We start from the raw sequence: 143,357 nt of genomic DNA on the forward strand, positions 1-143,357 counted from the left end.
TGGTAGGTGGGATAAGAGGCAACTAACTCTGGCCACTAACAAGCAAATGGAGCCCACCTTACAGCACAGCCGTAGAACACTCACTTGGGAGGTGAGACCCTAGTTCAATTCCTCCAGTTCTGCCTGATGGGGAGAAAAGTTGAACAGGTGTCTCCCAGCTCTCAAGAGAGTGCTCTAACCACAAAGCTCAGATAGTTTGTTATGGGGGCTCCCTCTTATTGATTTTCTTCCACTGTGGATACCTCAGCAACTGAGACTTGTGTGGTCAGAACCAGAAGACAAGCAGGGCTAGAACAAGGCAAACACAATTGTAACTACTAGCATAAACATCAAATACCCAGCAAATTGCTGCTGCTGGGCTTAAGAACATGCCTGCTGGTTCCCCTCAGGCAGGTTGGTCAATCAGGTGGTTCTGTTGTAGCTCACCTGGGCTCATTAGTTTGCCAGGAGACTCAGCTGGCTAGCCCCACGCTCAGCTGCACGTCTTTATTCCTGACAGGATGAATAATAAAAAAGCAATTTAATCAGGGACACTGGCTTCTCGGTCTCCCACCCACCAGGTGGGTGCTCTAACCACTGTTCTCACTTTCTCTTGCTCAGCCCAATGACTATTTAAGTATTTACGCACAGTGAAACAGTCAGTGGGTTAGAAAGAAAGAGCAAGAGAATGATCCTATAGTCTGGGGGTGAGGGTACCTACATCGCAGATCCGGTGCCCCTACTCCAATTACTCTTTCAGTATTTATCCACAGTAGAACAGCTTCAACAAAAGAGATTGAAGGAGACCTCCACATCAGAACATCCCATAATTCAGTAGTTAGCACATCCTCCTGAAAGTTCAAATCCTTTCTCCCCATCAGGCAGGGGGACAGACAATAGGGGAATTGAACTTGGGTTTGCTATATCCCAGGTGAGTGCTCAATTCATTGGACTAACAATTACAAGCTAGCTGATGGCACCACCACTACTTCCTCATCCAGCTGGTTTGTGTGGGCCAAGGCAGTACCTAATTCTTTCCTGCAAGGAGGGGCATGCACCCCAATAGTTAATGGGGGCCCAGAACTTCTCTGGCCCTGGGGCTGCAGAGGCAGGGAAGATTGAACTCTTGCCCAGGGCCAGGGCTGGGAGGGAAGATTGAGCTTGGGGTGGGGCCAGGGCAGGGGGGAGGGAGGGAAAATTGAGCTCCTCCAGGGGCCAGGGGGGGAAGGAGGGGCAGCAAGCTTCTGAGGCTCCCCCCCCCCCTCCCCCAGAGGGGTTAAATTTAAATTCCTGCACACACCCCTGCCTGTAAGAAACTACTTAGGCACTTAAGCCACCTGACTACAGGAGATGGGTTCCCATTTATGAATTGCTAAATAGAAATAGGCATGTCTCTGCAGCCAGGATTTAGGCACCTATCTCCAAGAGAGGTGTGGGGCTTAGACCACATCAGTATGTCCCTTTGGCTTGTTTAGGCAGCTCCCTGCCTACCGTGCTGGTTTTTATAGATTGCATTCTAAGGTGCCTACACCGCCCCAATTCATTGCATAGGAACCTAGGTGGCTAAATCAGGCTTTGTGGCTTGCAGTATTGTTCCTGTAATTTTCTAGGCACCTAAAAGTCAGGTGCTGAGCCTGTGATCCAGCACCAAGGTATTCTCAGAGGAAAGCCTAAACCTCTGGAGCTCACTTCCTCTGGAGGCCTGCCAAAGCTCAGATATATCAAGCTTCAGAAATCTGTGTGAAATTTATTTATTTAGACAAGCCTTTACTTAGCTGATGGGATTACCACTGGCACATGGAATGAGGAATTTAATGTAATACATAGGTTAGGCAGGCCATTCATCAAGTTTGACACTGGACAGTCCTCTTTTTTGGGTGGTTTGTCCTCCACCAAGTATTGAAATAAAACTGGACATGGATATGTCTGGTATTGGATGGGGGATGCCATTTTGAAGAGTGTGCTACTCTGCGGGCATTACCTCGCACACACCATGTGTGTGAGGTCACATTGGCATGGTGGGTCATGCTGACAGGGCAAGCCCAGGCCACTCCCTGAAGTACTGGAATGTCTGGTGTTCTAGGAATGCATGAGTAGCCACCCTAATGTAGGTGCAGCCCCTCAGCTGCATTCAGCATAGCTGCATTGATGGAGCTATGTATAACAGTTTATACCAACTGAGGATCTGCCCCATAACATTTACATGTAATAAAGCATCCATGTGCCAAAGCGATTGGCACCACTTATCATCTTAAATGAATTATATGATGAGAATGGCTGCATGATTTTGAAAACCAGCTACCTGGCTATTGTGGTGCAGAAAATAATTTTCCAGGCTATGCAATGCTGCAAATTTCATATATCAGCAGATTAGGGTGACCAGATGTCCTGATTTTATTGGGACAGTCCCAATATTTGGGGCTTTTTTTTTTTACATAAACTCCCCACCCCCGTCCTGATTTTTCACAGTTGCTATCTGGTTACCCTAGTGCAGACATGGTAAAAAAAAAAAAAAATTTTAACAGCAGGATGGACATTTTCCTTACAGATTATACTTCAATCCTTTATCTTGTTAAGAAAAGATTTGTTTGTTTCGTTTTCTAAATTAATCCAGTTAGCCTAGTGGATTAATATGTTGAGGGTTTGCTCTATTTCAGAAAGCACACAAGTAACAACAGTCAAACATAATTAAATGTAACATAATTGTACATAACTCTAGTAACAAGTGTGCTGTTTTCCCTAAGTATCTCATTTGTTGTTTTTATGACCTATGCTCTCTAATTAAATGTCTGGAATTCCTTATTATAGTATCTTAATTCATGACAAAATAAATAAGTGCCTGTCAATATTCTTTTCACTGAATGCATCTGATGCAGTGAGCTGTAGCTCATGAAAGCTTATGCTCAAATAAATTTGTTAGTCTCTAAGGTGCCACAAGTACTCCTTTTCTTTTTGCGAATACAGACTGACACGGCTGCTACTCTGAAACCTGTCAATATTCTTTGTGTAACCCTTCTGCCCATCAGAGTTGGCAGCAACAAGGGCCGGGTTCAATATCTAGGGGATCCATTCCAATAACACAATGCAAACCGGCTCGAGCCCCCACCCAGTGACCTGGGACAAATATATACCACCCCCGCTGGGTGCCTCCAAGAGGCAATACTTCCCCTCTCGCAAGCACATAGTCTGAGTGTAGCAAAAAGCCTTTTAATAACAGAGAGAAACAATGTGTCATTATGTTGGGGAAACACCACCAACAGGATTCATAACACAACCCATGAGCAAAAAAACCACCCCATGCCCCTTTCCCTCGGGTTCTTGAGTCCCAGCACCCAAACGTCTCTTGAGTCCAGCAATCCACAAATCACCCAAAGTCCAAAAAGTCCAGCCCCAGAGTTCAAAAGTTCATCTGCAGAGTGTTACTCCCCAGTCTGGCTAAAATGTGCCTGTGTGTGGGGGAAAGGGGTAAGGGGCACCTTACGTGTCCTGAAGCTGACTGCCCCACAGGGCTCTGCTCTGCTACGCTGTCTCACGAACGGCTCTGCTCCACCACGACCGGCTCCGCTCTGCACCGCTCGCAGTCTCACGAACAGCTCTGCTCAGCTCACCGTCTCACGAACACACCACTGTCTCACGAACGGCTCCACTCCACCACGACCGGCTCTGCTCTGCACCGCTCGCTGTCTCAAGAACAGCTCTGCTCAGCTCACTGTCTCATGAATGGCTCCACTCTGCACAGCTCGCCGTCTCACGAACAGCTCTGCTCAGCTCGCCGTCTCACGAACACACCGCTGTCTCACAGACGGCTCCACTCCACCACGACCGGCTCCACTCCGCACAGCTCACAGTCTCACAAACACACCGCTGCACTCTAGATCTTCTGGCTCCCCACTACTTGACACAGTGCTCAGTGATTTCAGCTCTTAATGATTTCAGCTCATAGTAGTGGGGGCCTTAGTGCTGGTGCACCTTAAGGCCAAAGTGAATGCAGCACAGTACCTGTAGCAAGACTCTTAATAGACCCAAAATTAGCTCTGACATTCCACAGTGGAGAGAGACAGAGGTGCAATTGGTGCTTCAGGCCCTCACAAAGGGGCCCACACCACCAGGTACTAATACCTGTCTCAAGTCTCTCTCCATTCACACAGTTTTGGAACCCATGACCCTTGCCTAGCGAGTGCTACTTAGTTGATGGTGAGTCCCTCCATCATAGCAAAAGGCCAAGTACAGTTCCAAGCACAGTTCCCATAATCAGGGTAATAACAATTTATTCTTCCTGCCCCAATAACAGAGACACTGGGGATCCCACAGCAGCCGAAGTGACCATTTGGGCAGCTATGGCCTCAGTCTAGGCGGGGTGGGTGTGCCTATGCAAATGAGATCAGCCCCTAAAGTTTTTTTTTCCACAACTTGCCACACCTCACCACCAGATGTCAGGGTGGAGCTCACCCTGACACTGCTTACATCTGTAAATCACATTTATTCTTGTACAGTTATAAAGATACTCTTCATGCTAAATGGAGATCTCAGCCCAGAACTGATGTTTTTCACCACTGGAGAAGAATCACTTTTCTGGTTCAATTATAAATGCAGGAAAAAGATTGTCTCTTTAATTATATTGACATCTCACTTGACAAACTTCACTTTCTAATCACAGTTGTGTGCTTGCAATTTCAAACATAGTCTTGAGTGCTTTGAAACTATACAGATCTGTCAATCTCCTTTCCTCCCTCCCCCACACAAAGAGAGAAGGGGCATGAGGTAATATCTTTTATTGGACCAATTTCTTTTGGTAAGAGAGACAAGTTTTCCAGCTTCCACAGAGCTCTTCTTCAGGTCCGGGAAGTGTACTCAGAGTGTCACAGCTAAATACAAGGTGGAACAGATTGTTTAGCAGAAGTAATGAAACACATATTTCAAAGGATCACTTCCTGTTGAAAGGTCCCTTGAAATATGTGTTAGCTGTGACACCCTGAATACATTTCCCAGACCTGAAGTGGAGCTCTGTGGAGCCTCCAAAGCTTGTCTCTCTCACCAGCAGAAGTTCGACAAAAGACATTACCTCACCCACCTTGTCTCTCTAATATTCTGGGACCAACACAGTTACACCAACACTGCAAACCACATGAGCTGTAGCTCACGAAAGTTTATGCTCAAATAAATTTGTTAGTCTCTAAGGTGCCACAAGTACTCCTTTTCTTTTTGCGGACACTGACTAACACGGGCTACTACTCTGAAACCTGTCACATGCATATTGATATTTACACATTTGTCTTTATTAAGGGCATAGGGAGGATTCAGATCCTTAAGCTTACTCATTAATATAGTTTCCCCACATTTCAGACATAAAAAAAGAGAAAGCTTGCAAAAAATACTACTAGGTTCTATAAAAATAGATCAAAACACAGCACTAGCATTGCTGTTGCCTGTTACATGTTTATTTTGGGGGAATCTAGCGAGTTGGTTCTCTGATTTAATGAACTGTTAGTAGAAAATCAATAATTCACTACAAGAAAGCACCACTAATGCAAAGAGTTAAGAAAAATAAGAGCAAATGTACAGTGAACTGTCAAACACAGCCTCCACAGTGAGAGGGGCTTCTGAAGCAGTCTTTGTGGAACTACACTTCCCAGAGCTCCCTGTGGGGAAAGGCATGCTGAAAAATGTGGAGCCGATTCATAGACACGCTGCATTTCCTTTAACATTCTGTGGGTCTGCGTGTGGCTTTTACGAAGCACTTCCGGCTCTCCGAGGTAGCATTCCTCCTGCACTGACTACAGTAAGTTCCAGAAATGGGTGGACTTTCATTGACTGACACCCACCTACTCAGGGTGCACGCAGCATAGACAGGATTGACAGGGTGGCAGCTCTGAATGTGCATGAGAGCTCCTGAATTCATTATTGCTAAATACAAACCATGCTTCTTGGGGCGCCAAGGAATGAAGGAGTTAAAGGCTTCTCATCTCCCGATTTTGCATGTTATTATTATAAGAAGGAGTTTTTGCCTTCTGCAGTCAGATTCTGAACCCTCTCCCGGCTGCCCGTTCTAGAGCAAAGTACAGAGTTTTCTGTTAACTCCTACACTGATCTGCCCTTAAACTTTATGCTGTGTTTGGGGTTTTCACAGACTAGATCAAAGGTGGGCAAACTATGGCAGTGTCCCGCCTGGCCCTTGAGCTCCCGGCTGCAGAGGCTAGCCCCGGGCTCCTCCTCTGCTGTCCCCCCTGCTCCGCAGCCTCCGCTCGCGGTGCCGCCAGAGCTCTGGGCGGCGGGGCTGCCAGAGCCGCCGGCGTGTCCCGGTGCTCTGGGCTGCGCAGCAGTGTGGCTGGCTCCGCCCGGGCGGCGCAGCTGCCAGTCCTGGTGCTCTGAGCGGCATGGTAAAGGGGGGGTTGGATAAGGCGCAGGGGGTCCGGGGGGCAGTCAGGGGACAAGGAGCAGGGGGCAGTTGGATGGGGCGGAGGGTCCGGGGGAGGTGGTCAGGGGACGGGGAGCAGGGGGGGTTGGATAGGGGTGGGAGTCCCGGGAGGCCTGTCAAGGGGTGGGGGTGTGGATAGGGGTTGGGGCAGTCAGGGGACAGGGAGCGGGGGGGAGTTGGATAGGGGGTGGGGTCCCGGAGGGGCGGTTAGGGGACAAGAAGCGGGGGGGAGGGGTTGGATGGGTCGGGGGCTGTGAGGGGGGCAGTCAGGGGGCAGGAAGTGGAAGGGGACAGATAGGCAGTGGGGGCCAGGCTGTTTGGGGAGGCACAGCCTTCCCTACCCCTCCCGCCATATTGTTTCGGAACCCCGATGTGGCCCTCAGGCCAAAAAGTTTGCCCACCCCTTGACTATCAAAATGTTCCATTTCATAGAATCCTGCAAGTAATGATACCATGTACAGAGCTCACAGTGCTTCCAAATTAATTTTGTTAAAGTAAGGGGAATTATTTTCCATTTAAAAAAACTTTGTTAGTACTGAAAAAAAGTTCTTATATGAGGGCTGGAAGGAAGGTCCTTAAAAAGGATGGCCAAAATTCAACCTTGCTGTGACTCCACTGAAGTCAATGAAGGTATCCCAGGGATGAAAATTGCCTGGTACTTTGATGAACATACATCTGGTGGTAGAATCAGGAGGAGACAGTGCTGCTCCATAGCATCCAAATCAGGAAAAGGAATAAAACAGAAATGCCTTGCTGGTTGCCAGGATCTATCCAAATTTTTTCCCAACTCTCAGACTACAATCAGTTCATCCAGTATTACACCAGGGGGAAAAAAAAGAATCCCAACTGATCTGGGAGTAGTAGGGATGGAGAAACAAAGATCAAAGACTGGTTCCTGCTGGAGCCACATAATTTTTAACCTGACACCTCAGATCCCATTCAAATCTGATCATTGAGACAATTAAGCTCTTTCAGTAATTTCATGTCATAATCATGTATGCAGTTTTGCAATATTTTTATAAGTTCCCATTTCTGTGGATAAAGTGTCAGGAACAGAGTACTTTCCATAATGGCTAGTGTAGAATTGCATGGAGTATCCACAGAATCTTCTTTTCCTTTGATTAAATTTCTCCATCTGTAAAATGAGGCTGGAGTACTGGAACAGTTTTTATAGTGGGGGTGCTGAGAGCCATTGAACCAAACTATAAACTCCTTATATAGTGGAAACCACTTCCAGCCAGGGGGATGGCAGCGCCCCTAGTTCCAGCACCTATGAATGAGGCTAGTAGTACTTAACTTCCTTTGTAAAATGCTTTGAGATCTATGGTTAGGAAGTGCTGTATAAAAGCCAAATAATAATTAATTAAGAATTACTGTTCATCAATTCTTCAGAAAAGATACTATAGATAACATTGCCTTCTGGGTAGTTGTCTTCCTGACATTTTGGAGTTGAGGACAAAGTAGATTATGTATTTGCCTCAGCTAAAAGCGTTGCAGGTTTCTTTGGTACAAAATCATCAACTACCTAGAGAGACTGATGCAGCTGCAACTGCTGTCTTCTTTCTAACTTGGAGAGTTCTCTTCTGCACCTGATGTTTTGTCTTTAATTCTTCACTATCATTATTGCATTTCCAGTAGATTTTCTGGTTGTATTCGGATGTTCAGTTTGATGAGCTGGAATAGCTTTCTTTAGAAAACAGACAACATAGTAATTAACTTTATTATCCTTAATCACAGAGACACACAGGTTAGGACAGCACAGTTTAATCTTTGTTTACAGCAATTTCTACAAGACCTTCTTGACGGACACAAACAATAAATATATATATAAATATATAAAAACTGAGCTATGTTGGAACTTTCTTTGAAAAGTGTATAAAACTGAGTTCGGATAATGAGGTTCCTGGGAAGTGGACGAAGCCCAAGGCCAAATTGAACAATATTTTAGCAAGTGTGCCCTCAGCATCCTATGGACTCTGTAGAAGAGAGATATATTTCTTTTTACATTGGGACATTGTCCCTTTTTAAACAGAACCCATTCATGGAAATTCATTACACTGCGTGCTGTGCTTTTGTTTTGGTCAGAGGCAGCTTCTCTCAGGTTCTGATGAGAGCTATGATTTATCAAGGTGTATACAGAAGAACTTCCTCTCTGTGGTGCAGGTTACACTCTACCTATGTTAGAAAAATGCGGTAAGTTCTTATCTTATTTGTGTTACAGAGCAGGAAGACCAGAAGTTGGTGCTCATGTATCCAATGTTCCATATGTGTTCTTGTTAAAATTCTGCATCTGGGGCTAATCCTATAGTCCAGTGATTACACAGTGCACTTCACAGCCCTGTCTACACAACAGGTGTCGAAAGGCCCAGCTCCCTTCCAATAGTGCTGAAAACTGCTGAAGTCAGGTAAACTGAAGTCAGTCCCTATTGTTGGAAAGCATGCTAGCAGTGAGGTTTCTCAGATATTCCTTGAACTTGATCAACAGCTCAACAACAGTTTTCAGTACCACTTCAAACAGTTTGAGCGAAGCAATTTCTGTTACCCGTTATCAACTATGATTCATTTCCTTAGTGTAGGTGCAGTCCAACATGGAGTGCCTTTTTTCAAGATTTGAGCTTCATCTTTACCTCCTGAATCAGCAGGACAGGGAGAGTCTCATATTGCTTAATGATCCAGTCATCCAAATTAGGAGATGTGTTTACTGACTTAAGAGTAGCCATACCCAGCCTTCCTTGTTTGTAAAGACAGTCAAACATCACTTAGAGCCTTCAAAAGTGGGGAAATACAATACAAATGACGAATAGGATCCTCAGGGCTCCGAGCACCTTTGTGAGGTAGAGAGACTTCTATTTCTTCACAGAAATTATTGTGTGTATAAAATAGAGGACATATGTTTGGGGCTGGGTTATAGTGTGTTTGAAAATAGTGTCCAACATTCAAGGCTTCTTGTGAGGTGTTGGTGAGTGCATGATTGTTTTGCCTTCACCTATACAGTCACTACCCACCAACAACTAGCATCTTGTTCTGCAAAGCTTTGGAAATATCTGGAATATGAAAGATACTATACCATGTATTCTGTTCCATTTCTCTGTTCATAATGAGTGTGTCATTCCTGATCTAGGCTTGGTCTTGCAATGATCTTCCTGATTCTTTCACAACTGCAGATACTTGTTTGAGCTAAAGGAAGATGATGGCATTTGTAGGAAAGCCCAGAACTCAGGAACATTCTACCTCTTTCACAATCTCTCTCCATTCCTTAAGAAAGTTGGGAGCAAGTACTTGGCACCACAGATAAGTGTAGCAGGTAAGCTGATGGTCAATAGTAAACATCTTCATAGATTTACCAGCCAAAATGATGTACACCCAAGTTTCTTCCACTAACCAGATTTTAGTTGATACCATGTATGTTGTAAAGATCTCAGAGCTTTGTCCTTTTATCTCATACTGATCATGATGAAGAATCAGGAAATCTATTAAGCCATATGGGAGTGTGTTCTCCACTTTATGTTCAGGGTATTATTTATTAACATCAAATAACTGTGTTTAGGATTACCATCTAAAGCCCTGGCACATGGACATGAACTAATTCTTTGTAAGTATAAATGGTATCTACACAGGTCTAATCCATTTACTAATATTTATTTAGAGACAATATTTTTAATCTGGTTTAAATATGTGGGGCCATTTCCTTTGAAGCCATTTCCTTTGTAAGTGAGATATAAAGTTGACAAGGAAGGTGGAGGGTATTTGGTATAACCTGGGAAGGTTTCTCTGGGGGAAATACAATACATTCTGAGACACAAATAATTGTAGGGGAGAGGCACATTGTAGGTCCCCGAGCACTAGACTGTATGCTCTTCTTGCTCTGCACAATCATGGTCCAAAAGCTGGTGAATAAACTGGATTCTCAATTTCCACCTGACTCCTTTCATTCTAGAACCACCACATACCTTCCCCACATGTGAGCTTTGTCTTGAGGCTTTTCCCTTGGATGGGAAGGTGTAATGGGTTACTACTCTCTGCACTTCAGGGGATTGTTGTCAACAGCACCGTGAGTCAGCTGTTTCAAGGTGTTTGCCCAGTCTCACACCTTTTCCACAAGACATAGGAAATCCCTTCTGTGATGTGGCCTAGTTTCATTGGCCTGGGCTGTAGGAGCCTTAAATATTAAGCTGTTGTTTTTTAGTGTAAGTTTATCACAGCTTTCTCCTCCCTTTTCCTCTCTTGTTTAGAAATGAAAAGCATGCTGGGGAAGTTCAAACAGAATGAACAGATGATAGAGGACTCAGTGCTGATTGGCTGTTCAGATGAATGCATGGCATACTTTGCCCTGGATCTAGGTTAGAATTACACCTCCATCTATGTCTCAGCCATTGGCTGCTATATTTGTTCACTTAAATCTGCAAGTAAAGGAAGCCCAGGCACACTGATGGAGATGCTGTTTAGGCAGCACGCTTAGCCCTTGATGGGTGAGAAGTTGCTTCTGAAGGAAGTCCTCACTCATCCTTGATGAAGTACTGTGACTTCACGGGAGCCACTTTACGGAATTTTTATATAATGGTATTACTTCTTTCTTTGTTTTTAGTAAAGTTGGTATGTTTGTAGTTCCCAACTTTTGGGGACTGTATTATGGTTGATGTAATGTCATTTCCATACTAACATGATTCTGTCATCAGCAGCTCTATGGAAATGTTCAGAGATTTTATACTCTTAATAGGAACAAAGAGGGGTGTGGGGTAGGGGTGATAACTGAAATTTCTGATTCCCACAGATTTATTCAATTTCAGGATCCTTGGAGAAATCTGTCATTGAATCTGAATTGAAGGGGTCATTTACTGAGTTACGGAAGGCTTTCTTTCAACTAGATGGGAAAGATGCACCCTTCTTGTCCTCGGTATGATATAGGATATTTCACGTATAGAAATTGTGATTGTTTGCACCAGATCCCCCACTTGCAATCATTAGTTTATTATTTTATATATATTGTGGCAGTACCTAGGAGCCCCACCAGTTTGTGAGACATTGTGCCAGACACTGTACAAACACATATTAAATGGCAGCCTCTGTCTGAAAGACAAGACGTAACAGGTGGATGAAACAGAGAAGTGAGTGGCTGGGGAAAGAGGACAGAATAACAGTAATAATATGCTGATTTAACATGGACTAGCTCTCTGCCCACTTTGTAAATGTAACAAACCAGTCAGTAACAATAGTCACAGTAATCACAACTTGTCACCTGCCTCACCACTATCAGAGGGCAGTTTTCTGTATGCATCCCAGCAGAAGTTAATGCTAAGAAGGGGTTTGAAGGAGGAAAAAGTGGTTTTCTCATTGTGTTGTTCTCCTTTTAAAACTGCTCCTCTTTGAGCCATTACTCTGCAGATACCCTAATTTATTTTTGGAAGCCCCGTCAAAAAGCAGGTGTGCTAAAATCAGGTCCATTAGCCCATAAATAGAAATAGCTCATCATTCCCCTTTCTGAAAGAGTTGTGGTACATGTGCTATACAGCAAGAAACAGATCTGGTCTCGGCATTACTTCGAGGCATGGTTCAATTCCAGTTATTGTTACTATTCAATCCCAAAACACAGCAACTTCTTTTTCTTCTCCTCTCCTAGACATGCTGAAAGGGATGGTAATTTAAATTCAAAATGAGGAGCTTGAAACATTGTGTGGCTACAGCCACTTTTCAAAGCAGCTCCTTAATTTCATGTGCACTTTCAGAGCTGCCTGACCTGATGAACTGTGATTTGATCCACAAGGATGCATGACTGGAAAAGGATGGCAAAGTATCGCTCAGGGAGAATGGCATGATTGCACTGAATGAGCCCTATGTTCTGATGTTAACTGACGGTATTTATGTTTTGGTGTTTATAGGCTCAGGCCCTTCTTCGTTGGCATGACACCCATCAGTACTGTAGCAAAACTGGGCAGCCTACCCAGAAGAACCTAGCTGGCAGCAAGCGTGTTTGCCATACCAGCGGAATAATTTATTACCCACAGGTCAGCATCTGAATGGTGGGACAACTGACACATGATCACAGCAGTGACTAGCCAAAGTTGTTGGACTTAATAAGAGGGAATTTGTGAAACTCAAGAGCAAGAGCTTGCTATTTAGTTGTGTACTTTTTCTTTATTATTTGTCCAATGTCCCCTGAAATCTTCTAGAAAAAGCAATAGCAATAGTCTGTGTTCTCACGTTACTCGAGTTTTCATGTAACAATCAGCTTGTCTGAACTCTGATTCCTAGTTGCTTTGCTGTTTGGTATGTTGTCTAGATGTCCCCAGTGGTTATCACTTTGGTGTCTGATGGGAGCCGGTGCCTTCTTGCCCGACAGGCGTCATTCCCAAAGGGGATGTACAGTGCTCTGGCAGGCTTCTGTGATGTGGGTAAGGAAGCTTCTGACCGACTGTTTTGCACTCAAATGCATAACGCTGTGTTTGATAACAGGGTTGTGTGCTGCATGGTGGGAGACTTGAGTCTGGGAACCAGCCACAGACCTGTAGCTCCCCCCGTTCAGTGGAGCTCATGCCCAGAGGTGATGTTCTGGAAAAAGGGGAGGGATGTTACTAGAGCAGCTTTGCTCATCCAGCTGAAGTGTGAAATTGCTTGTGTTTATCTGAAAAAGAAAAGGCACTGTCTGTGCTCATATCCACGTATGAGATCTTTGAGGTAAATCCAAGAACTCTCCTTCTAACATCTTTTTTCTGGGCTAGTGGAGAGTGGGTATGTTGGGGAACTTACAAGAAAAAGTGTGGTGCTTTTAGTGAGTGAGAGAGAAAGTGGCTTTAAAAATGAAAGAAGGTCAGAGTAGCTTATTCTTTCTGTCTACAGTATATACTTATATGGCCCCCACCACCTTACTATTTGAATGTCTTTGGTGCCTAGGAGAGGTATCCAAAAAGCAAATTTGAAGGGGACTAAAGATAGTTGATGGATTTGTTATTGTGGCCTGATGCTAAAGTGCTCTCAGAATGACTCATTTTACGGAGACTTATACTACTGGGGAAGTCAAACATAAAATTCCTAAGAATTCCTAAAATCCCACCCATTTTTATGTGGCACAAGGGATACTTTCCTATCCTGGGGAAAACCTGCCAGCATTATCTTACCTGATGGGGAGGCTGTCCCTGACTAACTTGAGTGTTTCCAGGTGAGACTCTGGAGGAGACAGTCCGACGGGAGGTGGCAGAAGAGGTGGGATTGGAGGTGGAGTCTCTGTGGTATTCTGCTTCTCAGCACTGGCCCTTTCCCAACAGCTCCCTAATGATAGCTTGTCATGCCATGGTGCAGCCACAACAGACCAAGGTGAGCAGCCCCCAAGATTTTATTACCTTTCTTGCTTGGTGAATTCTCCTTTCCCAGTCCACGTAACTGCTGCATTGTCAAATCCTTTTAAATGCAACTTTCAATGAGTTCTCCTGAACTGAGTGTGGGATCCTTTTAAAAGCTTGAAAATACTCCTTTTCTGTTTCAAAAACATGGTGTATTTTGTGCTGCAATGTGTATGAACCAACATCCAGATCCAAACACCGCTGTACTCTAGATCCACCCTCTGCAGATGAGGCCAAGCTCTGATTTGATTTCCTATTGCTAAAGTTCCTTGTTCATCCACCAGCACCACTAATACAAGCAAGGTAATGGAATAGTGTGTACTGGCTAATTGTTACATCAAAGGAAACCAAAGCCCACAAAATATTAGCGGGCAATAGATTCTGTTAGTGGCAATTTTTTAATTTATTGGCAACAAGTGGTCAATGCATTGTCTCATAATAGATATTTAAAGCATAAAAGCTGTCATTGTTTTGGAACCCTGCTTCGTGGCTGAGTAGTTCAGTCTCCATTTCCACTGAGGCCTTAACCCCTTTGTGGAGACTGCCACCCCAGGAACAGGTATGATGTGAAGACCTAGTGCTAGCCAAATACTACTAATTCATTTCACATAAGCCACTGAACAGCCTCACAGAATACATTGGAACCCAGAGTTCATTAGCCTTTGTTGCCAGAAAGTCCTGTAGATACAGGAATTATGAAGTCCTAGGTTGCTGCTTTTAAAGCCATTTACAGTCCTTTGTACATTTTGAATCCTTTCCAGATCAGCGTGAACAAACTGGAGTTGGAAGCAGCCGGCTGGTTCAGCCTGGAGGAGATAATGGAAGCATTCGGACGGGAGCCTAAGCCTTTGAAACAGGAGGATGGCAGCTTTTCACTTTGTCTGCCACCCAAGTGGGCCATAGCCCACCAACTGATTCAGGAGTGGATTAAGCTGCAGGCTTCCACGCCTGCTTAGGCACAGTCTATCAAGCCTTTATTTTAGCAGGAAAAACAAGTGAGGACAAGTTCTCACAGTGGTGACCCAGCCAGAATAGCTCATAAACCATCTTATATTCAGGTACACCTGGGGCACAGACGCATATTTGGATAAGCCCCAGCAACTCTGATACACAAAGAGTCATCAGTTAGACACAATACCATAAGTTCCAGTAAATCTAAAGAAAACCCAAAAGCCCAAACCAGCGTGTCATCAAACCAGCTACAAGCCTGCATGATAGACATCAGAACGGTCAAGCCCTACCACGTTTTTCCTCGAGCCCTCTTGGAATAAAGGATTCCACTCATTTTCCTCTGTTTTACCCCCTTAGACATCTCTGATGTCACGCAATAGAGCCTCACTCTTTTTGACAGAGGACTAGGTAGGACTCCATTTAGGGCCTGTCAGTGTTGGTCCTAGTGCTGCTCTTGCATTTTTTGACGAAGTGTGGGAATAGTGGGAGTGCAAATTTCATTAAGTTCCCTCCTTCCATTGCTCCCCTGCCCCATCAAGTCTCCCACTATGCTCATCTTCATACAAAAATACCCTTGATTTCCTTTGCTGCTACATTTGTTCATATTGGACTTAGCAGCAAAAAGTATTACAAGGCCCTCCCTCAGTGCCGAGCACATTGCCTCTACAGCGTTCCATCCCCAGGGAGCAAGATTTGGTGATAAACAGCAGAGGAACAAAACCTGCATAAAGCTTTAACTTGCTTGATATTCTGGAAGAGCCCCCATGACTCAAAGGGTAATAGAAATCATTGAGAGCCTTAGGAACTACATTTCCGTCTCAGTTCATGGGGTATCACTCTTAACTCCATGCATTGCTTAACTACGGAGCATTTCTGTGGAGCAGAGAGTCCAGTCACAAGGTTCACGGGTTTGGCTAGATACGTGCTCCCCTTGTACTGGTGGAATAGCAGGTTATCACCCTCTGGGAGACCCACTGAAGCATAGCCTTGGGCAGGCAGAGACTAATAGCCTAATAATGGAGTTACCTGGATTTGTGATCTGCTGGTAATTAAACTGGAAGAATTCAGGGTGGCTTCACCTTCTGCTTACTTGGTTGAGTTCTTGGGGAAATGCACAGATGCCCACAGTTCCAAGGCTATTAGTATGGACATTTGGAGGGAGAAGTGCATTTTTAATTCTCACCAATTGATCCTGCTCCTGGCCAAACACTGCTAGCTACACATTTTCTATAGTCATGCATTGTTGTGTTGTAACAGTCTGGCATCCAACTTTCTTTAAAATGTAATTTACTATAGCTGTGCTGGTTTGTTCTCCATTCTTCCCCTGCATGTGTGGTGTCTGGGTTCCCTCTTTCTGGCTCTTACTCTCATCATCCTTTCTTTCCCTTGCTGGAATACAGGGGAATTAGGAATGAGGTAGAGAATGGGTGTAGATCAGTCTTGTCTTCTTATTTCCATTTTCTATTGTTTTCTAGCCTGCCTCTGGAACCTGTTTTTCTCATGTGCACAGAACTCTACTTCGGTGCATCAACTTCTTGATGCCTCCTCCAGCACCTCTCTCTCTCCCCCGCGCCCTCCCCCACCCCCCAATCCACTCACACCATGACTACTGATTACGGAGAGGCAGAGGAACGTGTGAGTAGCTCAGGGCAGCACAAGGCAACGACAAGAAGAAAAGGAGTGGCTCAGACAGATGAGATGAGAAACTCGTAATTGCAGTGTAGTCCACATGTCAAAACTCAAAAGGAAAAACATGTTTTGGTATGTCAAAGAAATGTGGAAGTATTTTGCAACTTCTGCAGCCTGTGGGGATTTATTTTTAGGACAAAACAGGGTGTGTACCTCTTTGCAATCTTTCTCCAAGTTTTATAAATATACAATATATATTTACCATGTATGTTTGTCATTAAGCCCTAGAATGGTCTGCTAGAGACACATACCTATCTTAAGAGGCCTCGCACCCAGTGTACTCTAAGTACTGAGAATGGATCTGTGTTGTGCTCTGTTCAGCTTTCACAATACTTCCAAATGAATTTTAATTAGAAGAGCATAAACACGCAAAGTCCATTTTTCAAAGTCACTAAAGAATGTTTACATTTACACAAATGCCACAGCAATCTTTAGCTTCCCAAAGCTTTACACCTTGCTGCCTCTCAGCCTTTTCAACTTTTGTCTCTTCTCCTCTGCTGCCAAGGACTATTTAGTGGGACTTCATTTGGATGCTGGGTGACCACCAAACACAGCAAGCTAAAAATCAGCACTACTTCCTCCATCCTTCTGACAAAGGTGAGGGGGGAAGCTGCTGTCCTGCCCCATCTCCATAGTGTTTGATGCTAAAGTTGCTCTGTGCTCCCAAGAGTTCAGGATGCTCCTCTCTAGCCAGCTGGCCTTTCAGCTCCAGTTGGGATTCCTGTAGTACAGGCCTCCTGCTCTGAAATCTTGATTTCAGCCACATATTTATCACGCTGAAGGCATTTGACTACCTGGATTTTTTTGCTCTCTGCCAGCCCAAAGCCCAAAGGAAAAAAAAAAAAGCTTTCTTGATTTTCAAAAAGGGAGACTTGGGCAAGCCCCACTCCAGCCACAGAGGATTCACGCTTGATCTAAAAGTACTGATGATGCAGTGTGACTTGGGAGAAACTGCATGCACAGACAAGTAGATAAAGCCTTAAGAAAGAGAGGCTCATTTTCCCTTCCATTGCGGCAAGAGATCCCACATTTGCTCCCAGTGAGTTAGGTGGTAATTTAATTTCCTAATAGCTGAATCAATTATTATCCAAGATTATACACCTTAATAGGAATTAGAATACTGTGGGCTGGTTATGATCCTGCTAGAGTGTGTGCTGCATCAAGAGGAATGAAGATAAATAATGTATCTTCCTGCCTAAAATAGCAAGCTTGCAGCTAATTAATCCATTCATGCTAGGCTCTGTCCCAGGCTTCAGGCCACAAGTAGAAAAAAGTTAAATTGTCAGAAGTTCTACATAAACACTTCCGCAACAGAAGCAGATACTCACCTGAACCAGGGAATTTTATCACATCCAAATGCAGGTCTAGTAAAACAAGATTAGGTTTTGCTGGAAACTTTGACAGCAAAAGTTAAGAAACACTGTTCCTACTCCCTTGGTTACCATACTGGGATACCATCAGACTTCACTCACTATAAAAACCCTATTATAATTAAAAGCAAAAATGTTTTAGTACATTCTTCAGAACAGTCAAAAAGGCAAGACGGCAATGTTTATTATAGCATGTAACTATTTTTATATGCTGAATTCTAATGTGGGTATTTGTACAACACCCTGAGATAAGCTGATAAATATAAATGGTTGGAATAAATAAAAAATAATAGGGATTTAACTAAGACAGATATAATCAAGACAAAAATCAGCAGTAGGAGAGTAGAAGAAATTGCTGCTGTTTTGCTGTTTTACGCATTAATAATTTAGGATATTTTTCACCTTGTACCTATACAGATGGTCAAATTCTGGCACTTGCAGTATCTTATCAGAGATCCATAAAACTTTACAAATGTGAGCAAACTATTCATTTTACAAATGGGGAAACAGACACAGGCCAAGGTGTCTCAGCAAGGTTGTGGCAGAGCCTCAGCTAGTGACTTCCCTGGAAGTACGACAATTTAAACCGTTTAAAGATTTCCCTTCCTAACTTTCAACTCACCTGGTCTGGAAACTGGACAGTGTTTCCTCCCTTATAACAGATCTAATAAGCCTCCTACTGGTGGTGACTGGAATACTGGTGTGACATTCAACATCAGCAGTACAAGAAACTAGTTGCTAATCTCTTCTTTAGCGTCAAGAAAATGGCAGAATTTTTGTACAAAAATTTTTAAATAAAAATCTAGTTGCAATTTCAAGCGACTAAACCTATGTTCCGATTTTCAGATGTATTTAAGAACAGTACTTAGAAAATCAGTTTTGCCTTCACTTGCCTGCTAGGACCAGTATTCAGGCTTCTGCTTCGTTGAGAGTTTGACCGTACTAATCTCCAAAGCAAAATATGGAGCTTTTCCTACACTTAAGGTGCCTGATATTAACAGGTAAGAAAACTGCACAGAAATCTGAATCAGTCTTGGCAAGTAAGTGAAGGAGGAACCTTTTATATATTTATTTGAAATATTAATTAGAGGAATAAGACAGTCTTCATATGGATAACTTAAATGGTTTGCTACCTAGCTTTAACTGATATAATTTTAAGTTTTTCAATTCAGTATAGAAATGAAATGTTGAGTATCTTCCAATTAAACTTTTATTAAAGCAAGACAGACTTGTTTAGATTGGGCCCACATACAGATACTGTTGGCACAAAATCATTTTTCAGGCCCTTGAGGTAGTGGGTAGTTCAAACAAAAGCCAAGTTTGGTCATGAGCTTTCTTTCAAATACAGTGGTGTTGAGAAATGCTTTTTATTCTGAGGATTTGCAATACTGCCCTGAGAAAAATAAGTGCAACTTCAAAGGAAAAAAAAGTTACAGCAACCAAGTTATACTTTTCTAGATCTTTATTTAAATAAATTAGAAAAATGCTTATAGAAAAATATATTAAAATACCCAGGCTGGTAAATCTACAATTCTCCATTATTTGAAGAAATCTATATAGTTTTCACTACTACTCATCAAAACTGCTTACACTGAAGCTTTTGCATTTTAGAAACTGTGGGTGGGTGGGTGCTTGTTGGGTAGACGGATGTTTGTGGATATCAACAGCAAAAAGACGACGACAGAAGAGGGTACTACTGCTGGTGTGTGATCTCTTTTATATCCTTCTTGACACAGCAGCATTTCAAGAGGGTCTGCATCTCATCCATATTTTAGCCACTAAAATAAAACATTTATTAATGGCTAAAAGGGCCAAAAAAAAATTGTGAGTGGCAAAGAAAAAGCAAGCAAGACTTGGAGTCTTCCCAGAGTGACAGTATCACCTAGATTATGATCTTTATATTGGATATACAGCTTTATAATAGACATAGGAGATTTTCATTCAAATCAGAACCACCTTCACAATTTTTCTAAAATATATTAGCACAAGAGAAAACTCTGCTTTATTCCCAAGGTAACTTTTTGCATTTAAGAGATCAGACAGACTTTATCAGTTAAGTATTTTGCACACACATCTAAAGCCATGTAAAATGTATTGAAGTGTTTAGTACTGAAACCATTCATAGTGTCTGCTATGCCACTGCTACTCTGCAGGATGAGAGTAGAAGCACAAACTGTCCTCTGAACTAGGATAACAGATTAATCCGTTGCTGTGCTGCTAATACATCTACGGTCTGAATTTTCAGGTAAATGCACCCCCATACTCTGTAGGATGTTAGAGGCAGGTCCTGCAAGTCCAGCTTGAGCACTATATGATTCCAGCAGGTTAGTCACTAGGTTCAGGTCTACATCTACAGGTGTCAAATCAGCATCTCCTGCATCAGAATCATCTTCTAAGGCACAGTCAGCATCTCGAGACAGAGGTTCTTTAGCAGAACTAGCCTGTAGCACATACAGAGAGTAAATTTTGAAAACAAGTATTTGATTACATGTAGGTTCTTTATGACAATCGCTGGTGGTATATGAAAAGCAACCATAGTGGGAGAAGCTCCTGACTAAGACAGCAGGGAAGGCACAGACTGATCTATGAAACTACCAGAATTACTCTTCACAATCAAGGCAGTGGAGGAAAAAACCCCACCACAAGTGAGTTAAGCAGATACTTTAGAAGCCAAGTTAAAGTCCAGTATGTACCACCCAATCATGGAGGATAGGAGTTCATGAACCAAACAATCACACTATCAGAATCATCATGCAGAAGAAGTCACAAGAGAAGGATATGGAAAATTACTGGCCCTGCCTGGGGTTTCACCTGGGAGTCATCTAGGACTTTAATAGCTCCAAGAGATCATGAGACAGCTGCTTGTAGTACTAGTAAAATGCAGAAATGAAGCCAGGATTTGAAGCTACTGTGGAAGTCAAAAGTTTAGTTTTTTATATATGGAATCAGTCTTGTGGTATAGCTACAGCACACATTGTTTGCACATAGGATCTTTCTTTGGAAAGAGCACATGCTGAGAGATCAGGAACATCAGCCATGTATGCTTAGTTTATTATTCTACTCCCTACCTCCTCTTTCATGGAAGGAGATAAATTACAAAACCCCAAAACATACATACCACTTTCCTTGGGGTGACGAAGCTTTTACCAACATTGGTGTGTGTCAGTTCACAGTCCATCTCATCCATGTATGATCTGAGACTTCCCATCATTTTGTTTGGCAATGCCTTTTCCTCTTGACCATGGGCTTCAGAATCCACGTCTTCATCGCTGTCCAAGAACTCAAACTGCTCCTCCTCATCCAGATCATCTGAGTCCAGCTCTTCTGAGTCTGCGCCTATAAACAAATCAAGTCAATGCAATGTATATGGATGGCCAGGAAACAGAGTAGAATGTTAATAAAGAAACTAGATCTCACCTAAAATTTTGTCTAAAGCATTTGTAAAAGAGTCAACATCAAAGGTGACACAGGCCTCAGCAGGTGACCTGAAATTTAAGAACAATTACTCCATAAATCCATTCTCTTGTACATCTGGTGTGGTATACTTGGGCAAGAACGTTTGGCATCAACCTTGGCAGGCAGAATTAGGAGTGAAAAGTTTGGGGTGTTGGCCTGGTGATCTACTGGCAGTACAATACACTGCTTCTCTGCACGTGTCAGACATCTGCATACATGATCAAAATCAAGTTCTTACACTTTAAAGTGGGTAAAAATAAGGGGAGTGGGAACTGATAAGGCTCTGAATTTGTTCATAGGTAGGATTATGCTTCTAGTCTCAGTATTAATGTAGCTATTAAAAAAATTCACAATAGTCCACTCAAAATAGCCAACTCTCAAGCTCTTAAAAGTAAGGACTTGCTAGACCAGGGGTGGGCAAACTTTTTGGCCTGAGGGCCACCCTGGGTTTCCAAAATTGTATGGAGGGCTGGTTAGGGAAGGCATGGCCCGGCCACCGCCCCCTATCCGACGCCCCCGTTCCCTGTCCCCTGACTGCCCCCTGCCCCACCCACCCCTCCCTCTCCCCTGACCGCCTCCAGACCCCCTGCCCCTGACTGCCCCCTGTCGCCCCATCCAATCCCCCCTCTCCTTCCTGACTGCCCCCCTGGGACCCATGCCCCCATTCAACCCCCGTTCCCCGCCCTCTGACCGCCCCAACCCCTATCCACACCCCCACCCCCTGATCACCTCCCCGATCCCTGCCTCCTTACCGCGCTGCCTGGAGCACCGGTGGCTGGTGGCACTACAGCCATGCTGCCCAGAGCGCCATGACAGTCAGCCATGCCGCCTGGCTGGAGCCAGCCACACCACCGCACAGCACAGAGCACTAGGTCTGGCTGCAGCTCTGCAGCTGCGCTGCCCAGCGAGAGCTCACAGCCCCGCTGCCCAGCTCACTGCACCGCTGCGGGGGAGGGAGAACAGCAGGGGAGGGGCTGGGGGGCTAGCCTTCTGGGCCAGGAGCTCAGGGGCCAGGCTGGAGGGTCAGATGTAGCCTGCGGGCCATAGTTTGCCCACCTCTGCACTAGACATTCTCAACACCCATAATGTTGAAACAGAACCACCACTGTGCATCCGATGAAGTGAGCTGTAGCTCATGAAAGCTTATGCTCAAATAAATTGGTTAGTCTCTAAGGTGCCACAAGTACTCCTTTTCTTTTTGCGAATACAGACTAACATGGCTGTTACTCGAGAACCACCACTGCAACTTATACTTACTTGTAAGAGGTGGCTGTTAATGTTTACAGTGAATATCTTGCTCAGTGTAACAAGAAACTTAGCAGATGTGTTACTGTCAAATAAGCAAGTGAGAAAATACTGAAACACCTACAGTGAGGATTTTTTTCACTCTTTGGGCTGTGTTTTGGAATGGGCAGCACTTCCTCATTTTTGTTAGATATAAGAAAGCAGGTGTTACACACTGCTGTTCTGCACTGCTTACTTGGAATGTTTGCCTTTATGAATTCTAAGGTATTATGCTAATGCATTGTCTTCATCTTAAGAGGTCTGGCGCTCCCAACGTAGCCATAAGTTATAAATTTGTCTATGTGCAGCCTGATTAGGGACATTTTTAGTAATCCTCTGTAGTCAGAAAAGTTCACAATACACAAGAAAACAACCATCCTCAGATGTATACAATCCAAAGAGCCCCAATGTTGTTCAGACATTATGGTGATGGGCATGAGGAACCTAAATTAGGAAAAATGGATTCAAACAAAAAAACGAAGTAAGAGTTTTGGAAAATAAGACAGCTTTCAGATACTTTTACTGGTACCAGCTCAACATGTTATAAAAGTGTATATAAACTAAGAATGTAATTCTGCTTCAGGATTCTAGTGACTTTAACAAATCACTCAAGCTTAACTATGCTGGTTTGAAAAGCTGAATCCTTACCAGAATTGCAGCATTACTAATAGGGTTGCAACATAAAAAGCAATGCACTACATACACCATTATTTAAACAAATACCATGGAGTTTCTGCTCCTTCATGTGTTGAGACTTTAGATATAAAAGCCTTCATGCTTTCAGTAACCTCTGCCAAATCATACTTCTGATCTTCCTCATTTGAGGGAGGAATGGACTCATTTCTACCTGACGCCTCACTCAGGATCTGATCCAGATCATCCGGAGAGATCTCCAACCAACCATCATCTGAAATAACAGAAAGGGAACATATCTGTCAACCTACAAGATCAAATTGGGAATACTGTAACTTTAAAATGGAGGAAATATTGATCAGCAAGATAAATGTTAACACAATGCCTACTTATTGTAAATCATGAATACTTTATATGGAAATACTGAAATGTTTGATAATGAGAAAAACTATGAAGGGGTTGAAAAGGTTACTTGACAAACACTTCTGACACCATTTTATCACACTGGACCAACAGACCAGCTCATATTTGGTGGCTTACGCAAAACAAACTGGTTGTCCTAACTAGTAGAGAGTTCTCCACTACGCAAGATCACAAAAAAGCTTGTGGCAGTCTCAGTACAAAGGCTGAAATTGAATATACATGGAGACTGAACTTCTGTAGCCATTTGTTATATAAAGAGAAGTGCCTAATTTCCTATGACACCACCTTCACTCACCATCCTCAGGAGGAAGACTAGCAGCTTCTTTTTCAAGTTCATCCAAATTAAAGGACAACGTCTGTAGCAAGGTCAAGATTTCTTCACCTGGACTCATAGCAACAGCACTAAAAGAAAAAATCCCCCACATCTGTAAAATCCCATGAAATCTAATTGAACATACATAAACAATATCAGTTTAGAGTAACTCTTACCTTTTAGGCTTGATAACAGACTGCTGGAAGTAATTCTCTGCCATATGCAGCTGGTCCAGGTACTTAGCAGATCCTTCGAGTTCTCCCTATTTAAAACAGGTCATCAACACTAGTGTATCAAATCCTCCCTCAACTTCCCTTTCATAGCAGTGCCCAGAGAACTACCACTAATAGTGAAATGGGGGTGAGTATCACAATGCAGTTTCCTTGCTTAGTTATTGGTAGGGCCCTACCAAATTCATGGCCATGAAAAATGCGTTATGGATCGTGAAATCTGGTCTCCCCTCATGAAATCTTATCTTTTGTGTGCTTTTACCCTATATTGTACAGATTTCACAGGGGAGATCAGCGTTTCTCAAACTGTGGGGTCCTGACCAAAAGGGAGTTTCGGGGGTGGGGGGTGTCACAAGGTTATTTTAGGGGGGTGGCAGTATTGCTACCCTTACTTCTGCGCTGCCTTCAGAGCTGGGGGCTGGAGAGTGGCGGCTGTAAGCGGGCACCCAGCTCTGAAGGCAGTTCGCCTGCACTGCTGCTGGCGAAGTAAGGGTGGCAATGCCATACCATGCCCCCCTTACTGCTGTGCTGCTGCCTTCAGAACTGGGTGGCCAGAGAGTGGCGGCTGCTGACTGAGGGCCCGGCTCTGTAGGCAGCAGTGCAGAAGGACAGCAATACCATAGCATGCCATTCTTTCTTCTGCACTGCTCCTAGTGGCTGCTCTGCCTTCAGAGCTGGGCTCCCTAGCCAGCAGCCGCTGCTCTCCAGCTGCTCAGCTCTGAAGGCAGCGCTGCCACCAGCAGCAGAGCAGAAATCAGGGTAGCAGTATCACAACCCCCCTACAATAACCTTGTGACCTCCCCCCACAAACTCCTTTATGGGTCAGGACCCCTACAATTACAACACCGTGAAATTTCAGATGTAAATAGCTGAAATCATGAAATTAATTATTTTTAAAATTCTATGATGGTGAAATTGACCAAAATGGGCTGTGAATTTGGTAGGGCCCTAGTTATTGGTTTGCATACATTGGCTCTTTAGGAAAAATCCAACTAAGTGCAGCCTAGAGTAAACAAGAGCAATTAAGCAGTGACCATAACAATGGTGGTTTGTAGTGTTACTGTAGCAGTGTTGGTCCTAGAATACAAGGCAGGGGAGGCAAATCTATTATTGGACCTGCTTCTATTGGTGAGAGAGACAAGTTTTTGAGATTACACAGATATTACCTCATGCACCTAGTCTCTCTAGTACAATGATGTAAATTATACTACTTTCCTCTCACAAAAAGTAGAGGGCAGAAAATGGGCATACATTTTGCTAATAGTAGGGCATGAATTAAAACGAAAAGAAAACATGCCAAAAAAGTGTTATGTAGCAATATAGTTGATCTTACACACAAAGAAATCAGGAAATGCAAAGTTATGGTTCCCACAGCACCAACCACACTGAATATATTAATATATAACAAAAAAGAGGCAGGGTTACAGATGCTGTGAGAACCATAGATGAATTTCCTGATGTTTGTGCATTTACAGTCATAAGTGTGGCGTCGCAGGAGTGTACTTTTTTGCATTTAATAATATTTTGCAAACATACCAAAAAGGTTAGGACTTGTCAACTTAAACTATAAGCCAAGGAATGACAGGTCAGAATTAAGAGACCTTGGTGATTGTTTTTTTTAAATCATCACCTGCAGGAGACCAGAGGGATCAATGGGCATGATGTTAAATTCCAAGTGTGGATTTAAGTATATTTGATTTGTGAAACAAAATCATTACAAAACGATATTCCCCAATACATTTACTATTTCATATTATTGTTTTCAATATATACAAATAAAAGCACTTGCATGCAACAGCACTTGTCATTTTGGCTTCCTTCCTTCAAGTCTATCCTCTCATTCATGATAGGTAGGAGCTCATCCCCAAATCCTACAATATCTTTTCATTTGTAAAGACATTTTATTCTAAACTATTTGGTGGGTGGGGAAAGGGAAATAGAAGGTACTGTATACAGAATTTAGGAGTGGTTCCTCCCATGACATGAGCTTATCTTTCATGATGAGAGGAATTATGTCCCTCAGCCTCTATCTAAAATCTGCTGTAAATTCTGACTGAAATTTGAAAGCTGGTTTTGTTTTTCCTGAGTTATACAAAGAGAGAGAGAGAGACAGTTCCTTACCTTGAAATAATTATTTTTCTTCAGGCTGTTGAGGAAACCAGCCCAAAAGGGAGTGTTTAATGCTTGCCTCTTGGAATCAGGAGAAACTGTATTGCACTTGGAGCATAATATTTCAAAGCCATGAGCCTATATAAGAGATGCAGGAAACATAGGCTCTTAACTATGACACGTTAGTTGAAGTTTGCTTTAAATGACTGCACAAAGAACTCGGTAGTGGTAAGCTCCAGATTCTGTCATGAGAGAAATGATTTGATGCCTGCTCCCTGGGACATAACTGCCTGGGAGTACTGCAGAGGCAGAGTTGTCAAATTCCAGAATAGCAAGGGGGTGGGCCCATGATCAGGGATCCTAGAAATCCATTTGCTGCAGGTAAAAAAATGGATTCATTTTTTTTTAAAAAAAAACAGAATCTTTAGTTCTTTACATTTTGTGGGGAAACAAATATATGCAGTGGAACCCCAATTATCCGATCTAATTGGGACTGGGGCCAGATCGGATAATCAAAAATTCAGATAATCAGGAGAATAGGTAGGGCTTGGACTGTCAGCCGTTTGTGGCAGGTCTTGGGCTGTCACCCTAAAAATTGTAAATATATCAATAAAACATTGTGTTCAATTGATCTTTATATATATTGTGGCTAGAGAAACTAAAGTTCAGCAATTCATTTCAATCACAGAAAAAGAAGGCTTTTTATGGTTTTTTTTTTTTTTTAAATTTTGAGGTTTTTATCATGGAAAAGTAGGATCCCTGCCCATGACACTCAGTAGCAACCCTAATAAGTGATTAAGATGTGTTGACAGGCTTCAAGAGGAGGCCCATCTATTTCTCCTGAGCTGCAAGGACAAAGGAGATCTTTCATCTTCACGAAGGTCTCATTTCCATTTTCCTAGAATAAAACTTAGTTTTTCAACAAAGACAACATGGTGGTAAGAATATCTGGATCCTTCTGGTACAACTTCCAGTGGAGGAGATGCACGAGTAACCAGTTATGAGTTTGTTTTTCTAGGACAGATAAGACTCTTGCAAGAAGAGTGGAAAATTCTTTCTTTAATGACTTGGGAGAAGCAAAACTGGGAACTAGATTCAGATGGGGGGAGGGAGAGAGTAAAGTTTGAGAAAAAGGAATGGATTTGCTTAAAGGGAAAGTACTTGGAAGAAATACCCATGCCCAATCTGTAAAAACAATCCTTTACAGCGGTCTGATACAGCATCCTTTTGGGGACGTAAGCTGCTGTTCGGCTTCAAGTTCTCTCTGTTAGCAAGCCAGGGGAAAATAAAGAGGCACGCTTAATGATTCAACCACCCCCAAAAATATGAACTAGAGGGGAAAACAAAAAACAAGCATAAGTGTAGGAGACATGTAAAAAGACATTACCAGTTTCATGCCTAGCTCATGTGCTTTGTATTGATGGTGTACAGGAGAAGGCAATGTATATCCACTGCGTCTGTCTGGAACAAACTTCTGCTGCATTAATTGTGCATATAAACATTTAGTGAATGTGACCTGTAAATATCAAAAGAAATAAACATATTGTAGCATGATTTTCTAGAAGACATACCAACTTAAATAAAAAGCCATACTTTTGTCTGAATCTTATTTTACACCTGCAATTGTTAAAAGTAACACTTACAATGTTACTTAAAGACTGGTGATTTGATTGGTGATCCCCCCCCGCCCACATTTTTTATGTCACAAGTCTAGTATCCTCCTTCTGTGAGCTGGATGACTTCAGCAAGGCCTTATTGTATACATAAAGTCAGCAGGTGGCTCCTGAGAGGCCTTACTCTGGTGAGGAACGGGGTTGGGAGCAATGGCAAGAAGAAAAAGAGTGGCAGAGTACCACCCACCCTGCACAATAAAATTTGAAAAAGGAGTTTCCCCTAGTTATTGGGGCAGAAAGAGAAAGAAAGCATAGATAAAAGGAATTTAGACTTTTTCTAATTTTAGGGTTGCCTTGGGGAAGGGTGGCACAAAACTTTTTATAGTCTATAATCATCTAGTCCCCGTTACTGTTGGAGTATATAGTGGTAAGACATAAGATTCCTAAAGCAAACAGAAATTCATGACTGTCCTCAAGAAAAATGAATTTGCAAACATACTGTTTTAAAATTGAAAGCCATATATTTCCTAACATGACTACGGAACAAACAGTATATCCATCAATCAAGCAGTCAGTAGAATGGCAATAAGTTACAGGCAGAAAGATCACTTACTGAAGTCATTACACGTTTGTTGGGCAAGAAAATTTTGAAAGGGCAACATGCTTGTAAGTCAATGGGATCTCGCAGATAAAAGGCCTGGACTGCTGCAGCAACCAGTGCAGGGCGATGCTTCAACACTACCACAATGCCTGCTGGAAGGTAACAGTGGGCTTGGTGAAGGGAGGCCTGGACTTTCTCAGGATACCTGTGGCAGGCAACAATACAAAAAATACTACAGACATGACCAGCCGTTTAATATAGGCCTGTTTCCCCTGTCATTTAATATCAGAATGTACATTATGCCAGATTATTAAAATACTCTGAAATCAAATTAGAATACTAGTCAACAATGTTTCTGCAATGTTTCTACAAGACTTGCATAGCCAAGCTCTTTTGCCAAGATCAATGAAATTCCATTCCCCACCCCATTTTGTGGAAATGCATGATTGTGAACTAGCCAAACAGGCTAGCTGTATAGCTTCTTGGTAATAAACAGAGGAGTCAAATTACAGTCATTTTGCTCAGCCCCAGGTTGTCAACTTCTGCAAAGGAATTTCTACCACCAATCCAGTGACCCTTACTGGCCAATCCTGAATGCAAGTTGATGGTCTGAAGGTCATTCTACTTCTGTCTCTCAGCCAAGAGCCCAGGAAGAGATCCAGACATACACTTTTATAGAAAGGCTCAAATTGCGTCAGCCTTCCTGGAAGTCAGGAATGAAGAAATAATGTTGTCCTTTTGTAAAAGCCTGGAATTTAGCCCTTAACCACTGAGGTGTCAGTGCTGAGATCAGAATATAGTGTATGGGACTAGCGTTGTTAGGGTCCCCACCATAAGAATGCCACAGAAATTAGCACAGATTTGTCAGGATAGGAGTAACCTCATTGTAGTTAACAGGAAAATGGTTTAGATACCATGGATACTTAGATACGGGAGGTAAGTTCCCGAGAAGCTCAGTATCAGAACATTCTGGTAAAGATTATCAGAAAAAATAATCCACGTACCCACTGATGCGTTTATATACAGCTGCTCTAATAGATTTTGTGGCCAGGAACTCCTCTGGGTGTGCATACAATAGCATTAACACCTGCAGGATTGTTGGATTGGTGACAGGTAGCCAAGGCTCCTCTCCAGGATTCTTTGGCTGTGGAATGATGCACAATTCTCCTTGGTGGAAAAAAACCTGACAAAATGTAACATGTTCATTAGGCAAAATTTTGCTAGTGTTCCATACAGGTCTTAAATTAATGAATGACTGGTGAATTTATACATACACCTCTACCCTGATATAACGCTGTCCTCGGGAGCCAAAAAATCTTACTGCGTTATATCAAACTTGCTTTGATTCATCGGAGAGTGCAGCCCCGCCCCTCCGGCGCACTGCTTTACCAAGTTATATCCGAATTCGTGTTATATCGGGTTGCATTATATCGGGGTAGAGGTGTAGTTACAAAAACATTCTCCATGTGAAGGGATGGTTAGAGAGGATCAAAATGGCACATCAGAAGGAACATCCACATTCACACATAGATTAATGAATTTATCTATTAGATGTACTTTTTTGCAATTATCCAAACTACAGAGAACACATTAGAAATTAGGAGTATGAGAAGAGAATTGATGCAAGAAGCAGAAGTTGAGGAAAGGAGGTAATTATTCAGAGAGCCTCACTGGGTGCAGCAAAGACTCGGGACTTAATCATTGATTCAGAACAATTCTGACGGCAACAGGTCCAGTCAAATGAATTTTTAATTTATTTCAGTTTCTTTAAACAGGACAGATAACATGCTTGGTCTTCTATCTGAGGTCTCCTCACTCAGAGAAAGGAGGCAGGGAGGCTTAGGATCAAATCTCAGTACTGACACTGCCTGACTGTGTAATCGCTCTGTCTCAGTTTCCCCATCTGTAGAACAGAGAACACTTCTCTCTCCTTGCTGAACATTTGTAAAGCACTTTTGATCTCCTTGTAAAGGAGCTAAAATAGCGCTATATATCCAAAGAAGGTTGCGTGGGGTTGTGTGTGTGTGTGTGTGGTGGTTTGGGTTTTTTCCCCAAATAAAGAGCATTTGGGAGAAGAAACAGCCCGGCCAATAAGTATCATTCTGTCCTGCCATTTAAACTAATTGCTGCCAAGATACTCACTTATATTTACTGATTATATAGTATCAGTAGTGTCACACACAGCCTACATCAACATTTACACTGGTTTATGTAATATTGGTATTATGTATACAGAATTTCAAGTAACTTTAAAGGCAAAACAGAAATTTTAAGCATGATCTGTGTGAGAGAACCATTTTGTGAGGAAAAAGCATGCTGGGTAATCACACCTTCTTAACTATTAGAGAATATTTCTAACTAACAAATTTAGATGACATGTATAGGTTATGAATCTGGCTTTCTTCTTATTTGCATCTTCTGATACCCAGACATGCTGATAAACCAAGGGTAGATCAATTACTTCAGAACTATCAGAATTCACAAACTTTCCTACAGGAGTTTCCTAGAGAACAACATTCAAACGAATGGGATGTTAGAACACATAGTATGTCCAACTGCACTGGATGTGTTCAACTGGTAAGCCTGTAGTAAGTTTTTGTGGTAAGCATAGCTATTAAAAAACAAAACAGAAGAAAGCTAGACTGTGGTCAAAGAGATCAAGCAGCTGATCACAAGACTCTGGTTCAGTCCAGAGACTGCCTTTACAACAATGTGACAAGTGTAGATTTGCAATGGAGATAGGAGAATAAGACAGGTCAACTAATTTCATTTGTAGCTTAAGCTGGGATTTGATTTTAAGTCTGCAGGGGTAAAAGGCTACTGCAATTAACTCAATGCATCACTGAATTACCTGCCTGCTTGCATGACAATTTCACCTACCCGATTGGTACTATTTTCAGGTTTTAACCACTTTGGGAGGAAGTCAGCTGCCTCTATCAGCAGGAACTCACCATCATTGTCATCAACCCTAATCAAATAGAAATCAGTGTCATATTAAACATGGCCTTGTATAGCACAATGATAAATAATTACTAGTTATTGCTTCAGTGAAAGGGGGCTTCTTCACTTTTTTTTTTTTTAAAAAACATTCATTGTAAAAGATTTTTTCCCCTCTTAATCCTCTACAACAAGATAGAAACATGGTTAAAGGTTTCAGCTGCCTGGTCCTTTTAGGAAAGGCATTTTCCCTTTTACTTGGTAGCAACCTTAAATAGGGTTTCCAGGATTATTTTTTGCATGTTCCTATTTGGAAGTCAACTAACGTTTCCTCCACTTGAACGAGTTCTTTTATTGATAATAAATTAACAGGTCTGCAGAATTTTTAGTCACATTTGTATTATGAACAAGAATAGGACTCATTTCTTTGAGCCATGTATTAGGAAAAGATTGGAAACATTATATATGCTCAAGTACAGTTTATATAGAAACACAATTAAGAACAAGACTGGGGGAATATTATTTCTACACACAGATTTTGCAATGTCAAGCACTAACCATATTTTATTCTGGTCACCCTAAAAGGCACTTTTATTTCATCTATCCTAGAGGAGAGTAAAATTTAAAATCGAGAAGATATTGTTATATAGTAATCCTAAAATTCAAACTACAGAGATTCGTATTCTCCCTCAGGCTCTGGTACACCAAAGCACTTAAGAACATGCTTAACTAAATTCAAAGGGACTATGCATGTGCTTAAAATTAAGCACATGATTACGCACTTTGCTAAATTGAGCCCTCAAGGAACAGTCTACAGAAAGACCAGTAAGAGAGAGAAATTACTTGTGTTCTTTTCTGAACATACTAACAGTGGGCAACTCAACTGTTAATCTCTTTTCCCCTACTTTCTCCTATATGACAAGAAACCATTAGTACAAAGCCACTACTATGATTTCTATTTTCAATAAATACTTTACAAACTCAGAAGTCTGACACAAACACTGTGGCCAGGTCTACACTATAGACCTATATCTGTATAAGTATGTTGCTCCAGGGTATAAAAAATCCACACCCGAATGACATAGTTATATTGACCTAACTCCCCATGTAGACAGTGTTATGTTGATGAGAGAGTTTCTCCCATTGACATAGCCACTACCTCTCGAGAAGGTGGATTAACTACGCCAACAGGAAAAGCTCTCCCATCAGCATAGGAGCGTCTTAACTTGCAGGGTTTTAAGTGTAGACCTGGGATCTAGCCTACATGTACTGAAGTAAACGGTAAGACTCCAGTTAACACTTTCAAGCTGTTTTAGAAGGAAAATTATTTGTCTTTCATTTCCCCCCATCTTGACAACAGAAGTGTGTTTTTGAAAAAGCAATTTAATATTATCCTACTGAGGTTTAGAGTACAACAATAGCTGTCATTGAAGGAGCTTAAAAGTCTTTAATTTACAGTTTCACAAAACGCTGAAAATGTGTTAGAGGTACCTTGCTGCTAATTCTGGAAACTTCTTTGTTATTTGCTGTATGAGGTACACAATAAACCATTCATCTTCAATATTATCCCCAAATTTAGTCACGCCACCAATATGTGCAGGGATATCTCCTGGGAGGAAGGATTAAAAAAAAATTCAAGACAGAAGTTAAGCAGTATCATCTCTATTAATGGTCTCTAAAACATGGTCAATCTATTCACTACGTATCAGAGGGGTAGCCGCATTAGTCTGTATCCACAAAAACAACAAGGAGTCTGGTGGCACGTTAAAGACTAATACCCAAATAAACCTGTTAGTCTTTAAGGTGCCACTGGACTCCTCGTTGTTTCAATCTATTCACTATGTCAGCAGTTCTCAAACTTTTGCAACCCGAGGACCCTCATTTTGAAATAAAATTTTTCGGGGATTCCCAAGCTCCCCCCACCCCCCTGAAGAGCAACCAGAGCATCTCTTTGGCAGCGGTTCCTAGGCAGGGCAGCCAAGGGGTCTCCACCTGCTGTCCTTGCCCACAAGCACCATCCCCACAGCTCCCATTGGCCAGAGTTCCCACCCAATGGGAGCTCCGGAGTTGGCGCTTGGGGCAAGGGCAGCACGCAGAAACACACCCCCCCCCGCCTGGGGTCACAGGGACGTATTGGCCACTTCTGGGAGCAGCGCGGAACCAGGGCAGGCAGGGAGCCTGCCTTTAGCCCTGCAAGACTTTTAGCACCTAAAATCTCCTGGGTTGGCTTCAGTAGGCTCTGGGAGATAGAGGGAGGGGGGGGAGTTGATTAGCAGGGCCCACGGACACCCTGGAGTACCCTCAGGGATCCCAGTTTGAGAAATGCTGCACTATGTAATAAAACTGGAGGTGGGGAGAAATGGGAGAAAACATGACTCAGCAGTTGAAATGGTGAATGTTTTCTGCTAGTAGTTCTGTTAACAGCAATATCAAAAAGAAAGAAAGCAAGATAAGCAGTAGGCAACCTTAGTGAGAACTGGAGTACCAACCCAACAAAATATGGAGAATGATTTGCAACTTTTCACTTGAGGAAAGGGGTTAAACAACAATACTATTAAAAAAAACCTGAGTTTTCAGTGAACAAATTCATAAGTTTCAGATTTTCCTCCTCTTGGCCCCAAAGATTTACAGACATTCCTCAGTAATATCATCAGCATGTTTTATTTTCATAGTAGTAGCCAGTCACTAAGCAGGTGGAAATCCCACCCTATACCAGATTAAAACAAATGCAGTAGTTTTACCTTTAGCAGGTTTATATTTGAGATTAAAAGGTTGATTTTGCCAGATATAAGAAACTAATATTGGTGCAAACTGGACCAATATCCTCTCAATGTACTGCTGAAGAACTTCTCTGCGTTGGTCTGGGTCACCTGGTTCACAAGTTATCAGAAAGAGCTGGTACTGCACTGCATCTTCTGCAGCTGCCACTCTCAGCTCCCCTTCCATTCTGAACTTTTATAAAGTGTCCTCCAAAAAAAAAAAAAAAAATAGGTTCAACCATTCAAAACCAGTAAATATTAAGTAACCCACCCTCCAAAATGATATAGTCAGCCATGTTATCTATTCAAAACATTCCTGACGCTCTCCTACATTGCCCCAGCCAGTCATACCGGATAAGAAAACCCTTTATTTACTTTATGGAGCAAACCAGTTCTACAACAGAGGGAAACCTTAAAGGTTGTCTCAAAAGAAGTATGAGCTAGAGAGCTCAGCCCTATGTCAGGCAATCTGTAGCCAGAGTCATGGCAACGGGTGCCACAGACACACATCAGGGTCATCCCCGAAAGAAACACTTGGCCTGTCACCCACCTCCACCCCCACGCTGCCACCATCAGAGCCACAGAGCGGAGCGGGTCCCGCTGCCCTCCACCGAGCAGGGCTAATGCCTCGCGGCCTCTTCTCCGCAAACTGCACCGGCCGCTTCCTACTCCTCCGCGGCTACTGCGCCCAGCCCGGGACACCCTGACCCAGCCAACGGCTTCCCGGGGAGCTGCGGGGGCAGAGCGCCTGGCGAGGGCCCCGGCGCGCGAGTGCGAGCGTTAGACCGCCCGGCCTCGCGCCCCCAGGGAAGTGCGGGCGGCCTAGGCCAGCCCGCCACACGGGGCCGGAGAACGTGGGAAGCCCGATCGCGGAGGGCCCCGGGGCAGTGAGGACTCTGCCCGCGGCACCACGGCCCGTTAGAGTCGCCTCAGCTCACCCCTCACAGGCCGGCGCGCTCCCTGCTGCGCCAGTCATCACCACGCGCCAGCAGCAGCCCCGTTTCCGCTGGGGGGCGGGGCGTCGCCATGGCGGCCGGAGGCAGAGCCGGGCGGCCGGAGAAGCCGCGATGAGGGATGAGGATGATCTCGCGATACACGCGGAAGCCGGTGCCCCCCGACACACTGGAGATGTGAGTGCCCCCTTCGCTGCAGCCCGGCTAGGGCCAGCCCCGGGCCGCACGCGGGAGATTTGGCGGTAACAGGCCCAACGGCCGAGCCCTCACTGCTCCCCACCCTGACAGCTGCACCCCCCACACAGGGCCTGCCCCCTGGCGTGCCAGCAACAACCCTCACATAGGGCCCGAGCCCCCCCCCCCCCGCAGCCTGATAGCAGCTCCCCCTATACCCGCGTCCCCCCGCCCCCGATCACAGCACCCCTCCCTCCCCCACAGGGCCTAGCCCTTCCCACCCGGCCTGACTGTAGCACGGGCCCCAAGATCTCCTCCCCCCTCATGCGAGTTTGGGTTTTAAGTAAAACATCAAATATTGCGAGAACTGTAATCCAGTTGCCAGAGTTGGCTACATTGAATATGTTTCACATTCACATTCAAGGAGCTATGACCCATCCACTCCAAGTCTTTATTCAAACCTAAGTTAATTGTATCCAGTTTGCAAATTAATTCCAATTCAGCAGTCTCTCGTTGGAGTCTGTTTTTGAAGTTTTTTTGTTGAAGAATTGCCACTTTTAGGTCTGTAATCGAGTGACCAAAGAGATTGAAGTGTTCTCCGCCTGGTTTTTGAATGTTATAATTCTTGACCTCTGATTTGTGTCCATTTATTCTTTTACGTAGAGACTGTCCAGTTTGACCAATGTACATGGCAGAGGGGCATTGCTGGTACATGATGGCATATATCACTTTGGTAGATGTGCAGGTGAACAAGCCTCTGATAGTGTGGCTGATGTGATTAGGCCCTATGATGGTGTCCCCTGAATAGATATGTGGACACAGTTATGTGGACTTGGAGTGGATGGGTCATTACACTAAGTAAAACTATTTCCCCATATTTATTCCACCCCCCACCCTCCACTGTTCCTCAGACGTTCTTGTCAACTGCTGGAAGTGGCCCACCTTGATTATAACTACAGAAGGTTCCTCCCCTCCCCCCCCCCCCCCCCCCCCGCTGGTAATAGCTCACCTTAAGTGATTACTCTTGTTACAGTGTGTATGGTAACACCCATTGTTTCATGTTCTCTATGTATATAAATCTCCCCACTGTATTTTCCACTGAATGCATCCGATGAAGTGAGCTGTAGCTCACGAAAGCTTATGCTCAAATAAATTGGTTAGTCTCTAAGGTGCCACAAGTACTCCTTTTCTTTTTAAGGTGCCACAAGTACTCCTTTTCTTTTTGCAAATACAGACTAACACGGGTGCTACTCTGAAAGAAATCTACAACATAACTCAGGACCCCATTTGCCCTTGAGATTGTGTTGCAGCCCCATCTTAATCTAAGTCTCTTTGAAGTATAGAAAGTGATAGCCAAAATAAAGTGTGAAGGAACCTGTCTGATCTCTGTGTTTTTTGAAAAGGTTTGTTAAAATCTAAATAATATTGTGGAAGCAGTAGTGGTGGACTGGATACAGTATCCAAACAAAATAAAAACAACTATTATTGTAAATAAAATACTTATTGTTTATGATCAGTGTTGTCATGTATTTATGTTATTCTGAAAACATTAATTTGATGAATTATGGCCAAATAAGCTTAGTTTAAAGGGAGACAGTGGATCCTAAACTAAGATCTTTTATCTCAAACTTCATTCTGGAGTTAATTTTTATGTTTAAATTCTAAGGCTTTGATGACAATAGCGATTTGTAACGGAATACTGGTAGATATTTAATATAGTGGCACTAATCCTCTAGGGATATAAACACAGTTCAGGTGTGCATATTACTGTTTCCTTGAAAATCATCAAAAACCTCTAATGCCCTGGAACTCTGCAGAAGTTTTCAGTTGTGGTGTTTATTCTCAGAACTAATGTCAAATTGAGCTTATTTATTTTATGTTTCTTTTAGCCATGGACTTGCAAAAAATGCTTTAGAGCATCATCCCCTGCCAGAGCCACGAGATGACATTTACCCTGCTACACCGGCCACTGAAAGCTATGAAGAATTCTTGAGGTATCTGGAGTAATAAAATATTTTTGTCAGGAGACCACAGAGAAACAACTTTTGTGTTGTGTCCGCATTATAAAGCTATCACAGTGACACAGTCTATTAAATTAGGTGGTATATATGTTGATTCACAGTGGCATGAATCCACAGTATAACTACGTTACTAATGCTTGATTCCCAGAGATAATACCATATAGACCTCAGAGGTCTGCACTCGCACAAGTTGCCAGTGAAATTAATGGGACGCTGCATGGGCAAAGAGATCCCCAACATAGAACAGCTTCTTGGACTGGGGTCATAATGAGGCTGGAGACAATTGAATCCCAGCACCTGTCCCCTTCCCAGCAGCTTGACCCAGGCTTCTCACTAGGGTAGTGACTCTATGCGAGAGGTGGGCAAACTACGGTCTGTGGGCCACATCTGGCCCATGGGACCGTCCTGCCCGGCTCCTGAGCTCCTGGCCGGGGAGGCTAGCCCCTGGCCCCTTCCCCGCTATCCCCCCTCCCCTGTAGTTACGCCACTGCGCAGGCAGCGCGGCTTGCGCCCGCCCACCTCCCAGGCTTTCCAGTAAGCCTGTCCTGCCGCTCTGAGTGGCATGGTAAAGAGGTCTCAGGGGGCATTCAGGGGACAGGGGGTGGTTGGATGGGGCAGAGGTTCGGGGAGGGGAGCAGTCAGGAGACAGGGAGCAGGGGGTGTTGGATAGGAGGTGGGGCCCTGGGGGGGCAGTTAGGGACAGGGGTCTTGGGAGGGGGCGGTCAGGGGACAAGGAGACGGGGGGTGGATGGGTCGGGAGTTCTGAGGAGGGCAGTCAGGGGGCGGGAAGTGGGAGGGGGCGCATAAGGGGTGGGGGCCAGGCTTCTTTGCGGAGGCACAGCCTTCCCTACCTGGCCCTCCATACCATTTTGCAACCCCGATGTGGCCCTCGGGCCAAAAAATTTGCCAGAAATTTGCTCTATGCCTTGCTGGTTGCCCTCCCTTTCATTTTGGCAAGACAATATGATATACTTTTTCAATCCCTAGTATACATATATGGGAACACATGTAGTGTTTGGGAATAATTTTCAGACTAGTTAAATTCTTTTGATCTGTCACAGCTTGTGAATGTTGTGGGTCATCTCATTTTTATGCTAGAAGCAGGAGAGAGGGAGAGTGATTTTCTGAGGTGTGGAGAAGATGAACTGGTAATTCTCTATGTAGTTAAAGGGAGACGGTAGTAAAATAACTCTTGGAAAATGAACATGTGAAGAGCCTAATCCTGCAGCCCTCTACTGGAATCTAAACTGTTATATACATGCCTTTCTATACAGGAAAAATAGTTTACTCATCCATGTATTTGTGAATGTATCTCATGAGAATTTTTTCTCCCGCACCCCACAAAATGTGCATTTTAGGGAGTCTGAAATCTTGAAGGAATCAAATTACCCAGACATTACTGCAGCTGACAATGGGAGCTCATGGTCTGCTAGTCAGAGTTACACAGGAACCTCCACTGAAGACAGCTCAGTCTTCTCTTGGGGCTACGATGTGAGTAGAACAAAGTCCTCCAGCATAAAATTATCAGAGACAGTTGAAAGGTTGTGCTGACACATTTAAAGTAGCATTTTGAGTAAATTTATTTGCAAAATCCAGGTTATAATGAGAGCTGTAAATAATGCAGTGGTATTTGTTATGGGAAAAGAAATGGAGGGTCTTTCTCTCTTAACCCCTCCCAACCCTCTTTTCTTTATTGTCTAATCAGGACATCTTCTGCTAATACCTGAATATCGTATAGTCTGCATTTTTAGCCTAAACCTTTCGGATCACAGGTGATTTGATGAGCAAAGTTAATGTATACAGCATATATGCCATAATTGTTGAACCTCACATGCCAGTGTGTCGTTTTCATGTGGTTGGATTTACCAAACTGTATTTTGGAAAACCTCTGTGCTTCTCAAAGCATATTAAATCCACTGATATTTTTTCTCTTTCATATTCTGACATAGGCTCTGATTAACAGGTGCTATTGTTCTCTCCACAGTGGAGACAGAAAAATTTTTGAATTTTAAATGACTTGAGAAACATCTTCAGTTGTTTTCTGTCTGGAGAAGCATCCTCAGTTGTTTACTGGCTACACAGAGGATTTGGCACTTATCAACTCTTGATTACTGTTCAGTGTCATAAATTTGTGGCAACATCTGATACCAGTTAGCATTGTTTTTCCATTCTCTGTCACCATCTATGTCATGATTAATTTTCCATTTCACTGAAATTGGAAGAGTCTTATTTTTTCATGTTTCTAGGTAATTAACCTGAATTGCCATGTCTCAACTGACATAATTTTCTTTCTTATTATTGATTTAAAACAAATATTCTAAAACCTTCTGATGTCTTTTCTGTTAAACCATCCAATAGGGACAGTGCTAATCTAATTTTTGTGTGTACTTGGGATCAGCACTTACATCAATCCGTGTTCTCTCCAGTGGAAAGATGACTTAAGGTTAACATGCATGTGTGAGAGAGGTCCTTCTGTTTAAATCAATCCTGCTAAAGTTTAAGTAAACTAATGTTTTTTTCAATGTAGGTGGCTTAAAAAAATTCTCACCCCAAATCCTCCCCTTTAACATTTTTTTGGATAATTTTCCTTCCTAGGAATTTGATAAAGCTGCCACACGACAAGTTCAGCAGATGTTCAGACACATTGATGAGCTTTTATATGAACAGAAAGAAAGTGTGCATGTTGAGGGTCTGCAAGTAGAGTGCCAACAATGGACATCTAGCTTTCCTCATCTCAGGTATTTTATTGATGGATTAATGCTGTTACTGTCACAGAATTATTAAAGAACCAAATTGCTAGTGGTGAAAATGGCTGTATTTTTAAACATTGTTAGAATTGATGTGAGTGTGTGTGATTATACAATATGCGGAGATAAAATTGTCTGTCGGCTCCCACCCCTCCCCCACTGCTGCAAGGCTCATGTTTAGTTCCTTCAGGTGCTTGGAAGACTGATGATATTTTCCACTACATTGGGCCCTAAAATAGCAATTTTTTTCTTAGAAAAAGTTGCAAGGCATTTTTTCTTAGAAGTGATGGATGTTTATTTTTGATAATTAAAAAACACCAAAAATTCATCCTTGCTCTACAAATGAATAGCTTGCCAGTTATGGTGGCTGTTTGGAGACTTAAATCTTATTCTTACATTTGACAGGTTTGCCAATGCTTAAGGCATTAGTGTTAGAAGAGGAGAAAGCAATAGAATTCTCTTAACACATATGCATGATGCCATGGAATATGTGTAGAGAAAATACCTCAAACCACATTAAAATATAATCTGCAAAGCAGAAAATTTCTCTCATTTGACAAGTATATTTTCAAAGCTATATGTGTGAGATACAAGCAACCTCACTATTTCTATGGTGTTCATATGGCTTCCCAATAAACGTTGTTTACTTTCTTGTATAATAAATCATTCAGCCATTTTACGTATCACATTGTCTAATTTTTTTAAATTTTCTTTTTAATATTATAGGATTTTGGGGAAGCAGGTAGTAATCCCCACAGATGAAGGTTTTGGGTGGTATTCAAGTTCACCTTCTAGCAGCTTAGGTTCACTGGATGTCAGCCCAGTACAAGAAAGAGATTCTAGTGAGTAAGTATCAGTAGATTTCCCAGATTGTATCAGTGTATGAAGGTGATTTTTCTGCTCAAGGATTGCAACAATCAATTTCTTTTCTTAATTTATGAGTTGTATATAAAGTCAAACTTGAGCATTCTTTGTTTGGTACGTTTTTGGACAAAGCATGGATTAGTAGCTAAAAGAAATGTTACTACTTTCAGGACGGTTAGACCTTCCAGATGAGTCTATTTTTGAGGTGCGGTAGACTACAAATTGACCTAATAAGTTGATAGTTAGCTTTTTGAGGATTTGTATATATAGTAGTTGCCAGTGACATTAATTACCTATTAATGTTGGTACAATGCTTTAAAGATATAAAGCACTTTTTTCTTTACAATTGTTATATAAACTTATTATCTGAGACTGTAGATTCTTGTATAAGTATTAAAAATATACAGCATTAAAATACACAATATGTAGGCTTACTGTCCTCTCCAGTACCTAACCCATTAATGTACCCATTTGGTCTTACAACCAAACCATCTATGTCTCTCAGTCAACCATACAGGAAAAGCTAAATTCTGCTATTATAAATAGAATAACAAATTTGTTTTATTTTCTGCTTTTTGAAAAATATTTTGTTTGTTAAGGTTTAGTATTTTGGGCAAGAAGATACCTCTGTGGGTTACTCCCATTCATAAAGATGCTGACTTTTCAAAACCTCCTACTGTTTGCTCTGTGGAGAGTGAAGAAGGTGAAGATGGAGTAATTGTCTCTGAAGGAATAATGGAGGAATATTTAGCATTTGACTGCAGAGATGTGTAGGTATTGAATATTAATCTATAACAATACCTCTAGTACTGGTGGCCTGGAATTTCTGTTTCTAAATGATAATATATTACATTTGTTCTTGACATTGGGATGACAGTTAATATGACAAAACAATACTTTAACTGAATCTTCTCTCACGTCATCCAACGAGAGAAATTTAAAATGTTTAAGGCTGGAGAGGAGCTTTTAAACCCATGTAGGTCTATCCACCTCCTTGAATTAGTAATTTTGCTATGCTATATTTTTCTCCTCAAAGTATTTGTCTTAATTCCTTTTTATAACTGTTCAAACTAGTTGCTTCTGTTTCTGGCCTGGGGTGGTTTATAACATAATAGCCGAGGGTCTGTTACATGACTCTGAATGTAAAGTTTGTTGTTAGTTGTTAAGTATCAACAATGTGCTTGGTGCTGTGTCCGCATTTCAGTGTCCAGATTGCTAGTACTTAGGTAGTATTACACCTTTCCACCTCCATAAGAGCAATTTAAGTTGTTCTGGATTCACGATTTATGAGAAAATAGTTTACATTTGTTTCCATCAAAAGAAGGAAATTAAGAGTGTCAGTTGGAAACACCACTTAATTTTGTACAACTTGCCTAATGGAAACAAAAGTAAGTAAGAAATCTGTATGACCTGTTGGTTTGTTAGTTGGTCACAAGTTAACTAGTTTGAAAAAACAAAGTCACACTCATCAGATCATGAGTTTCTGATTGGTGTATAGCAGTGGTTTTCAAACTTTTTAGGCTGGGTACTCCTTTCCAAATAATGTAGTCTACTGCATATCCCCATCTGAGATAGGTAGAGGCGACACGTAGGGGAGGCTAACGCGCCCTTCCCCCACCCCCTGCCAGATTTCTGCCTTCCATTTAGCAACAGCTTCTAGAGCTTTTCAAACTATGGAGCGCGCCCTCTTGGGGGGCGCAGGGGAACATTCAGGGGGACGGACAGTGACGCCAGGTGGCTCAGGCCAGCCCCGTGCCACAGGACTCGGGGAGGGAGCACCATCTCCGCCCGTTGACTCACCTCAGTGGGCCACCCATCCTGTCTGTGTTGAAGGGTGCAACCAAAAACCGTAACTCAAAGGGGGCCCCCTAAACATTCCTATGTGCCCGCCTAGGGGGGCGTACCCCACAATTTGAAAACATCTGTACAAAGAAATGCATCCTCCGCCATTACATGATTTTTCTCATGTACCCATAGGGGTACAGCTACTCCAGTTTGAAAACCACTGTATGGCAAGTGCTGACCAAGCCAGTAGGAGATGAGTATTGCAGTGAACAAACAGCAGAGAATTCTGTAAGGTATTAAGAAGTCAGTATAGAAAGCTCCTTTAATGCTGGCCCTTCCTTATCTTCAAAATGTATAGCTTTTTATGTTAAATATTAAATAGAAGATATTGATGCTGTAAAAAATAGATGCTGAAATATTTTTTATTCTGTGTCAGCATGTGAAATCTTTTGGCTGACCCATCATGTTCTTGAATGCAGCAGATATTTCCTGGGCTTCAGAACTCAGTACACGTCCTGTCTTGTGGAAGATCCTGCAGCTGGGGTCTCTTGCTGCCCCTGAGCTTTCTTTTTCTATCTTTTAAATAAAAGAGCTTTATTTCTTTTTAATTCTCTGAAATTAAGTTGGTTCTGTATTCTAAGTATTTGGTGGCTGTTAGGTCAACAGACAGGAAATGCTACTAAACAACTGCAGTTAGTTGCCAAAATTAGAGACTTCGTAGTGATGTGCCTTGCAAGACTGCTGCCTAGTGGGGAGATGAATAAAGATAATAGTCCCGCTGGAAGCCAAAGTACTCAAATTGTAAATATCAATATATATTTTTATATAGCACTTTTTATTCTTGAATCTCAAAGCGCTTTACAAAGGAGGATAAAAATCATTATACTAATTTTACAGATCAGAAAATCAAGGCACAGAGAGGTAAAGTGATTTACTGAATATCACACAGATCAGTGGCAGACTCTGAAATATATTCTCATGTCAGTGCTGTATCCACAGAAGTGTGCTGCCTCCAATACTAGAGTCAGTGGGTTATCTGCTCTTATTTGTTGAGTGCACTGCCACCCCTCAACAGACAGTAATCTGTGAGAAATACGCCATTTCTGTTGAAGTCATTTCTTGTAATCATGCAGCCAGCTGTCCTGACCCATTTTAACTTAAAAGGAAATAGAACCAAAGTCTAACAGAGGTGCACGTATGTAAAAGACATATAACCAGCCATTTAAAACATTAAATGATTACAACAAGAATGCAAAGGATAGAGAAAGCAGTTTGTTTAAGTCAAGATAGAAATCTTGTTCACCCTCTCTTTACAGGGAAGAAGAGTTGCATGAAAGGAAAATGGGACTCTCATCTGACAGACAGAAATTAGGTTTCCCTCCTATATCTCCATGTTACTGCATGAAGGATGCTGTGCTCACGTATGTGTTTGATGATGTGTGGAGTGAAGTCCTGGGCTCTGTGGAGGAGTTAATCTGCCGGCACTGGGAAGGATCAGTCTCCGGTAAGGGTCAGTGTTGAAACAAAATTTGAAATGGATGTAATACTGTGATGCTCTCTTTAAAAAGGGTTCAGAGTAGCAGCCGTGTTAGTCTGTATTTGCAAAAAGAAAAGGAGTACTTGTGGCACCTTAGAGACTAACAAATTTATTTGAGCATAAGCTTACAGCTCACAAAAGCTTATGCTCAAATAAATTTGTTAGTCTCTAAGGTGCCATAAGTACTCCTTTTCTCTTTAAAAAGAATACTCTTTGGAGTGCTTAAAATTAGTAAGCCTTAGCCTCGTAGGATATAATGTATTTCTGGAGGCAATATTTGTACATTAAATCATACTTTAAAGAGTGGTTGTCAATACTTTTTATTACTTAGTATACTTTTTATACCTTCCATAGTTTCCAATATTATTTTAGAATCCTATAAATAACACTTGTCGCTCTGTTCCATTTGGGAAACACTATTTGTCTTCCCACTACCCAAAAATAATCAGTTCACTAGTGTCTTTGATAACCACACAGGTTTGAGGTACACTTATTTCATCTTTTGGTTAGCTGCTGTCCTGCATGATCAGAGCAGAGATATTGCAGTAATGTATTGGTAGTGTTTTGTTTTTGTTTCTTTAAAGAGCAGTGAATGGGGTAAATTGAAAATTAAAAAATATTTTAGATAGTATTCCCCACCACATTATATTTTCAAGGGATTTTAAAATTTGTAGTTGATATTACTCTTTAAACAACGTATAATCTGCCTGCCTGTGAGAAAAATCATGGAATGAAATAAAAGAGAGACATATTTTGGTGATGACCCTTTAAAGACAACACAGTACCTTGATTTTTCAACTTGATGAGACATGAATTTAACAATATTAAGCAGAGTTAAACACCTGAGTGAAATCTATCAAAAAAGAGCCTAAAATCTTTGGATTCAAAGTATTGCCCATAAAAGTGGCAATGCTGATAATTTGTAATGATGTGGATTCTCCACTCTTCTTGTTTTGCATAGATGATGAGAAAAATGTCATAACTGCAGAAACAGTGAGAATGGATCCTGGAAGCCCTTTTCTACAGTTTGAACCTCTGCCATTGGTGTTACCACGAGTGCCACAAGCTAAAATGCCCTCCATCACCTCAAATTTGGTAAGCTCTACTGGCCAAGTGGTTAAGGTTGAGTTCGAGTAACACTGCCTGGCCAGAGAGGCTAAAGTTTTCTAGAGGGAGATTTGTGTGTTGACCTCTTCTTAAAATTAGACACATGATCACTAACTGCCCTTTCTAAAACTTTAGTTTTGTTATGCCTCACAGTCACAATTGTTTTTTATCCCTGTTTTGCTGCTTTAAATTTTGTTGTTGTTTTTGTAGTATCATTTGTAATGTACCAAGGTACGGTGAGTTTTGGATGGTAATGGTGTAAACTCTTTCCATACTTAACATTGCTTGAGTTATATTGTGAGGTTCTGATTACTGTGCACAAGAGATGTCCTAGTCACTGTCAGCCCAGCCATTTCCAAGGTCATTAGAAACTAGAGATTAGAGTCTAGTCTCTGTGAAGTGGTAAGTGACTCTACATTTAAAACATGATTTAAAAAAAAAAATTTTTTTTAGATACTGATTCTGGCCCTGCATGTTCTACTTTAGGATTAGATGTCCCTAAAGTGGCAAGCACCAAAAATGTTATCTATATTCCATCAGTTTTTAATTCCATTCTTTCCTTTTTATTTCTTTCTTCCCACTTTTCCTGTATAATCCTCTACCTCTTCCTCATGTTTGCCTTATTGTATGTGTAGTGCCCACAACCCAGATGTAGCCGCAAAACCAAAAAGAGGAGAAAATCACCTCAAGTATGTATGCTGGAGAGATTAAAGCTCTATTGTTCTTACTATTGGTGTCATTGTGGTGGGTGGAATTTGCCATTTTTCCAGATCAGCCTGAGTTACAAGGAGAGGATTTTCCAGTTTTGTTCTTGACATAAAAGAAGTGCCCAACACATTGTAAAGTGAGATCATAAAGATTCTCCGACAGTAGTTACTTATATCACACTCATTTGTGCACCATGTCACAAGATTGTTTCCTGCAAATGAAAGCCTCAGTTGTGAAGCTGTAAGTACAATATATAGTATAGTACAGTAGTATATATTTTTATTTTAAAATATCTGCTAAGTGCCATCATTTGCAAGACCAAGCTTCAACTGTTATTTATAGGATACTTAGCTAAAATATGAGAATGATGTATATGAATATACTCTGCTTTGGTTGGAAGCATTCAGCTTCTGTTGTTTTCCAGTGATTATTTGGTAAGGGCAAGAACATAGGTGAGTGTATGTATCATCATCATGTCAAAAGTAAATCTATTTTTTTCTGATTTACAGATAAATGTCTCTCAAGGATCAAGTGGTGGCCCTCAACAAAATCTGAATGGTTTGATGGTGATACATGGGATGCACTTACAACAAAGGAATCTGCCTCTAATAGACAAAATATTGTAAGAGTAGTAGCTTTTTGTCTTCGTAGTACTGTAGTAAAGTTGAGCTCTTTATTGCTGGGAAAGAAGAATGTATTGAGATTAAACCCAGTGTCAAGGAAATTAATCTCCCATAGTGTAAGCAGCGGTTCTCAATTATTTTCTCACCTATTTATCTGTTCTCAGTGATGCAATATATTTACTACACTTGCACATGACTAATTTTAAGCTTCTGTGTAAACCCACTGGGACTACTCACATGATTAAAGTTAGGCACATGCTTAAATACCTTGCTGAATCAGGATCTATGATTTCATCAGGGTAGCCAATATACCATAGTCTGGATCTGTAACAAGCCTGCTGTTTCATATATTGAGTCTCTATTAAAGAAAGGCCCCTCTTGCCAAATGGCAAATTGTGTGGTGGTTTTGTGACATGCAACAGATGGAACAAGCAAACTCAACACCTTTTTGTTTCTGATTTAAATATGATTTCAACTTGGTCTACAGAGATGAAAGATTAATGTACTAACCCATTAAGACATCTAATCCCAAACTTTTAAAATTTCTTTTTTTAATATGGCTAGTTTATCACTTAGTGAGCTGTGGTCTGAATCACAACTGGTACTAGCTGGCATAGCTTTTGTCATCCTGAAGAGGACAATGACAGGTTGAATGGAATTGGAAACTAAAGTGCCCTCTTATCCCTAGAGATAGACCTGTTTGGTCTGGTCTGAGGCACAAAGCCAAGGATGTTAGGGTTTAGCTTACATTGCTACTCTCTATGTTGTTGCTGCATTTGTTCTGTGAATAATAGTAATTCTTCCATTTCTATTCTCTTCAGTCTGGAACATTTCATGATGATTAAAAATAAAGCCTAACTCCTTTCTTTCTGTTCCTTGCCCTATTCCTTGGTAGCACAGCCCTCCGTGACATCTTATATAATGGTATCAAAAGTGTACCAACTTTATCAGTATATAATGTTGCTATTGTAATTTTCAGACAAGGACTGTGCTAACAGTATGAAATCTGTCATAATGACCATGTTTATGTATGTTTCATTTGGTTCCTTGATTCTGTTGTTAGGGATCTGGATGACAAACCACTATTGAGGCCAGGCTCCAGTTCCATCCTCTCAACAAGAATTCGACCAAATCGCACTCTAGAGCTCAGTACGTCTTCTCTGTCATATTCTGCTCATTCTGCTAGAAGACGCAACCCACCACCACGCACCCTGCATCCCATCAACACTAACCACTCTCGTTCTGGGACACCAAGATCCATGGATGAAGTCATCAGGGGAACACGACTGTATGTTTAAAAACCAGTTTTTCACTCTACAAATTATTATAACCAATGGTTTATAGAACCGAGTACATGTAAAGTGAAAAAGCTGTCAAATGGAGACAGTATCTATGATTTTTTTATTAAAAAAAATATAATTGCAAGTTAAATCACTGTCTCCTGAGAAAGCTGAAACTGCTACATTTCCTAAAACTGATGTAACATTTTAGCTGCAACCTAGGTTTCTGAAAATTGCCTAAGCATGTGATGCTGTGCATTGCTGTATAAGAGAGACTACATCCCTATAAGCTTTCAAGCAACTGGAGAGCAAACTTAATTTTATTAATTGCTGCCTTGGAGAGAGGAGGAGAGTTGCATGTAAAGATGTACAATATGATAGCTACAGAGGATGCTAATCTTAGTGAGTCTGTTCCAAAGCCCACTGAAGTCAGTGGAAAGACTCCCATTGACCTCAATGGGCTTTGGATCAAATCTAGAATGAAATTATTTTCATTTTCCTCTAGTCTTTTGCCTGCATCCAAAACAGACTTTTACACTTTGAAAGCAGCTGAGTCACCCTGGAGTGCGAGTACCAAGAGCTGGCTCTTCTGGATTTAGAAATGACATGCCAAAATGCATCATTCTGGGAAGCCACAAGTACCAAAAGTCTCTAATTGATTTCTGATGCTTCTGGTACCTGTGACAATCCAGAATGATATATTGTGCAGCATTGCTAGTAAACCCAGAAGAGTCACTGGATTTCACAGACCCTAAAAATGTTTTGTTTAGAAAGGTGAATTAAAGTTTCTTTCTCTGTTGAATGTCCTTTGCAGGCAGGCTAGTGGCAGAATTCTGCATGTTTCTGGAACTGACTTGACTTTTCCATCTATATTTAAGAATTGACTCGTGTTCTTTTAATCTCATCCAATCTAGCCTGTCTTCTCTACATTTTTTTTTAGATGTTGTCATTATTACCAACTCAGCTGTAAATTACTTAATAGATGATTCTCCTTTTTCCTTCCAATGTCTTGTAATGTCTCTCTTCGCTATTCTCAGACCCAGAGATTCATTTCACAGTTCTTGAATTACCCCCTTTATTCTTGGCATATATACTAAATGCATACAGTGGGTTCCAGGGAGAGGTATTAAAAAATTTGGTTATGTTTTCAAGCTCTTGTAACACATAATTCCAGAATGTCCTCCCAATCTGGCAATCTCAGAATGTATGCATATAATACCCAATACCAATAATACCCAATACTGAATATCTTCAATACTTATCTCATAAATGGACTCTATTCGCATATAAATTGCAGTATTTTCAGAGCAGAATACCTATTTTACAACTTTCTACTTCTGTTTGCACATTTGTAGTTATTCCTTAAACTCTCAGATTATTAATACAAATATTATGTAGATTTAAACATCACAATTAAATAAATTTTAAAGCAGAATAGTTAAAAATCATTTCCCTTTTTGCTTACTTGTCAAGACTTAAATTTTGTGTCTCCTCTGCAATAGTTGCTAATTAATCATCACTCAGACCTCAGAGAAGCCAAGGAGTGCTGCTCCCTGTCTTGTTTTAGATGTCATTGATTCCATCAACTTTGTAATATAAATACTGAATTTGCCTTTTGTTGGGTAGAAAGCTTCTGAGTTCACCTTCTTAAAAAAAGGATTTGCTCTTAACAAGCCTTTTACAACTTACCTTTTTGTTCCTGTAATGAAGTAATGAAGTAGAATTTGTGAGATCACAGTTAGTGATTTCATAGACAAGCAGGATGAGAAACAGAGCTGTGCGGGACAATCTCTTGCTAAAACACACATTTCAGCAAAAACAACGAGGAGTCCTTGTGGCACCTTAGAGACAAAAATTTATTTGGGCATAAGCTTTCGTGGGCTAGAACCCACTTCATCAGATGCACGTAGCAGGTATATAGACACAGTACATGAAAAGATGGGAGTTACCTTACTGTCTCAATGTCATAGCTAGGTCTGAAACGTATCTGGGAGGGATCTAGCAATAAGTAATTATGTGCTGCTGGAGCTGGGCTCCTGTTACCTTTCCCATGACCTTGCTTAGGGTTGTGAAGATCTGAGATGTAGTGTAACTGCTGAGACCATTGGTATTTTGACCATTGACTGGACCATAGCATACCTCAGGGTCTCTGGAAGGTTTCCCTTCCCAAGGGGTACATTGACAAAATGCATGAAGAGCAATCCCAAGCCTACTAACAAGGGAATACAAGAAATTACTGGCTAAAACAATTTTGTAACTTTTAAAAAATAATTTCAAGTTTATGCCAGTGCAGTGCTCGCCCTTGAAGCCCAGTTCTCCTATACTCTCCACACAACAACCCAGCGTCTTAAATTAAAATTCTGCATGTGTTGTCCTGAGTTTTATTGTTTCATTTGCTTTAGCTCACATCAGTCTCATAATCTCTGGTATTAATGTATATTTTTGGTTGTTGGTGGTGGCGGAATCCAGTCCTACTGCACATGACCAGCTGTTCTCACCCTCCTTAATGCCCTTGAGCCGAAATAATCTTCTGCCACCTATTAGTACTGCTGACGTTGTGGAACACTTGAACACCGTGGGATCCCAAAGGCAAACGGTAACCTCCCAATTTGTATGTCATATGAAAACACATTTAATTATATTCTTTGGAAACGAGAGACATGTTAAAGTTGAATTTATCTCACAACAGATTGCATTGGCAAATTCAAGAATTCTTTATTGTATTTTTATTTTTGGTTTATATTTTTGTTGTTATCCAAATTATCCTGATGTTCTTAGAAGTTCTTCCTCATAGTTATGATAATAAAATACTGTAATACAAAAATAAGATCATGAGTTTTGACCAACAAACTGGAACAAAGTTGAGTGCTTTTCAGACCCAGTGAAAGTAGGAACCATTTTCTGTTTCCTGTGAAGATGCTCATAGATGATTAGACTCTGATTCCAAGATTTTATCTTTAAAGTAGTCACAATCAAAAACAGTCTGATTGTTAATTTTCCTGTACTTTGATGTAGGATCCCCGAGGGAATTCCAGTCGAGCTCAGAGTGCAATGGAAGATGAGATTAACCATCAGCAGCCACAGGAGAGGCTTTTCTTACCTGATCATTTCTCCAGGCCTAATACAACACATTCATTTTGGGTAAAAAGTGGCAAATGTATCCAAATAGTATGTAGATCCAGAGAGATTGTTTGGTAGATTTTGCTTTAGCTGTTAGCATTTATAAATACTTAATGGAGAACTGGATGGCTCAAGTGATTGGTACAGAACCTTTAAGTCCTAAATCCCCATTTCAAATCTGCCCAGGTTGGTAGATGTAAAGTTGTTTGGCACCTGTGAAATGACAATGTGGACTCAGTCCAGTTCCTAGAGGTTAAGTGTCCATGCCTCCAAATTTCCCACAACCAGCTCTCTTTATTGTCAGTATTTTCAGCTATTCGAACTACACTCTTCTCCTTAGAGATGATCCTTCCAGAACAAGTTTGAGGTATATTGTGGAGAAGCTTGTACTGCTCTTGAACGAAATTTGACTTTAATCTTCAGAGTTTTTCAAGCCAGTATCTTTCATAAGAATTACACTCATGAAGAAATGGGGAAGAAAAAAATGCTTTGCTTTGTAAACTTAAAGGACTTGTTGGGCTATCTACTCAACCTCCTGCATAACTGAAGGATAGTTTTCTTAAGTTTCCTGAACAACCCCATATTATTTGTAAAATCCCTACAGTTCAATTTCATTATCAGATGCTGCTGTATAGCTCTTTATTTTAAAATTTACTGGGGAACAGTCTGGCTGGCTTCTTGTCCCAGCTTTAACTAGCACAGCTCATGATTTTCATGTATAGTTTTGGCATTGCTGAATTACTAATTAGGAACACTTGGGCTTCCTATCTTGAAACTTAAATAGTTTCAGAAACTGAAATAATGATAATGAATGGCTAAAGAGTCCTGTGGGGCACCTTATAGACTAACAGACGTATTGGAGCATAAGCTTTCGTGAATACCCACTTCATCAGATGCATGAATGGCTAGTGATGCTTCCAAGTAATATATAGTAGATTGGGGGAAGGAGTGTGGACAGGAGTGTGGTGTCTTCTGTCCAATTTAACACAAGGGAGAACAACCTCAAGATATTAATCTTTGTATATTAGGCTCATATAGTATACTCATGAGGTCTGGAGTTACTGGGCTACATTAAAAGTGTTCTGTTTTAATAAAATTCTTGGTATTGGGACTTTGCCATTTTTAAAAATCCTGTTACTGCAAGTATTCAAAACTAGTTCACCTTATCTTTCAGCCGGATCCACAGTATCGCCGTTCTTGCACAGTTATTGATTATGCGAATCAAACCCGGACCAGTAGAGGATCAGCAGGCACAGGTACATGCAATATTTTGACTGAAATAATAATAATCGCTGTGATGTGGGGTATTTGCTGCTTTCATATCACGTCACTTAAGTTATATCTGCAACATGAACAGAAAACCTCTATTAATAAATTTATTTTATATTTGATTTATTCTTCTGATCTACTATTATACAAAGTTTCACAGATATGGGGCTTGTGTGGTTTTTCCTCCTGCCATATGTAACAGTTTAAATAATTCAAAGGACTTTTTACACTGTGGACCTTGATCCTTCTCCTATTAAAATACATGGAAATTGACTGAAGTGAAAGAAAGATCAAGTACTATATGTGTGAAATTCAAGGTTATGTTTTTCTATAGGTTCTGGTTCACTATGTGTGTTCCTTGCCTATATTAAAAGCTGCGCTGGTTTAACTGAAAGTCAATGTAGTTGAATCAAGGTGGCAAAATCCCTATAGGGATACTTTCACATCAGTTTAAACCCCATACATCAATTTAGCTTCATTTGACTTGTAACCCAATTAAGCTGAATACACACACACACTCTCTCTCTCAAAATCCACTTTTAGTTAAACCAGTGCAGCTTCTAAATGTAGACGAGGTTTTGCATGGGGAGGGGAGGGGATGAATTTAGTGGCAGATAATATGCATTCCCTAGCCTGAACTGCCCTACTGTTCTGGAAATGCTAATGATACAATCTTTAACTTTTAAAACAAAGCCATTCTTATATGCTTCAGATACAACCCCCACTACCATTTTGTGACTTAGCAGCAGGGTACACGAAGCGGTGTGTGTGCAACTGCACTTTTGCCATAGAAATCATCGAGGGAGGGAGGCCTCTTGTCTCCATCAACTCTTGCTTCAGAGATCTCAGGATTACTGTAGGGAGGATGTCAGTCATCGTACTATGCAATTACACAGCACTAAAAATCAGTTAACCAAATCTATACAGGTTTCAGAGTAACAGCCGTGTTAGTCTGTATTTGCAAAAAGAAAAGGAGTACTTGTGGCACCTTAGAGACTAACCAATTTATTTGAGCATAAGCTTTCGAGAGCTACAGCTCATGATGCATCCGATGAAGTGAGCTGTAGCTCACGAAAGCTTATGCTCGAATAAATTGGTTAGTCTCTAAGGTGCCACAAGTACTCCTTTTCTTTTTGCAAATCTATAAAGTATATATTGTTTTCAGGTATGGCTGGGTTGTTTACATTGGAAAATGGTCTGATTGTAAATCCTTAAGTGGGATAAGCTTTTCACCTCCAACGCAAAACCCATCCTCTGTATCTATTTTAATACTGGAATGTTTATTACTCTACAGATTCTATTAACATAAGAGTGAGGGGAATCACATTAGGGATATCTAGTTCTTCCTGTATTAGTTCTTTTCACCATCATGCTCTGGGTCATTCTTTTGATGAGGAGAGAGATCGTCCTCCATTGGGTAAGAAATGAGGCAGGAGACTTGAGAACTGTTAAATGTTCTTGGTGCGTTTGTATCTGATAGTTGTTGGTCTGTCAGATTCCTAGTAGATAGGTGTTAGGATGGTATTTATTATCTGAGCTGGTATCAGACATGCCAAACCCATGGAAAAAATGCAGAAATTGGGCTTGTTTTTGGCTTAATTGGCTTGTTGGCTAGTTTTTGGCTTGTTGCTTCTTTTTTTTTGGTTGGCTCCTGGTAAGCAGGGGCAAGTGGGGAGAGTGTCAGGGGTGCACAGCGGGCCCACCCCAGTCCCAGAGTGCACGCTGGGAAGATTAGTCACGTAGAGTGTTGGGGTTCTTAGGGATTGGTTTGTTTTGGCCTTGTTTTGAAATGGGATTAGCGTGATTTTTGGCTTATTGTGAAAATCGGAGTGCTTATTTACTGCGTGAAAGTAGGCAACTGTGGCTGGTATCCTTGTCAATGATTGAACAGTCAGAGAGAGCATCTGATGGTTCCTTCAGCTCAGTGTTGAAGCACATGGTTGGGGGGAAAAAGAGGGGATGGGTGGAGAATTGAACTGTTGCTGTCTGTTGTGTGTACTATTAGAAAGCTCTTAGAGGTTGCCCCTTTCTGGTGGAATTCTTGAGTCCCATGATTTGTGGTGTTAACTCTAATAAGGCATAATTTTCCCTCCTTCAGAATCAGTGGAATAGAGTGCAGTGAAGCAGCCACTCACTCAGCTAGTGAGCACAGCAGAAACCAGCCCAAGAAGGGATAGCAACAGGAAGGGTCTGGCATATAAATTCTCCAGGAACGAAATGCACACCAACTTGCTTTATCTCCCCTACTCAGTTCTGGACTGGGGTGGAGGGAGGGTATTAAACACTTTAAACAGCACGTTACTGTGCAGCAAGCCAGGTTGTGAAGCTACAGTGCACTAGCTTACCATGCAGTAACACCCTGTGTGGACATTGATATAGTGCACTTCAAGTAGTAGTGTGCCAAGCCAATGTCCAGGACTTTATGCTCCTTAGCAGGACATTGTGTGATATGACAAACTGCTGTGATTTAAAATCTTACCCTGGCTTGCCACACAGTAAACTTGCCATGTAGACAAGCCCTAAGGGCACAAGTATGCATGTGTTTCTCCCTCCCCTCCAAGCCTCCAGGGAATCAGCTCCTTCTCAGGCCAAGCTCCCCTCAACTCCTCCTCTCCCCTTGCTGCCAGACTTTGTAGAGAGCACAGACCAGGAGCCTCAGTACTTAACCCCACCATTATCAGAGTATCTGAATAGGGCTCAGGCTGGAGAGTGCTCAAGGGCATCTCTGAGTGGAACATAGAGGAAGGAACTAGGATGCATGATCTAGCATCAAGAAAGAAAAGGGAAATTGGTGCCTGAATGGTATGTTTTATGTACATTTCACACTGATTTTTCAAGCTGAAACATCCATAGCCAAAGTGAGTATTGCCTACTATGCTTAGAAGACAGACGAAAAGAAGAAACTATCTTAAGTCATGATGGGTTTGTTTTTTTTTGTCAGTTTTGTGAGTTGGTTTCTCATGATTTTTTAGGATGGTAAATATTAGACTCTCCTGTACTCATGCTGGTACTTTTCACACGCACTGGAATTTATCAAGTATTCTTAGTACAAAGCTTCTTTGATGCATCATGTCACAGAACATTCCACAATAATACAGCAGCTACTTTCAACCAAGGATTTTCATACCTTTCTTACCTCCAGAAAGTTTCATAAAAGGCATATTTTATTATTGAACATAATCAGCCTTGGTTTTTAAAATGAAGATACTGCCATTGCTAATAAATAAATTAAAGCATATTTTAACATTGAAAAAGTGGATATATATAGTTTTGGTATTTAAGACTTCTAGCAGATACTAAAATTGATGTTTTACCTAATCTTTATGTAGTAGGTCTTCAGCTACAGGGTTCTGTAAGAGCTCACAGCAGAGGTGGATCAGTTACAAGAAGCAGACAAGCATTGTAATGGGTAATGAACAAGGATCCATCCCTCACCATGATGCAGTGAGCACAGCTGGACACTCATGAAAGTGTTGAATCTCAGCAATATTAAACTTGTTTACAGAAGAATTTAAGAACATCTTCATGAAGGATCTTATTTTTGTATGTTATATTTTTAAAAAGCAGCTGCCAAAGACTACAGGGTACTCAGCATATTTCAGTTTTCTTCCTGTAGACCAGGTTTTGCTATTCTGGTGAACACTAAGGCTTGTACCCTAAAAGTCTACCAATTTTTCCACTAAACCACTGCTAATATTTTTCATATTAAAAAGGACTATTGGCTCAGGACTCCTTGGTTCCTGTTACTGCAGCAGGGGCACTACTGGAACAGTTGCCTAACTTTGTGAAAGACTATTGCACTTTTCACAGCAATCTATTTACTATATAAAAGGATTTAAAAAAAAAAAAACTTAATTACTATGTTGATATTTCTGGCACGATTTCTCTATTAAAAATGAGTAGACTTATTGCACACAGTGCTGCCTGTACAACTGTGGTGAACAGGTAATTTGGACAAACTGTGGATCCTACGGTGAGAACACCAGCTACAACAACAGTTGCATAAAATAAGGTAACAAATAAAGAAATCTTGTGCTTCCACATTTGCTAATTTTAACTTGCAGTCTTAACTGTAGCATGCTACTGTCCCTTCCTGTATTATAAACTAATTCTTCTCCACCAGTGACTCAGGCAAGTGTCCTCAAGGGACAAAAGCAATCTTATTTTGCTGAAAATTTATTCCCACACACTACTCAAAGTAAGAGAATCCTTTAAGTATTCTTCTTGATTACATATTTTAAGTAATTTCAGCAGATGGATGTCTCCATTTTGAAACAAATTAGAGTGACTAAAGAAATGTTTCTGTGCACCAGCATCATTCACCATTTCAGTCGCCCAGGAGAGCTTTCTTAGGCACAGACATATTCCGCTTCTGTAAGACAGACATACTGGGATATTTTAGAAACAGTTACCATTAAGACATAAATGTCGCTTATACATTAAATGCAACAGTTTCACAGTAAAGCAGCTAAACTGTAATTCAGTTTAACTACAAACATTATATTCAGGTCTTACTATTAACAGTAAGTGCTAGACTGCAAATATATGTCATAAATTGAGGGGAACCTGTTATTTTTGAACAATAGGTATTCTGCTACAATGTGAAGACAGTTACTTTGAGCAAACTGATTTTTTAATAAAAAAATTGTCACCTTTTATATGCAATTAAAAAGAAGCTTTTCTAAACTTCATCTGTTTGTTTGTAATTTGAAAATACTGAGGAACAGTAGATGTGTTTTGTCAAATGGCTTCATTGTTGCCTACTGAAAATACATACATGATACAAGCTTCATGAAAAGAGACTGAAATGACTATTCCAGGGCACATTTGTTCTTTAGTGGCCACATAAGTCCTATTACCACTAGAAGTTATCTTGCTCAGACAGAGGAAAAAATATCCTTTACAATCATAGTCTGTTAGCAGATGCAGCGATTTAGCCCTCTCTCTCACCAAAAAACAGGTTACAAATTCCACTAACCACTTTGTGTCTTTTAGCAACTTTTTTACTCAGATTTTCCTCCCTCCCCATGCAAAGACCTCACCTCAAAAATTCCTGTTAATGGAAAAGCAGTCCAACCCTCTCCTGTCTTCTTGGTTCAACCATTCTCTGTTCAGAAAAATGAAAGAATAGTGTTGGCAAAAGACTTATGATGGGATAACACGATTTTGGTAATTAATTGATCTTTAACTATTCATGGTAAATAGGCCCAATGGCCTGTGATGGGATGTCAGATAGGGTGGGATCTGAGTTACTACAGAGAATTCTCTCCTGGGTATCTGGCTGGTGAGTCTTGCCCATATGCTCAGGGTTCAGCTGATCGCCATATTTGGGGTTGGGAAGGAATTTTCCTCCAGGGCAGACTGGAAGAGACCCTGGAGGTTTTTCGCCTTCCTCTGTAGCATGGGGCACGGGTCACTTGCTGGAGGATTCTCTGCTCCTTGAAGTCTTTAAACCATGATTTGAGGACTTCGATAGCTCAGACATAGGTGGGAGGTTTTTCACAGGAGTGGGTGGGTGAGATTCTGTGGCCTGCGTTGTGCTGGAGGTCGGACTAGATGATCATAATGGTCCCTTCTGACCTTAGTATCTATGAATCTATTTATATTCCTGTGGTGCTTAGGAGCCATAGTCAGACCACAAGCCCATTGTGCTAGGTGCTGTACAACATGGAACAATCCTTAACAGACATGGGGTTCCCTTCCCTAAGATTTAGTGGTCTTGTCTCAGATGGTTACAGACAGAATGATACACAACACACCAAAGCACCACTGAATTAGCTAAAGGCATTAACTTAAACATGATAGTTACAGGCAATCACTGTCTTTTCCAGGGCACTAAGTGGGCTGTACCAGTTGATTGACCAATTATAACCTCTCTCTAACTGAATCCACACAGTCTACTCATCTTGGTCGCTACAAAGGTTCCTTCCTTTAAGGAAATTAAAATTATCTAAATTAAAACAGTCAAAGTAGTTCAAATCAGGTCATATGGCAACACTGTGTTGGGACCAAAATATTTTTCTCCACCACTCCTCTGTTTGTGATACCCTATTTACACACACAAGACAAATGCAGCTTTGATGGTATTATGGCCCCTAACTAAAGGTACATGTTTGTAGCCTAAGACCAGCAGATACATTACAAAATTGGCCAGAGACCAGCTCTGGAGACTTATTTTTACCAAAATTCAATCATTACAGATACAATTCCTGTGTGTGATAGAAAGGGGCCAACAGATGTCAAAAGTTTGCACTACTGAATGCTTTTGTTTGGTAAGATTTGTTTTGCACCAAGTCATAGTTAATGATTTAATATAGCTTGTCTGTCAGCTTCAGAATAATAACTGTTAAAAGCAATGAGGTAACACATACCATGAAATACTATTCTCCTCCTTAAAAAGTCAATCAATCATTTCAATACAGTTCTAGGCAATCTTAGAAACTGATGAGTACCTGTAACTTCCATTACCTTCAAACTGCAAATGTTCAGCACCTGGCTACTAAAGAGGCCTACAAAAATAAGTTTCATTCAGCTAATGCATTTTTTAAATTAACTGCCCCTCCAATTTATACCAAGGCATATTACATGAATTTCGGCTGTCTTTAAATTATTCTTACTAAACTTACTACAGAACTATTCCTTCGCTTAGATTTTTTTCTTAAGTAATGTAAGCAACTTTGTGTGTTTTTACAATAGACCAGTTCTATGAGAACTTTCATACAACTTACAGAAAGAGGGCTTCATTATGGAAATAATGAACTGGTGACAGTTAGGCCTCTTGCAGGACAAGTATCTACATAACCACATGCCATTGTGGGAATATATGTTCATCATTTTGCTTAAATGATTGGTTTTCTGTCAGATGCTAAAATCATGCAGTATTACTTCATGTTAGGCAATCCAGCATCAGGTGTTTGAACAGATAGTCAATTTCATTATTACTGTTCTACTTTAGACACTCATCTATAAAAACACTTGCAAAAACATGGGGTTGAAAAAACAAGTACTGCAGTTTTGAAAAAAACATTTTTATTAAAGCTAGTTTTCAAAAATATCTTTAATAAAACCACAAATATTTGAAAAACTCTTGCCCTGCTTATCAGAAGTGCAAAGACCATAAGAAGAGCAACACGGTATTACAGAAGAAACTGGTAAGCATGAACAGAACTAGAAAATAAGATATTCAGGTAACATGCCACACAGACCAACATTTTAAAGACAATCCTGTTAAGTTACATTGTTTTGCCACCAGCAATCTCACCAGATGGGTTTTGATGTGCTTCCACAATTCAAATTTTGAAAGACATAGATCCAAATAGTAAATTTCAACCCTTTTCTGGGGCACAATGGTAATCCAATAACCTATTTAATCCTAACTAAAATTTAGGAGAAGATTTAAAATAGTGTCACCAAAAAGTTCGTTTTCATCTCACTTGCTGTCATATCTTCCCAGCCACAATGCACTGATGCGCATGTGCTCTACACTGGAAGTCAGGAAGGTTGCAGAGATTCACTGGAACTTAGGTGTTCATTTGTGGATTGACAAAGGCTAGAAAGTCAATAGATAATTATTTCTTTGCCTTCTTGGGTGCTGTTTTCTTTCTTCCTTTTTTGGAATTGTTTCCATACTTTGCTTCCATCTGAGCCAGAAAGTCATCTATTTCTTTTTTTCTATCTTTATTTCTGCTCTATAAAATGAATGAGAAATCTGTTTACCAAAAAGTCATTGTGAGATCCAACTTCATTAGAATACTCTGTATAGTTAAATAAGGTGTTGAGAATATGGAAGATGTATTACAATTATGTAAAAAGAAAAGGAGTACTTGTGGCACCTTAGAGACTAGCAAATTTATTAGACCATAAGCTTTCGTGGGCTACAGCCCATTTCATCGGATGCATAGAATGTAACATATAGTAAGATATATATATACATACAGATAAGTTGGAAATTACCATACAAACTGTGAGAGGCTAATTAGTTAAGATGAGCTATTATCAGCAGGAGAAAAAAAACTTTTGTAGTTATGATCAAGATGCCCCATTTAGACAGTTGACAAGAAGGCGTGAGGATACTTAACTTAAGGAAATAGATTCAAGATGTGTAATGATTAGTAATGTAATTAGTCTCTAAGGTGCCACAAGTACTCCTGTTCTTTTTGCGGATACAGACTAATATGGCTGCTACTCTGAAACCTATAATTATGTAAAAATCTGTGGTCCATCTTAATCTAATATCTAAAAATAAATGTTAAGCAAGGCTACAAAAGGGCAACAAAAATATTAACTGATTGACAATAAGCGCGGGTTCCTAGAAGGAGGTAACAGACCAGAACTATATTCTGGAAAGGAGAAATGATCTAGGGATCTAATTTGTTTATACAAATACAGCATAAGAGATCCCTTGCCATTAACTAAAATAGGTACAATTCAAAAATATAACCTAAACAGCAGCACATTTCCTCCTCCACCCCTACAAACATATCAGCAAGCATAATTCAAATCAGCATCTTCACATCCCCTTTCAAAGCAAACCATCCCTCCTATAGCCACCTCAGTGTTCGCTAAATGCCTACTCAGATGGGCCTTGCTGCATACGGGGAAGATCAGCAGATTCAGGCTATTTCAGATCAAGGCAGGGAGAACAGATGCAGTGAATTCCAAAGTCAAGGGTTCTTCATGCAACACCCTTTGTCAGAAGCTCCCTCACATATACAGAGGGAGCTCAAAATCAAACTCAGGCACCTCCACCACCCTCAACAGCGACAGTATGGCATGGGGAGTAACGCAATTTCTCAAACAGAAAAATCTCAGGTCAGTTACAGCTTGCTTTTCAAAGGGGCTGAGCATGCAGTTCTCATTGGACTTCAATGGACTAGTGGGTGCTCAGCACTTCTGAGAAGCAGGCCACTGAACTTTATAGGTAAAAATCAATACCTTAAACTCCACCTGGAAAACATTAAGCAGTCACTAAAGCTCTTGGGAGTACGGATATCATGTGTTCACAGCAAGAGCCTTCACTTAACTATCAAGTTACTACATTCTTCATAGCTTCAGATTTTAAATAAATTTAAGGTGTAACCTCATGTAGACTGCACTGTAGCTGTCCTAACTACAGGAAACAGAAGCACAGATCATAGCAGCATGGTCCACCTCAGAAAAAAAAAAAAAGAATGCAACCTCCTGGTCAGACACATAGTAAAAAGCCAACTTGGTTGCAGATGCTCTTTTGTCCTTTAAAAACAGCTGAGAATTTAACTACATCCCTCAAGGTATGACCTGTGAAGATGTCTGGCCTTCATTTGTAATCGGAGGAAATTATAAAATCTCTGCTAACTACAAGTTGCATCTTTCAAACTTCATAATCACTAATATTCTCAGGATTCAAACTTAGCTTTCTTGCCCTTACTCAGAGCCCAAATTTGCCTACTTGACAACATGCTCTGGGATGGACAAGCTACCTATATAAAGCTAGGTGTTATCAGTATGAGAACACTTCGACACATCTCACTAGCGAGTGGCCTCACATGCACATTGAATAAGGGATGACAGACTAGTTCCTTATGGTACCCAACAGGATAGAGACCTCAGGGCAGACTACCACCACATGACCTGTGAAATCTTTCAGGGAGTAAAGAACGAAGCCAATGAAGAACATTCCTGTCTACACCCATCAGGGACTGCAAACACATTTAGTACAGCAATTTCTAGGTTCCCAATCTAAACTTTCATGGTTTATTTGGGACCAGAATAAGTATAACTACAGTGAACCAGGTTATCTTAGTGTAAGTGAATTTATTAAATAAAATTTTGCATCATATTCAGTGTTAATCAGAGCCTTCTGAAGACTAAATGAAAGGCATAAAATTCAACACTAGGACTCATTCTAATCTCCAGTAGATATTTTTTTCCCAATATGCAATAATCTGTAAGAATATTAGCCTATTGGCATTTGGGCACCAAAAGGTAACAACTATCTGAAGTCAAAGACATAAAAATGCCTTCTATACAGAGATCCTCAAATCTTACTTGAATTAGTGCTTTCAAGTCATCTTCCCCATCACCAAGACCGAGTTCCTCCCTGGTCTTTTCTGCCTCTTTAGCTTCTTCTTGAGCCTGAAATAGTAACTAGCTGCTTAGACGAAAACAAACAGCAGGTTATTTGACCAAAGTTTTATTACAACAGTCATTGAATAATTCCTTTTGTGTCTAAATACAAACCAGAGGAGCAAAGTAGCAAAAAACTCTAATGGAAAAAGATATTTGTTCAAAGTTGTTTGGCCTTAAAGTGTTGTCTGCATTAAACAAATGTCCAATACTGGTTCTGCTATTAGGAAATCCTACCATGTTTTTGCTTCTTCACATCTGAATTTTAACAACTTTTATCATTCAACTATCAATAAAATTGATGCATGAACTGTCTGGTATAAAGAATAAATATATAGTAGGATTCCAGAAGTCAGTTTTTTGGCCTAACATTGTCCTGTTAGATTTGGGTCAGTCAAGAGACACTGATCTGCTCCAATTTTTGAACTTTGATAAGCTGTTAGCAAAGTGGGTGTGGTATTCAAACAGATGAAATGTAAATAGAAAGTAATATACAAGTGCCTATTATTGCACTGAAACCCTTAGCAGCAAACAGACTGCAATTAAATGACATGATATTTGAAAAACTAAGGCTGTGTCTACACTACAGACCTTACAGCGGCACAGCTGCACTGCGTCACTGTAAGGTCACCTGTGTAGCCAATCTATATGCTGGTGGGAGAGAGCTCTCCTGCCGGCATAATTAAACCATCCCCCAATGACTGGCAATAGTTATGTCAGCAGGAGAACATCTCCTGCCAACACAGTGATGTCCACACTGGTGCTTTTGTTGATGAAACTTATGTCAATCAGGGGTTGGTTTTTTTCCACACCTCTGAGTGACAAAAGTTTTGCAAACAAAAGTGCTAGTGTAGACAAAGCCTTAGTTACTGTTGAAAAGACAAAATAAAAGTTTCTAGACTCAGATTCAAACTTTAAGTCCAGCAATTCGTGATGGTGTCTCAGTTCTGTCTTTATAAAACTCATCCTATGTTTTTCCAGTGGGGAGAGAATTTGTAAGTAAAGTGAGGCACAGTTTACATGGATTTGAAAAGAATACTTCCTGCCAAGTGTAAATATTGAATAATTTTCCCCTTTGACCTCTTGCATGTGCAGTAACATACCCTCCTTTTCCTTGCATTCATTTTTTGCTTAGACTCTTTTACAAAGACTTTGTAGGATGGAACTTCTCCAGAGTCAATGGCTTGTTGTATGATCTTCCTTATTCTTGGCTCATCTGTATAATCAACACACAGCACAGATTCCATAATTTTGTCTATGTCTCCCTTGAAATCTTTATATGCTGCTTTAACGTCAGCCAGCTCTTCTTCTGAACCTTTGTACTTCTTTTCAAAGTCTTCAATATCTTTTATGGTGATCTGAAATTTTAAAAATTAAGTAAAACATTATGAATTACAAGATTTATTTACCACAGAAGGCAAATTCTCAAAGTCCGATTAGAAAAGAAATTTAGAGACACGTTCAAGTTTTCCAGCCCAAAATTTGATGTTAAAATTATTCTAAAAAGGGAAATGAAAGTTATTCGCCAGTAATGGGAGTTCTTTAGGAAGGACTCTACCCATTCAAACTCATGGGACAATTTGAAAAGCAGTGCTATCATCTCAAGAAAGTGGGACGTGGAGTTCTGATTAAACAGGGACTGAAATACTGCTCTAATAAACTGAGCATCATATTGGGATGCGAGGTGTAAAGCATCATGTTTTGTAAACATACAAATAAAGGTCCATGTAGCAGCTCTGCAAATTTCTACAATAGGAATACGCTTAAGGCACATAAAGGAGGCCCTCATTACTCTTGTGGAACGCGATCGACACTGAAGTGCTGCAGCTCTGCTGCTGTAACGTTTTAAGTGTAGACATACCCTAAGGTACTGAGGCTTGGTCCACACTACAGACTTAGGTCCATGTAAGGCAGCTGACATCGACCTAATTATGTCTGTATCGACAATAGAATGCTGCTTCCACTGAAGTAAGTGGCCTGCTACACCGACATAACAACTGCATCTCCACGAGGTTAGGGCAACGCAGTGTCCATGTAGACCTGAGGGCCACATCAGGGAATAGAAATTGTACGCTCACAAAATTGAGGTTGGGGTGAGGGAGGGAGGGCTCTGGGGTGGGGCTGAGGAGTTTGGGATATAGGAGGATGCTCTGGGCTGGGACCGAGGGGGTTTGGAGGGGGATCAGGGCTGGGGTCCGGGAAGGGGTGCAGGTTCCGACTGTGGGTGCGGGCTCTGGGGTGGGGCTGAGGATGAGAGGTTTGGGGTGCAGGAGGGTGCTCCGTGCCGGAATTGAGGGGTTCGAAGAGTGGGAGGGGGATCAGGGCTGGGGCAGGAGCGTGGGGAAAGCCTCAGGGGTGCAGGCTCCGAGCGGTGCTTACCTCAAATGGCTCCCGGAAGCAGTGGCATGTCCCTTCTCCAGCTCCTAGGCGTGGAGCGGACCCTGACCCTGGGAGCGGGGCCATGCCATGGCTTCTGGGAGTCGCGTGGTGTGGCCCCCGTCCTGGCTGAAGCACCGAAGTGGGACTGAGCCACGTGGTGTGGCCCCCGACTCAGTGCCCCAGCAGAAGCTCGCGGGCTGGCTTAAAATGGCTCGCGGGCCACATCCGGCCCACAGGCTGTAGTTTGTCCACCCCTGGCGTAGACACTGCCTTACTTACATCAGCTGTTGGCTGCGATTCTTGTCAGTTTCACGGCTGCCTGGACTCAGAGCAGCAGTGCTGGGGCTCACATGTGGAGCCCTGAAACTGACAAAAATGACAATTGCACTGCTGGTAGGCTCCCTACTGTGAAACTGAGCCCAACCTGGGCCCACAGCTTCCCTCCTGCCCCAAGTTGTCAGCCAGCCACCGGGCTCACAACTGGAGCCCCCACCTTCCATCCCGGGAGACAGCCTGAGCTGTAAGCCCAGCCTGGTTATTCTTACCAAGTAATACATAGTTTATTTTAGTCTGACCTCCTACACATTGCAGGCCACAGAACCTCACCCACCAATCCTGTAATAGACCCATAACTTCTGGCTGAGTCAGTGAATTCCTCAAATCATGGTTTAAAGACAAAGTTACAGAGAATTCACCGTTTACACTAGTTTAAACCTGCAAGTGACCCATGTCCCATGCTGCAAAGGAAGGTGATAACCCCCAAGGTCTCTGCCAATCTGACCTGGTGTAAAATTCCTTCCTGACCCCAAATATGGGTTTCAGTTAGACCCTGAGCACGTGGGCAAGACCCACCAGACAGATACCTGGGAAAGAATTATCTGCAGTAACTCAGAGCCCTCCCCATCTAGCATCCCATCTCTGGCCAATGGGTATTTTTGCTACTGGCAGTCACCAATGGGCCACATGCCATTGTAGGCTGTCCCATCATACCATCCCCTCCGTACACTTATCAAACTGAGTCTTGAAGCCAGTTAGATTTTTTGCCCCCACTGCTCCCCTTAAAATCAGCTACACATTCAAGTTGAAGAGAACGGATAAAGAACATCAGCCTTCAGGCTATCTCCAGAAGGAATTTAACTACAACTGACTTTTGCATCACCAGCATCTCATGATAAAAGCCCATTGAAATAACTAGTATTATCAAGGATACCCGAGAGAAGACCGTGTGTTTGCCCTCTCCTTTGACACCACTGCAGTTTTAGATTGATCAGATTTGGGGCAAAGCACACGGTAAGCTTATTGCAGTAAGCCACTGTTGACTGAGCCTTGGTGAAGGCAATCTAGTGAGCCTATATAGAGCCAACAGAAAGTTTTCTGCCCACTATCTTCTTCTAAAGCCCTAACCATCACTTTGCTCTTGTTTTACACCTGAAGCATTTTATTGAGGTAGATGAAACATCTACCCAAGTGATCAGTGACATGTTTTAATTCAGCTAGAGCAGGGTGGATTTGATTTAAAACATGATTTAAATCACTAGTCAGGAAGGCTCGATTTAATCATGGATTTCTACATAAAAGTGCATTCTTGTTGGCTGTTAACCTTAATACATATTCTTCACAACTCAGATATAGATGTAGGTTTCATTTTTAGAAGGTACACACTACACATTTTTAAAGTGATTTATTTTGAAAACTTTTCAGATTAGTTTTACAGCTATATCAGAAAATGAATGATTGTTTGGTTATTTCATTTACCAAAGGTGATTGAAGCAGATATTTATGAAGTCATTGGGAGGTGAACTATCTCCAATTCAACAGGTTAGTCACTAATATTTGGAGGGTTTTCTTGCTATGCTGTATTAGGAGGAGATCACCACCAGACAGACATTTAAATTGTTTTAACAACAACATTCTGTATTTTTTTCTTCAACTGCAAATATATAATATTTTAACAAAACAAACATATGAATTTTTGAATTTAGTTTTTTTAAATCAGGTTTGTTTTTGTTAAAATTGTTTTAAACTAAAATAGTTAAATATTTATTAAAAAAAAATCAAATCGACTATGTCAGCCAGGTCAACATGAGAAACTTAAAATATTGGCTTCTGCAGCTAACTCAGTCATCTTCACCTTCATTTTCCTGTTCGTTCATAATCTGGAAAAGAAAAACAAGCTTTCCTACTTTTTCAGGTCCCAAACGATTTCTCAATTTGGAACGAATTAGTCCAAAGAAAGAAACTATTCTTTCTACACCAGCAGAAGAAGCCACTGCTGTTAAAAGTGAGATTATCACTTCAACGGTCTCTGAATGCAAGTGCTTAAGTGACTTCCACCAGTTCACTGGTGTGACTTTCTTTAAATCATCATCAGCAAACATATATTTCTTGAATGGTTCACGTTTAGCTCTGAAGTTTATTATAGTTGGCATTATGGAGGGATGATTGCTGGATGTCCATGTCATAGCCACCTCCTCTTCTTCAGCCGTTAAGGTTTGACCCTGTTACCGAGTATTGAGAATATTTGCAAGAAAGTGAGCTGGAGATAGTGCTTGTCCCATTCGTTTTTTTAATGCCTGTAATTTAACTCTGTCATTGCATATTTCTCTTCTTAAGATCTCACTCAGTTCCTTCCAAATTCCAACAGCATCAGCAATAAAACAGCTATTTCCCTGCATTTTGTTCAATGCTACAGAAATAGGCTTCAGGATACTCAGCATGTCTTCAACATTTCTCTTAAGCCCAATGTTGAGAACTTTGGCTGTGACAATGCCATCTATTTTTTCACTATTTTGTTCACAAACTGTCATCAGATTAGACCAGTTCTTGATATAGTGCTCAAAACAGTCCACTACTGAGTTCCATCGCACGTCTTGTGGGAGAGTTAGCTTGGTTCCTCCCGCTTTTTTCAGAGCAGCTGCTGCAAAGTGGTTGTTACGGAAGTATTTTGCAATTTCAAAAACATTAGCCTTTCTTTCTGGAACACTGAAGTCTTTGGCTAGGAGGTGCATCAAATGAGCACTGCGACTGTATGTTATTAGCTTCGGAATCTCTTCACTCTCTTCTAATTTCTTCTCATCTTGGATACATGGGCAACATTGTCTGTGAACAAACTGCGTACTAGACATTTGAATTTTTTTTCCACAGTTTATTACAGATTTTACTGCTACTTCTTGTAAGTATTCTGCTGTTTGTGCATTTCCTGATGTATCAATTGTTTCCGTAAGGAAGACATTCCCTTCTTCTGTTGTCACACAAGCACATACAACAGGATCATTGTGGACATTGCTCTACCCATCAAGACTCAGGTTAACAATTTCACCCTCTAGACCTGTTGCACACTGCTCAATTTCTTTTTCATACACTTTATCCAGCTATTTGCCTGCGACATCTGCTCTGTTGGGTGGACTGTATCCTGGTCTTAATGACTGCACCATGTTAATGAAGTGTGGGTTCTCAATCATACGGAAAGGAGAGTTTGTTGCATAAACAAACCGGGCAATTTTTTCATCAATTAGCTCTTTTCGTAATCTGCTGGTTTTTATCACAAATTTATCTATGGCTGTTTCTGAACGATGGAGATTTTTTTTTTCTTTTTTACTACAGGTGATATACTGCAGCTATGTGACATACATGATGCGACTGAAACACTATCATTGGCAGATAACTGAAACTATAGAAAATGATGGTGATCTTGAAGGTGGATAGTCTTCAGAATCCTGTATGTTGAGGGTGGATTCTCCTAAACAAAATAAGTCAATGCAGTTATTTATTATTCCCATACTGATCATTTAATATTACTCATTGCATTCACTGACACCAAGCACTACTTTAAAGGTGAAATTGTAAAAGGAAAATCTGCCTATTTCAACTATTTAATTTTTTTATCACAACTGCATCTAAAATGATAGTACCGTAGAGCAACAACTATATTTTTTTGCTCAAACATGAGAATTCAAGAATAGCCCAGAAGGAAGACAGGCAGCCCTTAAGAAAGGAGTATGAAATAAAAAAGTTTACCAACCTGAAGATCCTGTCTGTTCACACATGTTCCTTTCATCATCTTCAGCACAGCCTCCTCCTGAGAAGGAACACTTCTCATGATGTTGTTTCATTCAGCCAACCACGCTTTGCATTTCTTTGCTGCACTGTTTGCATTTTGCACATATGCCTGTCTTACCCACAAGTAGAGGAACTTCATTAAAATATTCCCAAACTGGGTCTCTTTTACGGCCTGCTGCCATTATAGGTTTTCCCTTCTAGTGAGAGAATGGTAGAGCAATAGAATTAGCAACTGCCCAGCGCTGTACAACACTAGGGCAGATATGGTAGATAGCTAGGAAGAAAACAAGTTCCCCTTAACCAGGGCTGCAGCACTTTTCGAGCAAGCACCAGCTGCAGAGATCATTATCTAGCAATTCCCGACACATCCTCCCTCCTAGAAGCACTAGATCTGGGACTCCCCCAGTAGCAGTGCTGAGAATTCCCCTGGCTCACTCCGACAGCCCCTACCTTCTTGAAGAGCAGTCTCCAGTATTCCTCCCAGTTGCGGTCCCGGCTCAGTGCGTCCGACTCCTCATCTACAATCCCCTGCTCGTCGTACAGCGCCCGCTGGTCCTGGTCGCTCAGTACCGCGTACACCTTGCCTAGGAGCTGAGGAAACAACCGTCACCCTCCGCAACGAGTCGCTCCAAGCAGCGGCCCGCTCCCCTTCTCGCGGCTCAGTCTCCCCCTCCCACTCGGCAGCCAACAGAAGCAGCCTCTGCTGCGGGGGATTCAGGGCGCTGCTCACAAGCCGCTGCGACCCTGCGGCGCCACAGGCGCCGCGCCCGCCGAGCTCCGGCTGCGCCGCAGCTCACCTGGAAGCGCCGGGTCGCCTCCTCCTTGCAGTCCGGGGCCGCGCGGTCCGGATGGACCCGCAGCGAAACCCTGTGGTAGCCGCGGCGGATCTCGTCCCCCGCGGCCTCCCGTCTGACGCCCAGCACTTGATAGAGGTCGGCGGCGCCGAACGCCGCCTCGCACTGCTCCAGCAGCCCCATGCCGCCGCTGGCACCTCGTTCGCGCCGCGCCACTAGCTTCGGCGTTTCGCGGGCCGAGTTTGGCGCGCGCGCGCCCTACGTCTGCGACCCGCGCTGCTTTACGGCCAGGTCTGGAACTGCCGCAAAGACGCGCAGTTGAGGCAGGCAGAGCAACTAAATCCCGCAGCCTTTAGCTGTTGCGGCTACGGCCCCGCCCGCAGGAGGTTTCGCGTTGGAAGGGCGGGCTGGCCGCTCGCAGGGACTGGCCGTCCCTGGGACTTCCCCGCAGGAAGCGGGACTGGCCGCTGCCCACGTGCCCCTGCCCTGTGCCTCGTCCCAAGACTCAGCGAGGCGTTGGGGGCCGCAGCACCGGGCCGCTGTGATCTCACATTGGGGCCGCGCTTCCGCTGCCTGACGCACTTTTGTCTCGCGGCTGTTACTGAGCATGCTCGGTCCCATCTGCGGAAGCCGGGCCTCAGACCTAATGACAGCGTCTTCCCCGCTGCTCTGGGGCCGGGGGCTAAAGGGAGAAGAGCGATGCGCAGAATCTGTCGAGGGGAAAAGTGATTGCGCACCGGGAGTTAAACAGCTGGAGGCAGGAGCGTAAGCATAGGGTGGGCACTATAGGCTCACAACACCACGATAGATTGACAACCACAAGAATTAAAAAAATCTGGACTTGTGGACCACGTCTTGAAATAAAAGAGAAAATAGTTTGTGTTTTTAATTTGCGTTTTTGTTTCTAAAAGGTAACTTCTCTAAAGGCCTGGAGTATTGCCACTGACTTCAGCAAGGGGAGGAGAAAACTCCAAGAGACACCAATCAGATCTTGACAAAACCCAGATTTATAAGAAACCACTGTTTCTGTAACTATGGATATTGCTTCACTTGGAAACTACCCCAAAACTGAATAATAAAATGGTGTTTTGCAGATTTTTGAAGTAATAGCATAAAACTCAAGGGAAAATATTTTGTACAAACCTCATTGATTTTTTTATTCTATGCAACTTAAATGTATGCATAGATGTGTGATACATAGGAAGTGGTACACAGATGAATATGGATGGAAGTAACAAAACTAAATGTGTACATAATTCTGAAGTTTACATTTTTGTGAGAAGAACTGAAATTAGCAAAAATAGACACCTAGACATTTATTTCCAGCTAATGCATGCGCTTTTAACATTAGGGAGGGAACAGAACATACCTCTGTTGTAAATTCAAGCTTCACCTCCTAATTGGTTACAACATCTAGAAGGTAATATTGTAGATTCTGGTTGCTTTCATTAAAATATTGTATAAGTTACAAAAAGTAACACTTGTCTGCATTATTGTGGGCTCAAGAATGCTCTTCCCCATCATGATCGGTCAGTATCAAATGTATTCATAGCTTGATTAATGTTGATGATGTTTATACAGACTATGTTACACCTGCAGAGATAATTTCTCTGGGTAATTCTGAGAGAGATTCAAATCCCTCTTACCCAATTTTTTCTTAAATATATCTTGTATAAACAATCATTTTTTTCCCCAAAAATTCAATGCACTTAGCACTAACACTTACAAGCAGAATAAAGTCATGGCAATCAAGTAATTAAATATAAAACATTTACCAGCTTTATTCTTCAGAACTTTTTGTTTTTAATTTTGCCTTAACTTCTGGCAATGAAGAATCTTTAGTTCTTTGAATCTTTATAGTTTTAACTCTTTTTTTTGAAATAACCTTTTTTACGGTTTTCTTCTCTGTTGTAACTCTTGACTTTTTGAGTCTTCTGTTTTTGTAACGTATCAGATCTTCACGTCCAACATCAACCATTTGCTCCTCCCATGACTTCATTTCATTTTCATACCGAACCTTGTCATCTTCAGCAAGCTGTAGATATGTCTGAGAATTGATTTAAAATGTTTCAATAATTTCCTTAGGTAAAATTCTGGCTGTTACTGGAAATGGAAATTCTGCCAAATCCCATGGCATTTCCCCCTTCCCAATGCTCCACAAGAATTTGAAGCATCCCTTTCTTAGAATCAAATTCACTCACAAATGGAAGCAATAAGTTGCTGCATAGTAAGTTATTTATCTCTTTAAACAACATAAGAAAGTCTATTTCAAATTCCTCAGTAACCTCTACCTTCAATTTCCTAAGAGCTGTCATTTCTTCTGCTTCTTGAGACCTTCAGGCTCCCTACACCTTCAGTTTTCCCTCCATCCTAGGGTCTTATGTTGACGTAGAATATTCAGGCAATTGCATATTTTAAAATTTGCAAATGTACTCTTCTGGAATGTTTTAAGCAATTTCAGCTAAACCAGATACAGCATTAGCTGTATGCTCTACTAAACTCATGAGCAGTGAAACCATGTTGAGATTTCAGACTTAATACTTCAATGAGGAAACTGCCTTTTCAATGTTAAATGTTAGAAAAACTATTTGTATGGCATGATGCTTTACCCAGACAGACAAGTCCCCATCTTGAGCTTACAATATAATATACTCTGTCTGCATGAAGGCTTCTTATGAGAGTACATTAGAAGTGTTTTACCTTTTTGCACAGACACATTAGACCTCCAGATAAAATCTTTAACTCCCTTTTCCCCATTGCTAAGTAAATATTAGCTAAGAAATACTATGTTTAGGGGCAGTTAAGGTTACAACAGGACAAATTCCATCCATCCAGAACTTGAGAAGAATGGAAATAAAAAGTTAAGTAGAAAGACTTGTGCATTTCTCTCCATTCAACTGTTGATATGATAATGTACTCCAATTACTCCATAAGGCTTTTGTTTCCAACAAAAACCAAAAATCAATACATGACCTCAACTTCAAATTTGCACTTTAACACAAAACCTTAACACTAAGATCATATTCTTTTATATCAGTTATGCCAACAGATCAGCACATCTGACTGTCACACTCCATGCATTTGGGAAATGATTCTGCCTTACCATTTCTGAGGTCATTAAGGTTTTGCATTGGAGTACAAGTTTGATGAAGCTGGGGTACATAAGGATTACAGCTGGAAAGAGAAACCAAACAGATTTCTGCACAACCAATTTCAAACTCAATTCTCTCTCTAGAAAGGAGTATGAAATATAAAATAGCTGCGTGCTCCACTTACACATTCAAACAAACATTACTTGGACAGAGGAAATTCAGGACAAGGAATGCCAGGTTTAAAAGAAAGTCACGATTAAGAAAGGCCAATTGGGTTTTTATTAGGGCTGTCAAGCGATTAAAAAAATTAATCACACTATTAAACAATAATAGAATACTATTTATTTATATATTTTTGGATGTTTTCAACATTTTCAAATATATTGATTTCAATTACAAAACAGAATATAAAGAGTAAGGTGCCCACTTTATATTTATTTTTGATTACAAGTATTTGCACTGTAAAAAAACAAAAGAAACAGTATTTTTCAAATCACCTAATACAAGTACTGTAATGCAATCGCTTTATCATGAAAGTTGAATTTACAAACATAGAATTAGGTAAAAAACCTGCATTCAAAAATGAAACAAAGTCCATTCAGTCCTACTTTTTGTTCAGCCAATTGGTCAGACAAACAAGTTTGTTTACATTTGCAGGAGATAATGCTGCCCGCTTCTTGTTTACCATATCACCTGAAAGTGAGAACCGACCGTTCGCATAGCATTTTTGTAACTGGCATTGCAAGATATTTACGTGCCAGATGCTCTAAAGATTTGTATGTCCCTTCATGCTTCAACCACCATTCTTGGGGACGTGTCCACGCTGATGATGGGTTCTGCTCGATAACAATCCAAAACAGTACGGACTGACGCATGTTCATTTTCATTATTTGAGTCAGATGCCCCCAGCAGAAGACTGATTTTCTGTTTTGGTGGTTCAGGTTCTGTAGGTTCCGCACTGAAGTGTTGCTCTTTTAAGATTTCTGAAAGCATGCTCCACATCCTGTCCCTCTCAGATTTTGGAAGGCACTTCAGATTCTTAAACCTTGGGTTGAGTGCCATAGCTCTCTTTAGAAATCTCACACTGGTACCTTCTTTGTGTTTTGTGAAATCTGGAGTGAAAGTGTTCTTAAAATGAGCAACATGTCCTGGGTCATCATCTGAGACTGCTATAACATGAAATATATGGCAGAATGCGGGTAAAACAAAGCAGGGGACATACAATTCTCCCCAAAGGAGTTCAGTCACAAATTTGATTAAAAAAAAAAAATGCTTTAAACGAGCATCATCAGCATGGAAGCATATCCTCTGGAATGCTGGTTGAAGCATAAAGGGGCATATTAATATTTTGGCATGTCTGGCATGTAAATACCTTGCAATGCCGGCTACAAAAGTGTCATGTGAATGGCGTGTTCTCACTTTCTGGTGACACTGTAAATAAGAAGAGGGCAGCATTATCTCCTGTAAATGTAAACAAACTTGTTTGTCATAGCAATTGGCTGAACAAGAAGTAGGAATGAGTGGACTTGTAGGCTTTGAAGTTTGACATTGTTTTATTGAGTGCAGATATGTAACAAAAAAAAAAATCTAAATTTGTAAGTAGCACTTCCACAACAAAGATTGCTCTACACTATTTGTATGAGGTGAACTGAAAAATACTTTATCATTTTTACAGTGCAAATATCTAATAAAAAATATACACTTCGATTTCAACTACAACACAGAATACAATATATGTTAAAAATGCAGAAAAACAAAAAATTTAATAAATGTCAACTGGTATTCTATTGTTTAACAGTGCAATTAAAACTGCGATTAATCACGATTAAGTTTTTTAATTGTGATTAATTTTTTTTAGTTAATCGCGTGAGTTAACTGTGATTAATCAACAGCCCTAGTTTTTATACTGTTTTAATGTGGAATGCTTCAAATATTCTTATACACAGATCTGGAGCATCATACCTCAGTGCACCGTTAAAGACAGCAAAAAAAGACACATGAAGTAAGATTTTACCCATGCACATAACAGTGTTATTTTACAATTTCTATTAAACATAGCAAAAGGACTCATTCCCCATAAGAACCAAATCCATTACTAGTTTGAAGTTTTTTAAAAGATCTCATTTCATTTATGAAAGCAAGAAGTTAATTTGAAAAAAATTTAACTGATTAAGTTTTTTCCTTCCATACTCAGGAATCAATATTCCTCCCCAATGACACCCACCCATTCCACTGCTTAATGAAATGTTATCAGTATTTTTTAAAAAGTGGTCACTGTTGTGTTAAGAATCAATATGAGACATTTCAGCTTGAAGTGTAATTGGTTTCAAGAATTTATAAAATAAATGAAAATAAAATCCTTTAGTTAAAGTGCATTTTTTACTATAATAAAAGGTTGGTGTAACTAGAATTTACAAGAGAGTCCCGGAGTCAGAATGACTAAACTGTCGTTCTGTAGTTGGATAACACTTAGCTGGACTGGAGCCTCACAAAAAGCTAGACACATACCTGCTTTTGAGAACTGGATAGATCTTGCCATTCTTCAAATAAATTCTTCATCTTTGCCTACAAAATACAAACTCTCTTAAACGCATGTAAAAAAGTTGGATCATGAGATTCTCAAGGGTATAGGCTAAAAGGGACTAAAGTCCCCCTAAAGCAAAATTAGTTGACAGCTAAATACCTTTGATTCCAGTAAAAACCACCATTCTTCTTGCTCTTAAAATGGAAAGTTGTGCACTGCTTGAGATGGAACAGTATGTGCCAGTACAGAATACCAGCACACACTGTATTTCATGAATAAGCATCAACACGAAAATGACCAAAATCTCCAAAGTGCTATCTGCACTTTACAAATTAGACATCTTGATAATTTCACTCTGTTTGTAAATATTATTTGAACTTTACCTATTTCATGAAGACTTTGACAGTATTTGTAAACTGGCACTAGTAATTTTGACCTTTTTACAGATAGAGAAAGAGGGGTGAATTGACTTGCTCATGGGCACCCAGAACGTCACAGAAAGGGGACTAGAGCCAGGGGGAGCAAACATGGGAAGAAAGACAGAAGAAAAGGGGTAAATATGAGGAAGCTAACTAGGAATACAATTGGTTATGGGGGAAAGTAAGGATAGAAGATGAAGGTGTTTGCTGAATTGGAAGATAGGTAGATGTTAGAATACAGATGGAAAATTGAGGGTACAAGGAAGGTAAGCAGAGAGCAAGAAGAGGAGACTAAACAAGGTGCAATGAAGACACCACTCATAAGTGATAGTCTGACTTTTTGGGAGGTGGATACTTCCCCATCGCTAAAAGTCTGCTTCAATGCAAAAGTGAAACAACAAACAATTTACTAAGACGTTCAAGCATAAATGAGCAAACTTATGGGTAGTCTGCCAAGGGGATCATCTATATATTTCTGTTGTTGTCCATTTAGTTAGTTTTTAAGTGAGGTGAAACTTGGGGGTACGCAAAACAAATCAGACTCCTGGAAAGGATACAGTAGTCTGGAAAGGTTGAGAGCCACTGACCTATACCTTCATGAGACATACAGTTTACACTTACTATTCCTGATCATCTTAGTTCTAGGGAATAAGCTGGTTGATTATATGAATGGACCACCTCAAAGAGAAATGCCTTGCATCACTCGCTGACCCCTCCGTCCATATAATCAAACGTAATTGCAGGATATCAAAGAGTTCCTTCCACTCAGCTGGGAAATTAGTGGCCTTGATATTAAGCATGGGTTAAATATAGTTTTCTATCCAGTCAGATCAACTTTAATCATGATCTAATCTATTTTAATTAGGTGTGCATTTGTAGACCCTGCTGGTGTGCTTTCAGGTAGTGCTGTTTGAAACAGTACTATGTTAAAGTGTACTAGGGAACCTTTATGGCACACTAGCAGGGTCTACACAGACCAATCAACACATTAGCATGCTTTAGAAATCACACCCAGTAGAATGCATTACCCCACTGTATAGACAGGTGCTGATTTGGTTAAACTGGAGCAACCTTCTGTATGGCTTATATATAGTTTAAATCAATTTGGAATAGGCTGAAGCTAATCCAAAATAAGTCACACTTAAACCAAAGTCATCATGTCCACACAAGGGTTTTTACTGACTTACTCCAATCAGTTTAAATTCACACCTGAAGTTAAATTGGTGCAAATTTCTTGTGCAGACAAGGTCTTCATTAAAGTGATGCAATCTTGTGTTTAGACCTAAGAAAGAGGCAGGGAAAGATGGAATTCTCCAGTTACTGAATAAGAGGGAGTAAGGACATGGCTACACTGGAAACTTCAAAACGCTGTCGCGGGAACACTCCCGCAGCAGCACTTTGAAGAAGCTCTCCCAGCACTCCTGGTAATCCACCTCCACGAGGGGATTAGCTTGGAGCCTGTCTACACTAGCGCTTTAAAGCGCTCAGACTTCCTGTGCTCAGGGGGGTGATTTTTCACACCCATGAGCCAGCAAGTTAGAGTGCTATAAAATGTAAGTGTAGACAAGCCCTAAGTCTTCAGAGTGTATACAGTACTGCAAGACTTTCTGATGTATTAAGTCTATGCATCCATTGAGTGGCTCAGTTTGGATAGCAAGCAATTAACAGCAAGCGTTCAACCATGCCCTAAAAATTCCAACTTCTGCCTAGCAAAGGAAGATCCAGAAATACTGAACTATTTGAATTGTTACCTATAAGAGAAGCTAGAACACTTTTCTGAATGCAACAAATTTTTGAAGATAGTCATTTTAACAATGAAGACATCTAAAATTAACCAATTTTGTCTTGTTTACCTGAACTGAAACTCCCTTAGCTTCTTGGAAGTGTTCAGACATAAAAATGTTAAAGCCAGTACGAGGTCTTTTCGGCTTTCCAAGCACTGTTAATTCCTAAAAAATTGTAAGAAGGTAGAAGTTATTTTTCTGTGAATGAGTGAACCCACTGAATATATTTGTTTCAATTCATTTTAGCAAAGCTGATTATACCATTAGCTTTTTATTGGCCATTTTACACTTACTAAAATAAAAAAAAAAGAAGAAGCGTTTTACAAAAAGAAAGATCAATTTCTTACGCAAAATTGCATTGCACTGGGGACAAGAGACCGTTAAGGTTTACACTAACACCAAACTAGTTTTCATTTGTGAACCAACTCATACTTTAACCCAGATTGAGACAATAAGATAGATTTGAGCCCACTGGAGGAAGGGATCGTGACTAGCTACATGAACCGAAGCGTGGAGGGCTGCACTAAACATCTCAGTTTCTTCTGAGGGTCATTTTTATTTGGCTATCAGTGGACTCCTTGAACAAAAATGAGTGGTTAATTTATTAGTAAGGCTACTGCCACATTTCTCTTCAGCAGGTTAACAATTTGCCTTTGATACTAAACACAGCATAAAATTTCTGGTCTTGCCTGGGAACCTCTATTTGTTGGATTGCTCCAGTTGTGATTTTATGATATTTTCAAGCATTGATTAGAGGAAGATAGACAGCTCCTTCTTTAGGACAATGGAGAAGTTGTTTGGTAGTTTCACCTTACTCCTGATCAGGATTTTCCTGCACTCACTGGACAGGCTCTGGACTCATGCTGAGAGGTAACTACATTGCAAAGCATTAGACCAAAACAGTCTGCTTTAAAGAGATTTTCCTGAGTTGTTTCTTCCATTACCTGTAGTTTTAAATCCAAAAGTGCCCCTTCTTCAAGGGAAGATGAAGGTGACACACTGCACCCCGTATTCTTCATAGTATTATTATTATATTATATGATTATAGCATAATGATGTATTTTATGCAAGATAAGTCATGTGAGGTGTCGTTGGAAAAGTTATGATTTGCTGAATAGGATTATCCTATTTGTAGGCATGTATCATTTTTGTATCTGAAGTTATGAATATTGACTGTGTATCTGTATTTCAAATGTAGCTACATCTGGGTGATGCCCACTAGACAAGATGCTTTCAGTCTAGATAGCTCATTGGGAAGGGCGTATTCAGGGCAATGAGCCATTAGGGAAAAAAAACAGGCCTTAAGAGCAGCTTATCTCCCACCTGGTGAGCCTTCCTGAGAACACTCCTAACAGCCTGTAAGTAATGGCTGCTATGACTCTACAAGGACATGTGACCAGGTCACACGATTCTGGATTCCATCTTGGGATGTCAGTATTTTTCCACAAACTGGTCTGGGAACCAAGTTTTGAAACAAAGGGTTCCCGCCATATGCTACAGCTATACACGGCAGGGAGTAACATCATCTGTGGTTCTTCACTCCCCACACAAGACGACTCCTGGAAACACCTGAGGATCAAAGACTGAACTGGGAGAAGTGCTAGACTAAAGGGATTTCTAGCCTGTGTATGAAACAGCTGGGGATTCCAAGCTGTAAAGCAAGCACATCTTGCCCCTTAAGAATCTGCAGCCTGCTTGTATCATCTCTTAGGGTGAGAATCTGCTAATTCATAACCTATCTAGTATAATAAGCTTAGTGTGCGTTTTTTGTTTATTTGCTAGGCAATCTGCTTTGATCTGTTTGCTATCCCTTATAATCACTTAAAATTTAATAACCTAATAAATCTAAACCATTTGTAGTTAATAAAAACTTGTTTTTATTTTAATCTAAACCAGTGAGCTTTCACTGGAGTGCTTAGGGAATATCTCTACTTGTGGTAACCAAGCATGCACTGTTCTCTTCATATTGAGGGAGAGGTGGACCAGATATTAAACCCATATACTGGCCAGAATTGACCAGGGCAGGATGGTACTGCTCTGGGGTCCCAGGCTGGGAAGCTGATGGTTAGAGAGCCTGTGTGTAACTGCAGCTGGGTGTGTCCCTTACCTGTATAAATGCTGGTGAAAGTGTAGGCTGTAGGACTATGCAGCTTGTCACAGCAGTGCAGTGAGAGAGGGAGCCCAGACTGGTGGGTTTGGGGGCTCAGTGGTACTCAAGTTCCAGGTGGCACCCCAGGGTGAACCCATCACAGAAGGAGCGGAAGGAGAATATTTACATTTCTTAATTCTGGAGTTCTTACTCTGATACAAAGGACACGTGAAGTGCCAAGCTTATTACCCCTATCTAGTATAGGTGTTGGTGGCTACAATGGTTTTGAGGAGGCTTAATCAACTGGATGACATCCTGGAGCTGCCAAATTCGGGGGCTGGTGGACTGAATGCTCATGGAAAGCTATTTCCAGGACACCTCCGGTGTTGCTGCTCCCTCCTGACAGGCCTCCTCCAGGACACCGTCCATATGAGAAATAACTGGAGCAGAGCACTTGCTACCTAGTCACTGTTACTTGTTCTTTTTGCTGGAATTATCTACCATCTTCACCCTTGGCAGAGGGGACTGTTCCAGGCGGTGGCAAATCAGGATTAATACGTGGCTTCGCAGCATCTGCAACCAAATATTGCAGGACTGTGCTGATTCTCATGCACCAGAAGGTGAAACTGGCTGGTCTATTTTCATGGTCTCAGTTAAGTGAAATGGAAAAAAGTATAGCATAGTGAGAAGCAAATTAAATAGAGTAATCAATTAATAAACCCAACTATTATGGGAAACATCAGTAATGATTTAAGTACGATTTTTAACCTGACAGCATTCCTTTAAAACATTATTTCTAGCCTTGCATTGTAATCATGGTCCATGTCTAATAACCATTTGAAACAACCAGATTAATACATTTAAGTTACCTTAAAAGTGAAAATGAAATCACATTTTGAGTACTTACCCTCTTTTTCCTCATTGCTTTTCTTTTTGCCCGTTTTTGTCTCCTTTCTTCTTTCAAAGCTATTATCTGGGCTGGACTTAACTGTGCTTTGTATATGGCCAGCTCTTCTTTGTATGCTTGCCTCTCTACCTTTGCAGCTGCTTCATATGTCTATAAGCACAAAAACCATGAAAGCAACCAAAGAAAGCAAACATAACTGACAATTTCAGCTAAACATTCTACCTTTAAAACAGTGACTCTCAACCTCTCCAGACAACTGTACCCCTTTCAGGAGTCCTATTTGTTTTGCGTATCCCCAAATTTCACCTCACTTAAAAACTACTTGCTTACAAAATCAGACATAAAAATACAAGTGACCCAGCACACTATTATTGAAAAATTGCTTACTTTCTCATTTTTACCATATAATTATAAAATTAATCAACTGGAATATAAATACTGTACTTACATTTCAGTGTACAGAGCAGTATAAACAAGTCATTGTCTATGAAATTTTAGTTTGTACTGACTTCATTAATGCTTTTTATGTAGTCTGTTATACAAAAACACAAATATCTAGATGAACTTATATATCCCCTGGAAGACCTCTGCATACCCCCAAGAATATGAGTACCCCTGGTTGAGAACCACTGCTTTAAAACATTCTAAAGATCAAACAGCCTTCCAAACCATGCAGGCTATAGCAGGATACAGATGTTGATCTGCCATGCAGTAAACAGAATCATCAGGCTTCAGAGCCCCTAGAAATAATCAGTGCAGCAGAGATGCACATCATCTCTAGCAAAGAAGAGTTCTTGTAACATGAGCCCCCACCTCCCATGTGTAACAGCCCCATATCTTTGTCCTGCCCCTCCTTTTCCAGGGGGGACATAATCCATGGGCGTTAGTCTTCAGGATGAAGTAACCTCATGATGTACACAAGAGTAATTCGATATAACTAGTCTTTAGACCCTCTGCCATGCATGTATCCTATGAATTCACAGCAACTGTATCAATGGTACATACCATTTACACCATCATTTGGACTGAAAACCTAACCAATATGTTAGGTATCATTATGTCATATTCCATTACTTAAGTGCTAATGCAGCAACTACACCAGTGATGGGTCTCCTAATATCTCTGAATGCTCCTGACTGGCCTTCAGAGACAGGTGTAACAACTCAGAGCACACTAGCTCTGTCACTTGTCAAGCTGGCTGCATGCAAGCCCAAGAACAGCCGAGGAGTTACTCTCCTGATTTCCCCTAAATACCACCCTATTCCCTCCTCTCACATCCCAATTTCAATATCAAAAGGATACCAAAGTAATGAAAAATTAAAGATTTCACTGAAGTTGTTTGTGAGGATTTCAGTAGCGTGCGCAGCAATACAATCTTCCTGCTAATCATGACCACTTCCCATTCTCCTGGAGAGGGTGAGAAATTTAACTAGCAGCATCCCCCAGAAGTACTTACTTTCAATCAATCTTCAAGCCTGGTGCAGTCGCATGAGCAATCTATTTTAGGCCAGTTCTTGTTCTGACATTATAGCTTCTCATGGCACAAATACAAACAAATTAGATGTTTGGTAAGTGATGTAACAACTATTGCAGCAGCATCTGGAAAAGTCAAGTGCATCTATTCACCATCAAGATGGTAACAGGATACCAGACTGTGCTTTTGAGTGCCACAGGGGCAGGACAACGAGGTGAAGAAACCCCAGTAGTAAAGATGTAGGTTAAACTGCCCATGACCACAAGGTATCCTATTGTAACAAAGAAGGATCATACAGTTGTTCTGAGGGCCATGGAGGAGCTGATCAGGAGAGACTAGAGGATGTAGATCTGAGTTGACTATCTGACAAGAAAAGCATCGATCCAAAATATAGTCCTACATCATCTGTTGCTCCTGTTCCTTAGAAAGGTTGTGTCTGATGGATTGCCTAAGAGGCAAACTATTTCAGAAAAGAGGCATCTTGACTTTAGCTGGCTTTCTTATGTGGTTTTGAGACAAAATTGTGAAGTAAGCTGTCTTGACAGTCAATGTGGCCAAGGCCCTGCCTTCACGCCTAATTGTTGGAAGAGCAATGCCAGCCAGGACTGGGAAGTTGGAGGCTGGAGCTCTCAGGGTCACACCGGTGATGATCTGAAGAGCAAAGCTGATCGTTGAGACCAGTGTGACATACTGATGACTGGTGCCCCATGCTGCCGCACAGTATTTGGCAGGTGCAATAATTAGCACCTTGTGAGCACTAGCGCCCTATGAGCTGCTAGCAAGCCTGTGGAGGAGTGCAAATTTCAATTGAATTTTAGTGTGTCTTCTCAATGTTGTCAAAAGGACACAGAGAACAGTTTAGCTGTATCCCCAAATAAGTAGGGTATGGTAAAAAAAAAAAAAGAAAAAAAAAATCAGCTGATTGTTCAGAAAGGCCTGCGGCTATCGATGAGCTAACCAGTAGGCAAGATGGAAATGAGATGACGCTGTCTTTGTGTGTTTAGTTTAAGTCATCACTTTGAAAAATACCTGACCAGATGTCAAGGTCAGATGACAGGCAGGACTCCAGTTCCTCAGAGCTCCTTTCTGGCTATTACCAAGCAGATGTCATCAGCATATATGAACTTGGTTGCCGAGTTGGTCGGCTGGTCAGCTGTATATATACACTAAGAACATCAGCACAAGTACAGATTTCTGGGGAAGTCTTGTTTATACAATATGGGCCAGTTGATGAAAGGCAAAGCCAACCTATGGGACAAGTGTTTCAAGCCCACATATCTCAATTGAAGCTCTTTAGATTCCTGGAATGATTTTCAACAGGGGGAAAAAAAAAAAAATCAGCCATTTGGACAGCTTTTGTAAAACCTAGGGGAAGGTGAAATCTTCCCCTGTGAGTTGCTGTCATAGCATTCCTCTGTAGTAGGGAATTATTTGGCATCAAGTACGTACGTCAACCTTCCAAGGGCAAATAGCAGCCCTAGTGCAAGACGCAAAGACCGCTAGAGCCTCTGTGCTGAGAGCTCTGACATTAGAGGTCTGAGTTAGGACACATTAACCTCTGCAAAAGCTCTCCAACCATCACAAGAGTTCCTATATCTGCTGTTGCACAGCAAAGGGAACGCCTTGAAGTCAAGATTGCGGGCTTTGAGATGGACCAAGAATGATTGAGCCAGATTAACAAGGACATCACCATCTCCTTTCCACTTCAAGCACATGAGAGAAAAGCAAAAAATCTAAACAGGTCTTGACAGAGACCTTCATGGAGCCAGGGTTTCAAAAGAAAGAGGTTATTGGCCCTCTCCTGGCACCTCCAGGCTCAGCCTCTCATAAAGATGCTCTGCCTTATCCGATGAGCAGAAGTTCATTACAAAAGTGGAGTACAGAGGTCCAAGAGCACCAAGAAGCTCATGCTCAGTGAAGTCATTGGTTTTGCTTGTGGTGGCATAGAGTGCTTTGGTGGTGAAGCTGCCCTGGTGGGCTTACTGGGGTGGAAGGAAGTTTGCAATTTGCTGAGAGAAGGACAGAACCAAAGAAAATAAACACCACACTGCAAAACAGGTGTATTTGGTGCAGGAATAACAAGGCAGCCTTAACAAGTGCTGGAGTGCCAAAGTAGTGCAGAGTACCAGAAGCTACTTGCACTCAAGCGCCAAAGCAGGTGTCAAAGTGCTGAGTCACCAAAGTACCCAAAGCAAAGGCCTCAAAAATATAGTTAACAGGGCGGATATGACAGGAAAGCAGAGAGGAAACCTGAAGATAAATACCTGATATGTTACTGGAAACTCGGGCAATGGACAGTCGGGTGCTGCCTCCAACAGGGAGTTCCTTTGATAACTGTAGTCAAGAAGGAACTGGCTTGGAATGTTCCAAGGGCAGCATTTATATTCTGCAGTGGGTAGCAACTGCACCAGGGACCTAGCTCATACTCTACCTCTCTACTGCTGCCCTCAAGGATCAAAAGGAGAGGTAACGGACAAGTTTCCCAGTCTTGCACTGAGAAGTTAACACCTACAACTGAAAAATCTCACACAGATAGTACCTTTAGAGAAATTACTTTCAACAGATTAGAGCCTAAACTCCAGGATAATAATCTCATCAGGAGGAAAGACTGTACTATGTGATCTCGTACAAAATGTGAGTCATTTACCATAACAGCACAAAGACAGGAGACCAAGAGAAACAGGAAACATACAGGTTAGTATAATCACGTGGGACCCCTCTGAATAGCTATTTTCTATAATACATCAAGTTTAGATGCTATATCTGAGCAACAAGATTTATGCAGTTTATTTCACTTGTGTATTACAAAGCACATAGATTTAATACTATTACAATTAAAATCAAAATTAGAATCCTTGTAATAGTTTTCCCCCCAAAAAATACAACCAATAGAAATCTAAACATCTTAAATACTTCAGCTTGCTTCTTCCACGAACACCTAAGGGAAAAAAAGTCCATTAACAGCAGGCCCCAAAAGTTAAAGCCAGGTTTCTTGTGGAAGGAAAAAAAAAGAGTTCCAGATCTGAAGTCCCTTTCTTAGAAAATGCCCTACCAAAAGCCCACTTCCACACCTCTAGATATCACACAGTGACAGACAAATTTTGAGTTAATCAGATTCCAAACCATTTAGAATTTTATATCTTAAAACCAGCACCTTGGACTCCACCCTGAAACAAAACGGCAGTTAATGAAGATCACAGAGCATCGGTGTTATGCATTCCTGGTATGAAATATTAATATGTGCTAACACATTCAATACTAACTTAAGTTATGGATGGTAGGAAGATGTAGATATATAGAGAGGACAATAGTCTAGCCTAAAGGTGACAGATATGAATAACTGTAGCAAATTATTCATCTGGGAAAAAAAACACTGTTGCACTTGTCTCATCCGGCCAATATAGAACAGAGTGTTTCAGACCACAATTGCTACCTGAGCATCCATGAGCCATCCAGGATCTATAAAAATCCCTAAATTGTAAATCTATGCTACAAATAGCACCATGTACCCTCAGGGGTGTCACTATAGCCTTTGCCAATCCTTCCAACTGCTTAATAACCTACAAGTACTATTTTGGCTTTCTCTGGATTGAACCTCAGCCAGCTCTCCTGGAGATACCAAGTAATATGTCCCAATAGGATCAGATGAGGAAAAAAACCAGAGCTTTTTCTCAACACACTGAAAAACACAATGGCACATATTTCCTTCCTAACCATCACAATAACTACATATATTAATTGATCAAAGGGGAGTAAAACAGAACCTTGTAGAATCCCATGACACTTCTCTCAGGGAAGATGAGCAACTGTCCAAAGTACTATCCTTTCATAATGAGAATTCCCAGAGAAGTTAAGCCATTTGCTAAGGACTGCAAATCAGTCAACACCACTTTATGATCAAGTGTTCAAGGCAACAGTTCAAAAAGAATCAGTACACACTTTATCCTTGTTCATCGTTAGTAAGAGAAATCAATTTCTGCAATACCATATGTCCCATATCCAGGTCTAAAACCTGAGTGATGAGGTGGTCCTAAAAATCTGAGAACTCCAGATACTATAAATTGCCATGCTACAAACTTTTCAACAAATTTTCCTTCGATAAGACACACCAAACCCAGCCAACATAAAGATGAGACTCAATATTCAACTGAAAGAGCATAAAACAAAAGAAAAAAAAATCAAGCTTACTTGTTTCTCTGACACTGGTAACTCTTTCCAAGCATATGCAATTTTTTTTGCTATCTCCAAAATGCTCACATCTGTGAAACAAAAGAAAATTTTAACTTCTTTGTTTACAAGGAAGAGAGTAAGAAAATTGAACCTGATTTAATGCTTAAAATGTTCTTCGTTTTCCCCAGGAAAGAATTTGCTACTGGTATTTTTCTGCCACAGACATTCTTTTTCCATAAAACCTGTCCTAACATGCCAGTATGAGAAACTGAACACCAGGTGAATAAAATAGCTTTTCTTTTATTCCTAACAGAAAGATTAAATGTCACTATTTCAGAAACAGGCATTTTTTTTGTGTGTGACCTACACAGAAATTTTTAGAAGTTGGGCTTATGTTTCTTTTTTCTTCTTTACGCTGCATACTGAAAGAGTTTTTTGTTTGTTTTTTTAAAGTTTAAAAAGTTTCTCCTTGTTTTTGTTTTGGTTTCTTACTTAGAAATACCAGGATAGTCAAGTCTCAACTTCCCTCGTTTTGCCAGACGATCTGCTGAAATACACCAGGTACAGGTTCAGCTTTACACCTTAACTGAATGAGAAGTGGTGTTGAATCTTCAAATGGCAGGTACTTCATCTAAAATGTCAATCACTGAAGTGTTAACCAATCCCCAATTTCTCTCTAAACTATTGTTTGGGGATCTGCCTAAAATGCCCTTCCCTTCTCAATTAGCTTTCACTCCTTATTTCTGTAATATCATCATGTCACAAATCTTTCAATCAGAAAGTTTTTCAGGTCAAACAAGACTTGAACTTGTAAAATAGAAGCAGTTAAAAGATTTTTGTCAACAAAAATTTTAAGGCTTTCTTTAAACATCCTAGTGAGGGAAAGGGCACAGGCTCAATTCCTCCCCGCCAACACACTTTTGCAGGTCACCTTTCCAAAAATGCCAGTTCTGCTTTTCCACTATTGACATGACTGAACCTAAGCATTCCGTAAGTAATTCAGGCTCAAAAAGTATAGGAGGACAAGACAGATCTAGAATACATGGGTCAGCCTCTCCTTTCACACTCCACTCAACAATGCCACATTTTGCCATGGATTATTAGCTTTTCGGAGAAAAGAAGGATAACTTTATCAAGATGAAGAAGAATACTACTTTATCAGGTCTACAAAAAACTGTGTGTGCCCATGGAATGGAATATACTAATCTGCAGACAAAGGTTTTGTCTACACTACCAAGTTTTGTCGACAAAACTTATGTTGACACCAAAAGGTCGACAAAAAACAAAATCGCAAAAGGGTGTTCACACTTGCTTCCTCTGTCGACAGATCACGTCCACATTGTGGGCACCATCATCAACAGAGTGAGCAATGCACTGTGGGTATGTATCCCACAGTGCAGTGTTGTGGGAAGGCAGAGCTGATCACTGCACATCTTGGGAGGAGTCCCTCCATGTTCTCCCACAGCCTCCTCAGCTGCCGGGAGCAGCATCATGAGTAGCTCTGTGAGCTCTCTGTGCTGAGGAATGTCAAAGCAGGGGCTGCTGTGTTCCTAGTGCAGGGCAGAACAGGAGCATTCCAATGATTTGCTCTTTGTTCCCCAAAGGGAGCAGCACACTCAAATGTCATATACTTGGCCCTGCAGTTTTGAAAGGGGAGGGGCGCGTGGTGCTATTTGTAGCATAGATTTACAATTTAGTGATTTTTATAGATTCTGGATGGCTCATGGATGCTCAGGCAGCAATTGTCGCATCTGGCCAATATAGAAGAGTGTTTCAGACCATAAGTGCAACAGTGTTTTTTTCCCAGATAAATAATATGTTACAGTTATTCATATCTGTCACCTTTAGGCTAGACTATTGTCCTTTCTCTACGTCTATATCTTCCTACCATCTATAACTTAAGTTAGCATTAAATGTGTTAGCACATCTTAATATTTCATACCAGGAATGCATAATGCTCTGTGATCTGCATTAACTGCCGTTTAGTTTCAGGGTGGTGCCCAAAGTGGTTTTTGGCAACAAAACTTGGTAGTGTAGACAAAGCCTAAGTCACAGAAATGGATCACGCACTGGGATCTGGGTAGGTAACTGAACGAGAACTTCAAGCATATTTTTATAGGAGAACTTTCTGATTACAACCTCTCTACAGCCAAATGACTTAAGAATTCTCAACTGTTTATAATTTAAAGTGAGTTACCTCAAAACTTGTCCAAGATAATCAAACCCTAATTTAGTTTCAGTACTTTAAAATAATCATTTCTATATACAGTAATCCTCAATTAGACCAAGTTTCCTCATTCTCAAATGATTTTTTCCATATCAGAACATCATTCAATTTTGCAGCTCTCACTGGCTACGAATAGGAATGAAAGCCTGATCTGGTGCTCATTAACACATGCATACTTTAGGACAACTAACAATATTCAAGGGAAAGACACCCACTCTTAAAAATATTTGCCCTTTCCCAATTTAGGTCATGGACAGACCCACCATTTTCAAAGCCCAGCAAATTACTAGATAAAGCATCAGGATAAAAGCTTGTACTGGGCATTGGTACATAATCAAAAATTATCTTTTTAGTATCCATGAAAATAAATATTCACATGCAATGCGAGAATGCTAATCATTACAACGCAAAATATTTAATCGGGTTCTTTTTTGAAGTTCTCATTTTAAGTACCCTATCAATATAACAAATATTTATTCTACTCTGAATGAATTAAAATTCAAAGTTTTTTAGAGCGAATATAAAGTATGGGCAGTATGTGTATCTAACATCCAATCCTGATATTTAATTTTACTGGATTTTATCACTTTAATATGTTCTTTTAAAGTTAATAAAGTTGTTATTCATATAATATTTAGTTTGATTCAAATACTCGTCTAATTTTTTAGCCAAAGAAAACTGAAAAAAGGGCTCACGCATCTGAAATAAAACTGGGTTCAATAAACAGAACACATTTTAACTAATTCATACTAAAATAAAATTTTATTTACGTTGCTAATCAGTTTCTGAAAAAAATAAGTTATTCTAATACCAAATTTCTTTAAAGAGTTCCTTACCTGGATTTTGTTCCCTAAAAATGGGCTGCTGATCTTTTACAAAACGAAAGTAGGCCGTTAAGGGTCGCTTTGGAGGATTATCGGAACTGATCTGTTTTGAAAACCACTTCTCCACTGAGTATGTAGTGCTGCATCTTTAACACACACCAAGTTATCAGATATTAAAAATATATCAATATGTAAACTCAGCTGTAAATTACACTTCAAAATAACGTGACCATTAGTTTACAATCCAAAAGTAAACAGTATTACCAGACTCCAGAATAAGCCCACAACTAACATTTACAGCCCATCATGTTCCCAGCCAAAAGGCACAGGAGCTCCCCCAGAAACAACTCCGCATTTGTAACCAGGCTTGGGTCAGCCACTTCCAACATGCGGAAAGCGTCTATCACCCCCATCCAAGGACACGCTCCCTCCCAGGAACAAAGAGGGCCACAGGGCAGAAGGGGGAGAAGGGAAGGATGCGCGGAGGGTGCCCGAAGGGGTGCGGCGGCCAGGGAGGGGACGATGCGCGGACGGTGCCCGCAGGGTCCGGCGGCGCGGGACGGAGACAGGGACGCTGCGCTGGGGGTACCCGGGGGTGCTGCCGATAGGGGGAAGGCGGAGCGAGAAGACGAGACGAGGGCGGCTGGGGCGGGATGCAGACGAATGCGCCGGGAGGACCAAATGCGCCCGGCTCACTCCAAAGTTTCGCCACTAGCCCCGGGCGGCGCCTTCACCTGAGAATGTGCCGGGCGCTGGGAAAAGCGGCCAGGGCCCGGCCCAGCAGCGCGACCGCCATAGCACAGGCAGACAAAAACAGGACGCAGGTCCCCTCAGAGCCGCGCGCGCTGCTGGCGCGGTGCAATGTGGGAAGAAGCGGGCCCCGCCTCTTTGATGGAACAGGGCCTCAAGACAGATAGTCCCCAAAGCGCATGCTCCGAACCGTCCCCCGGCCGGCGAGAGGAGAGGAGGAGAACGGCGCGTGCAAAGGGCGGGGGGTGAGCTGGAAGTTCGGCGCGCCCCCTCCTGTAGCGGCTTCCGGGGGGATCCAGTAGCGGCTGGGTCCCTCCCCCGCGAGGCTCGGGCTCAGGCCAGCACCTCAAGCCCAGCTGGCCCCGTTTAGGTGTTATCCGAGCTGTTCAGTGCCCTATGACGGATCTTGAGCCGGCCCCTCCCCCAAAGATTTGCGAGCTAGAGGAGAAACAGAGGCAGACAAGTGATTTACGGAGCCTTTTCCTATGATGTGTGGGCACTGTGCAGCCTTCCAATGCGCCTTCCGTCGCCCACACCGTGCCCTTTCTTTGACTCGGTTAGCTCAGATTGGAATTGCGCAGGAATAGCTCACGGCTCACATACCAGTTTTTAGGCAGCTATCCCCGCTGAAATAAATATATTCTGCCTTTTAAAAGAAAAGTCGATCCAATACAGGTATTTGAAGAAACTCACGTGGGTGATCTTGGCATCTTTTATATGCTGTCAGAAAGCATGCATTAAAGTTACGATTTTTCTCTAAAGCTACTGTCTGTACAGGATTCTCACACTTAAGTTTTAGCCTCTTAGTGTGAAACTGGCAGAGCTTCCCTAGTGTTACTCAGAGACAAGGTGGGTTAATTTATTGGATCAAATTTACTTCTGTGACAAGCTCTCAAGCCACACAGCTCTTCTTCAGTTGTGGCTTGAAAGCTTGTCTCCCTCTCTCTCTCTCACACACACACATAAGTTGGTCCATTGTAAGATATTACCTCACCCACCATGTCCCTTTAATATCCTATGGGATTCTCACACAGCTACAACAACTACATTGCATATACAGCTCTGTTGAGGGCAGCAGTAGCTGCAAAGAGTGCAAATCAGACAAGCCTCTATTGGCTGTCATGTGCTATCTGCAGGAGAGTGTATGTGCTGTCCTTGACCTTTCAATTTATTCTTTACCGTAATGAAATAGCTTTCAGGACAAGCCTGCACCTCAGGAGCCACTGTTTCATCTCTTTAGCAGATCCTAACCAACTTTTCTGGGGTATTCTTTTCTCACGAATAGCTTTGTCTTCTACTCAGTTTCAGTGTGATTTTATAGATTTTTGACACCATTGTATAATTACTTCAGTGTCCGCTGTGGTGGGAGATAGCACTAGTCTTTAGGGCTGAGCACTGTTTTTGGTAGTCTAGGGCTGTTCTTTCTTTTGACACACTGATATGTTTTTTCTTTATTTTGGTGCCTCTTTTTGGTCAGAGCCACAATGTCACCAGGCTGTTTCTGCTTGTTGTTGTGTGACAGTTGTGTGACAACATTGTCCTTAGTACTCTGACATGAAAGTTGTTAGCCAGTTTATTACCCAGAATCTAGTTCAATTAGTGCCTGTCTCAAAGCCCAGGGGCTTCTTCTGTCTATTGGTCCAGAAATACCAGTACCGTTTTTCCTACTTTGATGTCCAAAAGGGAAAGGAGACCACTTAGTGTCTTAAAACACCTTGTCATATTTTTAACATTGAAACCACCCAGCAGAGGCACCTGTGTTGCAAGATAAATGGTCCTGATAAAGTTGATGAAAGGTCTTTTGGGACTACTCAACTCCTGTGAAATTTTTTTTTCCACATGTGGAAAGTCATTTCTGGTGGCAGCCACTCTTGCTCACACAGCTGACTGATCCACCTTATACTAGATTTTATAATAATAATTTTACTGTGATTCTACTGAGATTCCTCGCCATGAGTTCAACCTTAGACTATTATTGTAGCAACATTTTCCTCATGCTATACAGGTTTCTCTGTGATAGGCAGGTGCATCACTGTGAAAGACCCATCCAATTTTGTTTCTTTTGACACTAATGTATCAGACAATATTTTTACTAGGACAGTCACAGCTAAATGGATGTCTGATAGCCTTCGGGTTTCAGACTGCAGCGATGCAATGTCAAAACTTACTTATTTTGAGACACAACCACTACATAACAGTCCATCTCAGCTGTTTCCCTAGAAAACCATCTGCCTCTTTCATTAAAAAAATGCTTTAAAATAGCCCCCCATTAGGGGCATCTGGGCATGTCACACATTTTAATTTATCCTCTCAACAGAGCTGGCATGTAGGGAAGAAATATTCCCATTTAAGAGATGGGCAACTGAGGCACAGAGGCTAAACCCAGGTCCTCAGCAATACATGTTTAACTTCCAATGATTTTGATGGTAGTTAGGTGCCTAAATACCTTTGAGGATCTGGCTCCAAGTCTCTCTGTGCTTCAATTCCCCATCTGTCAAGTGGGCCTAAATGATTTACCTAAGGTCACCTATGAAGTTTGGGCCCAAGCAAGGAATGGAACTCATGGTTCCTAAGATTCAAACTAGTGCCCTTCCCACTGGCCCTCTTTGCTTGGATTTCACCCTCAGAGGTAGGACTTTTCAACTCAGCTTTAGAGCTCAATTCCAGAGTAAAAAGTCAAACGCATCCATCACACTTGTTTTCTTTCAGTGTGTCCCTTATTTTGTTTGCTTATTTTAAAAAAAAAAAAAAAAAAACGGTCAAGACTTCAATGTTGCGTTTGATACTGCAGTTGTGTTAACAGTACAAAGAAGAATAAGTTGATACAAATATAGAACAAGCTCCCTTTTTCCACTAGTAGTAGCTTCACTCTTTTGCAACATCCCTTCCACTTCTTGTGTGAGTGAGAATCTTGCTGATGGTATTTTTAGAGAAGAGTATTTAGCCTACAATAATTCTTCTCTGATTATGCTGTTTTGCACCTTATCTTTTTTCATTCCATAGAGCATTCTCATGCCCTTTTTTCCTCTGTTCCTCTCAGTGAGGAACAGCAGTTTCCTTTTGAGGGAATGATGCATTCATCAAAACAGTGTCTTCAATATTCTTCGCAACTGCTTTTTACACCCACTGCAGTCCCCAAACCACTATTCCCCATATACAAAGCTGCTTTTAATAACCCCAATTAATTCCTTAGCAGTTGAACACAATATTGAAAATGTACGATTAGACATATGAGTACTTAAAGAGCAAATTATTCTTTAACAGAGACAGATAAACATTTTTAATTTTTATCTTTTAGGCCTCAGTTGGCATCTTTAGGCAGAAAATACCACACAAACATCAGAAATTTGTTGAACAAGTTATTAGAAAGCAAGCCATCTGTAATATTAGAGTAAGAATAAATAAGAATAAAACTAAGGTTACATTTTCAAGAATTTCCAGAGATACAGAGATCCTTTAGTTGTGGCAATGTCACCGTAGAGAGGACAATCAGATGAAGCATTTTACAGTGAACGGTAGAATATGACTCGATAGAGAGGAGGGAAGCACAGATTATTTATACATTGTTTATTCCATCATAATGAAAGCAGCAGGACTGAGCAGCCTTCTGAAGAGAGAAAAGAAAAAGTCTTCATAATGCATCATCTAATAAGTGATGACAGAACATTTACCAGGAAATTCTTAAAATCCTTGCTTATTCAACAATGGCTTAAATGTTGTCCTGGTGGATGAAGTTTGGAATTACCTAAAATGCCAGTCAAAGAAATCAAAATATCAGACTTATAGATAGTAGGTATGTTATTTCTTGGACAGAAAGTTTAGACTATTTAAGGTAGATTGATAGCTGAGTCAAGAGACTGAATACCACTGAGAAAACTTCTACAAAGAATGTCTTCAAGACAGTTATCTTCAAAGAATCCTATAAGGTTAGAGTAAAAACTAGTGCTGCAGTCAGATCATCATTGTCAGTTAATTTGATTTCTATTGCTCATCCCAAAGATCTTGCATTATGATGGGAAGCTATTCCTTTTTGTATGGTGTATACTCAAATTTTGCCAATTTACATATAAACATTTTCAAACTAGCCTTGATGTTTTAGTAAAGTAAAAGACAAAGAATAATTAATTCCTTTTAACATGCAAGTCAAGCTTCCAAATTTCACATCGTTAACCATAAGACACAAAGAACTATTTAAACCATTTGTTCTGGTACAAGCATATAACTAACAAAAATTTAAGAAACACAAATGTAAAAGAATTCTGGGAAAGATTCTGTTACTCAGAAGCCTTTTCCACCCACTAGAGATATTACACAAAACAAATGAATGGTGAATAGTTTAGCTTCCCTAGCAGTAATGTCCCATTTCAAGTAGAGTGGAATTACTCATTTATTTTTACTATTAAAGACTTTTATTGACCATTTTAAAGATGGTATATTCTACAGTGTATAATCGGGACATTCTTTGAAGCAGTGCAAAGAAAAAACTTCAGTGCTTCTCCACTAAGTGTTGCTCTCAAAAGTCAACTGTATGTATTAGAAAAACAGTGACATTTCACAACTGACCAATTTGTGCTGCTGTTTCATATTCTTGGCAATGGTGAATCAAGGAGTTTTAAACAAGTATTAATGAATAAAAAATTCCAGTGGTAGAAAAAGAGTTTCTAGCATGCATGCTGTTCTACACATTCCAGTTAGGTGTTTGCTACCGTTAATGGCATTTCTTCCTTGGTGTAAGAGAAAGCACTGGAGTTAGCTTGCACTCAAAGGTTTTGGTTCCTGTGGTAGCAAATTTCCCATTCAATCCACTTTTGCTTAATGCAGAAAGTTCAAAGCATATATTTTTTTACACACACAATTATTTAATTTAGCATCCTAAGGGGAGGGAGGGGAATCTGTGGTTTGAGATTAAAACGCTTTCATTTTTAGTTTAAAAACAAAATCTGCTTTTCCAATACTATGGATTTTCTACATGCATTGTGAAGTAGACTTAGATGACGCAGTTAATGGAAAAGTTAGCTTCACGTGTGAAAAATATTAGACCAAAATATTGTTAGACATAAATGAGGGAAGATTCTTTACCATGATATTCTGATATTGAAAGTATACATTTATATCAATTTATGAGAAGTGTCTGATGCCCAAACATCTGATTTTTTCTTGTCAAAAGAGAATTACTTGTATGTGTTTAGTGTAGGATTTCAGCAAAGTTGAATCCCACACAATACAAAGCAATGGGCATAACATGTTAAATAAATTGGGCTACAGCTAACAAAATTCATTGCAACACAGTTAGAATTAATATCAGATGCATGGCTTTATTTTCCCCTTTGTCTATAATTCACATGCATAACTTAATATTTTGATCTTTTAATTTTAGAGCAAGCACTTACAAGGTTATGCAAGATTTAAATAATAGCCAAGACAAATAGTAGAAAATGCATTTTATTTATATGGAAAAAGCTACAGTAAGATTTGTAAAAGGTCTGTGAGAATATTATGTTGCCAATAGAGGGGGAAAAAATCAGTCATGAATAGCAACAAACAAAACAGTTACATCTTTCTACATAGCAGTGCAATTAGTTCACATTGCAATAAAATTAAGTCAAGTATGCAACAGAATAAAAAAACCAAGTGTTTCTCCATAATCAGCATGTTAAGAATTACAGTGCAAAGATCATTTTAGGTTTTAAGAAATCTGCAATCAGTCTGTATAATAGCCCATAGGGAGCAACACCTCATTGATTTCATTACTAGCAGTTGTATCATGTCAATACTGTGCTAAAGGAAAAAAAGTCTAAATGAATTAATTTGCATGGTAAATAAAATATATTTAGTCTATACAGTAAAAAAATACAAATTATATAACAACTAACAGAATGAAATTTTGAACGGACTCATGAAATTGACAACATATCTTAAAGACACATACAGTATTTCTCATGTAAAGCATCTAGTTTTTCAGCAAAAAATAAGTTGGTTGCTTTACAACTGCATTAGGGATCTTGTAGGCTGAAGATGCAGAAGTCCAAGAGTCTTAAAAACCACAATAAATGTCTTTTGCAAAGCATACAAAAAGGATAAATAGTCTCATCACAGTTTTAAGATTATTTTTGGAAGTTTGTTTTTTCTTGCTCCAGAAACACACTTACATGGGTAAAAATTAAAAAGGGCCTCATGGTACATTGAAACAGTAAACTGTGCTCCATTTACTTCTAATTTTGAAAAAACCTAGAATTTACAGTACTCTGTGGTATATATGAAAAAGTCTTCACAAGTTTACATTGCATATTTCTGAGTCCATTCTCTTGCATGTCTGTTGTATCTGTACGTATAGAAAGAAGGCATTTCAATGAAGATAGGTATATATATGATCCACAGCATCTATGTAAGTACTCAAATGATGCGTTACTGGCTCTCTACCTTTTGGGATTGATTATAAACTTGTGAAATATAAAGAATGTTTTACATAGTAACTCTCTTTCCTCAAGAAACAAAATACGTAATTCATAGCATATAGATACACATGCTCAGTTTTGGAGCTACCTAAAAAAAATAAAGTCTAACCACAGCAGTCGTCGATAATTGCATTAAAATGTAAGAAATCTACAGTTTGTGCATATGTAATCAGTCTTTTGCTAATAGTTCTACAGTGCACTCAACAGTGCCAAAAATCAACAACTCTAGCATACTTATGACTATTAGAAACACATTAGCTAATTAATACAGGCAAGTAGTAGGTCATTAAAACAATGCACACCATATACTGAAGCACAAGATTCTTTTATTCCACCATCTGTTTCTCACTGTCAACTCTATTTTGGCTGTAGAAATTCACTTTACAGTAAGTTAAACAAGTTTTTAAAGACTTTTCCTAGAAGAAAGGTAAGAATTGCATTAAAGCTAATTACATACCATTAGAATGAACAAGGTCAAATTGTTAATGTCATTATTAGAAAGTTATTTCCAAAATATCATTTAGGTATAAAAGGTCTTTTATTGAACTAGGTCAAAACCTAGGAAGTTTTTTTTTTTTTTAAAATTCTCCTTATAGTTGTCAATTAGTGTCACAACTACCATTGTCTGCCAACAACATCTGAACTTTGACACTCAAAAGGGAAGTAATCATGCTTCTCCGAAAGTATCATTTGACTGGATTTCTATCCTTGGGCCTTTTCCTTTCTTCATGAGACTGGCCAGAACTCCCAAATCTAGGAGTTTGGGGACTGCCAACTCTCTCCATGCCTTGGTAGCAGCACTTGGGTATATTAAACACCTGACTGTAGGCTCTGTAGCCTCTTGTGCCCCCACCTGTTAGTTCCTTCTTCAAATAAAAGGTTGAAGCAAGAACTTTTGCAAAACCTAACTGCCTCCCTTTAAGATGCCAATATATGTAACTAGTGCACTAACTGCAGTAGTCTCCATAATCTGCAAAACACATGCTAATGGAACATAACTCCTTGGACTCTTAAGTTAATATTGGTAAAAGTCAGTGTATAGCATAACCAGAGTTTAGTCAGCCATAACTTTCACCGACCAAATCTGAGAGGAGATAAGTTTAATAGAAAGCCAACCAAAGGATAACTTCAATGAAGCAGAGTTACAGGCAAATTTTCCTCTCTCAAACCATTCCATACCGATTGGATTCTTAGTCCTCACTTTAAAGAGGGAGTCTCCATAAACCAAGAGATTCTCCAATAAACTGTATGGGAATTTCCACACCACCTTAAGAAATGTGGAGACTTTTCAACACTACTCCCCTGCGCCGCCCTCCCCTCCCCCCCCCCCATCAACAACAGGAGGAAGAAATATTGAGTAAATGAACAGGCAAAGGCTGAGCCCTGATTTCTTCATCTTGAGAACAATAGGGTTTGTATTATAAGGCAGATATACAAACAAGTTCAAATATTGGGGCAGGTGCTTGCAAAATGGGTCAGACAATTTGATTACACCAATCATCATAACTGGCAAGAAAAAACATCTTAACAGTCTGCAAAAATATCCACTGCATGGACAAGGAAGACTGTTTCAGCAGAGGAATATCCTTTAAGACGACCATAACCTCCACCTAACATAAGCAAAGACCCCAACACAACTTGACAAATAGAACAGTTTTCAAATTGAAAACAATCTTCAGTTACCTTCAGAAAACTGTGCCCAGTGAGGAAGAACTACGGCCCATCTGCAGGTGTACCAAAAAGTTCCTGAATGGATGAGTATTAAAAAGCTAAATCGGATTCTATCTGTAATATGTAGATGACAGTCAATGTCAAACATTTTCCTGGTAAGTACCTTTCATCTTAGTGCTGCTATTAATGAGTATTTTGTTAAATTATTGCAGCAGGCACACACAAGCTTGTTCACATGTTACAAGCAGTTGTGATCTCTTCCAGATATTCCATACAGGCTCTAGAGATCCTGGAACAATGAGTGTAACTGATTAAGGTAATAAAGAAAAAGACCCCAGAGGCTACCAACAATTAGCATAAAGACCACGAGTGAAATACTGCCCCACTGAAGTCAATGGCAATACTCCCAATGACTTGAATAGGGCTAGGATTTCAGCCAGAATCACAGGTAGCCAACATGCATCCCAAACACAACGTCCACCAACCTAATAGTGTCTACCAAATACTCGATCCAAAGAGCGAACAATATGAATTTGTGGAATCTGGAAGGGCTTAAGACCATCACTAAGAGCAAGATGTGTTTGCTGCATCTTCACTGATATTATGTATTGTGTTTTCAGGCCCACTAAAATGCTCTTATGTGGTTCAGATGTCACAGGTACTCGAATACTGTTGCAGAACACAGTTTAGGGCATATGCTGCAACAGAGTTTCAATATGTCTGTTTTAGCAAAGAGTCAGACCACATCCTGGACTTGGACTATCCAGACCAAGAAACAGTATGTCCCACACGACCTCTAGGAAGAAAGTTCAATCCCCCAACTACTTTGAGCACCCTGGTGTGGAAGACTGGTGCACCTCCAAGTTACTCTGTTATCACATCAATTGTTCATTAGAGTAGTCAATCATTCCACCATTTGGAATGACTGTTAAAACACTCAGATTGTGGTTATAGGACCAATGGATCCATATTCCCGCTAAACTAAGAAAAAGGTTTAGAAACAGGAATTAGAAGAAGGAAGCATATACAGATGTTCCTGTCTCATTGGAAATAAGCAGCTTTACTTGTGGAGGAGATTGTCTCAAGTACAAGCTCTCTGAGATACACAACTCCTCCTCTGCCTTCTCCCTGCCCCCTGAGCTACCACCACCTGGCTCTTCAAGCCACACTCACAGTGCTAGTGTCAGATACACCAGGGGAAAGCTCCAGAGATTCAAAGACACTGGCATTCCAAATTTACTCCAGAGAACCTTTTGGAAATTCCCAAATCTGGTCTGCAATATTCTGAGGGCCCAGAGCCTGTAGCCACCCCCATGTGAAGTGCCCCATAGTGTGCCAAGGCATCAACTTCCTGAGATATCCAGAGACATAATCCTCTAGAGTCTGAAATGCTCAGACAATTCACTCTGCACAGCACTGTTCTGGAGATAAGCTTCCACTCTGTGCCAAAGACCTGGAGACTCAGCTGACCACAAAACACTGGTACCAGATGTTCCCGGGGCTACAGCCATGCAATGTACTTGGATCACAGTGCTTCAAGCCACCCCATGGCAGGGATGTGTAACAGAGTGCTGCCTGAAACCATCAAAATTCAGCTTTGGGAGTTCCAGGCGCGCTTTGAGAACAAGACTAAGACCAAAGAGTAGGAATCCAGTCAATATGATATCTTTAGAGATTAAATCCTTTCAATTTAAATCTCTTCTGCACCAGAAGTATGCACTACTGCAGCCACTAGTTGCCATCCAGATACAAGCTATCCCACCAGTTCTAAATTGAGGTCAAGGTGAAGAAAGGTCCATTTTTGCTGTAGGATGTTGCTGTTTGTTAGATGAATGTGACTATGGAAAAAACTTCTCAATATTTTCTATATTTTAGACAGAAGTTGTATTTGGGAAATCAAATGTCAAAATTTAATATCCATGTTCAATATCTTTTAACCTTTTAGCAGAGGCATAAGTCTAACAAGTCTTTCATAACAGGACCAACATCCCATCTCAAATAATATATTCTGTTATTTGTCCTCATGTAATTTAAAACTAATGTAAACATACAAAAGAAGTGTCAAGGTTGTATGTACAGATTTGTGCACTAAAATATTAGGAAATATCAATGTTAATTTGTGTAACCCTACAGTCTACTAAAGTGGTTTAGTTGAAGTTATAAAATTATAATTTGGGTTCTTGTTAAAATTCTATTGTTTAAAGGCTTAGATATGTATATCTTTGGTATACCTAAGTTTTGAGAGCGTATATGAAGAGAATGTCTTTGAAGAATGAGAGGGAATATTTTATGCGTAGCAGATTAAAAGCAAGCCTCTAAATATCAAAAAGTTATACTTACTTTTCCTTGTCTGACTTGTAGATTTGTGCAATATCTGGTACTAAAGGGTCATCAGGATTAGGATCACAAAGTAAGGAGCATATGGACAATAAAACTAAAAAAAGAAAATAGATTAAGGAAGGGTTTACTTCTTTGTCTTATTTTCTATAATACCTTACTATATACAGTGATAAATTTTGGGAAACAAATGCACATCATTAGTATTAAATCTTTATACTACAAGTCTGCCCAGAAACCTCACTCAGGATCATGGTCCCATTCTGCTCAATGCTGTACAGACATACATGAGGATATGGTTCCTGACCCAGAGAGTGTACACTCCAAGAACCTGATGCAAAATACAACAAACCATGCAGACCCATGTGCTTGTGAGGAATTCGTTGCAGGACTCAGGCCTTAGAAGTGAAACGGACAATTTTGACTTACACACGTTAAAGAAAACTACATACGGTCATGTGAACATTTTATCAGACTGCAGGCCATTTTGCTTTAAAACCAATACAATTAGTTTCTTATTGAGAGAGACTGACTTTCTGACAGAGGGCTTAGGGCAGAGTCACAGGATCAGCATGTACTAATTACAAATGCATCTATTTTATGTTCTGTGTCACTATCGTGCAACACCAGATTTTAGTGTATTTTTTCCCATTTTGTAGCCATCTTAGATTTATTTTCTCCAGTAAGACTGCATATGAAAATTTTCACCCAATTTGAATACACTAGGTATTAGATTTTTAATTCTAAACACTACAAGTTTTGCCACAAACAGATGTCAGTACTAATTTCTTGGCATTCTCAGGCAGATTTAATTTTACCACATTAAAAAGTAGCATTAAACTGAATTCAAAATGGTATTTTGGGCTGTGGCAGTTTCAATCATTTTGTGCTGAAGTTTTTGGCACTTACAAATATCAACATAAGACACTAATATTTGACAACTCAAGTTGCTTGACTGGTCACATTGAGCAGTGACCACTTTAGCAGACATATGGTCACATCAAAGTCCTTTAATCCTGCTCAGCAAGAACATATGTGCAAGTGAAAAAAAAAAACTTCCATCAACCATTCAGGTGAGGCACCAGTTTGAGATATGCAATGTATACGCACATGAATGAAATTAAGACTTTAAAAGCATTCTACCTAAAGCGTGAACCAGGGGACAGACCACTCACCACTACTAATAAAAGAGCATTTAAGAAAAACATGGAGTGTAGCCTTTAAATCTGAGACAATGATAAGATGCAAATGGCTGACATTTTTTTTCCTCCCCTTTTCTTTCTTTTTTTTTTAAATATGTCCTCTGACATTAATAGGGAACAAGACAATGGTTGCTCAGTGACAGGACAAGTGGCCAATTTATACAGAAAGCTGCAGATCAAATATACACAAGATGTTACTTATGCATCTACCCCGCAATCTAAGTAAATTTAGAGACTTTTTTTATGTAGCTATTGAGTCTGTCTTGCACAGAATTGGGGTGTGTGGGCAGCAGCTGCATTACACAAGAAGCTATAATAGCTGCACCTGAATGGAGCAATTTAGATCAGATGAAGACTAACAATTTTGTCTTGTTCCAACTGAAAACGTAATGACACTATTCTAAAAGGAGACATTGTTCAGGGCGTTATTAAGTACCTAAGGAAACATTACATTGTTTAACCCTGTACATTTTTAAAGAAGTTCCATCATTAATAGTCAGATTGTATTTTATATCACTATATACAGAGTGTCAAGGAAAGGAGTGGGTAAGTGTAATGAGTAGTATGGATGAGAAATGAAAAGCAGTTCTGGTGCCTACACTTGAAGAAAGATACACCTTACGTGGAACTCCTACAACCCCAATAATATGAAGAGCTGTGCCACGCAAATCTAACCTCAGCCTTACTATTCCAAGAGCTAACATGCTTCAAAACTTGAGAAAATCTGAATGCTACACTAGACTGGTTAGATAATTGAGCAGTTTTATTTGCTGAAGATTTGAGGGCCAACAGACTGTGCAATCTCACACAAGAATGTGATATAGTCAGAACAGTTTCCCTTACCCCCACAAAAGCATAATTAAAAGGCTAGATTTACCCCACAAGATGATGATTCAGAGCCAATCCCGATCACCACCCTAAATTCATCTATTTATGCTAACATGTAGCAAGGATCTCCAAAGCAGTGAGCCATCCGATATTTTAGATCTGCCTCAATACCAAGCCATGGATAAAGGACAGGATGGGTGAAGGATAGGATTTTCCATTTAATTGGAATCTCCTTGCTTTTGTGGGTTTATGATAAATCACAAAACATAAGGTTTACTCTCTCTCCTCTATATGCGCATGTAGTGAACGTTTTTTATACACTACATGCGCATATAGAGGAGAGAGTAAACCTATTGTTTTGTGATTTATTTTTATATTATATATATATACACACACACACACACACACACACACAACAGAACCCCCCGTGATATACCAGCTACCCTCCCTTGGAGCACCCCCGGAAGCCCTTTGTGCAATCATAGTTATGTCTCTGCCTCAGTTTCCCCTGGTGCGCTTTCAATAAGTTCAATGAGGCTTGTATTCAGTGAACAATGCCCTTACAGGGGTCTGGGTTTATTTAATCAACTGCCACACATGGTATGCAAACAAGCCTCTCCTTCTGCCACAAGTCCCCAGGCTTCTCCGCTGCTGGCATCTCTGAAGTCTCTCCCTTGCTAACTCAGGGTCTCTCAGGCCTCCCTCCCTGGGAAGCTTTTCTATCTCTCTCCTCTGGCACATTCTGGGTGTGGTTCCTCTCCCCTGCTCTGCGAGGAGATATTACTGGGAATAGTCTCCTACCCAGCCCCATTTAGGAACAATCTCAAGAGCTTTCTCTCTGTATTCTGGGCTCCTACCTGAGCCCTCATAATCCTTTATAAGGCTCAAGTGTTCCTTAACTAATTAAACAGCACCCAGCTACTTCTCCAATTAACTATTCACAGACAGATCTGGGTTAGCTTATCCTCCTTAACTGAGCCAGTCACAGGGAGGCAGGGTGCCTGACCACTCAGAGCCAGCGCCCATGACACCTCTTTAATGTTAAAATACTAAATACAATGCCTACATCTAAATTGTTTTTCCATTCCCAGCGTCCCACACTTAAGTGGCACAAATTGAATAATAGTTGCTAGTCATACATATGACGCACTGTCTAATGTGACATCTGAAGTGTAAAAAAGGTTGCATGATCTGAAAGAATCAGGAATCTTGTTGAATTCCCCATTTAAATACTGTGTAGGATAAAAGTTTACTCCCACCCTATGCTACTGCTGTTTTTCAGCTACTGTCAGTGTAGGAATACACAGTAAGGCTGACCTAAAAATGCCATATTGTCATCAAAATGTTCACCATCATTACTATTACAGATGCATAAAATCATTAGCACATCTATGGAGTTACCTTTTGATACAGTCAAAGCTGGTGACCACTGTGACCTCAGGATATCAAGGCAAATACTCCCATTACTGTTTATGTTTGGATGGTATATTTTTGTTGTGAAAGCAATCTGTGAACAACAAACAAAGAGGTTAGCTTCAAGCTCTGCTTATTACAACTGGCACCATAAGTGTTGCCCCTTTAATATCCAGTCATTTATTTTTAGAGTTGCCATTCACAGAAGTAACACAACGTGGACTTTTATCACCACTAATCATAGAATCATAGAATATCAGGGTTGGAAGGGACCTCAGGAGGTCATCTAGTCCAACCCCCTGCTCAAAGCAGGACCAATCCCCAATTTTTGCCCCAGATCCCTAAATGGCCCCCTCCAGGATTGAACTCACAACCCTGGGTTTAGCAGGCCAATGCTCAAACCATAGCCTATTGTACAAATATCTGACCTTATAACCCAGTTTTAACATTTGGTCTGCTATATTAATCAATATGAATAGGTATTTGACTTTGTTGCTTTTAACTCAAAAAATTGAGTTTTAAACAGGTAAGACACAGAAACAAAGCCCTAACCTAGGACTTGTTATAACACTTTTAGGACAATTAAGTATTTACCTTTGGTGGTTTGAAAGGATAGTCTGTTGGAAAATGTACTGTGAGAAAAAACACTCCCCCTTGATATGCACTATCAGGCTGTAAAAGACAAAAAACAGGATTTATGCTACTGGGTTTTTTTTTTTTTTTTAAGGGTCCTTTCTGAATTTAAAGAGCCTTCTCAAAACTATGGCAACTTTGGACCAAAATCTATTCACCAACACACAGCCCAAGTATGCGGGCGTTGTGCTGGGAAGGCATGCGGCTGACAATGAGGGATGGAATCCTCCCCCAAGGCTGTGGAGCAACAGCGGAGCCATCCCTGACCACTACTGCAGAAACCCACACCCTACTGAACATCGCTTTTTGGGAGAAAAGAGAGAAGGAAGAATGTTTGGCTGGTGAATCTACTTACTTGCTGATCCACCAGCTCCAAGCTAGCTCCCCTGCATGTTCAGGCAGCGAAGTGCTCCTGGAACTCAGTTCCATGGCAGCACAGAACCTCTGCGCAGCCCCTCCTTATCATGCCCTCTGTGCAACAGAACCACAATTGCTCTGCTACAATCAGGGCCTTCCTCCAGCTTTAAGCCACAAATATACTTACCTTCGGAAGGGATTTCTCTTTGCAGGTGCAAAGAGTAGGGTTTTCCAGCATTACTCAGCTGATCATGATGACATCAGGGAGTTTTTAAAACACACAACATCTTTGTGACCTGTACAAATCTGTGAACATGCATTTTGTTAGAGAACATGTGCACAGGTTTAAGTCCAGGTTTCACACAGTTAAAAGAGAAATATCTTTCTGTTGCAGTCATCTGTTGAGGAAACCCTTCATTTTCATAATTATGAAGGAAAAAAAACCCCAAGATTAGGTGGTTGAGGGCTCAAAGCTAAAGCATCCCTGTGACTTCTGACTAAGAAAAAATAATAGTTTCAAATTTCTTTGGTATCCTTAATGTAATTGCTAGGAATCTGGTGCCTGCAACAAAATAGTGCAAGTACACTGGCTTCTCAGATTCCCTATGTAGATCTAAGGTGGTCTGTTGCTCTTTGTTTTGGAGGAGAAGGGGAAAAAAGAAATCTATCTTAAAAATCACCATAAATATCATTTTTACTTATTTAGGAAAGAGTGCCATAGGGAAAGCCATGTGAACACTTCATTTAAAGATTTCAAATGAAGAAATTTTTCAGTAAGAGAAAAGTTTGAAAACAGTACTGCTAAGAAGTCAGTGTTACATAATACCAAACCAAAAGTGGTTGTCACAATACTTCTAGCTAGGAATAAGATGACAGTTTGCATGCATATTAAATGGACCTGTCCATCTTAAAAGCTTTTAAGATCAAACAAATTTAACATTGATGAAGAGGAAACACACATTTACACTGTGTTTGGCATGTACCACATATAAAAATTCAGAATGAAGACAATCCTTTACTTAATCGCTTAACGTTGGATAACTAGGCTTGGAAGGATTAGATTTTTATTGGTAAGTGTCGATTTCACCAAACACACACAAACCAACAAAAAATATTTCCATCAATACTAATCAAAACGTACAGATAAACAAGTTGAGAAAACTGCTGCTTGAGAACTTATGAGAGTTTGATTTAAGATATTCTCTTTGTATATTTTGACATGCGATATTGACAATTTGTGTTTTAATGGTTAGAAAGCTTTACCTTAACCAGGTAAGTGAAAGTTTAAACTGATAAAAATAAAAAGATGCTTAAAATAATTATCAGTCAAAATGATAAAAAAAGAATTCTGCCAAATCTACAACTCACATACTGTACCCTGATTTATAACACTACACAAAGGCTCCAATAGTTAGATTATGAACTCTAACGTTTTTTGGTAGGGCTGTCAAACGATTTAAAAAAATTGTGATTAATCGCACTGTTAAACAATAGATTACCATTTATTTAAATGTTTTCTACATTTTCAAATATACTGATTTCAAATTACTACACAGAATACAAAGTGTACAGTGCTCACTTTATATTTTTATTACAAATATTTGCACTGTAAAAAACAAAAGAAATAGTATATTTTAATTCACCTAATACAAGTACTGAAGTGAAGAGAAAAGGAGTACTTGTGGCACCTTAGAGACTAACGAATTTATCTGAGCATAAGCTTTCATGAGCTACAGCTCACTTCATCGGATGCAATCTCTTTATCATGAAAGTTGAACTTACAAATGTAGAATTATGTACAAAAAAAATCTGCAATCAAAAATAAAACGTAGAAAACTTTAGAGCCTATAAAGTCCACCCAGTCCTACTTCAGCCATTCGCTCAGACAAACAAGTTTGGTTACATTTGCAGGAGATAATGCTGCCTGCTTTTTGTTTACAATGTCACCTGTCATTCTGTTGTAACCAGCGTCACAAGATATTTACATGCCAGATATGCTAAAGATTCATATGTCCCTTCATGCTTCAACCACCATTCCAGAGGATGTAGGTCCATGCGGATGACAGGTTCTGCTCGATAATGACCCAAAGCAGAGCGGACCAACTCATGTTAATTTTCATCATCTGAGTCAGATGCCACCAGCAGAAGATTGATTTTCTTTTTTGGTGGTTCAGGTTCTGTAATTTCTGCACCAGAGTGTTGCTCTTTTAAGAGTTCTGAAAGCATGCTCCACAACTTGTCCCTCTCAGATTTTGGAAGGCACTTCAGATTCTTAAACCTTGGGTTGAGTGCTGTAGCTATTTTTAGAAATCTCACATTGGTACCTTCTTTGCATTTTTTCAAATCTGCAGTGAAAGTGTTCTTAAAACAAACATGTGCTGGGTCATCATCCAAGACTGCTATAACATGAAATATATGGCAGAACGCGGGTAAAACAGAGCAGGGGAGACAATTCTCCGCCAAGCAGTTCAGTCACAAATGTAATTAACAAACTATTTTTTTTAACGAGCATCATCAGCATGGAAGCATGTCCTCCAGAATGGTGGCTGAAGCATGAAGAGGCATACAAATGTTTAGCATAGCTGGCACATAAATACTTTCCAATGCTGGCTACAAAAGTGCCCTGCGAACGCCTATTCTCACTTACAGGTGACATTGTAAACAAAAAGCGGGCAGCATTATCTCCCGTAAATGTACACAATTCTCTTTCTCTTTGTGATTGGCTGAACAAGAAGTAGGACTGAGTGGACTTGTAGGCTCTAAAGTTTTACATTGTTTTGTTTTTGAGTGCAGTTATGTAACCAAATAAATAAATAAATAAATAAAAATAAAATCTACATTTGCAAGTTACAATTTCACGATAGAGATTGCAGTACAGTACTTGTATGAGGTGAACTGAAAAATACTTTTATCTATCATTTTTACAGTGCAAATATTTGTAATAAAAAATTATATAAAGTGAGCACTGTACACTTTGTATTCTGTGCTGTAACAGAAATCAATATATTTGAAAATGTAGAAAAACATCCAAAAATATTTAATAAGTTTCAATTGGTATTCTGTTGTTTAACAGTGTGATTAATCGCGATTAATTTTTTTAATCGCCGTTAATTTTTTTGAGTTAATTGTATGAGTTCACTGCGATTAATCGACAGCCCTAGTTTTTGTTGTTGTTGTAACTGCACCTGTAAAAGTTAGCTACTGGTTGAAAGTTACTATCTAGAGAGATACTTTACCCCTCCAGACTTGTCATTTGAAACAATCAGTGTGCAATATTTACCCTGGGTGGACGCAAAAGTAGCATACAAGTCATCCTACTTCCAGACATGGGACATTAATTCTGAAAGTGAATTTTAGTCCTGTGCTTTCTACAGTCCAGCAGGAAATTGGAGCATTGAAAATATATGTCATTTTTCATATCTCTCTCAGTATCAAGTGCACTATGCGAATATCATGGCCTTCCCTAATGCCAGATATGGATGGAAGATGGACTGAAAAGGGATCTGTTCCCATTCTCCACTAGATAAGTATATCTTCATTCCTGTGCAAGTTCAATACATAGAGAGAAAAGAATGTTTCTGCTACAGGATATTAAAGGTGAACTGTAAAGGGCGGGGAGCCGGATGAGGGTGTGTGTTATTCAGGTCATCAAGGTAATTCACTATTGGGACACATTCTAGCTTTCTTTTAAAAGATTTCCTCCACTTCCTCCATTTTTTGTGCTGAACAAGCCTCACAGCATTGTTAATGGGGACATTCATCACACAAATTTCGTCGGAACTCTACGTCCCTTCACAGTTTTGCCGTTCACCTTTCAGTAGTGCAAAGGGGGCAGAAGAAAGGAAGCAGTCATTAAACCAGAAGGGTAGCTTCAGCTCATGTGAATATGAATCCACTATTGATAAAGCAGGCCCAAGTCAGTCAGTCACAGAGCTTGTGGGTCAGTGGCAAGTCGGATAAAACCACCAAGAGACAGTGTCAGACAACAGGTTCTAATGTTCCATTGGTAGGTTATGACCTAATCCTTTTCTTGAGGAGGCAGGAGTTGTATTTAAATATGCTGAAACAAGTTGTCCCAGAGTAGTCACAACTCCCTTTTTCTCCTTTTCACCATGTAATGCTGCTGCTCACCTTCTCGTCATCAGATTTGGCTAGGGCCTCAGTTTCCCTTGTTGGCTCGATGGCTTAGCCCTCCAACGGAACCAAAAATCCTCTCTCTGTGGTAACAAAAAGTCCAAAAGGAAAGACATCTGGGCTACGATCCCCTTATCAAGGTCTGGGTGAAACATCTCTTCCCTCAGAGGTTCACTCTTTATGTATTTCTCCCAAACAGTCCTTTGCTCAGATCCTCTTCAGGCTTCCTTTTCAGGCTTCTTTCTGTTCTTAAGCACTTTTCCTTTGACAAAGTTAGCACTTTTGCCCTTCCCTAACCACCTACTGGGGAGAGAGCCTTACAGCAAATCCTAACATCTCCCAGACCTTCTTCGGACTGAGGAAAGCAGATCCGTTATATACAGCAGCCTATGGTTTCCATGATTGCTGTACAACAAGTCAAAACATTGCTCTGTTTTTGGTAGAACCACATCACAGGAATGGGAGGAACTTTAACCCTTTAAAGGCCCAAGCGCACCCTGTGCCACGACAATTCTATTTAGAACTACTAAATGAATTACTATAATGGTTTTCCATTTGGACTGATGAAGCTAACATATAACAGTATTTAACTGATCATCCCTGGGGAAAAAAACGAAACAACACACAACAGGCTTTTCATTTAGGAAACAGAATAGTAAACCAAAGGTTCAGTGTAGACTGATGTTGTTTACGGTTAAATTGTTTTTAGTTTCAAGAGAAAAAGGAGGGATTTTTTAAGTTTTACTGAAAGTGAAAGTTAAGTGTAACAAAGTAGGTGGAGTATGTAGAATACTCTAAGTACTAAACTACTACAATAGCAAAAAGTTTCCCCCAAATATTTAACCTGAATATCTGATAGTTTAATCCAAGACTATGGTGCTTATAGGTGTGCAAATGCTCGTATGAAATGAATCCTTTCCACAGTCAGAAAAGTCAATACCTCAGGCCTACTTTCTAAAGGGTTTGGGATTATTTCAATTATATGAATTACATACTTACAGGTCCCATAATAGTTGCTTGCCAGTGGAACACTGAAAGACAAAACACATTAAGTTTTTAGACAATTTTTCCCCTCCCTCAACTGACAAAACTATACTAAGACCTTTGCAGTAAATTATTAAGAGCTTACAGTCATCTCCAACAGGCCCTGCAGAACAGTGGGCAGGTGGGTCACGTTGCAGATCACTTAGTTCCTATGAAAAACATGAAAATATTGTAAATGATTAAAAATATTTACAAGGAAGAATGAGGTAACTAAGAATCAAGCCAAATTCAGTTCTAATCATACTTAGATTAAAATAAGACATCTAGGACATTTAAAACCCAAAAACAATAGAAATGTAAGTGCCAGTAAAAATGGAAAGTTTTCCCAAATAGATAAACATTCCCTGCAGTGTTTGCAACTCAAGAACTGCAGTACTGTGCTACTGACATGTAAAATAGATCTGCAAATTATAAATAAATCAATTCTACAGTGAAATGTCAAGCGTAAGATGAAAAAAATTAAGATTAAGTGTTATTTTAAGTTCAATTATTTAAAGTATTAAGGGAAAATTTTAAATGCTTAACTGAGTGTTCCTTTAACTTTGCAATGTTTTGCATGACCTAATCTTGGCCCCATCCATCCATGTACATTAATTGATTTAAACTAGTTTGTAAAATGTCTGATTTTCCCAAAAGGTGCTCCACAAATGTACTGTTATTAAGAATACTCAAATACTGAAAGCTAACAGAATTTAGCCTCCCGTTGATATTTCTGGATAAACAGCTTCTTTACTTTCGTAAATCTTATTTTTCAGTCTTGCTTACAAAACAAGAAAGGTTAAAATTGAACAGAAATCTTCATACAGTATTTTACAAGTATCATATTTTTCATTACGAAAGGGTATAAAGTCAATCTTGGCTAATTTACCCTTCCTCGCTGTTCATGTTTTTATTTTAGTCCTTAGATATAGCCTTTCCAAAGGGGAATATTGCATATGTCTTCTTTGTCCCTAGCTACTATCAACAGTCCTCCTTATTGGCGGTTGTGACAACCACCCTCTTTTTTTAAACACTCCTGCTGGGTAACCACCTGCTGTTGCTGAAAGTCACTATCAGTGCTTACTGTATTCATGTTCAGTTAATAAAAATGGAATATAAATTAAAAAGTGTAGAAACAAACTCAATAGCTGCCAAGGGTGTAAGAGCTCATGAACAAATTTTTGGGAGGGAAAATAAAGTTAGTTGTTCCTTAAAGTGAGACTATAGTAATTTATTAACAACAAAGGATACCCAAGGGCATGAGCACTGGATTCACACATTTCAGCTCATGGAGGCACTGCCTATTGTATACTGAGCAAGCGATAAGGGGTTTATGAAGCATTGCATTTCTTGTTTGCATTGTAATTAAAATAAATTTATAGTTACTTTCACTTCATGGGAAGAAATTAAATGCAGTATTCCCTTCAAATAAGGTGTCACCATCTCCTATTCTAAGAAGTCAGTGTTCAATCAGCATGCTTAATTAGCCACTGGTTCATTACAGAAAGACTGCTGAAACATTTAAGATGAATAGCTCATTTTAAATTGTACTTTCAATATCGGTTATTATAACCAATTGTTCTGATAATGTGGGCACATGCCATAAAATCCTTTAGTCCAGATACTCTAATATGAGATCAGCCCTAGAATTTCTGGATTCAAAGAAGTGTTCTATTTACACAGTCCTATCTTTTTTGCTGAAGAGAAAGAGTAACAAAAGACTGAAGTCCATGCCATCAGCCAACATCATTAACATGATTAGTTTTCAGAATTTTTATACCAAAAGAGATTAGAAATCCCACTTTTCCTCCTCCTTGCCCCAATATTTAAAATCAAAGTGTATGTCCCATGCTTACTATAGTTACACTTTTTATTTTTTTGCTTGAGTGTAATTATATATCACAACCTCACTTTCTATTGATTCCCCCTAGACAGCTACTGGTTTATCTGCTTTTGAAATTAACTTCCCACAAGTGTCTAAATGCATTACTTATACTCTTAACATGAAAATGTAATGATTCTTAATTCTCTATGAATTTAAGAAGCCTAACACAGACTAAGTAACACTTCATATCATGTTGCTTAAATAAAACTTTTTACCTTTTTCCCAAGATTATTTTTATCATCCAACAAGTGCATCATAATTCAATACAAAGAAAACTATTAATGAGCAAACTTTAGATTATGGTTCTCAACAGACAATATTTTCCCCTACACATGTATGTTACTGTTAGGTTAAATGTCTGATTGACCTGGAGCAGAGTTATGGCTTAGAATTTCACAATTATATATTTACATTGGCAACTATAATTTTGCTTTCTTTTTATATTTACTTTTGCTAGTTTATAGGAAAAAATGAAAACATTTTTTTAATTGTAAGATTCAAATTAGTGGATGATGTTTGACCATTTGTATGCACATGTGATTATATACTGAAACACAGATGTGTTATTTCACTGACAGTTAAGTGTATGAACATCTCTTTACATTTCAATTTAGTGGAAAAAATAAAGTTGTGTACACTACAAGACTACAACACCCTTTATTTTTAAACTTAGTTACTTCAAAAATGTGTCAAAAGCCACTTATTTAGATTTTCAAAAATAATTTTTCTGAAGTAAAATACATCCAAGTTCCTCCACACTGAAAACAAGAACAGCCAAAAAGAATTTTTCAAGTATTTCCAAATAATTAAGTTTGAGCTATGAACAAGCATCAGAAACCGCATTTCCCCTTGATCACTAGAGGTAAGCCCTGGAAAAATAGTAGCTTATAAAGGAAGTGTCTTCTCAACAAACCCTATTAATACATGATAGCCAAAGTCCATGAACAGAGATGAAAGTGAAGGGTTCTGAGCACCAACCGTAGGACAACAGCTCTCCACAGAAGAGCCATGTGAACAAATTCACTGAGCTACCTAACATTAGATACAGCAAGACCTTAGAGCATGCATATTCATACTTTGCACCGAACAGTGGTAGCCTCTCCCCAATTTTCAAAGATTTGCTAATTACAGAAGACTCATCTGCAGAACCCCCAAGTCTAGTTTACACTGCAGCACATTACTATACATTATGAAATCAATTAGAACTTACAAGCATCAAGAGTCTCAGAAGTGAATTTTGTATATATTTTATTTGCTTAGTGCTGACTACGTACTTGGTGCTGCACAGTACACAGATAATAGGAGATGCTGTTCCTGTCCCAAGGAGCTTCCAGTGTAGATCAGACATTGTGCAGTCTAAATCTATGATTTTGATGACACAAATCTATCAACTCCCTTGTGTCCTATGGCAAAGCAGATCACTGACCAGAGGCAGTCAAGGGGTCCCTATTAGTGTGAGGCAGATTAAAATGCACTCTGGAGTACAGAGAGGGAAATCTGAGGGACTCAAGACAGGTTTGTCACAGAGTTGGGAGCAACTGGTGAAGTTTAGTCTAGTAGTGAGGACACAATGGACAAGCCTTACTGTTCTGCCTTCACTTATTCACTAATATGCGAGAATCCTTCATTTACAATTATCTCCTGATCATTAGCTTTTGGCTGGTTTGGCTATAGCTCTCCCATGGAGTAGAATACCTCTTTTCAGGTATTAGTTTGCTCTAGGAGCCTGTGTGCTGTACACCTCTGAAAAGTGCCTTGTCTGGAAACAGTGTTACGGGATAGATCATCGAGAAAAAGATATGGTACAGCAGAAACTATGATGCTGATACTAGCGAGATGTTAGAGTACCAACACACACTAAAAAAATAAGAAAATATGTTCACTTACTAATGTTCACTGTATATTACAGCTCATTTCCTTAGTAGATACTGCCATCTTTAACATAAATGTTATTAGAACTATTAATCTGAGCAGACACTTGATCTCACAGAACTCCCGAGTCCCATAGCTATTTTTAAGATATAAAATTTCTAGCTGTCATAAGAACACTCAAGCTTAGCCAGAGACAGTATGTCTATATAGACATGAATTTCTAAGTGACTTCATTGCATTATCTGCCAGCCCTTAGTTCTTCCCAGAGTTCTTTGAGGTACTCGCTAAAGCTATGAAGACCCCACTGTATTCTATCTGCTCAGAGCCCTCTATATAGCCCCACAGACTTAAGGCCCCACAACATAACCACCAACATTTACAGTAAACCTGAACAGTCACTGAGTTCTAGTTGTCATCTTCTCAGATGGGCTAAAAATGCCAACTAAATTTTATAAGATACCTTCATCTAGAGTTAGTCTTTTTAGGTTTTGTAATCATGTAGGAAAACTGTACATCATTTAAGGAGACAATGTCAGGGTATTTCAAATGGGTCATTAAACTAAGGGAAAACCAGTTAAAAAAAGATGAAAGTGAAATCTGTCTCCTTACCATTTTTCTCATCCATGCATGCTAGTTTGTTATTGTAGTACCATTCATGAAGCTTGGCTGATGACAAAATCTCCCCCTCCCCCCCTTTTTTTTAAAATTTCCAGAGGGTGAGGGAGAAGAAAGAGACCTGAGAAAACAACCATCTTCACTTCCCAAACTAGAAGAAAAAGGTGTCTAATTTTGGACCTACCAACTTCAGCTTCCCTTCCATATCTACTTGTAACAGGGTTGGCACCCACCTCTCCTGAGCGCCCCCTCTGGTTGGGTGTGTCCGCAGTCTTTAAACCAGTCCCAGCCCTGCCATCAAGCTGTATCCGCAGGGCTTCCTCCCTGGAGGCAATGGTTTTGCCCGCTTAGTCTGGTTTGGCCCCAGTCTTCAGCTTGGGCATCCTGACAATTCAGTCCCCTTCTGGAGGTTTACTGATGTCCAATTGTAGGCCATTTCCCAATGGCCTATGGGGGGGAACCAGGGCCCACCCACTACTCTGGGTCCCAGCCCAGGAACCTTCAGAATAGCAGCCACGTGCCACTGTGTCCCTTTAGTAAAACTATCTTCAGTTCTCTGGGCCACTTCCCTGCAGCCCCAGCCTTCACCAATGCCTTACCCTTAGCTCAGGGCTCTTCTAAGATCAGGCCCACTAGCCAGTCAGGAGCTCTTCCTTGCTCCCCACTAGCACTGAACTGTCCATTGTGCTGCAGTTCCCTTTGCCAGCCAGGAGCCCTTCTGCACTCCTCTAGCTCCAGCAAGGAACTAAACTGTCTCTGGAGCTCCTTTTTATAGGGCCCTTCTGGGCTGCTTCCCCTGCAGCCACTCTAGCCTGTTTGGACAGCCTCTCCAACTGCTCTGTATCTGGGACTAGTGTGGCAGGACTTCGAGGCCTCCAGCAGGGAGCCTCTGGGCCTCATCCACCCCATCACACTCCTCCTTTGGCATTTCTTCAGTTATTTCAGATTAAAAACAATTGTGTAGTTAAGATAGTCTTAACTACAGATAAACCAACTGATTCTCATCTCCCCCATTTTGAAATACTAATAAGGTACACAGCACAAGCTCTTAGTGTGCAAATTTATTCACAAGTCATTCAAGCACCTAACAGATGCTATTCCTTAAAATATTCTGACCATACAAGTTGTGGTATTCACTCCAACACAAGGAAGATTCAAAAAAGATGGATACATAAGGAATGGGATGCAGATTAATCCAGAAAATATAATTCCTTTATGTAAAATTCAATGTTGCAGTCCGCATTTGGATTACTGCATGCGGTACTGATCAACCCATCACAAACAAAAGTGTAGAAATGAGAAGGGATCCAGAAAAGGCCTGGCAAAACTCACGTATGGAAAAAAAAAAAAAAAAGATTAGAGAAGATTGTGACTGTTTATCTTAGAAAGGAGACATAATAAAAGTATATAAGATAAAGAATGATATAGATCAGTGGCTTTCAAGCCCTTTTTCTGGCAACCCAGTTGAAGAAAATTGTTGATGCCCAAAACTCAACGGAGCTGGGGATGAGGGGTTTGGGAGGGGGCAGAGGGTTGGGGTGCAGGGGTGGAGGCCAGGAATGAGGGGTTCAGGGTGCAGGAGGGGGCTCAGGGCTCTGGGTGCAGGCTCTGGGGTGGGGTGGGGTCAGGGATGAGGGGGTTGGGGTGCAGGAAGAGGCTCCAGGTTGCGGAGGCGGGGGGTGAGGGTTGGGGCAGGGGATTGGGGCACAGGCTTATCTCTAGTGTCTCCTGGTCCCTACCTGTTCTGACACCGTGCTGTGCCCTGGAAGCAGCCAGCAAGTCCGGTTCCAAGGCAGAGGCGCACAAGCAGCTCCGCACGGCTCTTGCCCACCAGCACCACCCCCACAGCTGGTGCAGGGCCTCGTGGCCCCTCCCCCCCCCTTACGAGTCAGACCTGCTGCTGGCCGCTTCTGGGGTTCACCGTGGTGTCAGAACAGGTAGGGACTACTAGTTTTTACTGGCTGGCCACTAGGGTCCCTGGGTGCTAAGCAAGGCGACCCAGTGCCTTGCATTCTGCAACTCAGTACTGGGTCACAATCCAAACTTTGAAAACCTCAGTGTCTGTTCTCCTTGGCTCATAACACAAGAACAAGGGGTCGTTCACAGAAAGCAAAACATGGCAAATTCAAAACTGATAAAAGGAAATACTTTTTTCACATAACATATAATTTGACTGTAACATTGCCACAGAAATTCAGGCCAAAAATTTAGCAAGATTCAAAAAGGGATTGTAAATTTATATGGATAAGATGATCAACCAGAATTATCATGACTGATGATGATTTGGGGAGGGATATTAAGCCTCATCCTTCAGGGTTTGAGTCAGTCTCCATATATTAGAGATCAGGACAAGACCTAACATGGGGGGCAAAATATCCCAGATCTGCCCACTGTTGAGTTCCTACATCTTTTTCTGATGCATCTGATATTGACCACTGTTGGAGACAGGATGCTGAACTAAATGGACCTGATCCAAGATAGCAATTCCGACATTCCCACTTGGGTGCTGGCTATTGTCATTAAAGCAGTCCCAATTTGTAACGAGGACAGCAACTCGTTAAAAGAGTACTAGAGCAACACCAAAACAACTTTAAATACACTCATACTTTGCATTTATAAAGCACCTTTCATCCAAGGACCTCAAAGCACTATGCTAACATTTTAGTGAACCTTAAAACCCATGTGAGGTAGGCAGGAATTGTTTTCATTTTACAGAGAGGGTTAAATAACTTGCTCAACAACACAAATACAGTCTGTGGCAGAACAGACTTGGATCTCACAATTCCCAACCTGTGCTTTAATCTCTTGATTTTACGTTCAGCAGTTGGTACATTTGAAGTCATATCTTCACTAACAGCATGTTAATTGGATACTACAGAACCACCAACCTCCATTTCCACCATCAACCGTAAAGTAATGCAGAAATCAAGCAATTATTCATGTGAACAGAGCAAAATAGTGTTTTAGATGAAAACAACACACTAATTTCACAGCATCAACAATAGCAAGATGAAGTACATATCAGTTTTATAACCTTAGATAAGATATACATATAAATATTCTGAGCACCCATGTTTCTTACCTTTCATAACAGACATCTCTTTTGTTGCAATGAAAGACTGACTCTGATAGGGCAAGTAGTATTTGGGAAAGAAAGATGGGTGTTTTTTTTTTAGAAGACGTTTTCTCATTTAAATCCTTGACATTTACAGATGCCATTTACAAACTCATTTGTGATATGTTCAAGGGCCAAATAGGCTGACAATGTTTCTAATTGTGGATCGGATAGAACATTATTGGAAAGAAAACCAGGATTAGTTAGCTATGTTCTCAAAATGTTAAAGTTGTAAGTATAACATTTCTGCATCAGCATAATAGCCTGATACCTGTACTTTATATGATGGTACTTTACCTTTGACCTAGTGGCTCACAACTAAGGCTATGATGTAATCACGGGTATTTTTAGTAAAAGTCATGAACAGGTCACGGGCAAGAAACAAAAAAATCACAGCCTGTGACCTGTCCATGACTTATACCATGAATACTCCTGATTGAATTTTAGGTGGGATGCTGCCACCACTGGGAGCAGCTGCCCCAGGGGGGCCCGTGGGGCGGGGGGGAGAGGGAGAAAGGGAGGGAGCGGGGTGGCGCCAGCCACAGCTCTGGCCACCGCTGTAGAGGAAGTCCCAAGGAGGCCAGTGGCCACTCTGGCCACTGCTAGGACCGCTGCTCAGGCAGTCCCCAAGGCCAGCTGCATCGGCTGTTGCTTGGGCCGTCCACGGGGCCAGCTGCCCGGAGCTGCCAGAGCAGAGGCCGGCACTGGACCCACTCCGGCAGCGGGACCCTGAGTGGCAGGCTGTAGAGCCGCTCCAGCAGTGGCAGGTGTGACTGTCCCTGGAGCCAACTGCTCAGGCAACCCTGGGGTCAGCCATATGGGCCACTGCAGGAGTCACGGAGGTCGCAGGAAGTCACAGAATCCGTGACCTCCATGACAAACGTGGAGCCCTAGTCATAACAGTATAGCCTTACACTCAAGATAAGAAATGTGTCAATAGTAAGTTTGATCAATCTCCTGACATTAATGACAAATTAAAAATTGGATATCCTACACACATGCTGTTTCCTTGATTGTTGGTGCCTAATGTATAAATGACTGAAAGAATTCTCCCTCTGCTACACCCTCCCCCTTGTTAAACCACAAAACCCTACATTTATGCTTACTTTGCTTTGACATAACAACCGTGCCTTGACCTGGACTGGTCTTTCCTTGGTGCAGAGTTCCTGCTAGATGTCCAGGTTGTATATTTCATGTGATAAAGTTGCCAGATAGAAACATGCTCCTCAGACAGACCAAGACAAGATACCCTGAATGACAGCCAGGAAGGCATCACAGTGGTTAGTAGCAGCTACGTTTCCATTGCAGTTGTGTCGGACCTAATGTGGCAGCAGCAGGGCACTTAAGTGGCTTATTAGTAATTATTATTTTTTGTATTATCAAAGTGCCTAGGAGTCTCAGTCATGGACCAGGACTCCATTAAGCTAGGCACTGTACAAATAGAGCAAAAGCAAAAAGACTGTAAGCTCTTTGGGGCAGGACTACCTGAGGTCTGGTCTACGCTTAAAAGTTACGTCCGCATAATTATAGCGCTCAGGGGTGTGATAAGTTCCATCACTCACAAAGGTGGCGTTCCTAAGGCAACGGGAAAACCCCTTCCATTGCTCTAGGAAGCATATACACTACAATGCTACTGCAACATAACTATGGCACTGTAGCCATGCCACTATAGCACTTGTAACCTAGACATGGCCTAAGTAAGAGAGTCCCCTTTCTTCAAAGTGAGACACTGCTAGCCTTTGCACACAGTATGCAACACCGGGAAGGAAATGATCAACTGAAGTACATAGCAAGCTGCTTTACTGAGCAGGCTCTTATTTACGTTTCTATCACATTCAGAGATTTAGGAGAGCAATTCTTATCAAGGGGAACAAGACGAATTAGACCCATACAGAGTCCCTCTGAGATTAATGAAGGATGTATCAGAACTGCTGTGACCCCTCCACCAAAACAATGATCCTGTCTAGAAGCAACATGATCTTCTGGTGAATAAAGGTAAGAGTTGAGAAACAGGAACCCCAAATTCTAGTCTCAGCTCTGCCACTGACCTGCTGAGGAACCTCAGGCCAGTCACTGGCCATACCAGAATTAAAGCAGTTTCTGAAGTGGCATTGAACACAGTTCCCCCTTGTTTACACTTGCAACTAAACTGCATTGTTGACACCTGCTGTCAGCAGCACACAATATTTCCCTTGTATAGGCAAGCCTTCAACTACTTGTTGCCTCAGTTTCCCCAGCTGTAAGATAACTGTAACTGCCCACCTCACCTGGGCCTTGTGAAGGTTAATGTTAAACTGTATCCAGATTGCCATGCAGCTGCGAAGCATCATTACTATACTGTGCTACAGGTAATCCTCCTCCAACCTACAGACTGACATTCCACTTCCATGGAGGAGGAGAAACAAAGAACAGTCTCCCAGAAGCAATAAACTACCGATATCCCCATTGGTATAGCAAAGATATGAAAGCCCCATTACGCCGAAGAGCAGAACTACAGCCAAGATCCAACACCCATTATTCTACCCCTTGACACACGACGTTCTCCTCGGCGCCCATCCAGCCTCCCTTCCCCGATACAACCCTCCCTCTCCCCGACCACCGGCTTCCCTTCTAGTACGATCCTCCCTCTCCCCAGCTCCCCCGCCATGTAGCCCTTTCCCTGCAGTTCTCCCTCTCCCCCATAACCGCTTCCCCGACACTAGAGCCTCCCTCTCCCCTCACCAGCCCCGCTCTCCCAATACGATCCTCCCTTCCCCTCGCACCTCCCCTGTGGCCCCGCTCTCCCGCGACAGAGCCCTCCGCCCGCTCCCACGGAGCCCGGGCTCCCCGCGGCTCAGCCCCAGGCCCGGCGCCCAACTGCAGGGCCCGGCGCGGCCGCACTTACTTTCTGTATCCGCTTCAGCGCCATGGGGGGCGATACTGCGGGCGGGGACGCGCTCCGGCTCGGGGGTCTGGGAGGCGGCGGCGGGCGGCTACTCCCCAGCTGGGCGCGTGCAGTCGCTCCGGACGGAGGCCGGGCTCAGGACGTGAGGGACCGGGACCGGATCCTCTCCGCTCTCACTCGCTGGCTCTTTTGTTTCCGCTTTTACTTATAGACGGAGCCCCGCGCCAGCTGCATTCTGGGACATGTAGTCCGGAGGCGGGAGGGCGGCGCAGCGCCCCCTACCGTCCCACTGCGGAGCCTGCAGGCCCACGCAGCGGGCAGCACGAGGGCGGAGGTGGCAATTGCTGCCAGCTGCCGCCCAAGGGGCCTTCACCCTAGGATTAAATGCGAGGAGCAAATTCAAAGCTACAGTTACATCTCCTCCATGGTTATTTCTCCCACAGAAATGTGAAAGGATGGAAACACAACCTTAACCCTGGTCTCACCCCCACCAACCAAACCCCTTGGGCACTCAGGTTGCAGTTTGGCCTTGTCTTCTTCACTATGGAACTTTACTCAAAAATTCCAGATGGTTCTCTCTCCCAGATGTTCCAGTGGGAATATTTCAAAAATGTCCCCTCTGTAGACATAACTAAAGAAGGCTATAGCAATGCAAAGACCAAGCTGCACTGATTTTAATGCTACCACAATATGCAACCAGCCTATCAAAGTAGCAATGCAACTTCACTTCTACCCTGTCAAAAACATTAATATGATTAAGATGTTTGCTGTTTGAGGATTATTATTTATAATATATAATTTAAGAAAACCATCTAGTAATTAATCATTGGAACAATTTACCACAGATTGTGGTGGATTCTATATCACTGACCATTTTTAAATCAAAATTGGGTGTTTTTCAAAGTGATATGCTCCAAAAATACTTTAGACCTGTGTTATACAACTAGATGATCATAATGGTCTCTTCTGGTCTTGAAATTAATGAAAACACACAAAGAAATCTTTTCTCCCATCTTTTGACAGTTATTGCAGTTAAATAACTAAATAATAACAAAACCAGACTTTTTAATAGTCTAGTTGAACATCTCTTAGCTGGCTACACTCTTGGTTCATGTGAGTGTGAGGTAATAATGCTACTTATTCTCCGATTGTCAATAGATTCTCCCAGAAAAAACATGGTAGGCTAGATCTGAAATTCTAATGTAAACAACAAACAAAAAATAATACTTCAAATTTTAGCAGGTCTTTATGCATAATAAAGAAATAAAATTGGGCTCAGACAATGTTATTTTCCTTTGAATGTCAACTTTAAACCTTGGACAAGCTACCCAAATTTAAACTAGTTTTGTAAACAAGTCAGTTTAATACAGTTCAAAGAATAAATCAGCCTGGGAAGTAGTTACACTGTTTTTACACCAATGTTAGACCATCTGCACTCTCCTTGAGAAAGTCAGGTCTCATATGACTTGCAAAATTCCTGACACTGTTTACCCTCATCTTTGATCTTCCCAAAAGGTTAAAAACATAAACATTGAAAGATTGCTCATCCAGATATACACTTATTTTAATAGAATATTCCAAATTTAGGCACCTGTGGTTATTTTAATTGCATGTCTGATTATAAGATTTAGATAGATGCAGATTCATGAAAATGAGTATATAATTATTGGCATCATTTGTCAAGCACACTTCTCACAAGAAATTTCCCCTGTTATTTGGGACCACATTTTATTTTTTCATTATAATTTTATTTGTAAGCCTACTCCATTCATATTAGACCCTATATTCATATATTGGGTCTAAGCCTGTGACATCTTGTGAGAGTCCACCTTAGAAGGCTCTATACCCACATCAGTTGCAACAGAAAAATAGGAATTTGTTTCTCTACATTGGGTTGGTCATCCAATAAGTTGACAGAGCAATATCTGCTCTCCATCACCAATGACAACCCAAGACCTAGCTAGCCACCCACTGGTCTCACTTGCCTTGCACATACATTGGTTTATACATGAACCTCATGAGATTATGTCTTTGGCAGGAGGAGCCTGGAGCAATAGTCATAATCTAGTTCTGTACTCTGCTGAGGGAACACACAAGCATATCCATATACAGTACTGGAAACCAAGAGAATTCCATTGGCATCTTCTGCATCAGGACAAAGAACTGATGCAGTGGAACAGTTTTGGGCTGTATGCAGTCAAGTTATTCTGTAATGCTTGCAGACTCAGACAAAGGCAGCCAATGCTTGCTTTATTCCACATTGTTCTTGGGTGAGATTGATCAGATCTAGTGCAAGCGGGGCAGAAGTCTACCTTTTTTTAACTGAATTTCAGACTCTCTTGGTCTTGTATACAAGGATCTGAAAAGTGCTTAATGAAATCAGAGCTACGACCCTGGGACATCTCATGTGACTCTAGTAAAAGAATCACAAAAGAGGCACACGCTTATTAGAATGACCTTCTTAGAATTCCAAGACAAAAAACAACAACAACAAAGAATTGAGATGGAGTTATGGTTGCATCAGTCTGGTACGTATAAGTAATTTAAGATAATAAAAATTACACATATGTTTGTAATTATTCCAGAACCAAGCATTATAAGCCTAGGAAATTCAGATTTAAGGTTACATTTAAAAGAAATCTAAATAGATTAAAACTAACGATCTTAACTCTGCCCTGTAGTGGTGTCATCCAATAATTATAGGAATATGATTAAAGCATTTTAATGTTTGTGGTTCAGGATTAGCTTATGCTAATTTTTAGAGACATTAGATTTTTATTGTGTTTTCTTTCCTCTTGTGGTATTACTACAAGACAGAGTTAAGATTGTTTGGATGCCTACTGCATATCTTACCTTATCCTATTTGGATTTCTTTTAAGAGTAACCTTAACTCTCAATTTCCTAAGTTTACAATGCTTGGCTTTGGGATAATGACAAGTATCTCTAGTGTTTTTTACCCTTAAATGAGATATGCATTCTCAAACTTAACTCAATCTTAACACTAAGGAAATTCTCAAACAAAATAAAACAAGTTTTTAAAAGAAACAAACATTTCATACTAAACAAAAACCCCAAAGCAAATGCTACCATGCACTATTTCTAATGATTGGATTATATGTAGTATCATTCTTAATTTATTTTAACTTTTAAGGGAAGATTCAGCAGTACACCAAAACATCAAGTAGCCAGAGCACATCAGCCAAATAAGGTGGATCTACAGCTGCTTTGAATCACTAGAACAACTCAAAGCAGTTAAAGCATATGCAAGATCAGCACTACATAAAGGTAGAAGGCAGGGAGAATCCTATCCCTGAGTCCCAACGTCTAGGTGATTTAAGGACTCTCCTGCTCCGGCCTCAACTATTCCAGCAGAGCAGCCTTAACAGCACTGGAGCCCAGGCTTGCACGCAACCCAGGGGCACAACCAGAATTTTCCTAAGGAGGGAGTTCATAGCTGTCCCTCTCCTGCCCTGTATCCAGCCCCAAACTCTCTCTCCCTGCACCCAGACCCCTACTTCCCCACACCGAGCTTTATATTAAATCTCCTCCTGCTGCCCCACACCCAGCCCTGTGCTCTTTCCCCACATTGCCCCAAACCCAACTCTGAGCTCTTCCCCTTGTGATCTCCCAGCCCCAAGCTCTTACCCAGAGCAGCAATCAGGCTGAAGAGCACCATCCCTAGCAGGAGCCAGGCAGTTCTAGGAGTCACAGACCTCCTCCTCCTCCTCCTCCTCCTGTGTTTTCACTTCCCCAGAAAGTACCAAAACTCCAGATCCAATCCTCCCCCATTTCTGAGGATTGGGCATTCCTGGAACCTGCTGCTTCATTTCTCCCCAGGGGCTGGGATTACCTAGTTCCCATGAGTGCTGGAAGGCCTGCAGAAGTGTTGGGGGCGGGCGCAAGCAGGTGCACAGGTTCACACCACCTCTCAAATTTGGGCTGGCCACCCCCTATCATGATGGAGAGGCATCAGGCTAAACGTGAGTGAGAAGCATTACAACCTGACACACAGGGTCACTGAGCCGCTCAGATTTGGCCTGGCCACCCCTCCATCATGTATTCTCTGGTCAAGGCCCACAGCCCCCCCGTGCAGCACCCCTAATATAAATGACAGAACCTTTGAAGAACAATAACAAATGTCCAGTCTCCCTCATGATGTGTTGCCAACTCTTGCAATTTTAGTGTGAAGTATCCTGACATTTTGTGTTCTTTGTTTCAGAGTAACAGTTGTGTTAGTCTGTATCCGCAAAAAGAAAAGGAGGACTTGTGGCACTTTAGAGACTAACAAATTTATGTGAGCATAAGCTTTTGTGAGCTGATGCCCCAGCTCATGGACACAAGTGATTACAATAGAATCTCAATTTACTTTACAAAAGTAAGTTCCTAGGCCTTAGAATTGCAGAAGAAAGCTTGAAGTGTGACCCAAATATTCTGAATTCCTAAAAAACAGAAGGCAAAGAAAAAACTCCAAGTTTTATTAATTAAAATATCCTGGTTTTTAAAACAATCTAATAACATTTGAGCACCTGAGGTTGGCAATTCTGCTGTGCCACTAAGTGACTACAATCAATAGCTGCAGTTTAGTTGTAGAGGAAGTGGTGATTGGTTGAGTTACCTGTGATGTAATCATGACCCACCCTTAAATTACCTGTGATACCAACAGCCTATATTACCGGAGCAATTAGATACAATTGTTAATACCTTGGTTAATTACAACCAAATTTCACCAAATATAGCCAATACAAAATATTTCAGTTAATTTTACCTGAATGGAAAATTTAAAATGTCTGCATTATTTTGTTAGTAAGATCATTCAGAAAAAAGAATAGCCTGAGATCTATATTTCTTCAAGGACCTAGTTGCTAGTTAGTTTGAACCACCAGATTTACTTGTAAATTCTCAGAAGATTTATTCTATATTCATGGAGCAAGTGCTGCCAGTTTGGGGAAAGATATGTTGCATTTTCTATATAACACAAAACAGAACTCAACCTTAACGATGGAACTGCAGTCAACACCTCCATAATAAGGAACATAGAATTGCACTGCATGTCAAGTCCCAGGGCAAAACTGTTCCATCAGACCCTTCAGAAGACACTCTAGAGGCAACCTAGCATGACTGTTTTAACATAATCATAGTCTTGAATCACCAAAACATCCAGGCCATAGCAAGAAGCTTGTCTTTCCCTGTCAAGAGATGTTATTTGTGGGCCTACATCTCATAAGCCCCTTTGTCAATAGTACACCATTCAAATAGAGCAAGGTGAGCTCCTGGGTTGTCCTTACAGCAGCCCAGAATGGATAAAATGGGGTTGAGCTTAACTGCAGGTTAGGCAGGGTTAGTAAACCTCTGGAACAGAAGTTGCTAGAACTGCTGCAACTGCTGAGAGGGTGCACTGTGTTTCTTGATATACACCCATCAACTGCTACTAAGTCTGTTGTTGCCAGGCCATTTGTTTAAGTTGCCCTTCCCCCTTTTGCACAGAAAGGGTTTGTAAACCCCTTTTGATTCTAAGTGTGGCAAAGCCCAGTTCCAAATAATCTTTTATCAAAAAAATAAATAAACAATAAATAAACAAACAAAGGAAACACTTTAACAAAAGAAAAGCCTCTTCTTATAAAAAGACCTGCTGACTTGCTTTTGGACAATCAGCAGAATACAAACTCCTTCAAAATTGTTCTTCTTAGAGTAACAATCACCTTTTCCACTGCTGGTTACCTGATCTAAGGTGGCTCTGTTAACTGGATGGAAACTTTCCCCCCCTAAGTGCCTGAGAAGATTCCTCTGGGTTCAAGCTTCCCTCTTTTCCAGATGGATGTCACCTCACTTTATTTGGTGAACAGTAGTGGGGCTGAACTAAGACCTTGAGGGCCTCCTTTTGGGCCAAAAGTGTCTGTATTATCCATGACCATAAGGTTGTGGATCCATTCCTGAGGAAAACAACGAGGAGTCCCATGGCACCCAAAGACTAACAGATTTATTTGGATATAAGCTTTTGTGGGTAAAAAACCCCACTTCTTCAGATGTATAGAGTGAAAATTACAGATGTATATTTATGCCTGCATCTGTAATTTTCACTCCATGCATCTGAAGAAGTGGGTTTTTTATCCACAAAAGCTTATGCTCAAATAAATATATTAGTCTTTAAGGTGCCACCGGACTCCTCGTTGTTTTTGTGGATACAGACTAACACGGCTGCCCCTCTGATACTTGATTCCTGAGGAAGTGTCTCATTCCAAAAGAAAAGAATGTCCTTCAGTGCATATGACTTTGTTGCTTTAAAAATCTTCTCTCAATGTGAATGTTTTGACTAAGTAATCCCTTTCTGAGGGAAGTTTTTTGCTCTTTGGACAGGGCTGAATGAAAGAATAATACTGGAGATGCTTCTTTGGATGGTCTCTTGTACCTCAAGGACAGTTCAGGTCAAATGCATTTTACTCTCTAAAAATCACTCAGAATCACTCTGAGTAATGGGAAAAGTAAGGTTATATCACAAATACTACCATTTGATGGACTGATCACATTTCTTCCATGTGGTGGCTGATCCACAGAATGTAATGGACTTATGATAGTTACTTGAGTTTACACAGAGTTTTACAACTTGTATACATGAACATTAATCACACAAGACAATTGCGTAGTAACTTTTAGAATATTGTAGACTGAAGAACTTTGGGTATATAGCATTAAAATCACTATTAAAGTTTTACCACTCAAATATTTGCTGATGTTCTTGACATCTGGGAATAGCAGAGACAGTAGGGTAGTGTTATATGTACATCAGCCAGCCTCATTCCTCTATAAGTTTATATATCAGAATAGAGGTGTTTTGCCACATTTTGGAGAGGGCTCATGGAAAGTCAGCTTGCATGGTAATGCATAGTTATTACATTACAAATGTACATTGTTACTTTTTAGATCATAACTTTAGACTCCAACCTGCAGAGTCTAAGTAGAATGTGAACACTCTTCCAAGGCAAAACTCTTTTGCTTCAGTTGTTTGCTTTGAACACAGCAGTTTGTTTCCCTAAAGTGTGGCTGTACTCTGGAAAGCAGTATTGCCAAATGCAAACATGCAAAAATTATGAGACAGGTCCAGCCAAATCTTGGCATTTTATAAATATTTTGGGTATGTATTTGTTTTTCTGGTTTTTGAGTCTTTAGGGGTAATGTTTTCAAGTTTTCTCTGCAACCATGAAATCGAGAAATGTACTTAAAAAAAAAGCTAAAAAGAAAAAAGAAAAGGAGTACTTGTGGCACCTTAGAGACTAACCAGTTTATTTGAGCATGAGCTTTCGTGAGCTACAGCTCACTTCATCGGATGCATAGCATATTGTGGAAACTGCAGAAGACATTATATACACACAGAGACCATGAAACAAAACTTCCTCCCACCCCACTGTCCTGCTCGTAACAGCTTATCTAAAGTGATCATCAAGGGAGGGCCATTTCCAGCACAAATCCAGGTTTTCTCACCCTTCCCCCCGCCCCCCCCCACAGACACACATACAAACTCACTCTCCTGCTGGTAATAGCCCATCCCTCTTTGAAACCTCTCTTTATAATGCGCATGATAATCAAGGTGGGTCATTTTCAGCACTAATCCAGGTTTTCTCACCACCGCCACCCCCCCCACACACACACACCCCCCTCCAAAAACCACACACACAAACTCACTCTCCTGCTGGCAATAGCTCATCTTACAATGTGCACAGCAATAATCCAAGTTTAACCAGAACGTCTTGGGGGGGGGGGGTTTGTAGGAAAAAAACAAGGGGAGATAGGCTACCTTGCATAATGACTTAGCCACTCCCAGTCTCTATTCAAGCCCAAATTAATAGTATCCAATTTGCAAATGAATTCCAATTCAGCAGTTTCTCGCTGGAGTCTGGATTTGAAGTTTTTTTGCTTTAAGATAGCGACCCTCATGTCTGTGATTGCGTGACCAGAGAGACTGAAGTGTTCTCCGACTGGTTTATGAATGTTATAATTCTTAACATCTGATTTGTGTCCATTTATTCTTTTACGTAGAGACTGTCCAGTTTGACCAATGTACATGGCAGAGGGGCATTGCTGGCACATGATGGCATATATCACATTGGTGGATGTGCAGGTGAACGAGCCTCTGATAGTGTGGCTGATGTTGTTTGGCCCTGTGATGGTGTTCCCTGAATAGATATGTGGGCACAGTTGGCAACGGGCTTTGTTGCAAGGATAGGTTCCTGGGTTAGTGGTTCTGTTGTGTGGTATGTGGTTGTTGGTGAGTATTCGCTTCAGGTTGGGGGGCTGTCTGTAGGCAAGGACTGGCCTTTCTCCCAAGATTTGTGAGAGTGTTGGGTCATCCTTCAGGATAGGTTGTAGATCCTTAATAATGCGTTGGAGGGGTTTTAGTTGGGGGCTGAAGGTGACGGCTAGTGGCGTTCTGTTATTTTCTTTGTTAGGCCTGTCCTGTAGTAGGTGACTTCTGGGAACTCTTCTGGCTCTATCAATCTGTTTCTTCACTTCCGCAGGTGGGTATTGTAGTTGTAAGAATGCTTGATAGAGATCTTGTAGGTGTTTGTCTCTGTCTGAGGGGTTGGAGCAAATGCGGTTGTATCGCAGAGCTTGGCTGTAGACGATGGATCGTGTGGTGTGGTCAGGGTGAAAGCTGGAGGCATGTAGGTAGGAATAGCGGTCAGTAGGTTTCCGGTATAGGGTGGTGTTGATGTGACCATCGTTTATTAGCACTGTAGTGTCCAGGAAGTGGATCTCTTGTGTGGACTGGACTAGGCTGAGGTTGATGGTGGATACAGACTAACACGGCTGTTACTCTGAAACCTGTCAAAAAAAAAGCTGAAATTCTCAGTTAATAATGACAGGTTTCAGAGTAGCAACTCTAGGAATGGGGATTTAAATATAGTGAGATACATGAAAAAATTGTGAGGGTTGGCAACACTGGAAAGGTGACTGTACAACTGTCACCATTTTACTAAACAGATCTGCTCCCTGCTCAGTATTATCTGATTGCTTTAGTTGAAAAAGTATGTTTTTAATGTTTTACTCCTGTTAGCCCTGCAGAGCCACCACAGCTAAGAGAGAATAAGATGGATTCTCTTTCTTTTTATGCATCATCAATAGAATTCTTTACTTAGTTCCAATCAGTTACATTTGTGCAAACTCATTGACAACAAGGGGGCTACATAAACATCACTGAAGCAAAGTTTAAAGACACTGGATTGCACAAGTGACTAATTTGGCTTACAGCTCCCTTATTACTGATGATGATGTGTGAGAAAGAATGAATCTGCTTGATTCTCAGATCCCAGGCTAAATGTACAGAACTAGCAATTAGAAAAAAACTTTTTAAACTTGTAAACTGAAGGCATTTGATATGGGAATCATTTCACAGGTGCCACTTTTCAAATGGAACTCTACTGCCACAACACAATGAATACAAAATTGTAACAGAAAATATCCAATGGCAAGTGAAAATTCAATGCTACATTTTACAATGGTGGATGTGGGATGATTAGTTAAAGTTTGTGCAGCACTTACTGCGGTGCTAAGTATTATTATCATCATTATTATTGATAATACCCATTAATTGCAAGGCCCCACCACTGCATTTTTTCTTTACAGGAGCTCCTTATGAATTTGTACTCCCCACCCATGATGTTTGCAAGGGGCCTTCATAGATGTTACAGCCCATCTCCGTATTTGGGAGGGGGCCTGCATGAAAGCCAGGGTCTCTTTCTTGATCTGTGGCTGACACATCATGATTGTGTAGGGATAATGTTCCCAGGGGACCAATATGCGTGCGAGGACCCTTGTCCCACTACTTACAAGCAGTGTTGCTAAAACTCGTGGGATTTTATTGCAAGTCTCAGGGTATTTGGTGTTTTCCTTAAAGCCCCAGCTCCTGGAGTCAGGTGAGTATCTCAGATATAATTTTTAGTTTCTAGGTGGTGGGGAAAAGTCTGAAAACGGGACCCCATACAATGGACCAACGTGTTACTTTAGTCTCATGCTTTCCAGACCCCTGGCTCATGCTAACAGAGCACTTGGGTAGGGAGGCTGCACAAGAGCCCACCGAGGCCTCAGGTCCCCCAGGCTTGCAGGGCAGGGGTGCAGGGCCCCGCCTAAAATCCTGATGTTTGCAGGCGCGGGGCTTGGGAGCCCGTTTCAGTATCCATGCGCAGGTGGGAAGCAGCAGGACCCCGTTCCCTAGCGGCGGTGACACGCGCAAGTCGCGCCCCTGCCTCCGCGGCCCAGCAGCACTGCCCCTTTAAGACCAAGGCCCGCCGCTGCTATCGTGTGAGTTCCTGTACGCACGCGCAATTGCGTCTGAGCAGCGTTTGTGCCCTCTAGGTGTTCGGGAGGTCGGCGGCGAGGAGCGCTGGGTGCGGGAGCAATGGGGCTCGGATCGAACTCCTCCGTGCGGGGTAGGCGGGCGGGCGGGCGCCTGCGGGCAGGGGAGCAGTGGGATGGTGTGCGCCGCTGGGGGTTGTCTCCTGTCTGCTCGCCGCCTTCACAAGTCACTTCCAATTGCACTGCTTGGGGCGCCCCCCCCCGCCCCTTATTCTCACCTTGGGGCCCTTCCTGCTCGGGCAAGGGGTGTATCTGAACGCGGAAGGTTGCGATTCCACCCCTGTTTTGCAGGAGGGGCCTAGCTAGAATTCCTTATTCCTCTATCTTGCAGGTCATTGTAATAGCTGTGCAATAGCTGGGTGGCTGTGTCGTGGTAGTGCAGTATCACGAGGCAGAGGAGGCGTTGACTGATCCACAGGAAAGGGACCCACTTGCAGAAGGGTCCCGATTGCTTTGGAGAGGATGGGGCTTCCCTGGGAAATGCAGTGACCTTCACCGCCTCTCTTGTGCGGCTGACCCCTTCGTGCAAGAGTTTATCCCCCAGGCTTCTGATAACCACTAGTCGTAAATCATTAATCTAGCAAAATGGTTACATCCACTGAGGTCTGGTATGTTGTGTTTTGTAATAGTATCTAGAAGCCCCAGGATTGGCCATTCATGGTCATAGGTGCTGTGGAAGCATAGCAAACGCCCCTTCTTTTACACACCTATTTTTGCTTCGGAGCAGCCCTTTGATAGGTGTTCTCTTACTAAACAATCCTTTGAGTGCATTTTTTTCCCCCCTCTGACCATGTGCCTTGTAGTGGATGCTTGGCTTCTCTGCTGAAAATGAAGAAACTAGTGGCTGATTGATCTTCTCTTGAAAATCGCAGACTGTCTGGTTTTTAAATTTAATTTTAAATTAAAAATGTCGGCATTTCTCTAGCTTGTAGGATTTAAGAGCAGCATTTCTATTAGTGGCTATTAACCTCACAATGTTGCTACCTACCTAGTTTCATATTCTAGAAGAGTAACTCAGCAAAAAGGTGAGGGAACTTTCTTATAGCTACAAATGTAGGCAGTAAACGGTGCTTACTGTTGTGAGTTGTTGACTCATACTGCAAAATACAAAGAACCCTTCCCCAAAGTGAATAACTCAATAGTAAACCTGTAGTAAAATATAATTCTTGTACAACCTTGACCGTAGGGGATCATTTGACTGGGTAGTGTTGATGAGCGGCCAGGTGCAGGTACTTCACTGTGAGATATAAGTAAGTTACATAATAGGTCTAAAATTTGGGATTAACATGAAAAGCTTTTGGAAATCCTTGAAAACTACTGCATAGTCTAGTCTGTGATTTAGAACAGTTTTAAAATAATTACATAGGTGTCTACAGGCATTTAAAATTAAATGTGATGCAGTGTTCTTGTGTTCTTCTGGTCTTTGTAATCCTGGCTGAGTCTTTCTTCTGTGTAATACAGTTAAATTAAAAACTTTTCTTTCAGTAGTCTGACTTGTTTCTTAAAGTAGCTTTCACAAGTAGGCTTCGTTCTTATTCAACCATCATATGTCTAGTGTAGGATCTGTTAAGTAGGTTGGCGCAAACTCTTAAAATGAGTAAATCTGTCTACTCAGTTTGATTCTTCTCCCCTCCCCCTCCCCCCCCAATACCCATGAAAACAAACTAGTGGTTAGTAATGGTGATGAGAACTAGTATAATGATTCTAAGCATAAAGTGGTGAAGTTCATGGGAGCTTAATTAGTTTTAAATGCTGCCAACCAAGAATGCTGTTTTTGGTGTGGAGAGAGGTGTGGAGAATGGCTTGGGGGCGGGGGGAGTATATTGAGACTAAACTCTTTCCTCATTTGGAAAGAGGAATAGTGCTAAATGTGACTAAGGCGTCTAATCTCAATGTTGGTAACTTACATTTGCCTGGTCTTTAAGGGGCTTTAATTAGTTAAACTTCTTGGATACATATCTTGTTCAGAGGATGTAGCTAAAAAATTAATCTGTGATGAAGATAACAATGACAAGTTGCAGAATCTATTCTTGATTTAGTTTTTTGTTGTAATGAGTATCATAAGCAATTTATGAACATTGTGTGGAATGCAGTGTGTCTGTGTAAAAAGTACATTTAATGATGTTAACATGAGGTCCTAATCTACTTCAGGAACGTCCAATTTGGCTCTTGAAGGCAAATATGGATTTGATTACACTAGCACTTTTTTGGGTAAAACTCTTGTTGGTCGGGGTGTAAGAAAACAACAACACCCCCCGACTGACAAAAGAACCAGTGTGGACAGCCGTGGGAGATGCTGTCCTGCCAACTTAGCTACCGCTGCTCACAAGGGGTGATTTAATTATGCCTGCAGGAGAGCTTTTTTAAGAAGAAAAGTTGTCCTTGTAAAAGCTCTCTCTTCCTCCCCTGTTCCCCATGCTGGGGAAGTGCAGCGTTGTTTCTGAGCTGCTGCTCCTTTTAACAGGGACCAGATACTGCAGAAGCAAAGGCCTAGGTCCATGTAGCCTTTAGAGGAGTGGGTGGGAAAAGGGGGAGAGTAGGCTGTCCAAAGCAAATGGTGCAAGAGGAACTGGGCTCTTTGGCAAGAGCACTAGGAAGAGGGTAGGTAAAAGTCCCAGAATAGAGGTAGGGATGGAATATGTTAATAGAGGCAGAGGAGGAATATGTTAAGTGTTAGCATGTTTTATTCTCTAGGGTTAGAATGAGGGACTCCTACTGTATCATGTGATTGACATCTCTTCTAAACCATAAACAATACAGGCTAAGCAAGACTGAAATTCTTAGTCCGAGATGGCTTTGGTGGTTATAGCATCGCCACAGGAGTGTCTTTTAAATATGTGGAAAGAACCGTGTAGACCTCAGATGCCCATCTGATTTATGGATGAGCAGTTGAGAATCAGACAGTGTTTACATACTCAGTAGGAGAACATCTGAGTGGGACTGATCCCTCAAATTGTCCTGCTGCTGACTTTTGTCTGGAGGGAGTGACTCCTGCCACTTCTAGAGCTGGGTGTTACGGCAACCAGGCAGGAGAATTCTGTGACAGTTGGGCAGAAACTCAAGGTACTTTCAAGTGGAAGACACAAGGCAAAAACCTGAAAGCAGGACTTTAAAAAAAGTGGATTAATTGCAGAGAAGGAAAATGATATCAAGTGAGACAAAGAAGAGTGCAAAGATGTAGAGTTGCAGAGATGAGCATAAGATGATAAAAGAAAAGTGAGAAATGGGGAGAAAAACATTTGTTTATATAAACAGCATCTTTGAGACACTCAAGACTTTAGTACCGATAAGACAGGTAGAACTTGTTCTCTTACGGCGTGTGAGAAATGCAGGTTCACACTGGTGATGTTTACATGGGGATTTAATCTTTTAGCTTTATATCAGATCCCTTTAAAAAAGTAAATAATTACAAGTATCACAATTTTGTATTTATAATGTAAAATCAGTTCCTCTTGTGCCCAGTGCCTAGCATTCACTATCTTTAATTAAATCCGTTATGAACAAAATGTGGCTGATTTTGTTTGTAGAGCTGTGTTGACCTCATCAGTGATGCAGATGCCTGAGCAAAAAATAAATGGAAAGCCACATTAGTTCTATTTTTCCCCATAGGTTTCTCCTGTTCCTCCTGGTCAATAGAAGGGGACAAATTAATTGGATGGGTGTAGGAAGAAAGTGGTTTTATTTTCAGAACACTGTCAAAGTAGTAGAACTGTCCTTTAAGCACAAATATGACTCTGGGAGCTAAATTGAATGAAAAATTCCATTTAAGGTTTTGCCAATCTTTCTTTTTTTTTTTTTTATCTCTTGCTCTAGTTGAATGGGTTGCAGCCATCTCTTTAGCTGCAGGAGCAGCTGCTGTTGGATATCTAGCATACACAAGATTCCTCTCTAAAGACAAATGCTGCAAGGCAATGGTAAATCTCCATATACAGAAAGATAATCCCAAGGTAGTCCATGCATTTGATATGGAAGATCTGGGAGACAAAGCTGTGTACTGTCGTTGCTGGAGATCTAAGAAGGTGAGAGGGGAAAATTGTAAATAATTGTAAATGTGCAAGAATCCTCTTAAGCTCGTCTCAGTTGTATTATTTGATACTTGGTCTGTTGAAGAAAACAAGCTATTGCTACATTTCACTCCTACACTATTTCTAAATTAGTAATTATGTAATTTACAAAACTAAAATGTAAAAATACATGCAGTTGCAAAGCTTCAGGTTTTCTTATATACTGCATAAATGGTTTTAATAATAAAGGAGGGTGTTCAAGCCATGGATTCTGCAAAACGGCCATGTAATTCTAGAGATCCTCATAGCTGGCAGGATCTAGTAATCGCTCTACTAGCACAGGAACCCAACACTTACTGGTTGACAAATCCACTGTCCGTGAATCAGTGAGCTCTGTCTGTAGGCCTAAATTATTGTCTGTCAGTATCTCCTGTAGATAACATTGGAATAAGTGGGAACTCCAGGTTTTTGTTGTTGAGGTCAAGCTATGCATATAACTCTTTAATTGCATGTTATACTCAAGGGATTCATTCTTCTTTGTGTTAGAGAAAGAAGTGGGGATGGGGAATGGGAGGAATTATAACTGCATAGAGACACAATTTCATTATTAATGTAGCATGCTGGGGAATATAAAGACTAAGGAAGTTTCTGATTTGGCTTGCTCTGCTACTGGTTCTCCTACAGTTTAACAATCCATAATGAGTGGCAGAACAAGGAACCAGGGTGAAACTACCAAAATCAAGTCACGTAGACTAGGGGTGGCCAACCTCTCTGGAGCCACGTGCAGCTCTTCAGAAGTTAATATGTGGCTCCTTGTATAGGCGCCAACTTTCCAGTGTGCCAAGGGGTGCTCACCGCTCAACTCCTGGCTCTGCCACAGGCCCTGCCACCACTCCACCCCTTCCCATGCCCTCTTCTGAGCCTGCAGTTCCCTCGCTCGCTCCCCCCCTACCCCCCGAGCTTCCTGTATGCCACAAAACAGCTGATCGAGAGGGACGGGGAGGTGCTGCGGAGGGGTTGCTGGTGAGTGGTAGGTGCTGGGGGAGCTGATTTTGGTGGGGGGGGGGGAGGGGGCTGCTGATATGTTACTGTGGCTCTTTGGCAGTGTACCTTGGTAAATTCTGGCTCCTTTCCAGGCTCAGGTTGATCACCCCTGACATAGACCATCAAACCATTGTTGAATAATAATTTTTAGTCACTGCCAATCTGGGAAGGAAGCATGACTGGTATTCTACCGCTAGTGCCCCAGTTTTCTCTCAAATAGCTGTCTCCCTCTGAGTCTGTGTAGCCTTCAAGAACTTCAGTGTATCCATGCATTGAATCAAATCTTCCGAGTTGTAAAATGAGCTCATTCTTACCCTTCATTAAGGTTGAACAGTTCTAATGTGCATTCCTCACAAGTCTTAAAATTTACCTGAGATGTAACACATCTTTTTAATGTAAGGTTGACATTATTCTTAGAGTAAAACCGACATAACGCTGTTTAGATAAGAAAAAACAGCTGGGTAAAACTGAATTAATTCCTAACATTTAAGAGAATGTACAGCAAAAAAAGTGCCAGGTTCTCAGAGTCCTCTGTCGTGTGTGTGTGTGTGAATAATGAAGAAACAGCATTATTTCTGCCCCACCATTGTTTGTTTTATTTTTATTTTTTTTAAAGAAATACTCAGATTAAAAACAGCTTGTACCTAAATTCTTAGGAGCACTGTCTGATGTTTAAACAGAACACAATGAACATAGCTAAACAGCTCAAATGTGAAGACGCTTTTTGCTACTCCTGGGGGAATTATGCACTACTGCATGTGTGCGTAAGTAATGAGCCATGCATATTTTTAATTTTTGTGCAGAAAAACTCTGCTGAAATGTTGCTGAAGTTCTGCCTTTTGCCCATCAGAGGGCGCTGTGGCACAAGAACAGCAGTAGCTCCCAGCAGAAAATAACTTCTGCAGCTCCGCCTTTTGCCCACCAGAGGGCGCTATGGTGACAGAGCACAGCAGCTCCCAGCCAGGTAGAGAAGAGAGAGAGCCTGCCTTCTTCACAGCGCTGGCCAGGTCAGGAGACAGGGGCTATGGGGAGACATACAGAGTGGGGTCTGGGGGTGGGGGTCAAACGGGCTCATATGAGCTAGTAGGGGAGGACAGACTGGGACAGGGGCTGTATGGGATTGGGGCCACAAGGGCAGAGAGGTGCAGGGCCACATGGGGACAGGGCAGATGTGCCTGACTGAGTGGGAGAGGCTAGGGGTCAGCCCAGGTCTGCATGGGGGAAGCTCCTGAACAATCCCTCCCTGCCCCGCAAACCCCCCCCGCCCCCCAACCTGTTCCATACTTTTCCCACCCATACCCAACAAGTTCACACCCCGGCTCATTCTCAGATATTTACTTCCCTCTCCATCAGCTCCTCCGTTACCACTGGCTACCCCCAAGCCTTTGCACTGCTTCTGAAGGGTGTGAGGAATAGGGTTCTGTATTGTAGCTTAAATGAATTATTACTCAGAGTTCCGTATTAGTATGCCTAGTAAGGAATCTATTTGTCAAAAAACGTTTCCTGAATCTTTTTGTCTATATTGTTAGAGACATACTTGCTGACATTTATTTTGAAATAAATGACCAAAAAATAATTTGAAACTGGTGTGATTATATTGTTTTGACAAATAAAATATGCAGAATTTTAAAATAGCATGTGCAGAATTTTATATTTTTTTTGTTGCAGAATTTTTAATTTTTTGGCACAGAATTCCCCGAGGAGTATTTTTTGCATGTATTTTGGCTTGGACTAATCTGCTACTTCAGTTTGAGTCATGAGCAAGTGAAAGTGAAGCTGTAGTAGTATGATGCTTTGATGCTTGCAAACACTATAGGACAATGTTATGTTCACAAACATATTTCTGTGGCCTTAAGATTTGCAAAAGGCTATCTTTACAAAATCTAAACTTGTGCCAGACTTGGACAAAGCAAGAGGGACAGTCTGTTCTATAGACTCAACTATATTGTCACTGGATAATTGTCTCCCTGCCTGTTCAATCCTTGCCTTTTCTGCTGAGGTCAGTTAGCAAAGATGACAACTGTGATGGTGGATTTTGTGATATGGACACTCCTCTGCTGGATGTGGTACTAAGATAACAAAACCAAGGTCTCTGAACAACCATCAAATGGCAACAACTTCCAATAACAGCCAATTTGAGCCAGATTAAAAGCAATGACCTACAAGTAAAAGGCCTGTTCCTTTATCAATCTTCTGAAACCATCTGGTCTCCGTCTAACCGTTCTGCTTTAGGAGATAGTCAAGATGAACAGTTTTGGGGATAGGGGATTTAAGTTGCACTGTTCCTGCCTGTCAGTTTTGTCCTTAATTGGTTATTTTCCTAAGCACAAGATAACACAGAGGAAAGGTCATAAAAGACTGACAGGAGGAGGGAGTAAGATCCATCCGTGTCTATTTCTAGTTCTATTACTGACACCAAGTCTTGGACCCAGTTTTAAAACCTACAAATCTCTGTCCGTAAAGCTTATCTTTGCATCATGGTACTACAGTCTGAAGTCCATTACTGTTAGTCAACTCAATAATTCTTTGCAATTTAAAGTGTCAGTTATTTTGCTAGAGGATGTGAAGTCTGTGTCTTGGTTAGCTTACTCATTCTTTATCTTTTTGCTAGGGTGGAAATGAAGGAACATTAATCTGTTGTACAGTCAAGCCGCATATCAAAGTTTGTTGGGGGGGGTGGGGGGAGAATTCAAATTTATATAACAGGGAATTCTTGGGTCTCTGGTGCAGGTTGAAAAAGTCATGCTGTTTTTCCTCATATGGTTAGATACATACCTCATTCAGGCTAATTTTACAATGTCAAATTACTCTGAGTATCTGTTATTTCTTAACTTCTGAATGCAAACGTCATGTTTATCAACGGTTGTATTAAAGTTGTCTGAATTTTAACAGTCTGTATTTTTTTCATTTTATTTTCAATTGAATGTGCTGCCCTCCCCCCACTAATTCTTTTCCTTTGATCAAGTGAAGAGGATACATCAGGTTGAAATGGAGTTAGTTTTTAAAAATGAGTTGGGAGAAGTTCCTGGAACTGGTCCTACCCTCTTGTCCCAGAATGATGGGATTGTAACTTTCCACAGCAAGCATGCAGGAAAGGGGGCAAGTTAAGGACAGTATCCCTCAGTTATGCAGAGGGAGACTTGAAGGGAATAAAGATGGGTGGAAACAGTCTCCAGGAGAAGGGGAAGCCTGAACCCTCAAGCGACTTAACACAGGGAGAACTTGTGGCCCTGGGAGAATCTGATGGAGGAGGGGAGATAATTGTCTGTGGAGTCCTTTAAGGCCACCAAGAACTTTTATTGTCATCTGGCCCCCCAGATGACAAGAAAAGTTCTTGGTGGCCTTAAAGGACTCCACAGACATTTTCTTAAATCAACTTCAGCCTTCCACAGTGTTTTCCCTTAAATATATTTGGTCTCTCAAATATGCTATTATAGAGAACATTTTAATTCAAAAAATTACCCTCTGTTATAAATCAATCTCAATAACAAAATACTAAATCTTCTCAACTTGTAATTGATGGTAGAATTATTTATCATCCAAAAGAACAATATAAATTAGATAACCAGTGAAAATATATTGGAATATATTTATTCTTCATAATTGATTTTTCTTGACCCCAAAATATTTTGGGTTAGTATATCTCTTCACATACTTCATATGAAATTTCTACACTTGGGTTAGATCACATGAAAGGGCTCTTTAACTTGAGGCTATTTGTACCTTTCCATGATCGAAAGGTGCAAAGTAACAGCAAGTATCCAATTGTGTAAGGATTTCTCATCTAATGTTAGGGTTTGGTTTGAGTGGCAAGCTGAGGCTCACAATACGTAGTTAGGGGTTTGGCATTGGCTTCATTTGGGCTCAAACTGAAAATACAACTTTCGTTCAATAAATAAATGGAGCATAACTTCTATAAAGCATAGCACATACCCTTCCGGTAATCTAATATTTTCTACTTTTTTGTTCAAGTATTTGACTTATTTGTGTGTGTGTGTGTATATATATATATATATATATATATATATATATATATATATATATATATATATATATATATTATATAAACTAAGAACTCCAAAAGGACTAAACTAACATTTGGTATTCACTCTAGAATTTAGTGTTATATCATTACAGCTTGAAATCTTTTTTGACCTTCTGCCTTCCTCCTTTGTTTTCACTTTTTCCTCTTTGCCAGCCTGCCCCCGCAAACATCAGACACTTTTTGTTTGCATTCTTCTTTTGATGTGGATGATGCTTCTGACTCCAGATTAGTTAAGTGGTGAAAGTTCCTTAGCTGTTGTGCACTCTCTCTCTATTCAAGACTTCTTCTCACCCCCTCTCTTCTGCTGCTGTACTCGTAGTGTATGTCACTAACGTTCTCCCGTCAGCCATCCCAAACTTCATAGTTAATACAACAGATTCAGTGGGAAAGAGCATCTCAGCACTGAACAATACTTATTGTTCCCCCCCATCCATACATTGGATCCTAAAAACTCTAATATGGTCTGCCTAATTCACAAGGCATAGGACAAGTGCTGTGTGGTATAGGGGTTTACTATCTACAGTATTTGATAAGATCAGTGGTGATAGAGAATGAAGAGGGAATTTTTGCGGGTGTGGGGGTTTTTTTTTTTTTGCTTTTTGTTTTTCTTCCTCTCTCTTGGGTCTTTTAGTGCATCTGCTCTTCACTACCAAATGCCTTAAGTTTTCCCTCACAGTCATGTTAAACTATATACTGTAATCAAGCTTTATGTTTGAAAGCATTTCTATGCTGTATATGTCAGTGACAGATTTATTTAAGCTAGTATGTCATGTTGTCATGATATAGTATAATGTTCCAGTGCTTAAATATTCTTGTGGCTTACTAAGGGGATGTTTACATTAGCCTCTTCTCTCCCCCCACCCCCCCCTTTAAAGTACCCTGTCACTGGTGCAGTTTGATCAGTGGTATAACTTTCTGAGCACTGGTGCTGCTGGTGTCTTCACCACCATCTTAACTAATGCATGTCTAGAGGATATGTTAGCTGAAATGTCAGTGGCTGCCAGTACCTTGTTCAAACTGGGGCTCTACTGATAGCTTTTCCCCCCTTAAGTCAGAGCCTTTACATTGATAACACTTAAAACTAAAAGCAACTCTTTGATGCATCGAGAAACAAGTTAATCAGGATGCTCTCAAACACCAGTGTTTCTTATAACATAATCCTCTAGCTTCTAAGAACATTATTCTGCCAAAAGTGTCTTGTGTAACTTGCAGATACTTCCTTGGTTATGATTTCAAAAATAGGAATGATAACATGCAGATCTGGAGTTCTCCCCTGTGTTTTGCTGTTAAATCTAGGTTTCTAATCCTTTTGGTTGAGTCAGGGGTGGGGCAGGAATTCTTATGTAAGACACCATTGCGTTAGATGAAGTTTTGGTTTCTCATTTCATCAGTAGCTTTGAGTGAATTAATCCAGTATTTCATCAAACACTCTGGTTGCCTTGAAGTTTTGCTGAGTATTACTCAAGTCAAAGTGACTGACTGACTGATTTGGTGGTAAAGATCATCTCTGATGCAGGAATATTAGTATTCTGTAAAACTTTTCTGTTTACTTGGAAACTTCCATTTGCCACTTGCAGCACTGATAAGGAAATAGTTGCAGAATGACAATAACCAGCTATGTTTAACAGCCTCTACAAACCATCCTGGAGCAGTTAGAGCGTCTGGCCTAACTTCCATTGACTTTGATGGATATTGTCTCGGGCACAGGAGACGGTTGTTGAGAGGTGGTTAAACAGCCAAGTTGCTACACCTAGCTAACAGAGCTCTGCTGTGGGTTTTGCTTTAGGTGAAGAGTGTCTGTCTTATTTCCCCAATATAGCAAGAAAGAATTTAAAGATTGCTTCTTTACAGACGTGGGGTTCTAAAGGTTTTTACCAGATCTACACTAGAAACTGTTGTCAGTATGGCAATGTCGGTGATCTCTTAAACAACCAAACACACTATGGTGGCAAAAACCTTAGTGTAGATGCAGTTATACCAACAAAAGGACTTTTTTGGGGGTGGGGAGAGGGGAATGGTATGGCTTACTTCATTTGGGGAACCGACTAGCTATACGGGCAAAAGAACTTCTGTCAGTATAAGCTGTTTTCCCCATTAGCAGGGTTTTCTGGTCGCTATACTGACAAACCTGTTCTAGCGTATGCAAGGACCTACTTTCTTCTTAAAGGAGAGGATCCAGAAACTGAGACTCTTGTGCAAACCTTTGGTAATCTTCACTGCACTCCAGAGCCCTCCCTAGGGAATAGGGAGTGATGTGGGGGAGGTGAAAAGGAAGTTTGAGGCCAGCCTAGGCTGCTTGTTTTTGACAAGAGTCTGAGATTGGAGCGCCAAAGTGCGTTGTGAATTTGGGTTCTTTCCCTAGTTACAGTGCTCTTGTACATTACACTCACAGGTAATATTAATGAACACTTAAACATGTCTAGCAAATATTTAAGTTCTTGTAATAACACATTTTGAGGTACCTCTTGCATTGTAAATATATCTTTACCGTGTGAAGCCATTTTCCTAACTTCGGGGTTAGATTTCCTTCTCACTTAGTTTTAAATGCACCCATTCTTTTATATTGTACTGGTCTTCTTTTTCAGTTTCCGTTATGTGACGGTTCTCACACGAAGCACAATGATGAAACTGGGGACAACGTTGGGCCTCTGATCATCAAGAGAAAGGAAGCATAAACGGGATGGTTTGAGGCCATGATTTGTCACATCTGCTTATTTGTAATTGGAGTAAAGAAGTTCTGTCTTAGTCATGTCACTGAAGATTTTTGGGTGTGGTACAAAGTAGGCTCCAACATGTGTGTTTCATGGTGCTTGCCTTGTTTTAAACACTAAATGTAAAATATTAATGGCTTAAGGCTATTTCTGTCTCCTGAACTGTGTATACATTTTCATTAAGTATGAAATTAAAGTGACAATTGTACTCAGAACTGTATGAAGATTAATATATTAAATTATTCTCAAATACTTGTGTTCTACTGGAAAACTATCTTTAAGTAGAACAACAAATTCCTTACTGAGTAATCTGAAACTACAGAAAAGATGGCTGATACTCAGATGCAAATGAGATTCTGTTGAAAAAGCATTAATGGCAGAAAAATCATGGTGCCAAGTGCGTGAAATGTAACTTACTACATCCACAAAGTGTAGTGCATACAGTGATTAAGAATAAGTTTTATTCTTTTAAAACAGTTGTACATTACAACTTCAATAAAAATCCAAGTTAAAACACTAATAAGAAAAAACAAAAAGGCTTACTGTAAGAATGTACCAAAAATTAAGTAGGTAGGGTCATATGTACTGCAAACAGGCCCTTACTCTACTAAAATCAATGGAGTTACACCAGAGTTGAACTGAAACCTTAGAGTGTGTGTGTGGAGTCCAGAGTTGTAGAACTGTCTTTGGGGGTGGGATAGGGATGGGGTGTGTGCGTGTGCACGCATGCATGAGACTGGCTTCTTTTTTTGAAGCACAGCTTCCTTTATATGCCAGAGAATGCCTTATTAAATCTTCCCTATGAGGGTATGTTCATCAAGTTTTTCAAAACTTCAGCCACTGGTGGTGGTTTGGCACACCTCTTCTGCCATTTAAAATTTTGCTTCCCATTACAATTCTGT

At 40.9% G+C, this 143,357-nt stretch overlaps 7 protein-coding genes across 11 annotated transcripts; 3 read left to right on the forward strand and 4 right to left on the reverse strand.

Annotated features, from left to right (window-relative positions):
* Positions 1-5,687: 5,687 nt before the first annotated feature.
* NUDT13 (nudix hydrolase 13) lies at positions 5,688-19,216 on the forward strand. Of its 3 annotated transcripts, none has more exons than XM_074958989.1 (9): positions 5,688-5,758; positions 8,480-8,587; positions 9,559-9,698; positions 10,627-10,734; positions 11,182-11,288; positions 12,271-12,396; positions 12,672-12,783; positions 13,548-13,702; positions 14,490-19,215. In XM_074958989.1, the coding sequence occupies exons 2-9, from the start codon at positions 8,502-8,504 to the stop codon at positions 14,682-14,684; spliced, it is 1,029 nt and encodes a 342-aa protein (XP_074815090.1). In that variant the 5' UTR covers positions 5,688-5,758; positions 8,480-8,501; the 3' UTR covers positions 14,685-19,215. The 3 variants fall into 3 exon arrangements, with proteins under 3 accessions (XP_074815090.1, XP_074815091.1, XP_074815092.1); XM_074958990.1 differs by lacking the exon at positions 5,688-5,758 and adding an exon at positions 6,228-6,356 and having other exon boundaries at positions 14,490-19,216; XM_074958991.1 differs by lacking the exons at positions 5,688-5,758; positions 8,480-8,587 and adding an exon at positions 8,655-8,799 and having other exon boundaries at positions 14,490-19,216.
* Position 19,217: 1 nt separating this feature from the next.
* Positions 19,218-35,182, reverse strand: ECD (ecdysoneless cell cycle regulator). Its single transcript, XM_074958985.1, has 14 exons — positions 35,035-35,182; positions 34,079-34,304; positions 32,829-32,946; positions 31,281-31,368; positions 29,405-29,583; positions 28,413-28,605; positions 27,574-27,702; positions 26,199-26,324; positions 24,024-24,109; positions 23,830-23,936; positions 23,202-23,385; positions 21,156-21,223; positions 20,857-21,074; positions 19,218-20,179 (listed from the first exon to the last, which is right to left on the reverse strand). Exons 2-14 carry the CDS (start codon positions 34,281-34,283, stop codon positions 19,937-19,939), a joined length of 1,944 nt encoding a protein of 647 aa, XP_074815086.1. The 5' UTR covers positions 34,284-34,304; positions 35,035-35,182; the 3' UTR covers positions 19,218-19,936.
* On the forward strand, positions 34,958-56,904 carry FAM149B1 (family with sequence similarity 149 member B1). 3 transcript variants are annotated; one of them, XM_074958986.1, is made up of 15 exons: positions 34,958-35,226; positions 37,113-37,217; positions 38,603-38,735; positions 39,840-39,982; positions 40,718-40,837; positions 41,455-41,625; positions 43,957-44,144; positions 45,139-45,272; positions 45,920-45,973; positions 46,502-46,614; positions 47,679-47,903; positions 50,365-50,491; positions 50,911-51,036; positions 52,190-52,271; positions 55,614-56,904. In XM_074958986.1, exons 1-15 carry the CDS (start codon positions 35,171-35,173, stop codon positions 55,688-55,690), a joined length of 1,854 nt encoding a protein of 617 aa, XP_074815087.1. In that variant the 5' UTR covers positions 34,958-35,170; the 3' UTR covers positions 55,691-56,904. The 3 variants fall into 3 exon arrangements, with proteins under 3 accessions (XP_074815087.1, XP_074815088.1, XP_074815089.1); XM_074958987.1 differs by lacking the exon at positions 45,920-45,973 and having other exon boundaries at positions 43,957-44,150; XM_074958988.1 differs by lacking the exon at positions 45,920-45,973 and having other exon boundaries at positions 34,959-35,226.
* A 2,585-nt stretch (positions 56,905-59,489) lies between these two features.
* On the reverse strand, positions 59,490-70,148 carry DNAJC9 (DnaJ heat shock protein family (Hsp40) member C9). Its single transcript, XM_074958994.1, has 5 exons — positions 69,624-70,148; positions 69,277-69,417; positions 63,492-63,746; positions 62,311-62,397; positions 59,490-59,972 (listed from the first exon to the last, which is right to left on the reverse strand). Exons 1-5 carry the CDS (start codon positions 69,801-69,803, stop codon positions 59,853-59,855), a joined length of 783 nt encoding a protein of 260 aa, XP_074815095.1. The 5' UTR covers positions 69,804-70,148; the 3' UTR covers positions 59,490-59,852.
* Positions 70,149-70,766: 618 nt separating this feature from the next.
* On the reverse strand, positions 70,767-90,021 carry TFAM (transcription factor A, mitochondrial). Its single transcript, XM_074958993.1, has 7 exons — positions 89,865-90,021; positions 89,143-89,276; positions 86,098-86,168; positions 80,436-80,585; positions 77,509-77,604; positions 75,221-75,277; positions 70,767-71,667 (listed from the first exon to the last, which is right to left on the reverse strand). Exons 1-7 carry the CDS (start codon positions 89,924-89,926, stop codon positions 71,401-71,403), a joined length of 837 nt encoding a protein of 278 aa, XP_074815094.1. The 5' UTR covers positions 89,927-90,021; the 3' UTR covers positions 70,767-71,400.
* Positions 90,022-93,108: 3,087 nt separating this feature from the next.
* Positions 93,109-120,495, reverse strand: UBE2D1 (ubiquitin conjugating enzyme E2 D1). The gene is made up of 7 exons (XM_074958995.1): positions 120,305-120,495; positions 110,040-110,103; positions 109,910-109,941; positions 104,381-104,458; positions 103,775-103,880; positions 100,347-100,440; positions 93,109-96,202 (listed from the first exon to the last, which is right to left on the reverse strand). The coding sequence occupies exons 1-7, from the start codon at positions 120,326-120,328 to the stop codon at positions 96,157-96,159; spliced, it is 444 nt and encodes a 147-aa protein (XP_074815096.1). The 5' UTR covers positions 120,329-120,495; the 3' UTR covers positions 93,109-96,156.
* Positions 120,496-130,589: 10,094 nt separating this feature from the next.
* On the forward strand, positions 130,590-142,670 carry CISD1 (CDGSH iron sulfur domain 1). The gene is made up of 3 exons (XM_074958996.1): positions 130,590-130,725; positions 134,465-134,670; positions 142,330-142,670. Exons 1-3 carry the CDS (start codon positions 130,695-130,697, stop codon positions 142,417-142,419), a joined length of 327 nt encoding a protein of 108 aa, XP_074815097.1. The 5' UTR covers positions 130,590-130,694; the 3' UTR covers positions 142,420-142,670.
* The last annotated feature ends 687 nt before the right edge of the window (positions 142,671-143,357 follow it).

The sequence above is a fragment of the Natator depressus genome, chromosome 7 (assembly GCF_965152275.1).
Source record: "Natator depressus isolate rNatDep1 chromosome 7, rNatDep2.hap1, whole genome shotgun sequence".
NCBI classification, from domain to species: Eukaryota; Metazoa; Chordata; order Testudines; family Cheloniidae; genus Natator; species Natator depressus.

Excerpts from the sequence above, each read along its gene's own strand:
- FAM149B1 (XM_074958986.1), top strand. The coding sequence starts at position 35,171 with ATGAGGATGATCTCGCGATACACGCGGAAGCCGGTGCCCCCCGACACA. Across the intron at positions 37,218-38,602 it reads AGCTATGAAGAATTCTTGAG|GGAGTCTGAAATCTTGAAGG; the intron begins GTATCTGGAGTA and ends TGTGCATTTTAG. Across the intron at positions 45,974-46,501 it reads AGAGGAGAAAATCACCTCAA|ATAAATGTCTCTCAAGGATC; the intron begins GTATGTATGCTG and ends TCTGATTTACAG.
- ECD (XM_074958985.1), bottom strand. The coding sequence starts at position 34,283 with ATGGAAGGGGAGCTGAGAGTGGCAGCTGCAGAAGATGCAGTGCAGTAC. Across the intron at positions 29,584-31,280 it reads CTGAAAATAGTACCAATCGG|GTTTTTTTCCACCAAGGAGA; the intron begins GTAGGTGAAATT and ends ACATTTTGTCAG. Across the intron at positions 27,703-28,412 it reads ACAAACGTGTAATGACTTCA|GTCACATTCACTAAATGTTT; the intron begins GTAAGTGATCTT and ends TGATATTTACAG.
- UBE2D1 (XM_074958995.1), bottom strand. The coding sequence starts at position 120,328 with ATGGCGCTGAAGCGGATACAGAAA. Across the intron at positions 109,942-110,039 it reads AGGGCCTGTTGGAGATGACT|TGTTCCACTGGCAAGCAACT; the intron begins GTAAGCTCTTAA and ends TTTGTCTTTCAG. Across the intron at positions 100,441-103,774 it reads AGCTTTGACTGTATCAAAAG|TTTTATTGTCCATATGCTCC; the intron begins GTAACTCCATAG and ends TTCTTTTTTTAG.
- CISD1 (XM_074958996.1), top strand. The coding sequence starts at position 130,695 with ATGGGGCTCGGATCGAACTCCTCCGTGCGGG. Across the intron at positions 130,726-134,464 it reads ATCGAACTCCTCCGTGCGGG|TTGAATGGGTTGCAGCCATC; the intron begins GTAGGCGGGCGG and ends CTCTTGCTCTAG. Across the intron at positions 134,671-142,329 it reads GTTGCTGGAGATCTAAGAAG|TTTCCGTTATGTGACGGTTC; the intron begins GTGAGAGGGGAA and ends CTTCTTTTTCAG.
- NUDT13 (XM_074958989.1), top strand. The coding sequence starts at position 8,502 with ATGAGAGCTATGATTTATCAAGGTGTATACAGAAGAACTTCCTCTCTG. Across the intron at positions 10,735-11,181 it reads ATACTTTGCCCTGGATCTAG|GATCCTTGGAGAAATCTGTC; the intron begins GTTAGAATTACA and ends ATTCAATTTCAG. Across the intron at positions 11,289-12,270 it reads ATGCACCCTTCTTGTCCTCG|GCTCAGGCCCTTCTTCGTTG; the intron begins GTATGATATAGG and ends TGGTGTTTATAG.
- DNAJC9 (XM_074958994.1), bottom strand. The coding sequence starts at position 69,803 with ATGGGGCTGCTGGAGCAGTGCGAGGCGGCGTTCGGCGCCGCCGACCTC. Across the intron at positions 63,747-69,276 it reads GGAGACTGCTCTTCAAGAAG|ATCACCATAAAAGATATTGA; the intron begins GTAGGGGCTGTC and ends TTAAAATTTCAG. Across the intron at positions 62,398-63,491 it reads TGAATGCAAGGAAAAGGAGG|GCTCAAGAAGAAGCTAAAGA; the intron begins GTATGTTACTGC and ends TTACTATTTCAG.
- TFAM (XM_074958993.1), bottom strand. The coding sequence starts at position 89,926 with ATGGCGGTCGCGCTGCTGGGCCGGGCCCTGGCCGCTTTTCCCAGCGCC. Across the intron at positions 86,169-89,142 it reads TTTTAGGGAACAAAATCCAG|ATGTGAGCATTTTGGAGATA; the intron begins GTAAGGAACTCT and ends TTTGTTTCACAG. Across the intron at positions 77,605-80,435 it reads AAGCAATGAGGAAAAAGAGG|GAATTAACAGTGCTTGGAAA; the intron begins GTAAGTACTCAA and ends ACAATTTTTTAG.